This window comes from Capra hircus, chromosome 8 (assembly GCF_001704415.2).
Source record: "Capra hircus breed San Clemente chromosome 8, ASM170441v1, whole genome shotgun sequence".
Classification (NCBI taxonomy): Eukaryota; Metazoa; Chordata; class Mammalia; order Artiodactyla; family Bovidae; genus Capra; species Capra hircus.
The window spans coordinates 47,843,733-47,965,628 of NC_030815.1; the positions used below are offsets into that span (position 1 = coordinate 47,843,733).

Consider the following 121,896-nt stretch of genomic DNA (forward strand, 5'->3'; position numbering starts at 1 on the left):
AGGACACTTTGGAGCCAAAGTGTCACAAGTGCATGGAAGGATTGGACAGGACAAAAGGTGCATTTGCTCCCATTTCTATGGTTCATCCAGCTGTTGCTGCCTTGCTGGCAGGATCATCATTTTAAAGCACAACAGGCAGTAACTTTTGGTTGCCTTAGATTCTTTCAGTCATGTAAATACGATCGAATAAGAAATAAGCTAGCTTTTGTCACATTGCTGCATGGACTCGGAGTGTTTTCTGCAAATTCATTAGTAAACTGGCATATTAGCAAGAATAAAAACTCCCTAAAAATTATCTATAAGTTGTTCATGGCCTGACCTTCTTCATCGCTAGACAGAGATCCACAGTTAGAACATAACCCCTTATATTTTTATATTTCTGTAGAGCACTAAATATATTCCCACTTAGGATTATTATTTAACCTTCATAGTAAACCTCCAAGGACAAGAGAGTGAATATTATTAACATCCCCTTTGACCAATGATGAAACTGGGGCTCCAGGAGATTCATTAGTAGGTCTGAGTTTTCCAAATTGACCTACACTCTCTTCTCCCCTTGTACTGTTAATTTGGCTACTTTCTTCCCTAATATAATAAAGACAAAAGGAAAATATGAAGTCACAGCTCTGAATTATGAGGCTATTCTATAAAACTTTCAAATGAGGAAAAGGAAAAGTTTTACTTCTTCAGAACCTTTCCTTCCCTCATATTAATTTAGATGTCAGGAAGCTTTTAGTGACCAAGGAAAACGTAAAGATACATATACAGGGAAAGACACAGTCTCAGCCCTTCAGAGACTTTCAGTCCAACAGATAAGAAGGTAGAAGATAGCTTCTTTTAAGGCAGATCAGTGTCTCTGGGAAGCTGCTTCTTCTTTATTTTTTGACAATCCTCTGCATAACACTCTGTTTAGAGAACTACCTAGAACTGTTAGGAATAAAAGGGACTCTGTTCAATATGTATTCTATCTCACTTCAAGCGTTCTTAGGAACTTAGATGACTTCTGAAACGCACTGGAAAGGATGTGAAACAAGGGTGCAGCCACAACAGCTATTGTTATGCCTTCCTTACAAGCCCTTTTACATTTTTTAAATCATTATTTTTACTTATTTCTCTTAGGTTCTGAAACACAAAAATACAGAGACAAAATGCGATCAAAATAAGGGCTTAATGAACACTAAAGAGGCAATATGCTGTGCTAAGTCACTGCAGCCTGCCAGGTTCCTCTCTCCATGGAATTCTCCAGGCAAGAGTACTGGAGTGGGTTGCCTTGCCCGCCTCCAGGGGATCATCCTGATCCAACGGCTGAACCTTTCACTAGCCCCACCTGGGAAGCCCTCTACACTATTCAGTTCAGTTCAGTTCAGTCGCTCAGTCATGTCCAACTCTTTGCGACCCCATGAATCACAGCACGCCAGGCCTCCCTGTCCATCACCAACTCCCGGAGTTCACTCAGACTCACGTCCATCGAGTCAGTGATGTCATCCAGCCATCTCATCCTCTGTCGTCCCCTTCTCATCCTGCCCCCAATCCCTCCTAGCATCAGAGTCTTTTCCAATGAGAACTCTTCACATGAGGTGGCCAAAGTACTGGAGTTTCAGCTTTAGCATCATTCCTTCCAAAGAAATCCCAGGGTTGATCTCCTTCAGAATGGACTGGTTGGATCTCCTTGCAGTCCAAGGGACTCTCAAGAGTTTTCTCCAACACCACAGTTCAAACGCATCAATTCTTCGGTGCTCAGCCTTCTTCACAGTCCAACTCTCACATCCATACGTGACCACTGGAAAAACCATAGCCTTGACTAGATGGAACTTAGTTGGCAAAGTAATGTCTATTACTCATATTCAAACTATTAACTCAATCCTTTTCTTTTTGTCAACTACAAATTGGTGCTCGCCAAGGGCATTTGCCATCCGTGGAGGTAGAATTCCACGTGGAGATGGAATCCTGTGCTGCTGCTGCTGCTAAGTCACTTCAGTTGTGTCCGACTCTGTGCGACTCCATAGACGGCAGCCCACCAGGCTCTTCTGTTCCTGGGATTCTCCAGGCAAGAACACTGGAGTGGGTTGTCATTTCCTTCTCCAATGCATGAAAGTGAAAAGTGAAAGTGAAGTTGCTCAGTCGTGTCTGACTCTAGTGACCCCATGGACTGCAGCCCACCAGGCTCCTCCATCCATGGGATTTTCCAGGCAAGAGTACTGGAGTGAGGTGACATTGCCTTCTCTGGCTGTTGACCTTAGACATGCCCTACAGGGCTTCCCTGGTGGCTCAGAGGGTAAAGCATCTGCCTGCAATGCAGGAAACCAGGGTTTGATCCCTGGGTCATGAAGAGCCCCTGGAGAAGGAAATGGCAACCTACTCCAGTACTCTTGCCTGGAAAATCCCATGGACGGAGAAGCCTGGTAGGCTTCATGGGATCACAAAGAGTCGGACACGACTGAGCAACTTCACAAAGGGAGTTTAGGGTAGAGAATGAGACATTCTGTGCTCCAGGAAAATTTGTGTGACAGGTCTTTGGATAGTTAGATGTTTTCAGGAACTGATTTCATGATTCTAATCCTTGCATCTCCTCATATCTAGAAAAGCACTAAATCCTTTCATGGTGACATCAGCTCCTTGTGACTAGCAGAAAATCTTTTGTAAGGTAAGCACTTGATTGCGTGAACTCCCACTTCACCAAAATCATACACATTGATCTTTCCTGCTACCTCTAACTTTGAAGTAGTTTTTCAGAGCTATCTTAAGTGCTGTCTCCTGGGCTGCAATCCTCATTTTGCCCCAAATAAAGCTCAACTTGCAACTCTCATGTTGTGCATCTTTTTGTAGTTGACATTTTTTTTCAGTGTTGTTCTTCAGCTATCTCATGAATTGCAAAATATTTACTTATTGGGCTTTCTCTGGTTGCGGCAAGCGGGCTTCTCATTACACCAGCTTCTCTTGTTGCAGAGCACAAGTTCTAGGGCACACAGGTTCAGTAGTGATGCTCTGCTCCATGACATGTTGAATCTTCCCAGACCAGAGATCGAACCTGTGTTCTCTGAATTGGTAGGCAGATTCTTTAACCACTGAACCACCAGGGAAGTCCATAAAATATTTTTTTTTCCATAAAATATTTCTTAATTGACAGGATGTTTGGACTCTACTTATATACCCTGCCTTGCTCCTGATTATGTAGCTTTGTGTGGAAGGAAAGTTCTATTCCATATTCCCTGATGTTTGCCATAGCTTAACTTTTTGTCTTCATGATTCTAAAGAGAATACTTTCAAATCCATCATCCTAGTCAGTGATGGCTATTAAAAAGTGCTAAGCTCAAGGCTGGCTGATGCATGCTACCGCTTCTTATGGTCTCTTCAGATTTTCAGATGGGTAATAAGTTAATTTGAAACTACTGTTTCAACATTGGAAATATTGGAAGTGGTATTGCTGCAAGAAGGGGGACCCCTTCCAGGGCCCGAAACTGGGCTCTTATCTAACTAGGAAATGAATTGTCTGAGGAGACACGTGCTGACAAAGCAAGAGATTTTATTGGGAAAGGGCACCCGGGTGGAGAGCAGTAGGGTAAGGGAACCCAGGAGGACAGCTCTGCCACGTGGCTCACAGTCTCGGGTTTTATGGTGATGGGATTAGTTTTCGGGTTGTCTTTAGCCAATCATTCTGATTCAGAGTCCTTCCTGGTGGTGCACGCCTTGTTCAGCCAAGATGGATGCCAGAGAGAAGGATTCTGGGAGGTGGTCAGAGATGTAGTGTCTCCTTTTGACCTTTCCTGAACTCTTCCGGCTGGTGGTGGCTTATTAGTTCTGTGTTCCTTACCGGGACCTCCTGTCATAAAACAACTCATGCAAATGGTTAGTATGGAGCCTGGCCAGGGGGGGCCGGTTTCAGTCAGTGTGCTTCCCCTAACGGTATGTCGCTCTGTTTCTTGAAAATTCATGACTGAGAAACATAGAAGACACCAGCAGTAACATTCACCAGAGAGCAAGTTTCACCATAAGGCCCAGAAATCTAGATCTTTTGGGCAGAACCCTATCCCCAAGGCAGCCAACACCTAATTCTTACCTCAGAGTGGGGAAAGACTCAGTCTGGACTGTCTGGCTGTAGCTCATAGCATAGTCTTTCAGGGTCTTAAGCAGAGCCATGTTGCTCTTAATTTAGACATAACTTAATAAGTTCAGTTATCTGTTTTTCTAGATCACCTGAACAGAAACACCAGAAAGAGCAAGTTAGAGAAGAAAAAACAAACTCACAGTAGCATGCAGTGACAGTTAAGAATGTGAAAGGACAACAGAGGAAATTGGAAAGCAAACACAGAATCTAAAAGGTAAAGCAGCCTGGGGCGCATTAACATAAGAGCAGATGACTAATTCTGTAATCTTTGCAGCCCTTGAACTGAGAGTACCAAGAGAGGAGAGAAGGAAAAAAACAGCTTGAAAAATGGCAAAAATTTCCCACGTTTATCGAACACCATAATCTCCACATCCAGGAAATTCAACTAGCTCCAAGTACAAATGCAAAGAGATCACAAACATGCATATCATAGTACAAAACTCTGAAAGGCAAAGACAAGGAGAAAATCTTGAAGAAACCTAGAGGAAAGCAGTGTATCACTTACAACAATAGAGTTTACTTCTGGATTATTAAGAAAATCATAAGAGAAAATACATTTACAGTACTGTTTTTATTGACCCCATAAGTTTGTACGTCAGATTACAAGATGAATCATCTTTCTGTTAATACCTACACCAGTATTGTCTTACACGATATAAAACATGGTAGATGGTATATGTACTACTAACACTAGGTATCAAAAATGAAAAGATAATGTGAAAAAGAAATTCATATTTCCAGGTATAACGATTCGTACACTGATAACAAAGAAACAGCAATGTGATTGCTTTATAGTGGTGTAATGTAATCGGTACAATTGCTTCAAGGTAGACCAACTTATCAAAAATCACTGCAGATGGTGATTGTAGCAATGAAATTAAGACGCTTACTCCTTGCAAGGAAAGTTATGACCAACCTAGACAGCATATTAAAAAGCAGAGGCATTACTTTGCCAACAAAGGTCCGTCTAGTCAAGGCTATGGTTTTTCCAGTGGTCATGTATGGATGTGAGTTGGACTATAAAGAAAGCTGAACACCAAAGAATTGATGCTTTTGAACTGTGGTGTTGGAGAAGACTCTTGAGAGTCTCTTGGACTGCAAGGAGATCCAACCAGTCCATCCTAAAGGAGATCAGTCTTGGGTGTTCATTGGAAGGACTGATGTTGAAGCTGAAACTCCAATAACTTTGGCCACCTCATGCGAAGAGCTGACTCATTGGAAAAGACCCTGATGCTGGGAAAGATTGAGGGCAGGAGGAGAAAGGGACGACAGAGGATGAGATGGTTGGATGGCATCATTGACTCCATGGACATGGGTTTGGGTGGACTCCAGAAGTTGGTAATGGACAGGGAGGCCTGGCATGCTGCGGTTCATGGGGTCGCAGAGCCAGACACGACTGAGCGATGGAACTGAACTGAACTGAGACCAACCTATAGACTACTGAATAAACATTATACAATTTTTATGGCATATAGTATTATAGTCATATCCATAATACAGTATTAGAAACAGTTACTTAAAAAACTCCACTTACCTGTGATATGCAGTTTCTCCAATTATGAGAGAAGTACAAGAACACTACTGTACTGCAGCATAATTCTTTGAAAGCAAAGTCATAAAACAGTAAGAAAACTAATGTTAATAATTTTATATTAAATGTCACTCACCTTATGCCTATGTAAGGATAAGCTACCCACTCACTTCAGTACAAATCTTGCAGTGTTCTACATGATGGATACTTAGGCAACGAAAATGACACAAAAATATCTCACACAGTTCTTATCCTACAGTTACTAGACTTTCACATGAAGACACTCATATGCATACATAAGTTTATTAACTGTATGACATGGTTATTTACTGTTCATTAAGAGGAAGTGAATCATCATAAAGGTCTTCATCCTCATTGTCTTTATTTCCGGTGGGCTGAGGAGGAGGAAGAGAAGTTGGTGTTGTTTTCTCTAGGGTGGCAGAGGCAGAAGAGGTGGAGGAGGTGGAAGGGGAGGAAGGAAAGGGAGGCGCATTTGGTGTAACTTCATGAAAATACATTGTAATTTCTGATTTTTGCCTTTTCTTTATAAATGTTTCTATGCGGCAGCAGTCCCCAACATTTTTGGCACCAGTACTGGTTTCGTGAAAGACAATTTTTCCACGGACTGGTTAAAGGGGGAATGATTTGGAGATGGTAGCTCAGCTGGTAAAGAATCTGCCTGCAATGCAGGAGACCTGGTCCAATTTCTAGGTTAGGAAGATCCACTGGAGAAGGGATAGGCTACCCACTCCAGCGTTCTTGGGCTTCCCTGGTGGCTGTGTTGGTAAAGATCCCCTGGAGAAGGGATAGGCTACCCACTTAAGCACTGTGGCCTGGAGAATTTCAGGGACTGTATAGTCCACGGGGTCACAAAGAGTCCGACGTGACTGAGCTACTTTCACTTCATGTGCATTACGTTTATTATGCACTTTATTTCAATCATCAGGAGTTAGATCCTGAAGTTTGGGGATCCCTGATATATGGTACCAGTCCTTCTTCCACCATTTGCTTTAGTTTCAGTGCCCATATCATAGAAGGTCCATGTCATAAAAGAAGTCAAAACCGTCATGAATAATCAGAACTCTTCTGACAATTTGTTTTCTGGCACTGCTTCCACTTCTTTCTCATTGTCTGGCACTGATTTAGAAGCACTCAGCCCCATCAAAGTGTCTTCTGTTAATTCCCTAGGTGTGGTGTCCACTGGCTTTTGAATTTCCCCAAGATTCATATCTTAAGAATCTTCACCCCCACTTTTTTGCAATGGTCACAGTCTCTTTCATGATTTCCTTGACTGGTTCTGTCATAAATTCTGTGACGTCATGCACAACATCTGAACAGTTTTCTCCAGCAGGACTTTCTTTTGGGCTTGATGACTCTCATGGCTTTTTCTGTAATGATGGCATCTTTATGGTATAATCTTTCCAGACTTCCATGATGCCCTCTGGGACTTCTTGTCCATAGTGTTGACAATCCTTTCCATAGAGTACTATATGTAATGAGCATTAAAAGTCCTTATAACCCTCTGATCTAGAGGCTGTATTAGAGATGTTGTGTTTGGGGACAAGTAAACCACTTTGATGCCTTGAAGTATTGAATTTATTGGGTTCTGGATGGCCAGGGGCATTGTCCAATATCAAAAGAACTTCAAAAGGCAGCTCCTTACTGGAGAGGTACTTCCTGACTTCAGGGACAAAGCATCAATATAACTAATCCTGAAAAAGTGTTCTCATTTTTCAGGGTTTCTTATAGTACAATCAAAAGACTGGCAGATGGTATCTATCTCTTCCCTTCAAGGTTGGGGGTTCAGCTTTAGAGATAAGAGCATCTTGGAACATAAACCGGACTGCATTTTCACAAAACAGTAATATACCCCTTCTTGTCTTAAATCCTGGTGATCATTTTTCTTATTTACTAATAAATGTCCTCTGTGGCACATTTTTTTCTCCCTCCTTTTCTTATTTACTAATAAATGTCCTCTGTGGTACATTTTTTTCTCCCTCCATAATGCGGTACTTTGGTTTACATGAAAGACCTATTCAGGCAGATATTCTTTCTCCTCACTGATATTCTTAATGGCATTTGAAACTTGTGTGCTGCCTCTTGGCTGGCAGGAGCTGCTTCTGTTATCTTGACACTTTTAAAGCCAAACCATCTTTCTAAAATAATCAAAACATCCTTTGCTGACATTAAATTTTCCAGCTTTAGATTCTTCAACTTCTTTTTGCTTTGTCATATATTAACTTTGCTTTTTCCTCAAATCACATTGGAATCTCTAGGTATGCCTTTCTTATAATAATCCTTCATGCACATAAAAGCTGTATTTTTCAACATGAGATAAAAAGGTATTTTGCACAAAGTGGAGGATGTTCACGCCTGTTGGTGTAGCCACAGCATGTTTTGTGAATTTCCTTTTCTGCTTTTATGATGGTTCTTCTGCTGAAACAGCTGCAGACCTCAACCTATAGCTAATGGTACATAGCAAGCAACTCAATTTTTTCTTGTAATGTCATGACATTTTTCTGCTTTTTGGGTGCATTTCATATATGTCCCAGAGTGCTAGCCAAGGTTTACAGCATTGTACCAAACAAGAAAAATATGTGAGAATGACGAGATTAATTTTTACGGCTCTATGCAATTTACTGGAGAGACGACCTGCTGACATAGCAACTTAAGCAGATGCTCACTTTAGCTCACAGTATCAACAGGAGGTGGCTACAAAATTAACACAGTAATAGTGCATGCATTGGAGAAGGAAATGGCAACCCACTCCGGTATTCTTGCCTGGAGAATCCCAGGGAGCCTGGTGGGCTGCTGTCTATGGGGTTGCAGAGTCGGACACGACTGAAGTGACTTAGCAGCAGCAGTGTGTGTATTGTAAGTTTACCACATTTTATATTTACATTTCTCTCAATGAGAATGGCACCATAGATGGTCTAAGTTTTGATAAATTTTGTTTTTATAATAGATTTATATTTTATGATAGTAAAAGATAAAAGACTAGTATTTACATATTTATATGCTTTTATGACATACCATGGACGGGTGAGTCTGGTAGGCTGCAGTCCATGGGGTCACGAACTGTCGGACACGACTGAGCGACTTCACTTTCACTTTTCACTTTCATGCACTGGAGAAGGAAATGGCAATCCACTCCAGTGTTCTTGCCTGGAGAATCCCTGGGACGGGGGAGCCTGGTGGGCTGCCGTCTATGGGGTCACAGAGTCGGACACGACTGAAGCAGCAGCAGCATGACATACCTCTTTCTTTTTTTTTCATTATTTCTAAGTTATGTGGTTTGTGTTTTCAAGTTGTCACAAAGCTCAAAAAATTTTTTAAACATATTTGTTGAAAAAATCTGCATATTAAGCGGAGCTGTGCAATTCAAACCCATGTTATTTCAAGGGTCAACTGTGCAACAATGCATTGTTGGGTTTGCTTTATAAATATATAACTAAAATACTTTATAGACTTGGTAGAAAGTTTCGGATATTATGCAATTTGTTACACTCCCTGACTTCCCCCCACCCCCACAAAACCAAACCAAACCGTCAACATCAGGCATTACCCAAATATGAGGAATATATTTGCCTTTCTGAGAGCCAGGCTAAAAACATTTGAGAGTTACTCTCATTGTTCTATACTGGGATCCTAGGATTTCTTAAAAAGAATCAGTTTTTCCCAGTGAAAATAAAAACCATTAAAAAAAATCATAAAAGATAGCATACCAACATAAAAGATAACTTTCTAAGAAAAGGAAAATACTCACCCATAATCCTATTGCCACAACATAATAACTTTTCGTTTTATTTATTCCCTTCTGGTTTATTTCCTAGGCATTTACATTTTATTGAGTATAACCATTTATATTTTTCTTTTTACAGTTGATATTACAGTAGCTACTACAGCAAGATAAACATCATTTTTGATAGCACTGCATGTATTCAGGGATATATATATATTTTATTTTCTCATGTCTCTCTCCCACTTGCCCATTCTATCTTCTATCAGTGAACTTAGAAAAACTGGAACACAAGATTTTCAGACTCAAAACAGCTAGGAAAAAAATATCAAAATCTCAAACTTTAGAAGTCAAAAGTTTTGACTGATAGTTTCAAATCCATGATACTTTGCAGGTAACCTGGAAAAGAGCAGTATATGTAAAATTTTTGACTCAGATGCCCTTATGCACATAAACCTATTTGCTACCTTTATTACTTCAATTAATATACTGTGTTAAGCTATAACTTGGGGGAAAAAAGTTTAACTATTAAAATTTCTGTCTAGAAGCTAGACATTGTATTGCATTATAATTGTATTATGCAAGTTCAGTACATGGTGGCCTGTTACAAGAGGAAATAAAAAGAGAAAAATAATTTCAGGACCATCTGGCTTCTAATGTAAGAACCAGTTTAACAGACTTTAGCTTACTCTTGTTATTTCCTGCTCCTCCCTTTCTGTCCCCGCATCAACTAATGTCAAGTGGGTCATTTCCAGGATAGAGGTATTTGCTTCCTTCCCTTGCATTACTCATTCATTTAATTCAGTCAGAGGCATGACCATTTATAGATGTGGTAGAGATCTCTCTATTCTGCAAATTATAACTCAATTTCAGCTGTCATATGCATAGTTCCTTTTTTGATTACTGAACACTTGGGATATACATTGGTAAAATGTGATATGCTATCATGGTATTGAACATATTGCCTGTTTTAAACTGAAGCAACAAATTTAAAGCCTGTTTCGTCACCAATCAGCAGTAACTGCTTTGATGCCTTTTTTTCCCCAACATTAACTGCCTATTCTTGGCATGCTATATAATTTGTAGTAAATGTGCTGCTGAAGGAAGTATTTGTTCATGTGACCACAGTTAAATTGTTAAATCTTCACCAGGTTTTAACACAACCAAATAGCAGTATTGAGCCTTGTAAAATGAATTAGTATTACTTACTTTAAAGACAGAAATCATTAGAGGAATGTTCAAGGTATAACCTACCAATTTACTATTCAGTGAATTAACTAGCTGAAAGAGAAATGTAGGAGCCTCTTTAAAAATGCTTATGATTAATGCTAGAGAACAAATAAGTTTATATCGTATTACAGTTCAAGAGGACCATTGGCATAGTAGTACAGACAAACTGGGTGAAGAGAAGATAATGATAGTACAACTCCTGACAATTATATTGTAGACCTTGCAAAGTAACTTCTCATGTTTGGGCTTTCTCACCTGTAAAATGAAGGGATTAGGCTTTATGATGCTTTAAAGTTTTGAAGATTTAAGAGTTTATCTGGCTTCCCATAATACCTATTCTTGAAGTTTTTGCCATTATGTCTACTTGCACCTAAGAACATCCTATTTACATAACAAACGTTGTCAGTTTACAGCTTAAAATTTTTTTTCATTTATCAAGTTTCCTTAAAGCGAGCAACACCTATGTATTTATAGAAATCACCAAGAAAAAAACTACTGTGGAATATATTCTTAGGTGGAATGTAGGACTGGTGAGAAGTGTGAAGATGATACACCAATTTAACTTCTGATTCTTTTCTGTACTTGTAAGATACTGTAGGAGTTATGTACACTGCTGACCATTTTCCCAGAACCCGACTACTATTCAAACTGTACAATGTAGATGTGCACAGAAGCCACATATCAAAATATGTTATTTGGTGCTCCTGTTGTCAAGGAAGGTTAAAAATTGATGAGTCATTACACATGAGTGGGCCTAAGAGGTTTTCACATTTCATTAGGAATGTAAGGGCTCAATCTGTGCCACCTTTTCATTTCTAGTAGTAAGCTATGGTCCAGTGACTTTCCAAGGTCACGGATCTATTAATGTCATTTGAGAAGCACGCACAGATGTGATTGCCAATTCTTCATCATACTGTCCTTCTTCTAGATGTCAGAGCAGGAGATGCTCTGATTAGGCAGAACTCTAAATGAAATATAATATCTTAAAGACACTTTACAGATGGGCCATCTAGCTCAATTTCTCATTTAAATCTGAAATTTCTTCTGTAGCCTTGTGTCAGATGTCATTCAGCTTCTGTGCCAAAGGTTAAGATGCTCACTTATCCTTCAGAGGTGTTCCCTTTCCTTAATGGACAAAGAACCATAAATTCTTTCTTACATTGAGCTCTAATCTGCTGTTTCACAACTTTCACCTAGTTTTACGGAGTCAAAAAGGATAAATTATACATGCCTATCAAATATTTGAAGATAGCTATCATTCCTTAGTCATGTAATTCTTTAACTATTCTTTGGGTTTTGATTTATGAGACCCTTCCCAACTTGTTAAAACACCCCAGGATTTGCTCTAATTTGTGAATATCCTTTCACTGCATCCTGAAATTAGTATTGCATATGTGGTTTAACAAGCATTTTGTACATGAGATTATTTCTCCACGGTCAGTTTTTCATTACCATGAGCTTACTTAAGGTTGTGATCAACTGGCTCACATGTTATTTCTTGCAAGCTACAAACTCCAGGTATTTTTCCTCCATTAGCTCTTGACAAGTAGAGTTTCATATTTCTATTAGTGGCTTTCTGTTTCTAGAATAATCATACCATGTGGAATTGTGCCCCTAACTAGCCTGCCAGCCTCATCCTTATGACATCCTTTCCCCTTGACCTCTGACCAGTCTTCTTAATTTCAAACACACTATATCCTTGTCTAGGCTTCCGCATACTGTTCCCCTCAGCCAGGAATGTTTCTTTGGGCCACCCAGGTCTAGTCTTTTCTTAAGCTATCCTTCAAAGCTCAGTTCAGATACCACTTGTTTGTGGGACTCCTCAACTTCTCCCTCCCCATGTTCCCTCTCAAGAATGCCTTTTGCCTATTTTAATACCCTATAAATCTTTTTCAGTCTTACACAAACAGTAATAATACTCATGCAATAAAGTATCTGTCTCCTCAGTTACACTGTGAAGTCTCTGAGGACAAGGTTGATGTCTATTTGGCATAGGGTTTTGAATGATTTAAATATTCAGTAAGTACCTGGAGAATGAATGAGTAAATATTGAAGTAGTATGATCAATATTTTGATTTTCCCAGGTGATAATTTATATAAAAACCCACTTAGCCAAACTCTGGGGTATGTTGTACAAATAAGGAACTATATAGGCTTCAAGACAATTATGAGAAGGAAAAAGTCTCTTTAAAAGAAAGAAATAATAATAAAATTTAGAAAACTATAGATCTATATACTACAAAGATGAATGGCATTTTTTTCCAGTCCTTATTTTAAGTAGGAAGTGAGGAGCATGGAAGAAGGAAAACAAGCACAGCTGAGTGGCATATTTTTGTTTTACTATTAATTCGACACATCTGAACCAAAGCATTCACAATACTTGATATACTTTGAAGAGAATCATATACTATAGTCTTAGACATAACCACAGAACAAGCAGAACAATTAAAACTACATAAGGCCTTAAAATATATCCACAGTGTGTATATTCATTCATTTACAAATTAGACTACATACCATTAATTTTAATTTTTCTTTCATTGTTTTATTCAAGCAGGATTCATTCAAGGAAAGGCAACTTAGTTTTTGTGTGTGAGCTTTATTTTTTTATGACATTGGTTAATATAAAAGTTATGAATTAAATGTTTTATCTCCTGTATCCAGGAGTAAATCCATGAAATTCTCAGAAAGTAATCCAAAACAAGTCTTATTCTTAAAAATAGTCAGAGTGAAAAGAGATTGAATAGCCAGTCTGTGTGTGGTCTTAAGGAACATCTAATGGACTTTCAGATTTTCTAATAATGATAGTACTGCATTTCTACGGGATTAGTCAAAATTTAAAACATTGTGTACAAAATCATTCTTGAAGCTCTAAATGCCTTTTAAATTACTAAACTGAAAATTTTAAGTAGTTGCCTCACAGTACCAAACTTAAAAATCAAAACTAGTTCAAATTCAGTTCTATCAAGACTTCTCATTTAAAGGTAACTAGTTGGTAAATTAACAGATGGCATAAAAATTAAGACTTACATCTTTTTTTTTTTTAGGAGAAAATGTATGATAACCAGGGAATACAGAAAATTCAATGTATTTTACAACAAAATAACCTTTTAAATCTCTATCCCTGTACAACAGGGTTTAGGTCACCTTTAGTGAACTTGCATGTTTTTATATAGTTTATTATGAGTACTTGAACTGTTTTAGATATACAGCTTTTTATTCAAAGAATATTACATTTGTATACCAGGATAAGATTTAGTACATTGAGATGTTTTAAAAATATTTATAAATTTGTTTCTGATATGCAAAAGCATTTGGCAATACTTTTATAGCATTTGATTTTATAGAATTAAAATTTCATACAGTACTCATCTTGATGTTTAAAAAAAAATTCACAGAAAAAAATATAAATTACACAGCCTGACTGCATGATACTGTTATTTCCAGTTTCTAGCTTGGTAGTTAAAACCTTCATTAAGTCTGTTAACAAATCATTACCTGTACATTTATGAAGGCAACTGACATGATTTGCAAACAAAACCTTCAGGTTTTATGTTATTTACCAAAGAGTGCAGTTCAGCAAGAAAAGAAAACCCAATATGCAAATTTACAGAATATTTTACAAATTTACCAGTTCCTGTGACACAAACTGTTTCAATCTTTCAAGGTATTGTCCATAAAGTTCCACATCATTGTGACCTGCCCCTTCAACCCACAAAGGCTCCACAGGTCTTTGGCATCGCTCAAACAATGCAAGACCATGTGAAAAGTCTATGACTTCATCTTCAGTCCCATGAATTATTAATACTGGAGAGGTTATCTTAGAGATTTTGTCAATGCTGTAGGAAAAGAGAAGGGGGAAGAAGTCAACAAATTAAGTATGAAAAGGAACCATAAAACAGATTTTCTTGTGTTATATTAGATAATTCAAACATCAGAACCACCTGTGAATCAATTCAGACAGGATAGATACCTTTTAGATTACAAATAAGATTCAAAAGTTATCTTTACATTACTCCCTACTTTAAGATTATCTGAAGATATTAATTTCATGCACTTCTGTTTGAGAGAATCACTCAATTATTACAGCCACCTTAGTTTACTTTTCTACAGATATTTCTTCTTTTTGGCTGTCCCATGGCATGTGGGATCTTAGTTCCAGTGCAACGGGAAGTGCAGAGTCTTAACAGTGGACTGCCAGGGCAGTCTCTCCTTTCTACAACGTTGATATTTAGAATAGAAACTTAGGTTGCAAGGAGAGGAGGAAATCAAGGGCTATTTCGGCTATGTGCTAACTTAATACCTCTCTGCATTCATATTTTTTTCTCCCTCCTAATCTCTTACTAAAATGATGGCAAAATATATTTTTTAGGATATTTAGTCACAAAAATAGAAATATAATAAAACATAACATTTTGGAACAGGAAAGCAGATGAGAATGTAAGAAAATAGATTAAAAGAATAGGAGAAAACACAATTTTAAGAGGATAGAAGGGTACAGTGAAGAACCAGCCCAATTTGTACCAGGGAATACACCAGAAGGAACTGACATGGGGATGAAGGCAGGTGATTCAAACCTACAGAATTTGTTCAAAGTCTCTTTAAGAAGTAGTTAGCCACCCCTGCCCCCAGCTCTCTTCTTTCCCCTTGCTTTTGCAGCTGGGTAACTGCCTTGTACCTAGTGGACTAGGGGATTACCAGACACAGTTTAAGGCAGAGATATCAAATAACAAGTAAACATATACATGCTGGCATCCAGGCCTTCATTCTTAAGGCACAGATGTAGAAAGAGTCTTCTTTGGAGACTATATATTTGCCTTAAGAAGAAAGATAAACAAATACTGATGAGCAGCATGGGAATCCCCAACTAATCGGCTTGACCAGATCACTGGATAGTGAAACTCAGTCAACAAGTCTTAATCACCCCCTTCAGGTCAGCTCTTTAATTCCTTACTTTTCCATATGAGCACACAACCAAGAATTATCAGACATCAGAGGAGAATACTTTAAATGTAATACAAGGATCAAAATAAACAATAAAAAAGGGCAACTTGGAAGAGACAAACAATACAAAGAAACCTTACAATAACAATTCTTTAAAAATTTCCTGAGAGAGAGAGAGAGAGGCATTAAGGCATTTAGGTATTATAAGCATAAAATGAGGATAGAGTCTTGAAGAAAATCATCAATGAAATAATTCAAGGCAGCATTTGGTAAGGAAAAAATGCTTGGGTATATTATTTGCTGCCAACTATTCCATAATAGAGGAATTAAACAGAAAAGGAAATGTATGATGTTTTTCAAACAGTTTACTGTTAGTGCTTCTGTGGTGTAGCTAAAATGAAAGAGGGTGTCAGACAGACATATAACTTGGCAGCAGTTTACCCCAAATGTCTCCCTATCATTCCAACCATTCAGCTACACAGTATAACACACATACCCTCCAATCTACCGTTTTCTAAAATCAAAACAAACCCCTGATAAATTTAAAAACCAAAAAACCCCATAGCTTGCTCTGGTGATAGGATCATATGCTCCCATAAGGTTCCCTACCAAAGTAACCCCCCCTTAGGCTAATGAAGAAAAAATGGTTTTGAAATGACCCTTGCTGTTCTTATAAAGAACTGAGTGATGTTTTGGCCTTTGCCCCAAATATCATTCACAAAAAACCTTGGTATTGCTGCCCATTTGAGAAAGAAAGTAAGACTGAAATTTGCCAGGCTCTCACTTCTTGCCTTTTCCCTTTATTGGGAAAAATAGGCCATCAATTTTTTTGCAATGATGAAGAGGAGCTAGCAGGAACTATCACTCTATGTTGAGAGACATGAAGAAATGTAGTCCTCCTTTTAAATCTAACACTTATGTTTGCAGACTTATGGGGCAATAATTATTCTGGTTCATTTAAGACAGCATTTTTACAATTCATTTCATTCGTAAAACATGTCACTAATCAGACATCATTCACTTATTTTTATGCACACGGATCTCCTTTTCCCTCTACTTGCTCCTCTCCTTCAGTGTTACGCACCTCACTGGACGGCACTATCATCCATTAGCAACTCAACTCAGAAATCTGGGAATTATAGTCAAATTCTTTTGTTTATATACAGTCTAACATTTATTCTATCAATTTTCTTTCTCAAATTCATTCTCTTGTCTCCAATGCTAGTGCCACTGTCTGGGGAATAAGGCTCACAGCACTTTTCATCTAGGTTACTACTGCGCAAACATTTCAGCCTGCTGACTGGTGTCCTGCCACCACCCTCTTCACAGATTAATTATTTCACAATTTCTGTAATATATGTAAAATATTAATAGGACTTCAAGGCTGAGAGAACTGTATCATGAACACCTTGAATGATGGAAAAGAATTCCTTCTAATGTTTCTTTGAATTAAACTACTGAAATATTAATACTTACTTTGGGAATGCATCAAAACAGTAGGTCTTCTTGGTATCAGGAAAAGCAACTCGCATTCCTGAGGTCAAAGGAGAATGAAGAATAACAGCAGCACTCTCATACCGAGCAGCAAGATCCACAGATGGTACTGTCCCTATACTTTGGCCATATATAATCACATTTTCAGGGCGAATGCCATATCTACATAGTACAGAAGTTAAAAAAAAAAGAGTTGTAGAGTCAGACTGGTATGAAATGTTCAGTCACTAGTAAGTACTTAATCTTATAAAAGAATGACTTAAAATGAGACAATGTCAACAAATTTATATTTAAAATGTAAGTTTCTTAGTCACCACTACCATATCTAATGCAATAATAAAATCTATATTCATTTATTTCATTGGTTTCCATTTCATCTTTTGAAAAAATAGTAGCTGAGGTCTCTTAGAATCTTAAAGAATGAATTTATTAAATCATTTATGCAATTCAGTGTAGCTTATTATTAAATATATTTGGAACATACTATGTCACTAATATTTTAATGGAGATTCAGTTTTTATATTCCGTTCAATGTAACAGAGGTTCTTCATTTCTCTAGGTATTAAAAGTGGCTCTTTTTATTTTCTGAAGTTGGTCATAGTGATGAAAACGCAATGCAACAGTAGGGAATGAATAAAATATATGTATTATAGCCTAGTGCAAACTACTTATTTTCTCGAGATTTGCATTTATTCACCCATAGAAATGGACTAATGTGGAAAAGATTAAGAGATGAATGAGAATTTCAAATGCCACATGGTTTGGTGATTTATGAATAGACTTCATGACAAAATCTCAAGACTACTACCTTAATTCCTTTAAAAATGCTTCAGTAATACTGGGTATATAGCATGTTTCTACGATATAATTGTCCTAACTATAAACTACCGGCAGTGTAAGTGAGGTACTATGGGAGCTTATGAATGTGCGATTAAGGGCTAGAGTCAGTCACATCAAACACGCTGCCTTTCCACTTTAGTGGTCTGACAACAGTCATTTCTGGGTGCTGACAGTTATTTGCACAACAGTTTTTAGTGTTGTGAAAAGGTAACAGAATCTGAATATTTCCCGGGAAAAAGTAAGATAAACCCTTGTGCTTCCTATAGTTCTTGCTGGGGGCACAAGACTCTTCGAACTATCTAGGTGGTGACGTACCTCCTCCCAGGTTCTTCAAATTGGTTCTACACAAGAACTTGGACCCTGGCCCAGAGACTGGGTTCGAGTTACTCCAGAGTGACTCTAAATGTAACAAAACTAAGAAAAGGTTTTTTTTTTGTTTGTTTGCAACAGACTTAGCTTCATAGGAATGAAGGAATTAGGAAAATGAACATTTAGTGGCAATGACGGGTTTTAGGCTAAAGCTAGCAATGGCAAGGCTCCAAAGTAGCAGAAGCAGCTGCCAATTTAGCATCAGAGGACTTGAGGCAGAAACAGAATTTCAGAATAGTACATGTTTGAAAGGACTTTAGAGACCATCTAATCTAGGTCAGCTGCTTACTGAGCAGATGTTCAAAGTCAGAGTAAGTTAATGACAGACCTATAATTAGGCTCAGGTATACTGACTCCAGGTCCAGTGCTTTTTCGATTATAGCACACAGATAAGGAGCTCAGAGACTGTGGGGGAAAGGCCAGAGTGAGTATTACTCCCTATTTTCTGTTGATCCATCAGAAGTTCAGTAATGTGGGTTATAAATATTCAATTACTCTTAAAAGGAAGTTACTCAGATAATAATTAAGTTCATTAATTATTTTTTCCCTTCCTGTTACTTAAACCCTAACTTTTTACTTTAATCCAGTAAAGGAAATGAAAGGCATGCATTCTAATTACACATATTTTATTAGATGATAGAATTCAAGAACTGGAAAGAATCTTGGAGATGATTTAACTCAACCTCTTCATTAAGCAAAGAAACAGAAAAGTTAAAGTTTTCAAGACTTCCTATACTTACTAAGTCTTCTAACCATATTTAGGGTTCAACGTAAGAAAAATTACAAGTCTGAAATTCTATGGTAAACGAGTATGTGAGATAATTTATCTATTCTGCTCCTGCTCTTCAATCATAATGGTCAAGTGTATAAAAGATTAACCAAGACAAGAAATCATTTTAGAACATTTCTTTTAAATTGATATCAGAGAAAACTGAAAAAAGAAAAATTATAAAGCTGACCACTTACAAGAGGGGATTCTTTTACATAAACATAGAAAGAACACCTAACCGGATACTAATGTTTTACTTCAATAAATGTATACTTTTGTCTTACTTGGCACTAGTAAGGAAGGCTTTCTGCTTTTAGCACCTTAAAACACTATACTAATTCACTGAAGTTGATTATAGCATGTGAATTATATTGCAATAAATCTGTTACTTAAAAAAATTAAATTTTCCTGACAGGTATTATACTATATTCAACTGGCTGACTCTTATAGGAGGCACTCATTTTTGTTTGTATACCTGAGGGGATTGATATCAGTGTAATTGAAGCATATTTTGCAGTCATTTACGGTAGTTCTGAAGTTTATAAATATTTACCCTTCTATGCCTGCCTCCCTCCCACCCTGAAGCTACTTAATTACTACTTACTATCTCTTTTTTCCTTACTTGTTAGAAATATGTTCTCATATCATTTCAATTGACTTAATCTCATTTATACAGAACTCTGCTATGAGACCATAATTCTATTATACATCTTGGGGGAGGGAGATAAATGTTTCTAAAGACATTTTCTAAAAAGATTATACCTACTAATAAAATTGAGGAAGTTCTTCCCAGCCAACTGAAACCATTAATATTAATATTTAAAGATTAAATTAGGAATGGGAAGTTTTCTCTATGTACTCTAAAATACTCTGGAATTCAGGCAGCTTATTAATGTATAATGAGGAATAATTTGTACTAAAGTATTATTTCTGTTTAGCGTACATTAACTGTCTGATGACAAAATACATGTAAGTATACAAAACTGCAATATTTTTCAAGAAAGAATTGTAAGTATCTTGGTGACTAGAAGATGATTAATGTAATTTCTGCTGCTGCTGCTGCTAAGTCACTTCAGTCGTGTCTGACTCTGTGTGACCCCATAGATGGCAGCCCACCAGGCTCCCCCGTCCCTGGGATTCTCCAGGCAAGAACACTGGAGTGGGCTGCCATTTCCTTCTCCAGTGCATGAAAGTGAAAAGTGAAAGGGAAGTTGCTCAGTCATGTCCGACCCTCAGCGACCCCATGGACTGCAGCCTACCAGGCTCCTCCATCCATGGAATTTGCCAGGCAAGAGTACTGGAGTGGGGTGCCACTGCCTTCTCCAATGTAATTTCTATTTATTTTTAATTATATAAAATAATGCAAATCCTGCTTAGGATCTGAACAAAAGCAATCTAGCCTCTTATTCTGTTAATGACAGATCAAGTGAATGATTATTTAAATCACTGTTTTTTCTCTCTTGAAATTCTGCAACTTTGAATAAACATTTTAATACCACAATCCAGTAAGTTTTTTTTTTTCTCTAATAAGTTTCTAAAGCCAAACATTTTTCACTGGCTTAAATAAATTTTTAAGAATCTCTGTCTCACACACACACATACACACATAATTTGTCAAACTCTTTTATGCTATTATACAAAATTTAAAATTATAATCTAAAACTGTAACTATTTATAGATTTATACTGGTAAATATAATCTCTACTTAGTACTTCAAGGTGTATTACAAAAACATGTTATTCTTACACAAGACAATTTCAACGTGTGGAAAACAATTTCCAGTCACTAAATTTACCTTGTCCTAAGAGCAAGCCAAGCAGCTTCTATGTCTGCATAGAGGTTCTTCTCTGTTGGTTTCCCAGAACTTGCACCATATCCAGAATAATCATATGAGAATATATTACAATTAATCCGTGATCCCAGTCCTATGTAAAAGCTGCTCATCTGACCAAGATCAACAGCATTTCCATGTGAAAAGAGTAAAGTATATTTGGCATTGGGTGAGCAACGCACAAACATGCAGGCAATTCTGTTGCCTTTACTGGTTCTAGTCATGAAACACTCAATGGCATCTTTTTCTCTAGAAGAATATTGCCAGTCTGCTCGTTCTGATAGGTGTAAAGTCCAACGGCTTCCACTTTCATCACACATCAGCGTATAAGTTGGATCAGGTGGCAAAAATGCTAACTTTGAAGCAATTTTCCCCGGACAAGGTGGACAGCAGAAGAGGCAACATAGCTCACTAAACGAAAGATTATTCATCTTCTGAAAAAGAAAACAGTCAATGTTTTAATCACTGAATGTGCATTCTGCATTTACATATAATAAAAGTTAAAACAAAGATACCAACCAATAAATTCTACTAGTGGTCAGTGTCTACAATGTTATATGAAGTATCCTTGCCCCAATAGATTTTTGGCATCTTTGTAGAAACACATTAAATCCTGAGGTGAGGCAAATATTCCTGAGTAGAGAACAGATTCAAATACTATATGACACATTTCAAACAGTAGTGGTATCTTGTAATACTTAATCAAAATATGAAAAATGATACTCTTACCAGAGAATAGAGGTATAAATTTGCTATTTCTCCACAAAAAACAACAAAGGAGGTATGAAATATCTTTAGTTTGTAATTTCAGTGAAAATTCTCAGACTCTCAAGAGAAGTTAGGGATTTAACATAATAAATATGTAATAATAGCACTGATGAAGCACTCACTGTCCATCAGGCACTGTGCTAAGTGTACTATGCCTTTTAGCATGTTTAATCCTCTAAGCAACCCTCTTTGGTAGTCTGAGAAAGAAATCTGCACAAGGTGAATCAGCTGCAGAGCCAAGATTTTACACCAGGCTCAGGCATCATCCTACATCACTAGGTTATACTGCCTCAAAGGCTCTGAACACTACTTGACTCAGAAGCCTATTATTTTAGCCATAGTGCCAGTGGCCTAAATAACCTATAAGACATTAAAATCAATACATGTTATGTATGTAATTATTGCCCAAATCAAGAAGGCATTATTATGGAAAAAAAGGTAAAATCTGCTCAAGGAAAACTTCCAAATGGTTAGCCAGAAATAAGTGGAACCTTTGAAGTCAGAGTTGGGGGTAGCACTTATTAACCATTTAACCTTGAGCAAATTATTTACCTTTTTGACCCTTATTGTCTTCGTTAAGTAAATGCCTACAATGAACAGACTGGTTGTGAAGAACAAATACAATGATATTGTTGAAGCATTTAACATGGTAATAACGGCTATAGTCAAGACTCAGAAATGGTCCACTTTCTCCTGTGCCTTTTTCATCAATATTTAAAAAGTATCCACAGTTCATATGAACTCAGGAACATAAATAAAGTACTACTTGTTTGCCCTACCAGCATTTCCTTCTAATTATCCTTTCTTAAATTCTTATCTCTTTTTAGTGGCAGACCATTACTTAGTTCCAGGAAGAAGGCATTCAAAACAAACACCTTCCAGAGTAACCAGAGGTCTCTCTGGTCTGGTCTAATGTCATCTAATTTTCTCTAAAAAAATCTAAATAAAGGATAGGAAAAAAAGTACTTCATTATACCAAATAAATAAAAAAATAAATCAATAAATCACTCAGAAGAGTGACTAAAGAAAGGAATGCCTGTTTCATTAATTACTGATTCAAAATCTCATTTATATTGCTTAATACAAATGTGTTAATTTCCATGTGTAAATTAATTAGAAAGAAGCAGCAGAAATAGCAGAGAAAGAAACAAGCAAGGGTAGGAGTGATATGAAATCCTTTAAAAGATGAGTAAAGGAAAGGCAGAAAGGGAAGCATTTTACTTGCATATCTATCTTTATTCCCTTTCAGCCTTCAAAATGAATACAACCTGAGTAAGTTAATGTCTAACTGTGGTTGGAAAAAGAGTCAGATAGAACAGAAATGACAACTAGTTGTCATCCATGATGATAATTCTAATTGGTTCCGTGAAGGGTTGTACTGAGAAGGATTCTGAGGGGATACCCAGGGTTTGCCAGACAAAGAATGTGCGATAAATTAGTGATGTTTACTGCAGAATTTCAGAGAAGGAAATGGCAACCCACTCCAGTGTTCTTGCCTGGAGAATCCCAGGGATGGGAGAGCCTGGTGGGCTACCGTCTATGGGGTCGCACAGAGTCGGACATGACTGAAGCGACTTAGAAGAAGCAGCAGCAGCAGCAGCAACACTGCAGAATTTGGTTACAAATCTATTATCCTGGCCAGGTGAATGAGATCTGGCAGGGATGGTAGAGAAAGAAGTTCAAAGGGTCAGTGACAAAGAAGATGATCTGGAAAAAGATGAGGTAGAAGGTACAATATATCAGTGCCATCTGTTTAATACTCTGCCTATGGTTATTCCTCACTTCCAATTACCTTACATGCCACCAACTGCTCACTTTGAACAGACTATTAAAAGCTTATTGATTATACTATGTTCCTGTAATTTACTTCTTGAACATGAAGACTTTTATATACTATAGTAATTTTGAAGTAAATCTGGCTGAGTGAACATACACAATGCTGCAGAGATGCTTCTGAAGATAAAAACCAAAGAAAAGATGAAAACGAGAAAAATCTGCTGTGACACGGTCAAGTCTAATGAAAGAACCTAATTTTCTTAATGGTGGCAGAAGAAATTAATCCCACCTCCACTGCCTTGAATCCACATAACTAGTATCCACTTAATAACAAAACCTTGGAAATTATTGCTTTCCTAATAACAGCTCTGATAAGGGCAGTAAGCTGAGCAAACTACTGAGGGAGAATATCTTATTCTTGATAAGTCACTGAAATATCTATCTTGTTAAATTTAGATAATTTAAACCCAATTTTTTTTATATAACTCACCTGAATACAAACATGTCATTTACCAGTTATTTCTTGGCAACAAAATAATCACAGGTGGAAAACAACCGTTATGACCAAACAAAAACAGGGATTTAAAATAAGTTATAATTAACTTATTTACACAGAGAGAGAGAGAAGAGAAAACTTAAAGATGAAGCATAAAAAAATGCCAGAAAGAAAAATCCAACTGGAATCTCTGCAATAGAAAAATCACAGCAGTAACTGAGCACTTCCTAATCCTAAAGTGTCAGGCACTGTACTAATCCTTTTCACATATTAATTCACTTAATTCTTTCAATAATCCTCTTACATAAAGACTACCCTTATACCTGTTTTCCAATTGAGGAAAGAGAGGCACAGAGTAGTTATATACCTGCCAGGGGTGACTCAGCTAGTAAATGGTAGAACTAATAAGTGGCAGAATGACTCTGGAACCTGAATTCATAACCATAGTTTTATGGAAAGAATATTCAGACAAGACTTATCAAGAGAAAAAGATGAGCAAAATCTAAAATGCTAAATGAAAAAGAAGACAGACTTATAGACAAGCTTTAAAAGTTAAAAATATCGTGAATAAGTTAAATAACTGGTGAAATATATGAATTTCTTGAGTAACAGAATAGCAACAACAAAAATACCCAATAAAAAATGAACAAGATCTGAAAAGACATTTTCCCAAAGACGATATCCAAATGGTGAATAAACACATCAAAGGATGCTCAACATCAATACTCATTAGTGAAATGCAGTTGAAAGCCACAATTTACCAGTTCAATCCCACTAGGATGACAATTTAAAAAAAAAAGGTTGACAACAATATTGAAAAACTGGACCCTTCATAACACTGTTGATGACTAAGCAATTCTAATCCTAGGTATACACCCAAGAGACATGAAAACATACGTCTACACAAAAACTTGTAAATGAACGCTCACAGTTCCATAATTCATAATAGCTAAAGAGGCAGAAACCATCCAAATGGTCATCGTCGCAATAAACAAAATGTGGGATATCCACATGATAAAATACTGAATAAAAACAGGAGCCAAGTATTGATGCATTCTACAAAGTGGATGGATCTTAAAAGAAACCAGTCACAAAAGGTCATTTTACGATTCTATGAAACAGCTAGAACAGGCAAATCTATAGAAATAGAAAGAGATTATTAGTTTTCAAGCACTGTGGAGCATGGAAAGTTGGGGAACAATGGCTATAGAGTATATATGGGGTTTCTTTTTAATGAAAATACTATATTTGACTTGGGTGGCGGTTGCACAGCTTCAATAATAGTAACCTTTAAAAAATGTATTAAAAAACCCCAAAAAACTAGTTGTATCCTTACCTCTCAGTATGTAGAACACAAACTCCAGACGGATTATAAACCTAAAAGTCAAAACTAATACAACTCAGAAAAAAAAAAAATCCATAAAAGAGTAAACACTAGCAAATTTAGCTTCAACCAAATAAAGAATTTCTATTCAGTAAAAAAATGCTTTGGGAAATATGATTTCTTCATCTAAAACCATCCAGTCAGAGGGTTAATATCTAAAATAAGACTTCTACATGAACAAGAAAATAACAAAAAACTCAAAAGAGGAAATGGACAAAACATATGAATAGGCAGAAAGATACACAGGTTAACAAATATATGAAGAAAGGTCATTCTGTACCTCTAGTGCCATGCAAAGTATCTGACACGTAATGAAGTCTCTAACATAATTTTTTAGATGAATGAGTTAATAAATTATTAGTAAAGTGAACTGAAAGTTACTCAGTCCTGTCTGAATCTTTGTGACCCCATGGACTATACAGTCCATGGAATTCTCCAGGCCAGAATACTGGAGTGGGTAGCCTTTCCCTTCCTCAGGGGATCTTCCCAACCCAGGGATCAAACCCAGGTCTCCAGCATTGCAGGCGGATTATTTGCCAGCTGAGCCACAAGGGAAGCCCAAGAATACTGCAGTGGGTAGCGTATCCCTTCTCCAGTGGGTCTTCCTGACCCAGGAATTAAACCGGGGGTCTCCTGGATTGCAGGTGGATTCTTTACCAACTGAGCTATCAGGGAAGCAATAAGTTTATTAAGATTAACTCAATTCTCCTTACCACAGAAGTTCCCACAAAAGGAAAAAAGTTTACAAATCAGCATGTTAAGAAAGAAAGCCACCATATTTTGTGACGATTACTTAGGTGTTCTGTATGGTGGCAGCCTAGAAGCAACCAAATAAAAATGTATTAATCTGAATGAGGCAGGAAAGGTATTGCTAGTTACTACAATTGTTCAGTGCATTATACAGCACAGAATGTAACAGTCTCCCAGGGAGAAGGAAATCTTGCCCCTTTGGCAATCAATTCACAAAATGAAAGGTCAGCTCCATGTTAAACAGATGGCCCATTGTGAAAATTAAGGTTTTCCTTTTGGTGGGCGACTCAGTTACTTTACTCTTAGAGCAGAAGGAAGTTCCTAAAATTGAATGAAATAATAATTTAAGAACCTGCTTCTCCTGGTAACTTTTTCCTGCTCAATGACAATGGAAAAAAGATGAACACCTGAGTCCTTTCTCAGCAAAACAGGAAGACGAGTGCTAAAGATCGTCCTTAAATAAAATGACACACTATAATCTCCTTCCTTTCTTCTGACACAAGAAATTACTGAAATGACTTGCGGCAATTCCTGATGTAATAACATGTACTGAAAAAAAAAATCTTACTTTGATCTCTTTTGTAATAGTTTCTTGGTAATGCAGATTGTCTCATATCACTACCATGTACAAAGGATAATTGATTCTTTTAGGGTTCAAGAGTTTGTTGTAATGAACCGAACTAGAAATTAAAGACTTATATTTTTTCAAACTGCCAGAAGAAACCCAAAAAAGTAAAAATTAAGTTGGAATTATAGCAGAGCCTACCTAACACCAGAGATGTATAAACAAGGTAGATGTTTGAACATTAGGAGCAAGAGGTAGCAAAGATCAGAATGAGGTCAGAAGTGATGGCACAGAATATACTCAACTATGAAAAAGAAAGGAAAAAAAAATTAACGTTAGTTCTGCGCAAGGAGGTCATGATCCCAGCACACCCCAACTGACTAATGCAAAGGAAATTACCATTAATACTACTATACAGAGGGGGTTAATCACATTCAGCTCAGTACCCTAGGGGTGTGTCAAAGCCAGGGAAATTAAGCACGCTGGGCTTCCCTGGTGGCTCAGAGGTTAAAGCGTCTGCCTGCAATGCGGGAGACCTGGGTTCAATCCCTGGGTCGGGAAGATCCCCTGGAGAAGGAAATGGCAACCCACTCCAGTATTCTTGCCTGGAGAATCCCATGGACTGAGGAGCCTGTTGGACTGTAGTCCACAGGGTCGCAAAGAGTCGGTCACGACTGAGCGACTTCACTTTCACTTTTCTTGGAGGGCACCAAGTGACTGAGGTACTGCCGCCCTAACATCCAGCATGTTATCTGTAGTAACATTTACCAAAGTACAGCAACAAGGAAAATACGTGTGTTATGGTTTTTTAGGGAGCCAAACCTGAGTCTGAGTGAACTCTGGGAGTTGGTGATGGACAGGGAGGCCTGGCGTGCTGTGATTCATGGGGTCACAGAGTCGGACACGACTGAGCAACTGAACTGAACTGAACTGAAACATTACTTTGCCAACAAAGTTCTGTTTAGTCAAGGCTATGGTTTTTCCAGTGGTCATGTATGGATGCGAGAGTTGGACTGTGAAGAAAGCTGAGTGCTGAAGAATTGATGCTTTTGAACTGTGGTGTTGGAGAAGACTCTTGAGAGTCCCTTGGGCTGCAAGGAGATCCAACCAGTCCATTCTAAAGGAGATCAGTCCTGGGTGTTCTTTGGAAGGACTGATGCTAAAGCTGAAACTCCAGTACTTTGACCACCTCATGCGAAGAGTTGACTCATTGGAAAAGACTCTGATGCTGGGAGGGATTGGGGGCAGGAGGAGAAGGGGACGACCGAGGATGAGGTGGTTGGATGGCATCACCGACTTGATGGACATGATGGACAGGGAGGCCTGGCGTGCTGCGATTCATGGGGTCGCAAAGAATTGGACACGATTGAGCAATTGAACTGAACTGAACTGATATATTACAGAGTTCAATGCATACAGAGAAATGGAATAGTCATCATTAAGGATATTTGGCAGCATACTTATTTTCCAGTATAAGACAGAGCACCCAGGACTTCCCTAGTTGTCCAGTGGGTAGGAATCTGCCTATCAATGCAGAAGACATGGGTTCAATCCCTGGTCTGGGAAGATTCCACATGCTGAGAGGCCACTAAGCAAACTACTGACCCCACGTGCTCCAACTACTGAAGCCCATGCCCTGAGAACCTGTGCAATGAGAGTTCATGGTCTGCACCAAGAGAAGCCACTGCAATGAGAAGCTTGTGCAGAGTAGCCCCCGCGCGCAGCAACGAGAAAAGCCCTTGCGCAGCAATGAAGATCCTGCACTCCCCCGCTCCCCAAAGAGCATCCAAAATACTTAGAATGATCAAAATTCCTGCTGTTACTTAGAAACTAGGTGTTTACTATACGTTTTTTATTTTTTAATTGGAGTATAATTGCTTTACAAGTTGTGTTGGTTTCGGCTGTACAATAATGTGAATCAGCTATATGTACAAATATATCCCCTCTCTCTTGTGTATGTGGTTTTAACACATTTTATTTGTAATATCGTGTGTAGAAATACAGCTTGTGTGTGTGCGCTTAGTTGCTCAGTCATGTCTGACTCTTTGGGACCCCATGGACTGTACAGCCCACCAGACTCCTCTGTCCATGGAGATTCTCCAGGCAAGAATACTGAAGTGGGTTGCTGTGTCCTCCAGGGGATCTTCCCAACCCAGGGATGGAACCTAGGTCTCCCGTATTGCAAGCGGACTCTTTACCATCTGAGCTACCAGGGAAGCCTGAAATACAGCTTATGCAACTCTTATCTCTTTGAGGTAGGTGATGTTTATTTCTTCTTTTTCATCATTATAAGAATCAACAGGGCTTCCCTGGTGGCTCAGAGGTAAAGAATCTGTCTGCCAATGTAGGAGACACAGGTTTGATTCCTGATCTGGTAAGATCCTACATGCCATGAGGCAGCTAAGCCTGTGGGCCACAACTACTGACTCCTCAACAAGAGAAGCCATCACAATGAGAGGCTCACACACTGCAGCTAGAAAGTAGCCACCACTGGCAGCAATGACCCAGCACGGCCAAAAAAAAAAAAAAAATCAATAGCAGAAGTACTCCACTGTGTATGTGAGATCAAAAGACTTGATTGAGTGATTTTACTGGGAAAAAAAGACTTAGGAAAGGAATTTTTCAAAGCACTGTATTTTTTTTATATTTCAAATTGAAAGGAAAAATTTCACAAAACTATTCACTGAATCACGTCAGTTACTTTTTAAGACAGAGTTATAACTTTTATATATGAATAAGATTCTAGAGAAACTTAGTAACTGGACCAATGTATCACTTGAAAACACCTATGAAATGTGGTTTTTGTTGGTACGTTGAACAGACGCCCTAATAATTGTATGTTTTAAAAAATTTAGGAGTTTCTCAAAAAGGCAATGGAGAAGGTAATGGCAACTCACTCCAGTACTCTTGCCTGGAAAATCCCATGGACGGAGGAGCCTGGTAGGCTGTATTCCATGGGGTCGTGAAGAGTCGGACATAACTGAGCGACTTCACTTTCACTTTCCACTTTCATGCATTGGAGAAGGAAATGGCAGCCCACTCCAGTGTTCTTGCCTGGAGAATCCCAGGGACGGGGGAGCCTGGTGGGCTGCCGTCTATGGGGTCGCACAGAGTCGGACACGACTGAAGCGACTTAGCAGCAGCACAGCAGCAGCAGCAGCAAATAGGCAAAACGTACTGAGCAATGTCAAAGTAAGTTTCCTTTCCTGTTGGTGAGAAAGTTTGGGTTAGACACATAGAAATGTTGGGGTCTACCAGAGATACCAAAATAATCTCACTCCTAGTGTTAGTATATTTTAGTAAAAGAAAGTTAAACTTAGAATTGGAAGTCAGGAAACTGGATCTATGACATGATTATAGACAACGGAAATTAAGGCTGAGGAGCCTATAAAAGCTACACCAAGCAAACTGATTTGCCTCAGCAGTCCTACATATAGGTCAATGCAGCCATTTCTGTAATTCTTATGTTTTCCTCTAGCTGTAAAATTCTTGCTGCACTACTACAGGAGCCACTACCTATCTATGGCTACTTAAAGTAATTAAAAGTAAACACCCAGTTCCTCAGCCACACTAGCCACATGTGCTTGCTGCTGTTGTTCAGTCACCCAGCCATGTCTGACTATTTGCAACCCCATGGAATGCAGCGTGCCAGGCCTCCATCTCCTGGAGTTCGCCCAAGTTCATGTTCATTCCAAATTGCACAGTGCAGAATGAGGATTTCCATCACTGGAGAAAGTCCTAGCAGGTAGTGTTGAACTAAAAGAATTCAAACCCAGGCAATGCAGAACCACAGTTTACATGCTTGATATCCACACTAACTTTAAATGCTGGTGCTCCTTCCTCACCGATCTTCCCATCAAAGTACATATAAACTATTTTTATAGATCCTGTTGAACAAGTAACCACTTAGAACTAAATGAGACTACCTACACAATAATAATAGATAACCATCTTAACAAAAATATTATGTCTAATCCAATCTTAACTTAAAAGCCATTTTATTTAACAATGTTATTAAAAGGTTCCTTGTATGCTGGAGTGCAAGTAAACCGTAAGAAACTATTAAGAATGTTTGTGACTACTGGCTAACTGATTTCTCTGAACACAGTCCATACAATATTCTAAACACTTAAAAATCCTGATGATACACTCAACCAAAGCCTGAACAACTGAATCAAGTCTTCCTGTTTAAGCAGAAGGACAGTTTGATGACTTGAATATGCTATTATCACAGACTCCTATAAAACTCTTGGTGTCTGTAAAGTGCAATTTCAAAGTCATACCTCTACATGTTGCTGAGCATATGCTAAAATATGGACACACATTTTCCTACCCATAATCGTGGCATTTTTGGCACTTCTAATGAAACACTTTCTAAAACATGCTTATCTTCAAAGTTCACAATGTACACTGGTGAAGATATTCCACAAATAAACATTATTTTCTCTGTATTTATAAAAAGTAATATCTGTTTCTGGGACATTTTCCAGGTGAACACTTAAACACACTACATACCTTAAAACACCCATCCACAGCACAATATAATCAAAGTAGTTAATAAGGTTCAGAAAATTTGAAATGTACATGGTGCTAACACTACAGGCAGCATCATTGAGATTACTATGATACTAAAAAGTAATACTGCAATTATAAAAGTACTGTTTAAGACATGGTTTAAAAAAAGTCAAACAACAAAGCTTAAAAATAAAAAGTAAGTCTCTTTCCAGGCTAAATAAAGTAAGTACTGGTTGAAAGTCAATTTAAGAATTCAGTTCCCTAGATATTCTTCCCAATTCAGAAGACCAGTGGTTTACATTGGTGAGGAAGCAGAATAATCTGAAAGATACAATGATACTTATATGGGAAGGTTACATGGGGAAGTTGTGGGAAGGAGAATGTAACAGTTTGGGGCCTTTTGTAAGTGGGATGTCAACATATAAGAAGTAGCAATATAATATTGTTATTTATGAGGTAAATACCAAAGAGACAGAGCAGGGATCCAGTTTGCTAATTTTTACAACAAATTTTGTAGAATCATTTGGCTCTTTAACCATACGCTTGTATGAATTTGATAAAAATAAAGATTTAAAACAAAAGTCTCTTCCCTAATCCCACCAGAAACTCAAACCCAAACCAAGCTCCATCCCAGAAATTATATTGTTGGGTCATTTGCTTTTAGATCTGATGTTTAATACCACACTCATATGTTTATTCTCCACTGTCATAATGTTTCATTATTATGAAAAATTCAGAGGATTTACCCTTTCTCCGTTCTGTGCTCATTTTGATGCTAATTTTAAGTTTTTATAGGTTATTTTTTATAACTTTCAACATTATACTTGAATCTTCACTTCTTGTTCCTCCAACTTTAGGAAGTTTCTACTGGCTTCCCATGTAATCAAATACCATTATAACTGGCTATAAAATTACATTCATATTAAATTTTATATCATTTGCAGCTTGTTTTTTATAATTATTAAATTTTTGTTTTATAAGATGACTTTTTTAAAAAATGGGTAACAATAAAAATTATCTGCAATGTTATCCACTGCCATTCAGGTAGTGTGATGTTTTAGGTCACTAAATTCTAAGTGTTAAGGGGCTTTTATAACTCTGATAACTGCTTAAAAATAAGGCACATTTCACTTTGTTTCATATTTGGACTTTCTGAAGAAACTAATTCTCTCAGACCTGTGCCTTTTTTTAGTCTTTACAAAATTCAGAAGCTTTCATAACATTTAATATATTCCATTATCTTATTCTGAGAATTTGTGCAACAGAATCTCCGTTGTTTCTGAAGATGTTCTTAGATCCCAGTGAGTTTTAATTTGAAACAATTATGTTCTGGGACATTTCCCAGTCCAGCTGTGTGTCTATCCAGGATTTCTTTTCATCTTCCTTCTGTTGTTTCATAACATGTTTTAATCCTTTTGTGGGATTATTTTTTGTTTGGGTTTGCTAGAATACACCTCCAAGCATTTGCCCATCCTCCTTCACAAGGGCCGGAGGAAAACAAAGCATATTTTAGTGAACACTTTCAAGTTCTTATTTAGATTTCACATCTATGGCAAATTAGGCATGCTTTAGAATTACAAATTAAAAAAAATTTCCACCCCAATTTAGATTATTAGCCCGCATGATGATGCAGGTTAGCATTCAATATTGATTGCTAATACCAATCTGATTTTTTGTTCCTTAAAACAAACAAACAAAAAACTCTTTCTTCAAAAAAACAAAAAAAAAAATCAGATTTTCCTCTATCCTTAGCTTTGAAATTCTACGAGACTATGTATGTCTAAAGTCTGTTGTTTTTCATTCATACTGTTGTGTATTTAACAAGTCATTTTGATCTAAAGCCCCAAGACTTAAAGAATTTTTCTTCTACTGTTTTTTAATTCCCTTCCCATCTCCTTTCCTTTCTACCAGGAATTCCTATATAGGAATCCCAGGACTATTATAAACTTTTTCTTTTTCTCCTCTTTCAGCTCTATTTCCTAGGGGATTTCTTCTTGTTCAATTCAGATTGCTACTTTGGTACTCTATAGAGTATAAAAACAACTTTTATTTAAAAATCTTTTGGTTTAGGGGTGCAATACCCTCTCAAATCTCTTAGAATACTGAGCCAAATTTTTATTGTTTTGTCCAACTGTGTTTTTCAGATGATGTTTGTTCCCTCTGTTCATCTTTTATTTTCAGGCTGTTAGACTGTTTCTTCACTTACAATTCATATTTACGAACAAAGAATTAAAAAGAGTATCCTTTATATTTGTGTAAGCATGCTGACCCAGGAGTCACACAGAAGTCACTCAAAAGCCAATGACAGCTGAGCTAAAGTTTGTAAAACAAAACAAAGCAAACAATACTATCACTGTTGACGTTCAGTGATATAAATATGCAGGTATGGTATTTTGCTAGGTTATGAAAGCCAAACTAGTGTTTATTTATCAAAATACTTATATAGCTAGATCTTGTAAAAAGAAAAAAGAAACTTCATAAATAATCCTCATAACAACCCTATGAAAGAGATGCCCTTATCCTCCCCACCAGCCCAATTTACAGATGAGAAAACGGAGAAGTTGGATTTCCCCAAGATAACTACAGTGAAGCCAGGATTCCTACTTAATAGTTTGACCCAGAGTCCATCTTTCTAATCACTGAGTTAAAATCAGTCTTAGGAAAGAAATGTTTCGCTATGTATGGTGTGGACATGTAAAGAGTATAATGAGTCTAGTGGACAAAGAGAAGTAACGAGGAAAAGACCTTCCCATTTCATACACAAAATCCAAAATCAAACCACATAAAATTTAAAAATTTAAGACTATATGAAAAAGTTTTTTTGGGGGGTTCAGAAGGTAAGAATATGTACCTGGGGCAAGTAGGAAGTAGTCTTGGCCACTAGATGGCAAAAAAGTATATTGGCATTTATAAATTGACAGCTTTGATGTTCTTTTCTAAAGATTATGAGTCACTGTTTAAAACAGGAAAATTGTACTTGTTACATGAAAGAAAGTGATATATTTTAGTTCAGTTCAGTTCAGTGGCTCAGTCTTGCCTGATACTTTACAACCCCAAGGACTGCAGCACACCAGCCTTCCCCGTCCATCACCAAGTCCTGGAGCTTACTCAAACTTAGGTCCATCGAGTTGGTGATGCCATCCAACCATCTCATCCTCTTTCATCCCCTTCTCCTGCTGCCTTCAATCTTTCCCAGCATCAGGGTTTTTTCAAATGAGGCAGTTTTTCGCAACAGGTGGCCAAAGTACTGGGGTATCAGCTTCAGCATCAGTCCTTTCAATGAACATTCAGGACTGATTTCCTTTAGGATGGACTAGTTGGATCTCCTTGCAGTCCAAGGGACTCTCAAGAGTCTTCTTCTCCAACAGCACAAGTCAAAAGCATCAATTCTTCGGCACCCAGCTTTCTTTATAGTCCAACTCTCACATCCATACATGACTATTGGAAAAACCATAGCTTTGACTAGATGGACCTTTGTTGGCAACGTAATGCCTCTGCTTTTTAATATGCTATCTGGGTTGGTTATAACTTTTCTTCCAAGGAGCAACTGCCTTTTAACTTCATGGCTGCAGTCACCATCTGCAGCGATTTTGGAGCTCAAGAAAATAAAGTCTGTCACGGATTCCATTGTTTCCCCATCTGTTTGCCATGAAGTGATGGGACTAGATGCCATTATCTTACTTTTTTGAATGCTGAGTTTTAAGCCAACTTTTTCACTCTCCTCTTTCACTTTTATTAAGAGGCTCTTTAGTTCTTTGCTTTCTGCCATAAGGGTGGTATCATCTGCATATCTGAGGTTACTGATATTTCTCCTGGCAATCTTGATTCCAGCTTGTGCTTCATCCAGCCCAGCATTTCACATGATGTACTCTGCATATAAGTTAAATAAGCAGGGTGATAATATACAGCCTTGAAGTACTCCTTTCCCCATTTGGAACCAGTCTGTTTCATGTCCAGTTCTAACTGTTGTTTCCTGACCTGCATACAGATTTCTCAGGAGGCAGGTCAGGTAGTCTGGTATTCCCATCTCTTTAAGAATTTTCCAGTTTGTTGTGATTCACAAGTCAAAGGCTTTGGCATAGTCAATTAAGCAGAAGTGGATATTTTTCTGGAACTCTTTTGCTTTCTTGATGATCCAATGATGCTGGCAATTTGATCTCTGGTTCCTCTGCCTTTTCTAAATCCAACTTGAACATCTGGGAGTTCATGGTTCATGTACTGTTGAAGCCTGGCTTGGAGAATTTTGAGCATTACTTTGCTAGCATATGAGTGCAATTGTGTGGTAGTTTGAGCATTCTTTGGCATGGGAATGAAAACAGACCTTTTCCAGTCCTGGGGCCACTGCTAAGTGTTCCAAATTTGCTGGCATATTGAGTGCAGCACTTTCACACCATCATCTTTTAGGATTTGAAATCACTCAACTGGAATTCCATCACTTTCACTAGCTTTGTTGGTAGTGATGCATCCTAAGGCCCACTTGACTTTGCATTCCAGGATGTCTGGCTCTAGGTGAGTGATCACACCATCGTGGTTATCTTTTTTGTATAGTTCTTCTGTGTATCCTTGCCATCTTTTCTTAATATCTTCTGCTTCTGGTAGGTCCAGACCATTTCAGTCCTTTATTGTGCCCATCTTTGCATGAAATGTTCCCTCGGTATCTCTAATTTTCTTGACGAGATCTCTAGTCTTTCCCATTCTACCGCTTTCCTCTATTTCTTTGCATTGATCGCTGAAGAAGGCTTTCTTATCTCTCCTTGCTATTCTTTGGAAGTCTGCATTCAAATGGGTATATCTTTCCTTTTCTTCTTTCCGTCTTGTCTTAGCTATATTTCAGTGGCCTTCAAATGTGTAAGGACTCTAGGAAGTTTTTGGATACATTCTGCAATATTGTCAAATTTCTTTCTTAAAATGTACCCAAAATGGACTGCCAAACTGCTTTCAATGGTGGCATTAGTTTGCAGGAACACCTCTACAATCATCGATGGAGACCTCTCATTTTGATTAACTTTGATACTTAATATTCTGTTGAGATGTTTTTGAGTGGCAATGAATCTAGAAATCAATTTGGGAAGAACTGAAATCTCTGAGTGTTTGTATTTCTGTATTCTACATCTATTTAATCTTTTAAAAAAATACCATATTCTAATTCTTTGCTAATGTATAGAAATGCAAAATATTTTTCTGTACTGAATTAGTATGAACAACAAGCTAGCAAGTCCTTCATGCTCAGGTTGAAGGCATATCCCTAGGTCAGGAATAAATCGCTACCAGAATTATAATCTGGATTGTGTGCATTGCTAAAATGGAAAAAAGAAATTAAAGTCAGCAGTATAAAGTAGAAATTCCCATCTAAAGCTGAAAATATTAATTATATAAAAGTGAAATTTGGGATAGAATGAGCATTTATAGAACCAAGGGGTATAGGTCATACTGTAATTAAATGTTTTTGATCCCCTTTTCTAAAAATTTTACATACAGATTCAGGGTTTACAGAACCACACATAGTCTTAATAGTGCTGTTAGTATCCAAGGTAATTTTCAGGTTTGATCCCAAGTTGATAGCACATTAACTGCTTTTGCATGAGACTGATTAAATAGTACCCAGCTCAGAACCATCCTGATAAGGGTTTGTCCAATATCAATTCTTAACTTTGTGTGTTTGTGGCTGCACCGTGAGGCATGCTATGGAGCTTCCCTGACCACGCATCAACCCTGCACCCTCTGCCATGGAAGCTCGGAGTCTTACCCACTGCGCTGCCAGAGAGGTCCCTGTCCCATGTCAATTCTTAGGAGAAATACATTATTACATGATCCAGATACACTGCCATTTGGGGGTAAAAGATGTTAACAAGAAACAGTTCTACCTTAGAACACTGAAAGGTGGTATGACAGATGCTGAGAGCTTGACACATTCTTCAAATTGAAAACGGAAGCAGTCCAAACTTGCATATATGTATTAAATATCAATTCCCAAAATAATAGGCTATTCCGCTAGATCAGCTCTAGATTTAGCGTCCTAAAAATGTTCATTTGGTGAAGGAGTGAAATTTAGGTTATTTAAATTAAGTTGGTTTTATCCTACTTATTTAATAAAGCAGTACAGAGAAGTAAAACAGATATAAATCTGTTTAAGCATGCAAGGAAAAAACAGAAAACTACATGGTCTCAGGGTAGATCAGAGTACAATTTTAAGTGTTCCTACAGACACTATTTTGAAAGAGGTGTTTTTGTCAAGCACTGGGACAACCTGTGGGTTTCCCTGGTGGCTGAGCGGTAAAGAATCCATCTGCAATGCAGGAGATGTGGTCTCAATCCCTGGGTCAAGATCTGCTGGAGAAGGAAATGGCAACCGACTCCAGTATTCTTACCTGGAGAATCCCATGGACAGAAGAGCCTGGGGCTACAGAGCCATGGGGTCACAGAAGAGTCAGACATGACATAGGGACTAAACAACAGCGTTGGGACAATAGAACCACAGAACTGCATGAACATACAAGTTTATTCCTTGTATCAATCCCTGATGGCCGGGAGAAATATCAATAACCTCAGATATGCAGATGACACCACCCTTACGGGAGAAAGCGAAGAACTAAAGAGTCTTGACGAAAGTGAGAGAGGAGAGTGAAAAAGTTGGCTTAAAACTCAACATTCAGAAAACTAAGATTATGGCATCCGGTCCCATCACTTCATGGCAAACAGATGAGCAAACAGTGGAAACAGTGTCAGACTTTATTTTTTGGGGCTCCAAAGTCGCTGCAGATGGTGACTGCAATAATGAAATTAAAAGATACTTGCTCCTTGGAAGAAAAGTTATGACCAACCTAGATAGCATATTCAAATGCAGAGACATTACTTTGCCGACTAAGGTCCATCTAGTCAAGGCTATGGTTTTTTCAGTAGTCGTGTATGGATGTGAGAGTTGGACTGTGAAGAAAGCTGAGCACCGAAGAATTGATGCTTTTGAACTGTGGTGTTGGAGAAGACTCTTGCAAGTCCTTTGGACTGCGAAGAGATCCAACCAGTCCATCCTAAAGGAGATCAGTCCTGAATGTTCATTGGAAGGACTGATACTAAAGCTGAAGCTCCAATACTTTGGCTACCTGATGCAAAGAACTGACTCATCTGAAAAGACCCTGATGCTGGGAAAGATTGAAGGCGGGAGGAGAAGTGGATGAAACAGGATGATATGGCTGGATGCCATCACTGGCTCAATGGACATGAGTCTGAGTAAATTCTGGGAGTTGGTGATGGACAGGGAGACCTGGTGTGCAGCAGTCCATGGGGTTGCAAAGAGTCGGACACAACTGAGTGAGTGAACTGAACTGATGTAGGGAATTCTGACATTTATGCAGCCTCAGTGCGAGTACAATATTTCTTAACAAATATCAGTACCTCTCTTTACACAGACTGGGTAACAAGCCAGTCAATCGTTACTCGTATGGCCTTCAATCAGCCTATCAATATAAACTGCCACTTTCACCACTTCCTTTTATGGTGGTTGCCAGCTGCATTTCTTTAGCTATACTCATCATCCGCAAGTAAAGGCTTGAAGAAATACTACCACTCCTAGAAAACGTGTAATCAACACTCAGTCACTATAATTTGTCAAAGTCAAAATAATTTGTGCTTAATATCTTTCTGGCCTCAACAAACAACATTTTGCCATTGTTTCTTCAAAGATGGAAATTTTGTGCAACTGGAATAACTATGTCAAAGAAGAAATGCTTATATGTCTAATTAAGGAAAATAAGAGCAACACATTCAATAGGCTAAGAGTCAGTTTTAACTCTTTAAGACCTTGGACATATCATTCAACTGCTTTGTGTCTTCATTTGAGACATACATGGTAATAGGCCTAATGTTCATTCAAGTCTGTTAATTCTTAAACTCATGTGCTCTTTTGTAAATTGGTCATCTGAATTTTAATTGTATTATAATGAATGATACATATATTCATTATTAATAAACTGATGTTCTACATTGTTGAAAAAGATTCTGATGCTGGGAAAGATGGAAGGCAAAAGAAGGGGGTGGCAGAGGATGAGATGGTTAGATATCATCACTGAATCAATGGATATGAATTTGAGAAAACTCCGGGGGATAATGAAGGACAGGGAAGCATGGTATGCTTCAATCCATGGGGTCCCAGAGTTGGACAGGACTTTTTAGTAACTGAACAACAAAATGTTCTACAGGGTCTTTTCATCTTATAAAAACATTAAGTGCTATGTAATATGGGGTAGACTTTAAACTTCAGGAATCAGACAAAAGTAGATAATACTTAGGAAAGACTTTACGAAGAAGTTATAATGTGATAGCCAGTAGATATGATTTCCAAAAGGAGAGGGAAAACTCTCCAGGCTAGGAGAGCACTACACATAAAAGTATCACAGTTAAGACACAACTAAGGCAAAGGGTACCTGGTGGAAAGGAAGAAAGACATCAGAGGAGGGGGAGGATCAGACAAGTGAGAAATTTAAAAAGTAAATCTCCATTTAACAATGTGTAGGAAACTGTTGTAGTTCTTTACACATAGAATAGAGAGTGATGCAGTCATTTAGGCAACTGCATATAGACCGACAGTGACTTGGATTTACATTAGAATTTGACAGTACTGGTGACTCTGGAGCACGGTATCTTGTGTACTATATAAATCTTAAGCTTTCAAAAACAAACATCAAACAGGCATACCCTTCAAACTGCTACATGGAGGTATGTCAAACACATTATTTAGAAAGTAGAAAATTAATAAACAAATGGCTATATAGTGCAACATGTATAAACCACACATCATTTAATTAAATATCAATATGTGACTACATTTAAAAGTAATTGTTTATAACTTTCTACCACACAAAATAAACTAAAACTAATCTTGATTTACTGGATATTTTAGTTAATATAAATTTTGTCTTGGGCTTCCCTGGTGGTCCAGCGGTTAGGAATCCATGTGCCAATGCAGGGGACATGGGTTCCATCTCTGGTCTAGCAAGATCCCACAACCCACAGAGCAACCAAGCCTACGCGCCACAACCACTGAGCCGTGTTCCAAAGCTTGCATGGTGCATCCAAGAGTAGACCCCGCTCGCCACAACAATGAGAAAGCCCGAGAAAGCAACGAAGATCCAGAGCCTCCAAAAATAAATAAGTATTCTGAATAATTTGTCTTTAATTCTCCTTTTAATGAGGCAAGCAGCAAGTAAATATTGTAGACCTTTTTGTTGTTGTTGTGTTTTCTTTTAGAGATAATTTCTAGAATAGGTCTGAAAAGTATTTTAGTCAAAACTGATAGAGAACAACGATGTTTCTGATATTGTATGCCAGAGAAAAGTAGGACAGAGGGAAGAACAGAAGCTTGCAAAAACCAGTTGAGGCACATCCTTGACATCTGATTTGAGAAGAACCTGATTGCTAGTTTCAGATACATGTCTAGTGTACCTCCGGTGTAAATACTTTTGTGGGAGAAGAAAGCAAGCATTAAAGATGGGTAATCCACTCACCCTTTCAAATGTCATCAATTGGGTTATTAAATACCACCTTAGGCATGAAATAGTAAACTCCTCTAATAATTTTTGGCATTTCATACAATTTTGACCTTTTGAAGAAGTGATATTTCACATTATATGTACCTCATTTTTATAAACTAAACGAATGGTAGAAACACCACCAACTCAGGAAATTAGGAAACTCAGTTTCCAGTTATAACTCAAGTGATCTCTTATGCTCCCAACTATCTCAGTTTTAATGTGAGAAGATTAAACTAAAAGATCTGGAGCTTTTCCAGCAAGAATATTTTATTATGCTAAATCCTCCTTCTCCTCTGTAACCTGCCTGGATTTTGGGGCCATTATATCCCATGTTCACACTGTTGCTCTTTATGCAACTGGATATGATGCCTTTCCTCTCCTTGACCACACAGAAGGGAAAATCTGATTGTATATTTTACTAAAAAATAACAAAAATGTAAAAATAGTCTTTAAAATTTAACACTTCTAAAGAGAACACAAAATGTGAAACCTGCGGGAACATTACTAAAATTAAAACAGTATCAAACAGCAGGTAGTTTTCAATGAACTTGACCTCAATTATCATAAAATCTTTATAGTAAATAGAGAGTTCAATTGGAAAAAACAATCATTTTTTTGTCACCCTTAATTGTAGAACACATGTAATTCTTTTGATTTACTGAGGTTACCTTTCCCACTTTTTTGTAGTAATTCCTAGCTTTTACAAATGAAAGGACATACCAGAGTTACCAAGACAACAGAAGGAACAACTCAGAATGTGTATGTAAACAAATAGAAAATATTTGAGAGTAAATGTGAATTTCATTCATATATTCTCCTAACCTACAATTTCTTTTCTACATGACCAGATTACCTTGATGAAGAACTCCTTGACTTGTAATAAAATCTATTTTATTACACTGTACTTGTAGTAAAATCTATTTTCTCCATAAGTCCTTAAAGGCCTTGTGTGATCTGGCCTTTCCCTACTTGTCCAAACTTATCTTGATACCTTCACCTCTATGACTGTAGTCTTCCACACCCTCTTGCAATTTCCTGAAAGTTGTATCCAACTGTACTTGCACACAGGCATCGTTTGCTTCCTCTGACCTCTAGCATTCTGGTCTCAAACGCCACTTTTTCCAGAAATCTTGTACACCTCAAATCTTAATCATGTCATTCTTTTTCTTAGCATGCAGTTCTTTTCCTTTATAGGTGAACACTGCGCTTAATTGATTAATGCCTACTGTCTTTACTATGAGGTCAGTGACCATGTATTTTCTTCAGTAGTATACAGGCAGTACCTGATCAACAACAATATACTAATGCAATGAAAAAGATATAAGATTAAAGAAAATAAGAACTTGCAGCTATATCTAAAGACCTGACAGAATATAAACTGAGATAATGCTAAATATAATTAAAATATGTTTTGTTATTTTGAACTATGATTCACAATACCAGTGTATGTAATTTATGGCTTGACTCTTTCTGGAAACCATAATTGACAAATTATATTTCTATTTACATTGTACTCTATGCATTAAAAAAACACCTTCTGATATATTTAAAATCCCTGTGAGAGGCAGTTAAATAAATAGACCAGTAAGTTAAGGATAATAACTACATGTACAATTTACTAATGTGCTAATGTTCTAACTGGCTAGTAATCATTATCTGGAAATTAGCAAATCCATTTCCTGATTATAAAGCTGCCACACTATATTTTTACATATTAAGCTGTTATCACCAGTGTCCTTGGACAAGGCTAGAAAATCCTTCTTAAAAGAGTTATTTGAATGGTGGCAAAAAAAAAAAAAAGAAAGTTGAAATGCTTCCCAGTTGATTAATTTGGGAAACATGGAGCCTAGTATTCATGAATTACTCTGAAGAGTTAATTTAAATTTTGTTTTGGCAAAAACTGAACATTCTCTTCTATTGACTAAGAGTTTCTTTTAAAATGAAATGTGTGCTACTAGGAAGGATTTATACTCTTAAAGCATTCACTTTTAAATGATTTGGGTACTTAAAAGAGTGATCTGTTCTTGCAGCCCCCAGGTAAAACATACTGTCCCTAAGTGATAAGATATCAGTTAGTGCCCCACTGTAAGCCCCTGAACACTAATTGTCCCCCTCTTATACATACTCTTCCTGCTTTCCAGCGCAATCACGGGCAGCAGAACTTCAAACTTAAAGAGAAGAACATGGAACTTAGCTCAGTTCACTTTGGTAGAAACTCTAAGACTAACGTTAAGTTACACATGTTGATTAAAGATGTACCATTGTAAGTTAGGCAATATTCTCCCTTCTACAAGCAAATGAGTTTATGCATATAGGATAATATTCCCAAAGTAGGACAAGGTAGGTAAGCAATGGTACAAGATCTGTTAGAGCAATTTGATTTTCTGTTTCTTAAAGTATTTAGACTTACAGTGGCTTTTAGCACTTCAAAAAATAACCTTATAAACAAATCCTAAAAATATCTAACAAATTTACAAAACAGTTTGTTAATTAATGCTTTGAATTTCTTGGAGTTGCTTTTGTTTATCAGTGATTTTATTAACTTCTTAAAAGTTTGGAAGTGAAAACCCATAGAGATCAATTTGCAGCAAACCAAAATATGAAGTTTCTAATATGGAAGAAATACAATATTTAGTTCTTTTGAACACAAAACATTTAGCTATAATAACAGAAGCTTGTTATAAAATGATAACACTGTACTTCACTTTTGTATATCAAGTTTCAAGGATCTTTGTTGGCATGGGTAGTGTGAGGACTGGCACTACCCTGTGATGGGCTTCCCAAGTGGCTAAGCAGTCAAGAACCTGCCTGCAATGCAGGTAACGTGGGTCAGGGAGATCCCCCGGAGGAGGGTACGGCAACTCATTCCAGTATTCCTTGCCTGTAGAATCCCTGGCATGCTTACGGTCCATGGGGTTGCAGAACTGGACATGACTGAAGCAACTGAGCACGCATGCACTAGCCTACACAAGTTTTTACCATTCTTCAGCAAAATGAGAAGAGTTGAGGACAAAAGTAGTGAGTTAATAAATTAAGAGGGTTGCCATCTATTTAGAGATTAAATCCTTTTGACAATTTTCTAACAACAAACATCTTTTTTCTGAAAAATGAAACTTGTAAAAAACCAAAAGTATGGTAATAGGTACTAAGTTTTTATTTTTGAAGTGACTGTACTGGGTGAAACTTACATTGGAAGCCTCTTCCCTCTTTTTGGAAATTTGGTTTGTCCCCTCAAAAATAAAAAATTTTAGAACTACTGGGCTTTAAAACTAGGTACAAATGCAATCAAATCCCAGCTCAGTTACCTTCTAAGTTGTGCAGCTTTAGATAAATTACAGTACTTCTCTGTGCCTCAATCTTATTAATATTTGTAAACTGTGCAGAGTCGCTGGGAACAATAAATGAGACATCTGAATTCCTGCTATGCTAGATGCAGAAACAGATGTTCTTCACTACTTGGAGAATGCAGGCACGTATCTGAGCTCTTTCTGGACCCTAGAAATCAATCAAATCCTGACTTCCTTCTCACTGCTAAGTGTTCTTTCTTCATGACCAACTTCTCCACACATATCCTGGAAGGTTCAATGTGTCTGTTCAGAGACCCTGCTTTATCCTTGCTGATGTTTCCTTTATCTTCAGCTTCTTCTGCTCTTCTATTCATTTCTACTATCTATAAACATATTCAAGAGTCTCCTCTTTAAAAAAAAAGTATGTATCTATATCTAGATTCTACTACTTCTCTATCTTTCAGAATCAAACTTCTCTACTCATATTTTCCACTATTTCCCATGAGGCCCAAAATGAATTGTGACCTAACATCTATCATAAAGTTGTTGATTGTTCAGGATTACTGGTAACTTCATAATTTCAAGTGCATTGGGTATTTCTTAGTCTTCCATTTACACAATCATTTGTGGAATTAAACACCATTGTGCTCTCCTCTCCTTGAAATTAGGTTTTTCTGGTGATCTTTCAAAGGTTGTACCATTATTATTAATAGGTCTTCTAGGTAGTGCAGTGGTAAAGAATCTGCCTGTCAACGCAGGAGACATAAGAAATGCAGGTTCAATCCCCTGGAGTAGGGAATGGCAACCTACTCCAGTATTCTTGCCTGGAAATTTCTATGGACAGAAGAGCCTGGCGGATTACAGTCCATGGGGTCACAAAGAGTAGGACATGACTGAGCACACACTATTATTATTATTACTATTATTTACAGATTGGCTTCTTTTATCTTCCGCTTATCTTTTGTTTAACTCACCCAAACCCAGGCTTCATCTACCACTTTGGTTTTCCTTTGTCTTCTTGTCTCTTGTTCTCAGCCATATCCCTGGCTTCAACTATCACTTATACACCAATGGTGTCTAAACCTAAGTCTTTAGCACAGACCTCTCTCTTAAGCTACAGACCCTGAATATCTAAATCCAGACTTCCTTCCCTCCTCCTCCCTCTCCCTTTTATTCTTCTAATTCAATCAAGGCCCAACTCCTACATATCTCTCCATCACCTAAGTCACATCTTAGCTCAACTACTTTTCAATTTAATGTCATAAAGTAACTCAGAAATATCTTATCTTACACTCCTCTAATGCACATGTTACACTGCTGTCAAGCGATTTCACATTTTTATTTAAAATTCTTCAGTGGGTCTTACATTGCTCTTGAGGTGAAGTGAAGTTGCTCAGTTGTGTCCGACTCTCTGCAACCCCATGGACTGTAACCTACCAAGCTCCCCTGTCCATGGGATTTTCCAGGCAATAGTACTGGAGTGGATTGCCATTTCCTTCTCCAGGGGATCTTCCCGACCCAGGGATTGAACCCGGGTCTCCGGCATTGTAGACAAACGCTTTACCATCTGAGCCACCAGGGAAGCTCTTGGATAACCCTAAATTCTTTATCATGTCATACATGATTGATTCACCCTCTTCCCTTCCTTTTTTTAACTCAGCAGGGGCCACAGGATTGAAAAAGGTCAGTTTTCATTCCAATCCCAAAGAAAGGCAATTGCCAAAGAATGCTTAAACTCTCGCACAATTGAACTCATCTCCAACGCTAGCAAAGCAATGCTTAAAATTCCCCAAGCGAGGTTTCAACAGTACATGCAATGGGAACTTCCGGATGTTCAAGCTGGATTTAGAAAAGGCAGAGGAACCAGAGATCAAATTGCCAACATCTGCTGGATCATAGAAAAAGCAAGAGTTCCAGAAAAACATCTACTTCTGCTTCATTGTCCATGCCAAACCCTTTGATTGTACGGGTCACAACAAAACTGTGGGAAATTCTGAAAGAGATGGGAATACCAGACCACCTAACCTGCCTCCCGAGAAATCTGTATGCAGGTTAAGAAGCAACAGTTAGAACTGGACATGGAACAACAGACTGGTTCCAAATAGGGAAAGCAGTACGTCAAGGCTGTGTACTGTCACCCTGCTTATTTAATTTATATGCAGAGTACATCATGCGAAATGCAGGGCTGGATGAAGCACAAGCTGGAATCAAGATAGTCAAAAGAAATATCAATAACCTCAGATATGCAGATGATACCACCCTTATGGCAGAAAACAAAGAGGAATTGAAGAACCTCTTGATCAAAGTGCAAGAGGACAGTGAAAAAGCTGACTTAAAACTCAACATTCAAAAAATAAAGATCATGGCATCTGATCCCATCACTTCCTGGCAAATAGATGGGGAAACAAGGGAAAGTGCGACAGACTTTATTTTCTTGGGCTTCAAAATCACTGCAGATGGTGACTACAGCCATGAAATTAAGAAGTTTGCTCCTTGGAGGAAAACCTATGACCAACCTAGATAGCATATAAAAAGCAGAGACACTACTTTGCCAACAAAGATCCATCTAGTCAAAGCTATGGTTTTTCCAGTAGTCATTTTATGAATGTGAGAGTTACACCATGAAGAAAGTGAGTGCCAACGAACTGATGCTTTTGAACTGTGGTGTTGGAGAAGACTCTTGAGAGTCCCTTGGACTGCAAGGAGATCCAACCAGTCCATCCGAAAGGAAATCAGTCCTGAATATTCATTGGAAGGACTGATGCTGAACCTCCAATACTTTGGCCACCTGACGCAAATAACTGACTCACCGGAGAAGACCCTGATGCTGGGAAAGATTGAAGGTGGGAGAAGAAAGGGACCATGGAGGGTAAGATGGTTGGATGTCACCACCAACTCGATAGACATCAGTTTGAGCAAACTCCAGGAGTTGGTGATGGAGTGGAAAGCTGTGCTGTAGTCCACTGGGTCGCAAAGAGTTGGACATGACTGAGTGACTGAACTGATACTTCCCTTGCTAATATCTATCCTTATTTCTGAGCAATTTCCTTTCCATTCATTCTACTAAACATTTAGATAATCTCTTAGGGGCAACTTTTGTGTGAGTGCATACGCATGTATTAGGTCATAAAAGCAAAACTTCTCATGGATTTTAACAAATAAAAAATTGAAAGCCATTACCCTAGGAATTCTATCAGAATGTATATTTAAAGGTCCTCCTCACTCACATTGACTTCACCGCCCCAAATCTTCATTAATAAAAGTGACATTGAGGTCTGTTAAAAAGCTGTGAATGAAATGTAACTTGTAGTGTTTCAGATTTATAAGCTTGCCAAACCAAGTTACTGAATGGCATTATCTTCTTCTTGATAGCTGATGTGTGGAAATTAATTTTTTACTTTAAGTGAAGATGGCAAAGCTAAAGAGTGAAAAATTATCAGTACACCAAGCAGAATACTAATCAGAAACAAAAAATCTAGGTCAGTCTGCTAATGGCATTTTGGGGGCAATATTATTGCAGGAATTATTTCAATTGATTTTAATTTTCAAAGCACATTTAAGAATAATCTAAAATCAGAAGTCAAACAAATTTGTTGCAATTGGTAAACTGATAATGTCTTGTATTTTTGTTCCTGGAGGCATTTGCTTTTATTTCAGGTTTGTTGGGATTGGAATGGAGACCTGCCTATACCAAGTTAATGACGTTTTTTTCAACCCCCATTCTTCTTCATCCTGACCTATGTCAAGCATATACTTATGTTCTTAATCCTATTCTTTTACTGTGGCTACCTTCTAAAAATAAATCTTAGTTATGCCAAGACAGACATAATGAAAATGATTTCTTTGCAATATGTATTTTAAGGGTAAAACCCCCTAACTCTATTGCCAATTCTAGTACCACCTCCTTACACACTGTAAGAAGCTTTACAAGGAAAACTGAAAATAAAGTCATAACTAAAATAGCATTTGCATCTAATGATTTTCTAAAGGCCACTAACTTAACAATATAACAAACTACATATTCTTGCTTTTTTGCTTTAGAGAGAGTCAACTTAGCAATACTGCAGAAAGGAAAAAAGAGCATAGAGAAAACATAACCATAATCAGATTTGGCCCAGATTCTCCTTGACTTTTTGTGTAACTTTATGCCATTTAGCAGTTTCAATTCCTTCAAGTGCAAGATGATACATTTCTACCACCTCTATCACAAAAATGATGTGTGGTGATTAATGAGCTAATGTCTATAATACAATTTGAAGCTCTAGCATAAAGACACTATAAATAAAAACACTTTCCAACAAATCTGCATGAAATAATTTTCAAATTAAAAAAAGTTTAAAGGAAGGCTACAAATGACTATATATTAATGATATATATTATTGGGTTGGCCAAAAAGGTTGTTCAGGATTTTCCATAAGACAGTACGGAAAACCTGAATGAACGTTTTGGCCAACCCAATACTACAATGACTGGCTCTTCTCATTATTTCACAAGAGGTGAGATAAAATTTATCAACTGACACTGGTTATTATATATACTATGATAAATGCTATGAAATAAAGTAGAGTGGTACATGAAATCTACATGGTGAGAGATGAAGGAAGGAGGTAGGTGTTTTCACTTGTTATCTCCTTTTATCTTTTTCAAAATTTTCAGTTGAGTTCAGTCACTCAGTTGTATCTGACTCTGTGACTCCATGGACTGCAGCGCACCAGGCCTCCCTGTCCATCACCAACTTGCAGAATTTACTCAAACTCAAGTCCATTGAGTCGGTGATGCCATCCAACCGTCTCATCCTCTGTCGTCCCCTTCTCCTCCCACCTTCAATCTTTCCCAGTGTCAGAGTCTTTTCAAATGAGTCAGCTCTTCGCATCAGCTGGCCAAAGTACTGGTGTTTCAGCTTCAACATCAGTCCTTCCAATGATCATTCAGGACTGATTTCCTTTAGAATGGACTGGCTCGATCTCCTCGCAGTCCAAGGGGCTCTCAGTGAGAGTCTTCTCCAATACCACAGTTCGAAAGTATCGATTCTTCGGTGCTCAGCTTTCTTTATAGTCTAACTCTCATATCCATACATGACTACTGGAAAAACCATAGCCCTGACTAGATGGATCTTTGTTGGCAAAGTAATGTCTCTACTTTTTAACATGCTGTTTTAAATTTTATATTTATTTATTTATTTGTCTGCACTGGGTCTTAGCTGAGGCATGTGGGATCTAGTTCTCTGACCAGGAATCAAACCCAATTCCCCTGCATTGGGAATGGTTTGGCTCAGTCACTGGACCACCAGGGAAGTCCCTCCCTTAATCTTAACAATACTTTTCTTAGAATATCATCTTTCTGTATATGAAGAAATCAGGGCTTCAGGTTGTTATGTCAATCAACTTGTCCAAGTCCATCCTCTTATTAAATGGGAGAGCCAGGAACACAGCTTTAACTTTACACTATATTCTGTCCACTCTTCCAAGATCATGTGCATGGTCAAGGCCCTCACTGCATCTCTCACATTTCCGCTTATTCTCCCCTTCTGAAAGGTCAAAACGGCCTCATTTGATTCCCCCTTCCCACTCTCTACCTTTTCTTTAAAAGTATTTATCACTTTCTAACATATTAGATATTTATTATGCATATTGTGTATAATCCTCTGCTAGGTGGTAAATTCTAGGAAGTTAGGGAATCTTTGCTTGTTTTGTTTGCAGATGCACCTCCTCAAACCTAGAACAGTGATTGATACTCAGTAGACACTGGCCCATTCTTCCTTTCCCTTTTTTCATCTTTAACTGTATGAGGATGTGTTTAACCATTTTCACCTTTAATTCCTGGGAAAACAAATGAGGACCATAAGTATTATTTAAAATATTCTAGTCAGAATAAAAAGAGATGACAAGACACGTTAAACTGTAAAATGTAGAGATGCAGATGATGAAAGATTAGTACCTAAGAGTACCTGATCATTTTCAGTGATGTTTTAGATGACGAATGTGAGTCAAACATGAATAAAAAGGAATCAGAGTACTCTAAAAGCAGTAGTTCTCAAATCTTTTATTAAAATCCAGTAAAATTTTTTTTAAAGTTGGAATGACAAGAGTTATCAAATTTTAATTTTCCCACAAAATGTTACAAACTAAATATAATCTACTATCACTATAATTTCATAAGAGCACATTAACATAAAAATAATTTCAGTATAAAGGGTAGTCATTTTTATTAAGTAAATTTAGATTCACAAATATCTTATTATATAAAAACAGCTCCACATGTACTTAACATCTAAATGTGAGAAAGTAAAGCTTTTACAACAAACTATAACAATCTTTACATCTCAAGATACTTTCTTTACAGAGAAAAAGCACCATCATGAGAGAATAAATTTGCCATTAAAATTAAGAATGTCTATTCATCAAAAGATACCATATTTAAAATGAAAAGGCATTGTAAAGACTAGAAAATATTTCTAAAGCCTACTAAGTACTATTATCCTACATACATAAAAAGTACTTACAAATCAATAAAATAATCTCAAAGAAAAACAGAATAGGCAATTCATAGAAAAGGAATATGAATCGCTGAAAACCAAGTTAAAGTGTTCTTAACTACACAACTAACTGGGGAAGATACATGAAAATTACAATGAGCTAACATTTCATATTCCTTACAATGTCAAAATTTAAGAAGCCTTAAGTATTTGGAATACTAAATTTAACTCAGATGACCATTATATCTACTACTATGGGCAGGAATCCCTTAGAAGAAATGGAGTAGCCATCATACTCAACCAAAGAGTCCGAAATGCAGTAGTTGAATGCAGTCTCAAAAACGACAGAATGATCTCTGTTTGTTTCCAAGGCAAACTATTCAATATCACGGTAATCCAAGTCTATGCCCCAACCCGTAATGCTGAAGAAGCTGAAGCTGAACGGTTCTATGAAGACCTACAAGACCTTCTAGAACTAACATCTCCAAAAGGTGTCCTTTTCATTACAGGGACTGGAATGCAAAAGTAGGAAGTCAAGAAACACCTGGAGTAATAGGCAAATTTGGCCTTGGAGTACAGTATGAGGCAGGGCAAAGGCTAACAGAGATTTGCCAATAGAATACACTGGTCAAAGCAAACACCCTCTTCCAACAACACAAGAGAAGACTTTACACATGGACAGCACCAGATGGTCAACACCGAAATCATATTGATTATATTCTTTGCAGCCAAAATGGAGAAGCTCTACACAGTTAGCAAAAACAAGACCAGGAGCTGACTGTGGCTCATTCATGAACTCCTTATTGCCAAATTCAGACTTAAATTGAAGAAAGTAGGAAAAACCACTAGACCATTCAGGTATGACCTAAATCAAATCCCTTATGATTATACAGTGGAAGTGAGAAATAGATTTAAGGACCAGATCTGATAGACAGAGTGCCTGTTGAACTATGGACGGAGGTTTGTGACACTGTACAGAAGACAGGAATCAAGACCATCCCCAAGAAAAAGAAATGCTAAAAAGCAAAATGGCTGTCTGAGGAGGCCTTACAAATAGCTGTGAAAAGAAGATAAGTGAGAAGCAAAGGAGAAAAGGAAAGATATACCTATTTGAATGCAGAGTTCCAAAGAATAGCAAGGAGAGATAAGAAAGCCTTCCTCAGTGATCAATGCAAAGAAATAGAGGAAAGCAATAGATTAGGAAAGACTAGAGATCTCTTCAAGAAAAATCAGAGATACCAAGGGAACATTTCATGCAAAGACGGGCTCAATGAAGGACAGAAATGGTATGGACCTAAAAGAAACAGAAGATATTAAGAAGAGATGGCAAGAATACATAGAAGAACTATTCAAAAAAGATCTTCACGACCCAGATAATTGCGATAGTGTGATCACTCACCTAGAACCAGACATCCTGGAATGTGAAGTCAAGGGGGGCCTTAGGAAGCATCACTACGAACAAAGCTAGTAGAGGTGATGAAATTCCAGTTGAGCTATTTCAAATCCTAAAAGATGATGCTGTGAAAGTGCTGCACTCAACATGTCAGCAAATTTGGAAAACTCAGCAGTGGCCACAGGATTGGTCAGTTTTCATTCCAATCCCAAAGAAAGGCAATGTCAAAGAATGCTCAAACTACCACACAATTGTGCTCATCTCACACGCTAGTAAAGTAATGCTCAAAATTCTCCAAGCCAGGCTTCAGCAATACGTGAACCATGAACTTCCAGATGTTCAAGCTGGTTTTAGAAAAGGCAGAGGAACCAGAGATCAAATTGGGAACATCCACTGGGTCATCGAGAAAGCAAGAGAGTTCCAGAAAAACATGTATTGTTGCTTTATTGACTATGCCAAAGCCTTTGACTATGTGGATCACAGCAAACTGGAAACTTCTGAAAGAGATGGGAATACCAGACCACCTAACCTGCCTCTTGAGAAATCTGTATTCAGGTCAGGAAGCAACAGTTAGAACTGGACATGGAACAACAGACTGGTTCCAAATAGGAAAAGGAGTACGTCAAGGCTGTATATTGTCACCCTGCTTATTTAACTTATATGCAGAGTACATCATGAGAAATGCTGGGCTGGAAGAAACACAAGCTGGAATCTAGATTTCCAGGAGAAATATCAATAACCTCAGATATGCAGATGACACCACCCTTACGGCAGAAAGTGAAGAGGAACTCAAAACCCTCTTGATGAAAAAAAAAATTGGAGAGTGAAAAAGTTGGGTTAAAGCTCAACATTCAGAAAACTAAGATTATGGCATCTGGTCCCATCACTTCATGGCAAACAGATGGGGAAACAGTGGAAACCCTGAGAGACTATTTTTTGGGCTCCAAAATCACTGCAGATGGTGACTGCATGTATGAAATTAAAAGATGTTTACTCCTTGGGAGGAAAGTTACGATCAACCTAGATAGCATATTAAAAAGCAGAGACATTACTTTGCCAACAAAGGCCCGTCTAGTCAAGGCTATGGTTTTTCTAGTATTCATGTATGAATGTTAGAGTTGGAGTATAAAGAAAGCTGAGTGCTGAAGAATTGATGCTTTTGAACTGTGGCGTTGGAGAAGACTCTTGAGAGTCCCTTGGACTGCAAGGAGATCCAACCAGTCCATCCTAAAGGAAATCAGTCCTGGGTGTTCACTGGAAGGACTGATGCTGAAGCTGAAACTCCAATACTTTGGCCACCTGATGCAAAGAGCAGACTCATTTGAAAAGACCCTGATCCTGGGAAAGACTGACGGCAGGAGGAAAAGGGGATAAGGAGATCCAACCAGTCCATCCTAAAGGAAATCAGTCCTGGGTGTTCACTGGAAGGACTGATGCTGAAGCTGAAACTCCAATACTTTGGCCACCTGATGCAAAGAGCAGACTCATTTGAAAAGACCCTGATCCTGGGAAAGACTGACGGCAGGAGGAGAAGGGGATATCGGAGGATGAGGTGGTTGGATGGCATCACCGACTGAATGGACATGAGTTTGGGTAAACTCTGCGAGATGGTGATGGACAGGGAGGCCTGGTGTGCTGCAGTTCATGGGGTTGCAATGAGTCGGATACAACTGAGTGAATGAACTGAAGTATTTGGAAGGTGGAGAAACAGACCCTTTCATTCATTACTGATATACTCTGGAGAGAAAACTGATTGTATCTAAGGAAGGCGAAGAAGCAGCTCCTATCCTGTGTTCCAGCAGTCTAATACTATTGATAGATTTATATCCCAGGGCAATCTTTCTCAATAATGGCTTTGTAGTTGCAACAAATGGGGGGCACTACTGAATAGATGCCAGGGACACGACGCACTCATGGTATGTAAAGATAATGCTGCCCCATGTCCAGTGACTTCTGAACATTCTGCTGGACACTCATTTAAGCGACCAGAAGGAAAAACTACGGCCAGATATTAATTAATAGGACTTAACACAAAGTATAGTTGCATTGTTTTAACAAAAATTAAGATGTAAAAGAGTGCAACCCCTGTTTAAAGAGAGAAGACTACATTTTTATTTTTGTTCAAACTTTACTGAAATTATAGTTATTTCAGAAACTTATCAAATCAAATCCCTCTATCGGTATTCCAGTGGCCAATTCAACACATCTGTTTAATCTGCTTTAGCAGCTGTCCTAGTCAAGGTGATCCCATCTGTTCAAAGTATCTGACTACTACTATTTCTTCTAGCAGTGCTTCTTAGACTTCTAGGTACACTCAGTTCACCTGGGAATCCTGTTAATATTCAGTATCTTAGTTATTAGGGTAGGACCTGAGGTCCTGATTTCTAACCGACCCCCAGAATTCTGATGTTTTTGGTCTATTATCACACATGGTAGCAAGATTACAATGTGGTTGAACCTGAGCATTTCACAGTGCAATACATTACTTTGTTATAAATTCTTTATTTTAGTAAGCATATTACTTTATTTAAAATACCAACTGAAGTTTATTATTATGAATTTCATTTAGGACAGTATTGGGGAGGTTGTAAAATATTTCTATAAAAATGAGATATAGGTTCAAGAGTCACTCTGGAGGAAGTCTTCTACTTTACCTAAATAAATATATACAAGAATATTCCCTACACTGTGTTTAATAAGAAAACAATTGAAAATCACTAAAATCACTAACAGAAACTTGATATAGTCACATAATAAAACACAAACAAATGACAACAATAATTAGCTAGAGCTACCTGAATCAGCACAGATAAATCTTGGCTTGTTCAGTGAAGAAAGCAAGCTACAGATATAAAAAACATACTTAAACAGTCTTAAAGCAATAAAAGAAAAACCATATAATGTATAAACACATGGATAGGAAGGATGCATGTCAATTTGGGGTTTGTGGTTGGGAGTGTGGAAATAGGATTTAAGAGGGGTACCAAGTATAGGGGAAGCTTTGTTTTGTAGTTATAACTTTACCTTGGATATAGTAGAAATAAAATCTATCAGTAAATAAAGCAGCCAACTCAATCTATCACTCTACTTGCTTGTCATCACTGATTCTAAAGATATGACACCAAATTATATATTCTTAACATTGGAGAAAATTAGAGTTTATCATTCCTAAGTGATAGCATATGGATAGAGTTTCCCTATTATAACTAGGTTTATCCTAATTCTTCACCAAGGAAGTGAAATTCATAATACAAAAACAAACTTAGAGAATTGCATTAAAAAGCACTGTTATTCACTAAAACAACCAATGTCACATAACCAGAAGAACTGTTGGTTCTCACTGCCCTTTCTACACAGTGAGCAGGTGGCATATTTTATTAGCCCTATATCACAGATGGAGAAACTGACTCAGATGTGAGATAGCATGCCTGGAGTTGTAGACCAATTCAGTGACAAAACTTGGAACAGACACAGCCTATTTCTTCTGTGTTCATTAAATTGTCCAAAACATTACATTGCCATGATGCTTTACGGTAATTCTCCTTGTCACAGGAAATAGAATATTCTGTCAGAGGTCATACACATTTCAAAGCAGGCAAAGATACTCAAGGAGCAAGCCACTGATCAACTACAGTACTGCACAGCAACAGACAAAATTAAAGCTGCCTAGCCTGCTAAAAATCTAATCCTATCCTTGCCAATTAACCTTATTAATACTACAGTAGGAGAAAAGAGAGGTCAAAATATGGGTGAGGGTGCTATTTATTTCCTCCTGGATCTCAAGTAATATAGTAATTACTGCCCAACAGGGACCTTATTTCTTTTTTAAGTTGAAGCATGGCTATCTCCACTGCTCTTCTCTAAGTTAGCCTCCACTCCTACTTTCAACAAGCAAAGAACTGGGTACCCAATTAGAACACTGTCAATTATGATAATTACCAAAATATTGGGTATGATTAGATATTAGATAAATCATCCAAATGAGTTTATGCTATAAACATATGAGACAAACTCTTTACCAAAAAAAGCTCATCATGTTATGTCTTCTTGTTAATGTAAGCTTGACGAATGCTATTACAACATGTACCTGGCTTTTTACTCAGATTCATTAGGTAGTTTTAAACGCTGACACAAGAACTCCAAAATTCTTTTTACTTATTGGAGCCTTAAAAAAAAAAAAATCAATGAATTATCCTGCGGATCAAGGAGCTGTATATTGCAAAAAAACTTAAACATGAATACCTTTTCAAAAGCTAAGAGCAAAAAATTAAAGGTCACCCTCCCTGCATTCCGTTACTCACTCTTCTGCTTAACAAATACAGTTCACACCGACTTTGATAAATCAACGTGTCGTTTTTGAAAGTTGTGTCCTGGTATTGGCAGAAATCACCATGGATCAAAGCTCTGAACATTTCTTTAAAGAAAAAAAAAGCCAGGGTTAAACTCTCTTCTTTAAAACACCTCTTCACAACAGTACAACCTAACTTGACAGAACTTTTCGTTTCAGGGTTCAAAAATATTCCAACCAAACACTAATTTTTCAATTCAAAAACAATTCCTGATGAGCTTATCCTCGAGTTCGAGTGAAGCTCGATCATCGAGAGAAAAAGACCCTAGAACAGCCGGACTAGAACACACAAATCACCAAGGACCCGGCATGATTCGATCTAAAAATGAAGGCTGGCACATTCGAGGACATTCAGGAGACAGTTTTCAGGAGACGCGAATTTCACAATGAGCGAGGGTGGGAATGTGAACCTGACCCCATCTTTCCGTCCACAGGGCGAAGAGCAAAAGATGAAATGAGACTTCTCTGCAAGGAGGACCCAAAACCTTCCCCAATCGATCTGTCCGTCCCTCTCCCGCCCTCCGACTCCCACAGCCTCATCGACCGCAGACTTTGCTACCTCTCCTTCACCGAACCAACAATCTTCTCAAAATCCCAGACCCGATCGGGAGTGGCTTCTCTGCCTTTCCCAGCGCCTAGAGGAATCCCAGTCGCCAACAACAAAGACGCCTCCCGTTCCCCTCCCCCCGCCCGGCCCCGGCTCGTCACTCCCGCGCTGCGTCTCCCGGCCCAGCGCCCCCTCCTCCAGGCCGGCCGCAGCGCCCGGGCCCCCACCTCCCCGCCGCGGCCCCACGCACCTGCACCTGAGGGCCGCAGCCAAGGCGTCAGGCTGAAAGGGCCGGGAGAGAACCTCTGCCGCCGCGCTGTCCTCTACGAGGCGCGATCCACGCTGCCGCCGCTTCCGCTGCCGGACTCTGCCCGCCTACGGGCGGGCCCGGCCGAGAAGCCAGGAACGAGGGCTGCAGCCCCCGGCGCCGGGACGTGGAAGGACGGCGGCGCCCGAGGGGGCCGGCTTAAGCTCCTCAGTCTCGCCTCGCGCCGACCCTGTTCCTCCACACGGGCTCGTGTTCTGCTGACTAACGGCCCCGGCGCGAGGCGCTGGAACGGCCGCCTCCGCCGCCGCGGTCGGCTGCTCTTGGGCCTCACGTCCCGCGCGGCCGTGGTCGCAGCTGCCGCAGCCGCCGCCACCTCCCTTTCTGGCACTGCAGACACCACCCAGACCCAGCCAGATCTTTCTCTAATTCTCTTTTCTTCGCTCCCCTACAGCCTGACGGCCGCGGGACTCGCTCTCGTGGCGGGAGACTGGAAGGGAAAACCTGGGGTTTGCGAGAGCTCACGAAGCTAGGAGTTGGTCACTGACTGTAGGAAGATGCCAAAGCTGACCCCGGCTCCAGCCTGCGAGCGGGCCGGGGGTGGGACGGAGTCTACTTTAGCCCGACTTCCACCAATCACAAGCAGTCCGGAGGTGTAGGGCTCAGGAGAGGCTGAGCAGAGTCGGCAGGAGGCGGGGATTGCGGAAAAGGAGAGCCAATAGAAGCAAGGCCTCCCCGCCTCTCGACTTTGATGGACTGCCACATTCGGACCAATGGGGGAATTCTCGCTTCGAATAAAGCGGGATTTTTAGGCCGAGTTTGAGAGAGAGAGGCTGCGGGAAGGGGGAAGGATCGAGACTGGGCGGTTTTAAAAGGGCCTTGCGGGCGCTGAGAGGCCTGGGGGTGTCCTTTGACCTCCGCGAGGAGTCACGTGGGTATGCCGGGGGCGGGGACAGAAAGGCTGATTAAGTTCCTTCCGGGTCAATGGTAGAAGAGTGAGCTCCGTGGGATAGTTCCTCGCAACTTACTCTTCCCTGCATCTTCCTTGTCCCAGAGCGAGACGATTGTCGTTTCGGCGATGAGCTCACAGAAAGGGAACGTGACTCGTTCCAGGCCTCAGAGGCACCAGAATACTTTTAGCTTCAAAAATGACAAGTTTGATAAGAGTGTTCAGACCAAGGTAGGAACCTGCCTGTTGCACTAAATCTGACTCCAGGGAGGAATGGTTCAGTGGAGGGGAGAGAAGGAGGAGTTGGCGAAGGCAAATGTGGACCGCAGCCCAGAGTTTTGGCTGCACTGCAGCCCTTTCTAAAATGATATTCCCACGTCCTTTCTTTGACCTGCATGTGTTGTCTCGTAAATATTTATATTTGGCAGTCAACATTTAGCTAATGGTATAGAGTGAACGGGACCCTCATCAAGTCTAAAATGCAATGGGAAAATCGCCGTTGAACGTTCCCATCTGGATTACATATTTGCAGTAGGAAAACGAGGTTTATGGCGCGAGTGTCTTTTTCAAAGGTTGCACTAAGTCTATGCAGTCACTGTTTCTTTTTGGAAAACCCCAGGCCCATAGGTTTGTAGGGAGAGTGTCAAAGTTCTTAAGCGCTCTTGGCCCCAGTATCTGCACCCACATAATGGGAATTTCTCTCTCATTTGTAAGATTGTTTTGAGAATCGAATTATTTGATCGATGTAAAAATGCTTGTTTTGCTGTTTATATTTCTTTAGAAGATTTCTTTAAGCTGGAAGCAGATTCAGACTGAATACATAGCCAGAAGTCTTGGGTTATATGCACCTACTGATTTGCTGTTAAGTATTTCCTCCTCCTCCCTTAGCTGTAAGGAGTGGAGATAATCAAGACAAGAGCAGCTTGGGGGCAGCCTCCAGTATATCAAGTTAACTTGATATTAACATAAAACTGGAGCCCAGATTTGCTAGATGTATGGCTTAAGCAAGTTATGTAATACTTAGTGTCTTTTAGTCTTACTTTGATCACAAATGAGAAACCTGCCAGTATTATTGTAAAGTTAAAGTAAATCATGTATATAAATAATCTGGATCATAATTAGTGTTCGACAGGTGATTAATTTCTCAACATTAGCTGCTGCTGCTGCTAAGTTGCTTCAGTCGTGTCCGACTCTGTGCGACCCCATAGACGGCAGCCCACCAGGTTCCCCCTTCCCTGGGATTCTCCAGGCAAGAACACTGGAATGGGTTGCCATTTCCTTCTCCAAGGCATGAAAGTGAAAAGTGAAAGTGAAGTTGCTCAGTCCTGTCGGACTCTTAGCGACCCCATGGACTGCAGTGTACCAGGCTCCTCTGTCCATGGGATTTTCCAGGCAAGAGTACTGGAGTGGGCTGCCATTGCCTTCTCCCAACATTAGCTACAAAACAAAATGACTATTTAGGGTACCCAGTGACTTCCTTTTCCTTTCCTCTTTCTATTTTCACTATACAGATATTTAAGGAGCATCTTTCATGTCCAAGGACCTATTACATGTGTATACAGTGTTCAAAAGAGTTGACTCTGCCTTCAAGGAACTTATGGTTTTCTGGGTCATGGGACAATAAGCACAGAGATGTATAACTATAAATTCTGATGAAGGGAAGCACAGTTGAGTGAAGAGTAGGGGGTATGATTTTTGAGTGGATGTTCAGAGGCCCTCTCCTTCCTCTTAATTTGGTTCAGATTCAGAAGGAAAACCTGGAGCAACATTTGGGAAGACTTTACCAAGCTTGTGCCTGTCAACAATAGGTAAAACAAAGTAAAAAGCTGTGCTATTCCAAATAGATGTCTGTCTTGTCCTGTGTTCTTACTCTAAGTTTTTGCACAATCATTTACTTCTGTTGTTTTTCATCAGGTGATAAAAAGCTGTTTGTTTAATAAGTGAAAGTGTTAGTGGCTCAGTCCTGTCTGACTCTTTGCGACCCCCATTAGCCTGCCAGTCTGTGGGATTCTCCAGGCAAGAAAACTGCAGTGCGTTGCCATTACCTTCTCCAGGGGATCGTCCTCATCCAGGGATTGAACCCAGGTCTTTTGCATTGCAGGCTGATTCTTTACCATCTGAGCCACCAGGGAAGCCCTGTTTAATAAGTAGTGGCAATGTAGCTTTCTATGTTTCTTGTCCTTATAAGTACTTCTTGTCCTAGCACTTCTTCCTAGACTTCCTGTACTTTTCATTGTGTTTTCTAGTATTATCTAACAACCTTGTCATTATGGTCTCATATCTTTTCATGCATCTCAAGTTCAGTAGCTAAGTTTCATTCTGTTTATTACTTTTATTGTTCATTGCTTTGTCTTTATTAAATTGTGAGGAAGTCTCATTTGTACATTGGTGGAACCACCAGGTGCTTTGTTATTGAAGGTGCCAACAAAAACAGCAAGAAATATTTTACTGAGAAAGGATCATTAGGTTGATTGTTCCTGTGTCTTACAGAAGTATAATAAGGAATGCCACTGCATTCATGGCAAATTCTTGAACCAGCGATGTTCAGCTGTCGAAAGCCAGGATTTTGTCGTAAGCCTCTGATGGTGTCTTCATTCCTGTGCTTTAGACCAGAAAGGTGTTTGACTCAGTGACATCTAACAAAGGAGTGCTAAGATGTGCATGGTTCTCTATGACTCTCCATGAAGCATTGTAGTAACAACCTGACTACTTTGTACCTCATTATTTTGTAGGAGTCTTCCAGGATAGTTCCCCTTCTCCTCTGCCAAGTAGTTTATGAGGACTGAAATTAAAAGTGGGATAATGAGATGTTTTATTGAAAAACAGCTTATAAATTTCAGACAGTATCCCAAAAAGATACAGATGGTAGCTGTCTTAAATATATTCTCAAAGAGGAGAGAAGCTTGGCATTGCAAATGCCAAACTTGAATCAATGAGTCAAAGTAAAAGAGATAGGTTTCAGCTCAACATAAGGGAATTGTCTAATAGTGATTAGTATGCACTAGAATTTTATAACCTCCCTTTCTCTGGGGTTGTTAAAAGAAGCCTCTGTGGCCATTGGCCTGCAGTACCCTCTTGTGACTTGCAAAGGTGGGGTGGAAATGGGAGTAGTTTTGTTATCTCTTCTAGTCACTTGGCACTAAAACAATTGATTGTATCAAGACAGGCTTGTGTCCCTTACTGGAAAGGCACTGATGTGTAGTGGAAGGAATCTTGGACCAAGAAAACAGACCCACATTGTAGCTCCTGTTCTGTTTATTTTGCTTTGTGATTAAGACTGTTTATATACAGGTCTTAACCTATGCTACAGGGGCTGATATTGTCTTTTGGGTTACCTTCCTGTCACAGTTTCTATGGAGATGATTACAAAAAATATTTTTAAGAAATAGTGATACAAATATACACTAAGCATTAGTGTATGATAATTTATATGGACTTGCAGTTGCTCAAAGCATAAAAAGTTGATTAGAAATGTTTGTTGAAAAATATTGAAACACAGAAGTGTGTAAAGTAAGTGAAAGTACCTTTTTCCAGGCCTATTCGTCTTCGGATGTAGTCATTGTTAACAGTTTGATGTGTATGTTTTTAGACATCTAAGCACAATATAGTACATATGAAAATACGTTTCTCCTTTTTCATTTAGAAGATTGGATATATCAGAACATAGAGATTAAGCTCTTTCTTTTTTAATGGTTGTGTACTATTCTGTCATACATATGTAGAAGCTTAATTACTTTCCTATTAATAAACTTTTGAGTTGTTCTCAAATTTTCACTTTGACAAATGAAGCTGCAATGAAATTCTTGAATTCACATTATTTGTTCCACATCATTTATATGGTACCAAACATTGTGGTAGATACTAGGGGTATAAGGTTGAGTGTAATATACAGCCAGGCCTTTAATTGAAGCATATAGTTTGGTGGGTAAGGTGACAGGCATTAAGTAATCTTTTGAGTATGTTAATATGAATGGAAGTAAGAGCTGTGAAGGAAAAGTCCAAGGGAACCTTGAGAGTGTCTAGCCGGAAGTCTTGATTAAGTTAGGAGGGTTTAAGAAAGCTTCCCTGAGATCTGAAGGATGGATAGCATTTAACTGAGTGAAATGGGAAGAGCATGTATCATCTTCTTAAGGATGCTATTTGTTTCATACGTGTAGCCAACATTGTTTTTATTAGCATGTTCGAAAGCCTTAGAACCCCAGGATCACATGATCTTATTGATGGGGCAAGAGTCAATTCTGTGGTCAGTACTAGATGTCACTTTTAGAGGGTAATAGTGCCTGCAACGCAGGAGACCTGGGTTCGATGCCTGGGTCAGGAAGATCCCCTGGAGGAGGAAATGGCAACCCTCTCCAGTGTTCTTGCCTGGAGAATCCCATGGACAGTGGAGTCTAGCAGGCTACAGTCCATAGGGTCGCAAGAATCGGATACGACTTAGTGACTTAAACCACCAGTGTACATTACTTAGGCGTTTTGCAGTTTTAAAAAAGTGATTTAGCCAAAACTTGCTTGGCTGTGCACTTTGGTTTACATAACACCAGTTGCACTTGAATTAATTTGGGGGGAACACATAACATGAAGTAATTTGGGACAGGGGAACACATCCCTTTCAGGAAACTCTTGTTATTACCTTGAAAAGGAAAAGGAAAATCTGAGACTATATTCTGTAATGAGTTTTGGAAATGAAGTTTTGTTAATAATAGCTAGTGCTTTGTACTTAAGTGTGTTAGCAACTGTGAATACTTGATCTAGATTATCTAATTTGATCTTCAAAATAACCCTAAGACAGATGGTACAATTTTCCCGTTTTTGCCTATTGGGAAATTAGTGCCCAAAGTTGGGTTACTAGTACGTGGCTATCCATTTATTAGGTAAGGTCTGTGCTGGGAGACCTCAAAGAACAGGTAAATCAAAAGCCCCTTTGTGTGTATGTGTGTTGGCTGTTGTTTTTTAAGACTGTGTTTTTGTCTTTAATAGAGGCATTGTAACATTAGATTAGGGTTGGAACAAAGATGAGCTTTAGTGTCACTGACCCTAAACACTGCCTGTTTGAAATGTTCCAGGGAATGCGTCTCTCCTCACAAAGTGTTGCCCCAGGAGTGTCACACAACACAGGTATAGGCTGGTTGGATTGGAGTGGGTCGCCTCTAGTCAGCCGGGGCTGTAGGGCAGGGGTAGGGCTCTTCTCACTCATTTTGTGTGAAAAAATGAGTGAAAACAGAGGCTAGTTCTGTCAGGTCCCTCAGCTTCTGGTTAGACAGAAGTTTAAAGGTGATATGATTACATTTATACAGCAGAACAGGATTCTATGTTTACAAGCACCTTTATTCACAATAGCCCAACAAATAAAAAAATACAAATATCCTTCAACAAGAGAATAGATAAACAGATTGTGTCAATCATATAATGAAATACTACTCTGCTGTTTTTTTTTTTTTTAAAGCTACTGATACATGGCAGGCATGTAGATAAGTCTCAGAAACGTTGTGTGAAGGGAAAGAAGTTGGGTATTTCTCACATCTATAGAAATCTGAACAGTAGTTTGTCTTGGGTGGTGGGGGAATTGACTGGAAGGGGCTCAAGACAACTTTCTGGAGTGGTGGAAACATGAAGATCACAAAGCACTTATTGAAGTGCATTGAATTGAGCCTTTAAGGTCTGTGCATGATACATAAATTTTATATCAATTAAAAATAGATATTATAGTAAAATGACTGATTAACCACTCAAATATTGTAAAGTTCTGTTTTTGTTGTTTGCTTTTGTGTTTGGGCACATTGTAGAAACACTGCCTATTGTCAGTATTTTTAAAAAGAAAACTACTTTATTAACTTCTCTAGAAAGAAAACAAATGACAGGTCGACATTCTAACATACTGATTATCTTCAGTTCAGTTCAGTTCAGTCGCTCAGTCGTGTCCAACTCTTTGCAACCCCATGAATCGCAGCATGCCAGGCCTCCCTCTCCATCACCAACTCCCGGAGTTCACTCAGATTCACATCCATCAAGTCAGTGATGCCATCCAGCCATCTCATCCTCTGTCATCCCCTTTTCCTCCTGCCCCCAATCCCTCCCAGCATCAGAGTCTTTTCCTATGAGTCAACTCTTCGCATGAGGTGGCCAAAGTACTGGAGTTTAAGCTTTAGCATCATTCCTTCCAAAGAAATCCCAGGGCTGATCTCCTTCAGAATGGACTGGTTGGATCTCCTTGCAGTCCAAGGGACTCTCAAGAGTCTTCTCCAACACCACAGTTCAAAAGCATGAATTCTTCAGCACTCAGCTTTCTTCACAGTCCAACTCTCACATCCATACATGACCACAGGAAAACCCATAGCCTTGACTAGACGAACCTTAGTCGGCAAAGTAATGTCTCTGCTTTTGAAAATGCTGTCTAGGTTGGTCATAACTTTTCTTCCAAGGAGTAAGCGTCTTTTAATTTCATGGCTGAATATCTTAGTAAACCACAAGTCAAAATAATTCTAGTAGTTGTCTTCTAATATTTTCCCATCTTGTAAGCTTTTATTTGCCAACTCCAGTCATGACACTTAGGTATTGTCTCTCTGTAAGAGGAATTCACATGATCATTACAAAGTGGATCTTGGGAATTCCCTGGTGGTCTAGTGGTTAGGACTCTGTGCTTGCAGTGCCGGGGGCCTGGATTTGACCCCTGGTTCAGGAACTAAGATCCCAAAAGCCATGTGGCGTGGGCAAAAATAAAAAACAAAAAAGCAAACCAAAATTGATCTTGTTAAAGATTACTGAATCTGGATCTTATTTAACAGAGTAGAGTCATAGTAATTTAGTTGGCCATGATGCCTGCTCTGTAAAATGAGTGAATAAAACCTAAAGGGTACTAGTGGTAAGGCTCGTTTTGTTCGGGGTAGCTTGGACTCAAGTGATATGGGATCTTTGTCTTATCTCCTCTAGCCCAAATATGCTGTGCTTTAAGAAATGGTCTCATATTGGTTTAGGTAATCTCTGGTGTGAGTAATTTTGGTATGAGAGATAAAGTGCCAGTATGAGAATAAATGTTATTTCCTAATCAAGGGGTTTCAACAGTTAAAGTTTAAAGAAGTGGGTAGCCATTAAATAAATCTTTAGCTTGGCAATGGTTTCCATTATAGTTTTAAGGTAACCATCTTTGGCATTCTGGAGATTACCTGGGACTCCTTTTGATTTTTTTTCCAAATTGGGAAATGTTCTTGGTATATTCACCAATGCTGTCTATTACATGTTGATTAGTTGCTAAGATGTTTCTGACTCTTTGTGACCCCATGAACTGCAATGTGCCAGGCTTTCCTGTCCATTCACTTTCTCCCAGAGTTTGCTCAGACTCATGTCCATTGAGTCAATGATGCCATCCAACCGTCTCATCCTCTGTCACCCCCTTCTCCTCTTGCCCTCAGTCTTTCCCAGCATCAAGATCTTTTCCAAAGAGTTGGCTCTTTGCATCAGGTGGCCAAAGTATTGGAGCTTCAGCTTCAGCATCAGTCCTTCCAATGAACATTCAGGACTGATCTCCTTTAGAATGGACTGGTTGAATCTCCTTGCAGTCCAAGGGACTCTCAAGAATCCTCCAATACCACAGTTGAAAAGCATCAATTCTTGGGCATTCAGCTTTCTTCACAGTCCAGCTCTCACATCCATACATGACCCCTTGACTAGACAGACCTTTGTTGGCAAAGTAATGTCTCTGCGTAGATAGCATATTCAAAAGCAGAGACATTACTTTGCTGTCAAAGGTCCGTCTAGTCAAGGCTATGGTTTTTCCAGTGGTCCTGTGTGGATGTGAGAGTTGAACTGTGAAGAAAGCTGAGTGCCGAAGAATTGATGCTTTTGAATTGTGGTGTTGGAGAAGACTCTTTGAGAGTCCCTTGGACTGCAAGGAGATCCAACCAGTCCATTCTGAGGAGATCAGTCCTGGGTGTTCTTTGGAAGGACTGATGTTGAAGCTGAAACTCCAATACTTTGGCCACCTCATGCGAAGAGTTGACTCATTGGAAAAGACTCTGATGCTGGGAAGGATTGGGGGCAGGAGGAAAAGGGGATGACAGAGGATGAGATGGCTGGATGGCATCACTGACTCGATGGACATGAGTTTGGGTGAACTCCGGGAGTTGGTGATGGAGAGGGAGGCCCGGCGTGCTGCAAATCATGGGGTTGCAAAGAATCGGACACGACTGAGCGACTGAACTGACCTAGGTTGGTCATAACTTTTCTTCTAAGAAGCAGACGTCTTTTAATTTCATGGCTGCGTCACCATCTACAGTGATTTTGGAGCCCAGGAAAATAAAAGTCACTCTTTCCACTTTTCCCCATCTATTGGCCACGAAGTGATAGGACCAGATGCCATCATCTCGGTTTTTTGAATGTTGAGTTTTAAGCCAACTTTTTCACTCTCCTCTTTTACCTCATCAAGAGGCTCTTTAGTTCCTCTTTGCTTTCTGCCATTAGTGGTATCATTGGCATATCTGAGGTTGTTATTTCTCCCACAATCTTGATTCCAGTTTGTGATTCATCCAGTCTGGCATTTCACATGTTGTACCCTGCACCGAAGTTAAATAAACAGGGTGACAATATACAGCCTTTATGTACTCCTTTCCCAGTTTTGAACCAGTCTTGCTGCATGTCCAGTTCTAACTCTTGCTTCTTGACTCACATATAGGTTTCTCAGGAGGCAGTAAGGTGGTCTGGTATTCCCATCTTTTTAAGAATTTTCTACAGTTTGTTGTGATCCACACAGTCAAAGGCTGGAGTGTAGTCAATGAAGCAGAAGTAGATGTTTTTCTGGAATTCCTTTGCTTTCTCTATGATCCAACATGGATTTAAGTTAAAAGTATCCTTCCCCAATTGACTTCTTATTATATTCAACATACTTTTTCACTTGACAAGGTGATTTAATCTATGATGAGCATTATAATATGTAGGAATATTGTACTAATTAAAAGTCTTTAAAAATTTTTTAAAAGTCAGTGCTAGTGAGTATTCACTATTTTGAATATTTTTAAGTACTGTGTTCTCTTTTACACAAAATAATCTCATCCATGTTTGGGGCTATTTCATTTACCTACAATTCCAAGGTGCTTACACTTGGGCAGGATCAATAAATCGATCCTACAATTTCCTTAGTTTTAATGCCTGCTACAATATAATTTTTCCACATTATAGGTGGAATTATATGTTTTAGACATTTCATTTTATGCATAATAAATGACAACTAAAATTAATTTATCTTGATTTGGTCTATGTGTTAAGGCATAGTACTGTACTCACTGTTGGATTATAAAATTTTATGATTACATTGTCAGCTCTTGTTTCTGCTGCTGCTGCTAAGTCGCTTCAGTTGTTCTCTACATGAAGGTAAATACTACCGTGTTAGAAATACAGTATTCTCAGAATTCTTCATCTAGGTGAATTAGTTCACCTGAGAGAGAGAGAAAGCGTCGTAGTGTATATTAACTCTTCCCCAAATGGGGTCATTTTCTGTGTAGTTGGAGTGTCGCCATTGGACAAAGAACCTCAGGGCTGAGAGTTACATACAGGCTGCTGCAGCATTCATTGGGCATTTGTTATTTTAAGCTGTAGGACTCTTTCCACACCTGCAGAAGTGTTGCTGTGAGGTCACAGGCAAGTTTACAGAGGACCTTGCTTATCCTCAGAACAAGCCTGCTGTCAGCTCACTCCATCCTCAGTTGTTATTGGTCTTTTGCTCACCACTGACTTTTGTGAAAGGAAGAAATGAAATGAGAAGGGGATAAAGGAATAGCTAGCATGCCTAAAATTCCTTTCTGAACATTTCCTTATCACTCCAGGGCAAATAGCACTTAAATATATTGAATGAATTAAATAAACATTCCTCTTTTCACTTTGTGTGTGCAAGGCCCTCTACATGATAGTAATTATCATTAGGATTCTTTAATTGCTAAGCAGAAAGGGAGTTTATTGAAAAGATGACCGAACTGCTCTCATGAAGCTTAGAAAAGGTATTTATTAGTTTGTTTTGGTTGATTTTTTAGTGATTAAGATTCCCAGGTTGGCCATTATTGCTGGGAAATTTTATACTCATTTGACTTTATGTGGATTCTAATTTGCAGTCTTTGAACTTTTCAATGCCCCATTCCCTAACCATTCCAATTTGCCTTCTGGAATTGATAGTTTACTATCATCAGAGACATAGTGTTGAAAATAAAATTTCTTTCACTTTCTTGCCCTGACTATTCCTGGGAACTCTGTTTCCCTGTAGTCTTTAAGTAACAATGTTTTTTCACCCTGTATCTTCAACCCGTCATTTAGAACCCTTTTTCCAATTTACTTCTTCAGTTCAAGTTTTCCTTGCTCAAAACCCCACCTCTTCTGAAATACATGGCATCAGACTGTTGATCTCCTCCAGATCTGTCCTTACATCCTCTTTTAGTATCTGGCTCTCTGCCTTTCCACATTTTCCTGCCATCATACTTAGTGATTGCTACAGTCACATGGATAATCAAACATCTTTTCTCTCAGTTTTTATATCCCCCACCTCAGAAATCTCCTCCCGTGTTCCCATATTAAACCCTCATTGCTGGTAACTGCTCCTCTTACAAACTTGAACAACAGAAACTGACCAGCATCTCCTTATCTGGTCTTCTTATTCCTCAAATAATTTTTTAAAATTCCACTGGGTACTCAGGTGCATTAACTTTTCCACTTTTCACTGTACCTCATCCTTGTCCTTTTCCCCTCCTTATCCAGCATGGATACCATGTTCTATCAGTACAAATGCTCTTTTACATATACTTCAAATCCCTTATTTTTCTTCCCTTCTGTGGTACTTGCCTGACAGAATCCTAACCTTGCTTAGATCCAGCTTTCTATCCACCATTATATCTACCAAACTACCTGCATCTGTACCCATACACACTCCTTCCTGGTACAGTGGATGAAATGCCTAGCCCTCCCTGAGACTAGTCCCTTTACTTGCACTCTGGAGCTCATTTATTCTTGCTTACCTTGTGGTTTGAAAAGGCTTAAGACTCCTCAGTTGTCCGTGTTCTGTTGTGTCATTAGTCTTTCCATCTGTAATGGGTTATGCCTGTTTGTTTTTAAATCCTCTTTAGATAGAATCCATGTTCTTCTCTAGCTCCACCCTATTTCTTTCTTCTTCTTTATAGAAAAGTTCTTGATCTCCATTTCTTTACCTCCCTTTTTTTTCTTTTCAATCCCAGTTTAAATAGTTTTTGCACACGTGCATGCTAAGTTGCTTCAGTTGTTTCCGACTCTTTGCAACCCCGTGGACTGTAGCCCTCCCGGCTCCTCTTTCCATGGGATTCTCCAGTCAAGAATACTGAAGTGGGTTGCCATGCCCTCCTCCAGGGGTCTTCCCAACCCAAGGATGGAACCTGTCTCTTATGTCTCCTGCCAATGCAGGAGCGTGCTTTACCACTAGCACCACCTACACCATTGTGAAAACCACTCTTGTCAAGGTCACTGATCTCTGTGTTGCCAAATCCTTGTGATGCTCAGTGCTCACCTCACTCACTTGACTGGCAGCATTTGCCTCTCTAGCATTCTCCTGAGATAGTCTTTTTAGTTCAGTCCATGACTTTAAATACCATCTTTATGCTGATGCCTTCCAGATTTGGAACTCCAGGCCAGCCTCTCTCCTAAGCTGCAGAGTTGTTGTATATTTAACTACCTCAGTTCAGTTTAGTTCAGTCGCTCAGTTGTGTCTGAATCTTTGCGACCCCATGAATCACAGCACGCCAGGCCTCCCTGCCCATCACCAACTCCCGGAGTTCACGCAAACTCACGTTCATTGAGTCAGTGATGCCATCCAGCCATCTCATCCTCTGTCGTCCCCTTTTCCTCCTGCCCTCAATCCCTGCCAGCATCAGAGTCTTTTCCAATGAGTCAACTCTTCACATGAGGTGGCCAAAGTACTGGAGTTTCAGCTTTAGCATCATTCTTCCCAAAGAACCCCCAGGGCTGATCTCCTTCAGAATGGACTGGTTGGATCTCCTTGCAGTCCAAGGGACTCTCAAGAGTCTTCGCCAACACCACAGTTCAAACGCATCAATTCTTCGGCGCTCAGCCTTCTTCACAGTCCAACTCTCGCATCCATACATGACCACTGGAAAACCATAGCCTTGACTAGATGGACCTTAGTCGGCAAAGTAATGTCTCTTCTTTTGAATATGCCATCTAGGTTGGTCATAACTTTTCTTCCAAGGAGTAAGCGTCTTTTAATTTCATGGCTGCAGTCACCATCTACTTGACCTGTATTCTTGAAAATCAAAAAGCTTAACATGACAAAGAAATAACTCAATTTTTTTCTTGCTCAAACTTTTTCCTCCTTCTGTATTTCCCAACTCTGTTAACAACTCCGCTATTTACTGAGTTCCTCAAACCAAAATATAACAATTGTCTTTGACTGTTGGCCTTTTTGTACATTCTGTGTTTCAGTTTGTCAGCAAAACTGAATTATTTAAATTATGTTTAACTTTTATAACCTTCTCGTTACTTTTAGTTAAAGAGTATAACTGACTAAGACCTTTTTACCAGAAAGGATAGTCAAATAGACTGATTTCAAGCTGTGACTTAGAATTCTAGTACTGTCAATTTAGGCCATCATTCCTATAAGTGGATGCAGTCTGTTTTGGTTTTGATCATTTTACTTTGAAGAATAAAAATATTTTGAAGTGTATATATTGGGTAGGAAAAAAAATTTGTCAGTTTTCAAATATATGATTTTGGATTTTGGCCGAAGGTGCATGCATATGTGTGTGTGCTAAGTTGATGTAGTTGTATGCCACTCTCTGCAACCCTATGGACCGCAGCCTGCCAATCTGCTCTGTCCATGAGATTCCCCAGGCAAGAGTACTGGAGTAGGTTGCTGTGACCTCCTCCAGGGGATATTCCCAACCCAGGGATCAAACCTGCATGTCTTATGTCTCCTGCATTTGGCCAAAGGCCTCAATCTGTTATTCAAGATAGTGGCAGCGTGGTGTGGTAGGAAGACATTGATATTGGAGTCCAGAGAGTTAGGTCAAATTCCCTAGTATTTACTTGTTCTGTAATCTTGGACAAATTTCTTAAGTAGTCACGATTTTAGTGGGTTAGGTTATGTTGTGAAAGTTTGGTAAGGTTTATTCAGTGTTTACCTCACGTGACACCTGGCACGCAGTGTGAAGCATTCTGTAGATGCTAGTCCATTCCTTCAGCTTATATGCTGTTCATCACGCTCACAAGCTACTCCTGCTCACATGCTGCTCTCTCATTTATGCACTTCCTGGTTAATCCCACTGGAATGTCTCCCTCCTTCCCTGTGGCATTTGCTGCCCTCATGGCATACATGATGCATGTCTTAGTAGGTATTGGTACATATGTCTTGGCTTCTTTCTCTTACACATACATCACAAATGCCATCTGTGTCTGGCAGGAGAGGCTCAAGTATTTTTTTAAACTACTAATGGTGTAATATGTATGTCTAGTAGCAGTTCAGTGCTGTGGGATGAAGGAATGGAAATCAAGTAGTTCTTAGTGACATTTGGCAGTTAATTGTTGGTCTTTGTTAATTCATCTGTCTTTATTGACATCTGTCTTATTGTCTTATATAGCAAGCATTTGCAAAAGATGAGTATGATATGAATCCTTCATTCAAGAATCTCAGACTAGTAACGTGAAAAAAGATGAATATGGGGCATTTTCATTTATTAAACTTTTGTTGAAGTATAACATACAATGTGTAGAAAAGTGCAAAAATCATAATAGAATTAAATGAATTTTCACAGACTGAACAGAGTCTTGTAGTCACCACTCAGATCAAGAGAATGTAACTGGCCCCTCCTAGTCATTACACCTCTCTCCTCTAATAACGATTATTTTGATGAAGATGAAGTATTTTTGAATAACCTTAAAGTCTTGGCTTTTGGAGTCAAAGAAGAGGTTATAGGTGCCCAGATAACCAGCCTTTCTGTACAGAAATAGTGTTAGTGGGTGTAGACAAGCATCCTGATGGATCATATTAACTGCTTAAATATACAGCAAGACTTCATATAGTCCTTCTTTGAAATGTAAAAATTGGTGTGATTTGATTTTCTGAGTGATTGATTTAGTCCCTACAGGATTCCTGACTTCTAAAACTATCAAGAGTAAATTTGAACTTTCCTTTAGCTTTGGAGCTGATTATTTCAACCTCATCCTAAATTTCTTCCACTTGATCTACTGCCTTATGAGGTTGAACTGCATTTTAAGAACTTTATGGTGGACATTTTCTTAGATATTTTATCAGGTTCATTCCTAATTGGAATAGTTGTATCTGTATTCTGAAGATAATATAATTCAAATTGTCCTTATGAAACTGAGTTGTAACACATTTTGTTTTTGTTTTGGCAGAGTTGTATGTTATTAACAAAGAAATATTCTTATAGGTGATAGAACTATGTATGTAGAATAATTTTCAGTGGTGGTTCATTGGCATTAGAATTCTGTTATAACTTTATATTAATCACACCTGTTTTGAAGGCCATTTTCAACAGGGATGTGAAATACCAAGCTAAACTAGGGATTATTTTAAATGTTTGTTGTCCTATAAAGATTTATATATTATTAATGCTCCACCCTGTCTTACCAGGTGGCTGACTTATTTGTTTTGACATTACTCATGTCCCTGAAGTCATCACATTGAGTAATATATTTGACATCATGGTATATACTTGCATATGTTAATATTCTATATACCATCATTAGCCTTTATCACAAGACATTGTGGTAATATGATATCATGTTTCCTGTAAACGTGAATACTTGTAGGACATACTTGTAGAATAGTCATGTGGGATAAGTTGTCATTTATCATCCATATAAAATGATATTAGGGTTACTTTTACATATGTGATGCTTTTGCTTTAATTTAAACTCCTCATTATCAAACCATGGATGGTTCTTTGACCCTCATATGATGATTTCAAGGTCAACTGTTTCCTAGTATATTTAAATAAAAATCTCTGGTTTCTTGTGCTAGTTAATTCTAATCTTAGAGATTCTCTAGGGACACCTTTATTAATGCCTTCATTCTCTACCCAGTAAGAAAAAAATCAGTCAAATTTTACTAAGGCTTCTAATTCAAAATGACTGACTGAAAGCATGCATTTATCTTTCTGTTTTTAAAATGAAATGACAGAGGGAAAAAATAAAGTTGCAACATTAGAAAAACTGAAAAAACAAAAAGAAATTTAAGATATAAAGTAGATGAGATTAGACTGATTCAACTAAGCATTTTTTGAATCTGTGTTATAATACAGATGGAAGTCAACATTTTTCCAGTAAAACTCTGGAACAATGTCAGTATCAGAATTAATAAGATCTGTACCAATTTTTTGCATCAGGTGGCTTTCTCTATCATTTACCTTCAAGATAAGGTCAGAAGAGCAACTCTAAACTGGGGACATGCCGTGAAAGACAAAATCAGAGCAATATTCTTGATCATTTCTGGTCTCAGAGCTTAATGAGGAATCCCTAGGCTTAGAGGCAACATGCTTCCTGTGCTACTAAAGCTAAAGCTATCAAGCTGTTAAGTTTTTTCCTGTCAGCTAGAGGCAGAGATTGTATAATGTTTGGATTCCAGAACTGCAGCATTTCTCAATTCTGCTCTAGTAACCCATTCTAGATCTGTTGATTATACTATAATAGTACTGTCCAGAACAACTTTCTATGATGGTAGAAATATTTCAGATCAGTTCTACCCAGTATGGTAGCGATTAGCCACATGTACCTGTTGAGCATTTGAAATGTGCCCAGTGGAACTAAGGAACTGAATTTTAATTGAAATTCCGTTTTAACAGTTACATGTGGACAGTGGCTATCATACTGGGTAGTGCAGATCTAAACCCTCGGTTATAAATACGAGCAGACTCCTGAGAAGCACTAAACTTTTTAGGAAAACCAAAACTATGAGATGTAGACTGGAAACCCTACCTCCTCTGCCTGGGTAACAAAGGTAATAGAAGACACAGAGGAGAACTTTGAAAAAGTGTAATTGGTATCCATCTTTAATGACTCAGAAAGCTCTCAGAATCCATAAAACAAAGATAGATTGCTGCTAAAAACAGCAGCAGCAGCTGCAGAAGCCTGTGACATTTTGTAAAAATGACAGTTGTGGTTACAGAAATGTAAACATCTTAATAAGACGGCTAAATAGCAGTATGGACAAGACTGAAGACTAAATTGGCAGTTTGAGAGATCAAGCCATTGGATCTGTCTAAAACCTAGTATGAAAGGTCAAAATGATAAAAATTCTGAAATGAAATTTCAGATAAGGAGGATCAAGTTAGGAGAGCTACTATCTGAGTAAAAGAAATCCAGAAGACAAGGAGGATGAGGAAGAAATGTTAAAAAGTAATGGAAAAAAACACAAAAATTTTCCAAAGTTGATGAAAATCTTAGACCTTCAGATAGCAGAGCTCTAGACCTATCATGGTTATATTTTGGAACTCCAGTCGTAGAAGTGCAAAGAAATTCCTATAGGCTTTCAAAGAGAGGGAAAAATGAGGTTACCCATAAAGCAACTGTGATCCTGTGGGTATCAGACTTCTCATCTGCTTCTTGGAGAAAAAAAGAAAGGAAAAGGTATACAAAGTGTTACAAAGAAAGTATTTTGAATTAAGAATTATTATTATTTTTAACATTTATTTATTTATTTGGCTGCACCGAATCTTAGTTGCAGTTTGTGAGGTCTAGCTCACTCACTAGGAATCAAACCTGGGCCCCCTGCCTTGGGAGCACTAAATCTTAGTCACTGGACCACCAGGGAAGTCCTGAATTAAGAGTTCTTTATAGAGCTAAGCTATGGCTTGGAAATCAAGGCAAAAGAATCATCCAGACTAAAAGTTTGTCAAAAATACCTATATAGTAAGTAATGTACTCCAGGGTATTAGGAAGATACGTGGTAGAAGAAACAGTGGTAAAAGGAGAACTCAGTAAACTAAGTTAACTTTTCAGTAAACATTCAGTAAACATAAATACTGTTATATGTAAATCATAAAACAGAAGAGGTAAACTATTTGGAAGACAAAATCTATACTCATTTCAGCCACACTTGGGAATTAAAAACAAATGCAAGCTAAAGGTCTTGTCTTAGAGTGGTGGAAAAGCCATAGAGAAGAGAAATCAGTATCCTCATTAAAGTCTAAAATGCCTGTTATTTGTTTAGTGTCTGTGCTAAACTACTGGAGATGAAAATAAGACCTTGTTCTGGCCTTTATGGTGTTGATAGTGTAGCTGGAGAGTTAAGACACTGTACAAGAAGTAATAGCAAACTGGAAATTTTACTAGCAATTTTTGGAAGGGCTGAAAAATATGATCTGTGTGAATATCTATAGATAATCTCTCCTGCTTCTGCTTGCAGTTGAACCCACTTCTGGTTCTAATACTCAACTGGTAGAAGTACAAAGAAGGGATGAAAGAAGATGAGTGGCTGTTGTTTTAAATCAAGCCTGTGTGTCATGTTAGACTTTGATCTGCAACCTTTCGAGGACTTATTTTACAAGATTAACAATGGTCTTTGAAAACATAAGATGTCTTTTTTGTAACACCTTTGCGAATTTGTCATGAGTAGTAGGGATATATATCTCCCTCTCTGTCCTGTCGGGTTGGGACTGACTGAAACAATAGAGTTTTTGAATCTACAACGCTACCAGTAAGCCTTGAATCTCTGATGACTCCCCCACCTCCCAGTCTGTGTGTGCTGTGTCCTAAGTCACTTCATTTGTGTCTGACTCTTTGCAACTCTATGGACTGTAACCTGCCAGGCTCCTCTGTCCATGGGATTCTCTAAGCAAGAATATACTGGAGTGGGTTGCCATCCCCTCCTCCAGGGGATCTTCCTGATCCAGGGATTGAACCCACATCTCAGGTTCTTTACCACTGGTGCCACCTGGGAAGCCCCATCCCTCAGTCTAAATCCTTCCAAAAGCCAACTTTGAAGAAGCTTGCAGTTAATCTCTTAAACACCCTTTTAACTCTTAACAGTATATTGCTTCCTATTCAGATTTACGCCATGTCTCCAACTGGATTTGAAGCACTATGAGGAAAGAACTGTGTATTGGAAATCTGAATCCTTGTGTTGCCTAGCATAGTATTGAGTAGACACTAGCTTGTACTTTTTTTTGAATTGTTCCTGTAGACAGCAGGGAGATGGTCATGATACATCCTGTACTTACTTCTAAGCTGTGATACATTTTATAATTTGACTGTTTGAAAGAATCCTAAGTTTGGAGTCAGGGCAACACAGGAGTAGACACCTCAGATTCCTCCCTGTGTGGCTGTGGAGTCACTCTGTTACCATGGATAAGTTAGATCAATGCTCTGTAAATTAGAATAACAATAAATAGCAATACCACTTTCTTCCTTCCACACAAGGCTGATGTGAAAATTAAATAAGAACTATAGGACAACTTTAGATTAAAAAAAAAAAACTATAGAAATAAAATGTAGTAGTGTTTTGTTGTAGGTGACTTGCATCTTCCATTTCAGAATATACTTTAATTTTAATCTCTTAGCTTGTTATATTCTTGTCATAAAAAATATCTTTCTTTTTAAGAATGAGAAAATGCTCTCAACTGAAGTTAGGTAAGTCACACGTGAATAGCTGGACTAAACGAATCTTGGCACAAACCTAATTTTTTCCTGATCTGACTTGACTCCTCAATCAGTCGTCATCATGTACAGATTGTTCTTAGACATTCTAAAGTGACCAGAACAAGGCAACTGTCTTTGAAGAAGTTTACTAGCTTCAGTATGGCAGTTTCCTTTGTATCCTGTCCCCAAGTAAATGATGAACAGTGGTGATTTATTTTAAAAGATAAAATCATTTGGTTTGGGGCCACTGCCAATTATTATGCTTGGAAGAGTTAAATCCATAAATTCCTAAAATATGCTATTAGAAAGAAATTAATATCATTGTTCTTTTTTGTTCAATACATGTTAAACAATTGTTGGTTAGTAGTTTTGTCTCTTTTAAGATCACTAACTTGGGGCATACCATACCGGTTGGACGGGATCTCAAATTGTAACTGACTTTTAACGAGTGCTTATAAAAACACATGTGTTGCCTCATGACACTACCCAGTTGCTGATTGAGCAGGGCTTTCTGCATTCCAATTGGATTGTGCATAGATGGCCCATGTAGCGCACTACTTAGTTTTCCTTTTACTATTTAGGGTTCAGTGTATTGAGAATCTGTGAAGAACAAGGTAGAAAAGTAAGTCCTCCTCTTTTAGAACATGGCTTAGCAAAGATAATATTTTCTTTCCTAAATGAATTTTTCTAACTTAGGGATTTTTTGTGCCTTTTAAACAAATGATATATAATACTGCAAGGTTCCTTAGGAACAAGCCAGCAGGTTTGGCCCTATTTGCAAAACAATATACCAGTGTTAGAATTTGAGTCAAAACATAGGGCAAAAACGTAAACAAATTTAGCAAAATTTTGTGCTTTTCCTTTTTTTTCTTTACTATTTAGAAAACCTTGAAAGCTATAGGGGAACACTTTCTTCTTCTAACTTTAATAGAATGCCCTCAAATAAAAGGCATCTTTTTATGAGTTCTGCCTCTGCTGTCCTGATTAATTGTGTGACCTCGAGCAAATCTCTTAATTCTCTGAGCCTCAGGTTTCTCATCTGCAAAATGAAGATAATTATGCCTGCCCCTAGCCACAGGAATATTCTAAGAATAGCAGCAGGGAGAATTTTTGTAAAGGATTAGACGTGTGGTTTATAGATTTATGATAGCAGTCCTTTATAACAAATATTTAGTTTGCTATTATTTCTATAATGAAAGCCAAAAAAGACCTGTTTTATAGTAAACCACATAGACAAATAACTTTTCCTGAAGCATGCTTTTGTCTAGACACCTGACCAAAGTACAGACATATCCCATAGATATAAAATCACTCAAGGACTTGCGTAAGCAAAAGGACATTGACCAGAACTGTAAACAACCAAGCAGGGAGTTAAATAAGTATAGTAGATTTCTTGAGAAGATAGAAACACACGTATTTAGCTCTGTCTCCTCTAGTTCTGATAGAGACATCCTCTGTTGGAAAAGAATGTATCAGGATCTCTTTTCCCTGTCCTTCCCCAAAATGCTCCTTTCTTTCCTGTTTTAAGTTGTATTATGTTCTGTAGGTGATGATGAGAGTAACATGGGGATGTGAATACTGGCGGAAGAAACAAAATTTGATAATCACTGATGTAGAAATTACTCAGATTTCCCAGCATGTTCCTAATATTCTGTAGCTAATTGAGATTTAGTCTGATGTTTAAATTTTATTAATACCTAAGTCAGGTTTAGAACACAGGGAAGAGCAAAGAAGAATTTCCCAGCTTTCAGCATGTTTAGATCTGGCCTAAATTCCAGAAACAGCAATAAAGGCCAGAAACTATTTCTATAAATTCTATTTCTCCTGACCATGAGGAAGTCAGAGTAGAAAACAGATGATTTCTATACAGTGCCGTAGCAGTGTGAACCATGTCTGAATTAAGAGACTTTAAACATGCAGACTGAGAATTTAGGATAAATTACATTTGGTATGATGTCTTTTGATATTAGACTTTGGAAAAGCTTCTTAAATAATAGATCTTCTGGATTCTGGATTTGTGTCTCTAACATAGCTTTTCCTGTTAGTTCTGAGGCTATTCTGGAGAGTCAGATATTTGATACATTAGTATACAAATAGTCTAGTCAATATTGCATGTTTCAAAGGTTTCTTTTAAGTTACTTGGTTGGAAATCAAAGTGCATCTTCCCAGTATAGAGATGCTCTTGATGGAGAAACTAGAAATCAGACTGAGATTCTAAAAGAGAGACAGAATAGAATGATGGAGCAAAATATAGAATTTGGAGTCAGAAGGTGTGGTCTTGAGCCCTGGTTATACAATTTTGTAGGTATGTAAGTGTAGATAAATTGTTAAACCTGTTTGGATTTTTCTCTTTGTAAAATAGAAATAAAACTGTTTATCCCCTAATGTCTTGAGGAAATGATATGATTAACTGAATATTGATTAAGATGATACTATATAAATAATATTAATGTTCTCACTTATAGTAACCAGTGGTGTTTCAACTGTAGTAATCAACTTTTTTTCTAAGGAAAAGCAAATCACCTCCTTACTAGTAGTACTCCCAGTAGCAAAGGTAAGGTTGGGAACATATTCTTCTCTCTGGAAATGTCAACTTGCTTCAGGTGCCTATGGTTCTTAACCTTTGACGTGGTTAAGAATCATCTGGGGAGTTGTATAAAATACAGATTTTATCAATCAGTAATCTTGGGGTTGAGTCTAGGAGTCATCATTCTAAACAAGTAGTTCACAGGAGGGAGAAGGAAATGGCAACCCACTCCAGTGTTCTTGCCTGGAGCATCCCAGGGACAGAGGAGCCAGGTGGGCTGCCGTCTATGGAGTCGCACAGAGTCGGGCTTGACTGAAGCAACGCAGCAGCAGCAGCAGCTCACAGGAGATTCTAACGTATGTGGTCTTCAAACCACATGGTCTTCTGTTAATTACCTTCTCCTGTATTTGATACTCAGATTGATACGCTTGTCTGTGTGACTAGCTTTCCAGTGATCATACTTTTCCTCATTTGTAGGTTAGGTCTATCTGAGGAAAGTGGGAGGGGCTGCTCTCACAGGAGGCTATTGTCTGAGCTCTTTTTTGCTCTAGGGCATTCCCCATCACTTTACCACAGGTTCTTGCAGTGTGGTCTATGCAACAGAAACTCCTGAGTTACAAATCACAATCTCAGGGAGTAGTGGGACCTGGAAATCTGATTTTTAATATGCTTTCGTGTTGGGTCTTATGTACCGTAGAGTTTGAGAATGGACTTAAAAGCCATTTTTCCCTAAAGGCTTGGCTTTGCCCTAATTCTATTCTGGTCATCATTTCTCTAACTACTTACTGAACCTAGATCATTTTTTTTTGTCTTTATTGTCTCCCATGCCTGTACCCATCTTTCTGTCCCCACTGCTACAGCCAAATTTAGTGTGTTAGTATCTTATTTTTCTACTACAGCAGCTCCCTTACAAATCCCCATATTTCCTTCTAGTCCTGTCTTTAACTGCTGCTTAGGATCTTATTCAATCAGATTCCTTTCCTGTTTAGTACTCAAAATTCTTTAGTTGGCAGACATGTTCTCTTAATAATTTGGCTTGTTCCTTCCATTCTCTTCACACCCTGTTTGTTGTTTGGCTCTTCCTGACTGCTTGCAGTTTCCCCAAAGGGCCGTATACTTTGTCATACTTCATATGTCCTTCCCTTGCAGTGGCCCTTGGCCTTTGTAGAGGACAATCCCAAAGCACCCTTTGTCTATCCCTGTTTTAATTTCCACACTGCCAAAGCCATCTCTCTGTTTCACTGCTTACTAGCTCAAGGATAAAGACTTTTCTTCTCTCTTGTACCCCTATATCTAATATATGCCTTGCCATTATAGGCCTTGTGTACGTCTTTTGAATTGAATGAGATGGAAAATACTACATGGGATTTTCGAGGGTTGTTTGGAACACAAACCTGTATTTGAATGAAGAATTGAACTTCGACATGCGAGTGTGGTGCACAAGGACTGGCAGAGCAAAGCCACAGGAGGAGGCAGATTGTGGTGTCTGCCAGATGTGTTTACTTGGGAGTGCACACATACATAGGCAAGAAAGACAGGTGATAGGACCAGAAAGGAAAGTAGAGATCCCATTGTGGTGAGGTCTCAATTTCAGTCTTAGGAGTGCCTTAAGGAATGTAAATTTCTGACCAGAGGAGGCATATGGACAGATGTCTGTTAGACATAACTGTTGACAGCTTGGTCTCCATTTATCTTTTTTAGTTTCTAATCCATCTTCCATTTGGGAGGCTGCTTTAGCAGTACAGATAGAAATGAGGACCTGATATACAGAAGTAGGAGGGATATAAAGTAGAAGACAAAGTTGGGGACATTGTGGAAAGATTAGTTTTGTCAATATTGGCATTTTGGTAGGAGAGGGAGGAGGAGTCAAAGGTGACCTGAGATTTTATACCTGAGACTACAAGAAGAGTTTAAGATGATGTTGGGACAAACGAGAAACAGATTTTACTGCTAAGATAGTGACTGTGATTCAGTCCATGGATTTGAGGTGTTTCAGTGATTTCCTTGAGGAGGAAGATGGATGTCCTTCATGCAGTCTGATATATCAGGACCTCAAGAGAAGCTTTAGGATTGTGCATTGTTTTGGAAGTAACCTTCATTGATCATTACTGAAGCTATACTTATAGGTTATGTTGACCGTGAGTGAAGAATATGGAAGGGATTCCCTAGTGGCTTAGACAATAAAGAATCTGCAGTGCAGGAGACCCAGGTTCAATCCTGGATCAGGAAGATCCCCTGGAGAAGGGAATGGCTACTCACCCTACTATTCTTGTTTGGAGAATTCCATAGACAGAGGAGCCTGGCAGGCTACAGTCCATGAGGTCGCAAAGAGTTGCACATGACTAAGTAACACACACACACATACACACACACACACACACACACACACACACACTCACACAGAGTGTAGAAAGAAAGGAGCACTTCACAGACATCTACGTTGAAGAGACAGACACAGGGAAGGCAGGTCAGTGACTGAGTTGATGACTGAATATTGAGGAATGGATCATTTTAAGGGGTAATCAGAGGAAGAAGTATTAGCAAAGGATCTTGAGAAGGAGCAAATGAAGTTTGAAGTGCAATCCTACTTTGTAAGGTGAGTCTTTTTTTCAGGAAAGACAAAAATTATTCCTGGATAAAACCATTGACATTTTGACCATTTACAGCAAAATTTTGAGAGTAAAAACTTAACCTCCCATAAAACTACTCTGACAATAAAGCTATTTCCACTTTAGAGAAGTTATTTTTGGGTTATTTATTTAATAAAGTCCTATAGTTAATGAAGATGGCTTAAAGATAATTAAATGTATATTATCTTAAAATACTAAATTCCCAATGTTTTAATTGTTGTAGGGCAAAATTTCCCTTGTCCTCGGGAGATTATTCTATGTTCTGCTTATAATTTGTTCTTAGTGTAGCATTGTGAGTCCTTCTATAAAATTTTTTTAAACATTCATAACATATCCTCCTGAATTGTGCCTTTTAGTACAATATGGAGAGAATTAAAAATCTTTATACCAGAGTGCTCTTCTTTCCAACTGACCACACCTTTTAAAAGATGTGATTGGTTTATCAGCGCAATGATTTGGTTGTTCAAATCCTTCAGAACGATTTGCTTGTTAAAATTCACAGCACCAACTTATTTTAATTTGTACTTAAAAGTAAATGAGTCAAATATACTTTGGAAAACAGAAATGGCTTTCTTAATAGGTTTTGCTACTGCCGGAAGATACTGCAATAGCATGTTTCTGCCTGTAGGCAGGTGTGGCTCCATTTAAGTGTCTGTTTGCAGTAAGCTTGTCAGTGAGAATCTGAGTAGTTTGCATGGCTACTGAAATAAATCAGTAGGTAGTTTGTACATAGACCCTCTCTGTATAATTGCAACAGACAATAGCTCTACCCACTTTTTGAGAGAATAGTCCTCTGTTTAGGATGATCAGGGCCCATTTTATATTCAGTCTTTGGATGAAAATGCAATTGTTTGTTTTTGCAGATGTCTTTTGTTATAGGTTTCAGCAGTAAAAACAAAAAAACAAAAAAAACTGAGCGAGGGAATCCAATATTGTTTCTCGACTAAAAAAGCTAATATTGTAAATATGTTGAACAAGAGGAGAATTTGAGTATTTTTAGTATATATTTTCAATTCTCTGGTTGGTATTGGTGTTTTAAGGGCTTAGATGAATATAGTGTGAAGGAGACGAAGATGGACTAGACTTCAGGGGGAAAAAATAATTATTTTAGCGTACAGTAGAAATATACCTCTTTATCCCCTAGGTATCTCTTAATTGGAATTTTATATTGTGAAAAATCAAATATTGGTAACTGAAATGTTTATCTATTTGATGTCCATATGTATTTATATCAAATATTTTAGAATTTTAAAGTTATAGTTAGCTTATAAATGTTGAGAGCTAATCTCTTTAGTTACATTAAACCAGTATAGTTTCTTAAAAAGATGTAACCCTGTAGTAACTTTGGTTTTCTATTTTTCCTTAAATCATAAACAAGTTTTATTCCTAGAACTCACTTCAAAAGTATTTCTGGTCTATTTATATGACTACCTCATTTTGTGAAATAATAAAATACATAAAAATAGTAAGACTCAGTAACTTGTCCAAATAAGGTATTTCTGAGAGTAATAAACATTCAAACTATTGCTTCTTATCACACTGAAATAGTTCATATGTTTGAAAGTTTTAAGTGACTAGAAGTCAGTATTAATATTTTGGATCATAAAGTAGTGTTCTATCTGTGGTAATTGTGCTATTGTTGATTATAGCAGGAATTTTTTTTTTTTCTTTCTTGCCTGAGCCGCACAGTTGTGGGGTCTTAGTCACTGACCAGGGATTGAACCCAGGCCCATGGCAGTGAAAGTGCTGAGTCCTAACCACTGATCCACCAGGGAATTCCTGACAAGAAGGGTTTTTAATTCCCTTTTTGAAAAGTGGCAGTGTCTCCTGTTCTTTTTAAAAATTTAACTGCCAGGATAAGAAAACAAAGCAAATTTTTATTGATAGTACTAGGAAATATTTGCTTTAATGTCCAAATAATTATGTACCGTACTTAATTTAAGAAGGGGACAGTTATTCTTTACCATGAGTTTTCACCTCTGGTAAAATTCCTGTTATTTTTACTTTTTTCTTGAAATGTGATCAGAAGTTGTTATGTGTAAATATAATGTGATGAGAATTTGCATGTTCATTAGAAGTTTTCTGATATTTATAACATAATACATTGAAAACCATATGTATTCAGTCAGAAGTTGGAAATAAGCAAACTATCAGAAAATAGGTTAAGTGAAAGTATTACTCTGAAAGGATATAATATACAGTCAATAAAAACATGTTTTAAAAGTGTATATACTAATCTGAAAAAAAATTGATGAGAAGTTATAAAACACCATGTACATAAAAATACAAATTTCTATAAATATATATACTTGAAATGCTGAAAATTATAGAATCTCTGAGGGATAAGATTTATCCTCTTTTTAACTTTTATAAAAATTTCTATAATTGAATATTTATATATAGATGCTCATATAGTTTTAAATCTTAAAACTGATCAGTAAAGTTATTTTTCATCCACGAAAGTAATAAATTCTTGGCATAAGATATTTATATAATAGAGTATACCATTGTTCGTACACAGTGGGAAAAAAGTATTAAGGGGAAAAGACTAGTTGCAAAACCAAGTGGTAAGGAGATGAACAAAATTTACAGACTGCTGGACAGAATACAAAAAAAGAAATTTCTATGTGAAATTTGAACTTTGTCTTTTCCCTTGCCCCATTCATATTTATTGAGTGATAAATTCTATTTCCTAAAGTGTTATGTAATATATAATAAACCAAAGGCCAGGTGTAAGTATAAGTAATTTAATTTCATCTAGTTAGGATGAAATTTTTCTCAGTTTGTGACCAAAAAAACCGCTTTTAAACATATAATTGTACTTAGGATTATTTAAAAATAAGGACTTGGGCTTATTCTACAGGATTTGTTTTTTTATTTCTGGCTGCGCTGGGTCTCCGGTTCAGGGTGGGGGCTTTCTGTAGATGTGGGGAGCAGGGCCTCCTCTCTGGTTGTGGTGCGTGGGCTCATTGCAGTGGCCTCTCTTGGGGAGCGTAGGCTGTAGGGTTCTCAGGCTTTGGTGGTTGCAGCTTGTGGGCTCTGGTAGCTGTGGTGCGTGGGCTCATTGCAGTGGCCTCTCTTGGGGAGCATAGGCTGTAGGGTTCTCAGGCTTTGGTGGTTGCAGCTCGTGGGCTCCGGTAGCTGTGGTGCGTGGGCTCACTGCAGTGGCCTCTCTTGGGGAGCGTAGGCTGTAGGGTTCTCAGGCTTTGGTGGTTGCAGCTCGTGGGCTCCGGTAGCTGTGGTGCGTGGGCTCACTGCATTGGCCTCTCTCGGGGAGAGTAGGCTGTAGGGTTCTCAGGCTTCGGTGGTTGCAGCTCGTGGGCTCCGGTAGCTGTGGTGCACAGGCTCCGTTGCTCCTTGGCATGTGGGATGCTCCCAGACCAGGTTTTGAACCTGTGCCCCTTGCGTTCACAAGCATATTTTTAACCACTGGACCATTAGGGAAGCCCCTACAAGATTTTTAATAGTCCAGTGTTCTTCTAACATACAGAAAATCTTTACTTACATTTTAAGTCCCTTTAACCCTTGTACCTGAATCCTCTAGCAACTGAACTAAACACTGAAGCCAGACAAAGATATTATTAAAATAAACAACTGTGGGCCAGTATTCCTCATTGATAAACAAAAATCTTCAGGGAAAATTAGCATACTGTATTCACCAATAAATAAAAAGGATAATATACCTCAGGCAAGTGAGGTTTATCCCAGGAATGCATTGTTGATGGATTGGAATATTTACTATTGTTACGATGTCACTTCTCCCCCAAATTTATTTATAGTTTCAATATAATCCTAAGTGCAATCATCACAGGCATTTTTTGTTGTTGTTGAAATTAACAAATTGGTGTTAAAATGTGTACAGTAAAGCAAAGGAAGTAGAATAGCTAGATAGTTTTGAAAAAGAATAAATTTAGGGGATGCACAGCATTGATTTCAAGGCCGTAAAGGTCTAGTAATCAAGACAGGGCAGTACTGAAGAAAAACATAGATTAATATGGTAGAAGATTGAGCCCAAAATAGACACACATATTTAACTTTTGACAAAGATAAAAATACAATTCAGTGATGCTAGAAATTGGACACCCATAGATACTTTATAAAGAACCTCCTACCACTATTTTGTACCATGTATAAAAATGAACTCAAAATAGATCATAGACTAAATGTAAAGCCGAAAATTACTGAACTTCCAGAAGAAAACATAGATGAAAATCATGATTCTTCAAAGACTTCTTAGATTTGACATTAAAAGCATTGTGCATAAGAGAAAAAAAGAAAAAAAATTGTCCTTCATTGAAATTGAAAAGGTTTTCTCCTAGAAAAACATTGTTAAGATAATGAAAATAAAAACACATAAAGCAAGCAATGAGTTAAATTACACCAAGATAAAACAATCTGACAAACATAGAATGTGGAGTATCCCCGAAGATAACATGCCTGGTATTTTCAAAAACATCAGTGTATAACTGATTCACTTTGCTGTAAACCTGAAGCTTACACAACATTGTAAGTCAGCTATATTCCAATAAAAATTTTTAAAAAGATAATTGAAAAAAAAAATCAGTGTAGAGGATAAAAGGGGGAGATCCCGTTAGACCAAAAAAGAGAGAACAAACCGAACTTGAGTACTGATTGGGGTGTAGGGTGGTGAGGGATCATTGAGGAAATTTCAGTGTAGACTGGTTACATTCAGTGGTATTAGTGATTTTTCATTTTTCTGAGGTGTGGTTTTCTGTATTGTGGCTAAGTAGGAGAAAGTCTTATATCTAGGATATATATGACTGAGAGGTGAAGAATCTTGATACTTGCAATCACCGACTCAATGAACATGGGTTTGGGTGGACTCAGGGAGTTGGTGATGGACAGGGTGGCCTGGCGTGCTGCGGTTCACGGGTTCGCAAAGAGTTGGACACGACTGAGCGACTGAACTGAACTGAACACATGAAAAGTGAATAGGTAAGATGGAAAGTGTTAACAGTTGTCTCTAGATAACATATGTGATTATGCGTTAGTATTGTTTTAATTTTTTCTGCATGTTTGAATTTTTTTGTAATAGAGATGAGTGTTTTTAGAACTCGTTTGGGAGGATGTATTCTTTGAAGATGGCCTTATGATTTGCAGTTCGTTTCTATAGATCTTATGAATATCCAGATATCTGTATTTACATTGCATACCTGAAAAATACTTGTAAAGAACCCACCTGCAATGTGGGAGACCTGGGTTCAATCCCTGGGTTGGGAAGATCCCCTGGAGAAGGGAACAGCTACCCATGGCAGTATTCTGTCCTAGAGAATTCCATGGACTATATAGTCCATGGGGTCCCAAAGAGTTGGGCATGCCTGAGTGACTTCACTTTCACTTTCACCTGAAAATAACTTTTTACTAGACTGCACTATGTAACACTGTCTACTTGAGAACTAGGATAGAAAACAGCTCTGTGAAATGCTTTGTAGTGTAAGGATGTGTTTTGAGAGCATTGTTTACTATGTCGTATGGCATTGTTTCTGGGAAAATGAAACTTCAGGTTTTAATAAGAAAAGATGTGCTGCTTCTGATAAACTGGATTTTTGGCATGTTACAGATCTTGGGTCACGTAAGTGAGCAGAACATTTGTTCTGGCTACTAGAGAACTCACATCTCACTTGTGGCCTATACCTAGCAGATGCACTTCCCAGCTGTACTTCTGGCTGTTCTGTGATTTTCCCTCCCAACTCTAGTTTTTCCCTTAATCTGATTCCCTCATCTATTTTTTGGTTATATTTATTTTGTAAGATACTTTATGTCCAACAATATTCTAGCCATATAAAAAGGATTTAAGAAAATACATCTAATGATTTGGAAGTCACAGCCCCAAATACTGATTTTCACACTTATTATTATTAGTCATATAATATCTTGCTCCTAATTTCAGAGATCCTTTATCCTCTAACCAAATTTAGAATAAAAGGAGTATTACTAGAAAATTTAAAAATGTATACTTTTAAGTATAATTAAATATGGAGTAACACGGTTGTAGCTCTATTGGCAGCAAATACCTTATTTTGGTGTAAGGCAGGGGAGAGAACGAGGTTATTCTGTTCCATGGAAATGGAAATTCAGCTGCAGTCAGAATTGGCATTTTTCTTGAGAATTTCACTTTTTAATTTCTTTTTTTTTCCAACTAATGAAGGGAAGTAAATGTGCCATTGTTTTATCTATAGCATTTCTGAAAGGATTATGATGTGCAAAAAATCCTAATGAAAATTATATTGGTTGCTCTTGAATGATATTCGAATTCTTCCCCTTCATACACAGTAGTACCTCCCTTCTATTAAATGATACTTTATATTTTATAAAATATTCTTCAGCATCAGCATATTGATACAGATGTTATATTTACAATTTGCTCTTGCTACCTTCTTGGGAGTTGAAGTCTTCACATCACGTCGTTCTTTTATGGTGATTAATGTTTTATATTACCACTGATGCATCGTTGGACAGCAGAATGTTTAAAACAACACTATAAAATATGTTGTATGAATTAATAATGGCCAAGACGGTTTTTAGGACTTTATGTATATATATGACGTAGGAGTGTCCTCTGATGCATAAGTTTATGATGTTTATTCTAACTTTAAAAGAAGTATTCATTGATAAAGAAGGTTTTCTTTTTTTACTTATGATTCTTAAGTCCAGTGGAATCTTCCACTGGTGATTTTTTTTTCTTTTAAAGATCTGAGAATAGCTTGTTAAACTAAATTATCTTTAGAGGCTTTTGTACTTAGAAAACTAAGTTTTGATTTTATATTTGAACATGCTTAAATCTTAACCTTAGTAACCTATTATTTTCTACCGTAAGGGACATGCTAAAATGAATTGCCAAAATGGGCAGGGTTAGTTGTAAACACAGTTGTGAGTAATGTAAGGTTGTCAGCAGCAGCAGCAGCAACAGCCACCCCCTTTGCTCCAGGCAGAGTGATTCCTTAAAACTAGGATTAAGCTTTCCTCACTTATGTCTCTGGAATTCACTTTTTCTAGTTTGCCAAAGTACAGCAAAAACAAGGTACACAGTTTTCTTTCTGTAGCATTTTCAAATGAAAGTATTATTCATTCTCATTTATTCATTCATTTCTTTTCTCAATGATTTCTTAACACATAAAAATCAAGTTTAATTTTGTAGTAGTGCCTGCTGGTCATGTGGACGCTGTACAACATCTCCGTTTATACCGCTTCACACGTCACTCACAGGACAAGTTCCCACAAAGACCTGTTTTGTTATACTGTCGATCTGTCGATCCACCCTAAAGAAACCAGTTTCTAAACTATGCACAGCTTTGTAAATCAAGATGAACTGGTCAGAAACTGGATATGAAGCAAGCGAGAAACCAAATAATGCTCGCCAGTTAACAAGTAAAAGGTGTTGTATATAATAAAATTGCAGGTAATGAAATGGTGTGCATTCTAAGAATATGCTAGCTAGAAAGTTTACATCACATTCATACTCTAATCATAGATCGCCACTAGTTTATTTTTTATTATTGTTGGAGTTAGGAAAATATAAGCGGTGCTTTTGGTAAGATATTCTAGGCAACAGAGGGCAGTGAGTAAAAGATGAAATGTGAGCCTTAGTTCTGGGTACTTCTTAGCAAACCCTATATGCGATAACTAGGTGCCAAGGTTGATAAGAAGAGGAATTTGGTATTAGACAGATTTCCTTCTTTCTGGCAACAATGAGCCACAGAAAAGAGGGGATATAATGCCATGCAGGATTTATTTTCCCAGGGACTCTCCATCTAGATCAGGAAGAAAAGAAAACCCATACACAATTCATAAGTAATAGAATATGTTTTTTACCACAGAATTAAATTCAAACATAATGTATTCACAGCTCAATTTATGGTTTTTTGAAAATACCCTTGAAATATTTTCTCTTTGAATAAATGTTTTGTCATTATTTTACCCTCTTATTTAGGGCATTAAAAAATATCAAGTGCTGTTCAGAAGTTTTTCTTTCAGATGATTTCTAAACATTGTGCTTGTAACTCAGTATTCAAATAACCTTCCAAAGAACCTGCATCTTTTGAGATGCTTTGTTTTCCTCCTTTTAAAACATTTAAAAAAGAAAAGAAGCAAAGAGAACAAGAACTTAAACTATTCTTTATTCATTATTCCAACAGGAGGCAAACACCAGGCTTCCACAACCAAAACAAGTTAGAAAATTCTCAGAGTACTTAGTGAAAATATGTAGCCTAGGTCTTGAGTCAAATGAACTTGTTACAAAATACAAAGCTGTTGTGAGAACACATGACACATTTAAAAGTTTTCCTTCCTTCTTATTTCCCAACACATTTTGAGAAGAATATTATAAGGAAAAAATTTTTTTCCTCATAAAGCTCATTTTCTACCAGTTATATGCACGTAGTTATCTTCTGTTTTGAAGAAACCAGGTTATCAAGGTAACTTTCCTAAGACATCTTTACATGAGAATACAGAAAGATTAAATTGAATAATTAAATATCTCCTTGCTTCCAGCTGCTTCTCCCTGGCTCTCCTTTCTCAAGTTGCTTAGTTTCTGCCCTCCCCTGCAGACTACATTTCAGGATTATCTAAAATCTGTTTAATTTCTCATTTCTCAGTAGTAAGACTTGAGTTGTCAAAACAGTAGGCTTAAAATATGATTGGATTTTCTTCTACTTTTTTTGAGATGTAGCTTACATACAGTAAAGTGCATATATCTTAACTACATAGTTTGAATTGTAAAATGAAGATGCATCAGAATCAGTGGGGATGATGTGCTTAAAATACTCCTGCCAGGAAATTTAAAAGTTCCCTAGATGATTCTGAGCTACATCCTGAGTTAAGAATCTTTGCCTTCATGAAGAGCCAAATTGATGATGTACGTAAAAACACATAGTACACTGTAAAATGTTATGCAGGTTAAATTTAGGTTGCTGTTTTAAAAAAAGCTTAAATTTCTCATATGCCTTTTGAGGTTTGTAATGCTGACTCACTAGTGAAATTCTCGATTTGTTTTTCTGTTTCTTTTTAAGAAAATTAATGCAAAACTTCATGATGGAGTATGTCAGCGTTGTAAAGAAGTTCTTGAATGGCGTGTAAAATACAGCAAGTACAAACCATTATCAAAGCCCAAAAAATGGTAAGTTAAGTTCCTTAATTACCTCACCAGTAATATCAGTATCATATTACTTTCATTTCCTGATTTTCAGAATTGTGTCCAGATAAATATTAGGGGGAATAGAGAAAAAATTTCCATTCTTCCATGTGAACTAGAATTTCATCTTACATGCTGCATCCTGGCTTGTGAGGCAAATAGATTGAAAAGGTAGATTCCTCATTCCTTTCCCCCTTCTTCCCTAAGTAAATAATACACCATTTTTGTAGCATCCTGTTCAAAAATGAGACTAGGGTTTTTTATTTTGCACAAAATTCTATCTCCCAATGACAAGATAATGATGTTTTATTTACTAAATTAAATAATTTTTACCACAGGGGATCTTTAAAAGCATCTAACCTTTTAATTGGACCCATGAAGATTACTGAAACGGCTTAAATTGAGTATCATGAATAAATCACTAGATTGATAACTTATAATTTCATTCCTTTGAAATTTTGCATCTACATGAAAAGACACTGGACCTTGTTTCTCATTTTTCTGTCCTTTACCTTCCTCTGTAATATTGGGATTCTCTTTTATCAGCTTTATGTGTATCCTGATGCTGCCTCCTCATATCCTTTGGCTCAGCTGAGTAAGGGCCATATTGGAGGATAATTGCTGCCTGAAAGAGAATACTGATCATTTTAAATATAAGAATTAGCATCAGTATGTGTGATATTGTTTTGACAATTATGAATTTTAATTTTATAATTTATATAGGAGCTATTCGAATGCATTTGTTCATTGTTGCTTTATTTTCCTTTTAGCTATTCAGTACTGACATCTTCCTTAAATGTATTCCCTCTTCCTTTTTGTGAGGAAATGTTAATTAAATAAGTTTGGAAGGTTAGTCTAAATAATAAGTATGTTATAATCTTCGCTGTTCATTTATTTTGAAATTTTATGTCAACTTTTTTGTGGATTTTTAGCTCAAGCTATGGGGTAATTTGTTTATTTGAGAACAACAGCTTTGAATGTTTTAATTTGGGCAATTTAGTTTGCTCAAGATGCTTCTTTTTAATACTGAATGGTTAAAAACCTCAAGTAAGGATAGACTAACTTCAGCTTTTTAGAATTTTTATTTTTGTATTGCTCTTTCAGAGCAAATTTTTAGTATTTATTTTAGGTATAGCTGACCCCTTTTAAAATAGCTCTACGTTTTTCTCTCTCCTGTTTTCCAGCTTTTTCTTTGTACTCTCTAGCATTTCTTCCCCAAAGAAAACACATCTAAAGAAAATTTAAAATTTATGCTCATTGGCCCAAATTAGCATTAGGGAAATTTGGCAACTGTTTGTACTATTCAATGCTAGATTTCCATGAATAAATTAACTCTGTCCCCTGCAATCGAAATTAGATGCTGATTCACAATTAACCATGTAGTTTTAGTTAATAGACCTAACACGAAATTTGTAGTTTTTTGAATATTTTCAACAGGTCTTTAAAAAAAAAAATTTTATAATACAAAGGTATTTTGAGATTTCATCACCAGTCTCCTTTTTTTCTCTTGTAGTACTGTTTCCTAAAAGAATTTGAAATATAGGTAATAAGTATTTATATAGCCATAGAGTTGTAATAGAGTCACGTTATAACAAAGGAAATCATTGAAAAATATTTGTTCCTTACCCATTATCTGTATTTTAATCTCTTTAATTTGTGTTGCGTCCTTTATGTTTATCTTCATTGAATGTGCCAACATGTTAAAGGTCATATCAATTATACATTTTCCAGATGGTATAACTTGCTGTAGAATTTCTGAACTGAGTGATACATAGCTCTTGAATTTTCACTCTTTTTGTGTATTGCTTATGGTCTTAATATTTTTATGGCTCCAGAAGAATTTGCATACTATAAATCCTAGAAAAACAAATATTTTATTCAAATATAAAGACTCAGTTAAAAATAAAAGTAAAAGGAAACAGTATTAGTAGCAAGTTTATGTTTAATTCTGGAGAACTTACAGCAACCTAAGAATGATTGAATGTAGACACATGGACCCAAAGGTCAGCAACTCCATCCTGTCTTGGAGTCACTGAAGTTAGGGCAGCTCATGGTGATGCTGCTAGTACTGGTACTATGTAACTCAGAGGCCTTCAAGATGAGAGCTAGAGAGGAGCTGCTGTTCGGTATCACCGTGAAGCAGATGAAGTCAGCCATAGAGTAGCTAACAGTGAGTGCAGAATAAAGGAGATACAATGCGGTACAAATACCAAAGTACAGGTAACAAGACTTTAAGCCGGAAGGAAGACCTCTAGGAATAAAGAAGCCCAAACTAATTCGAAACAGTGATAGAGCTCCTGAGAGACTAAGAAACTGCTAGTTAAGACAAGGTCTGAACATGTTATCTAGGAAGTCCACTTGCCTGGCCTAGAGTATCATGAATTTCAGATGACATTAGAATTCTAGATTACATTAGGCATTTTAGAAAGCCTAGCTTTCAAACTCCAAACCCAGATTGAGACTGTTCTGAAGAGTATAAATCACCTATTAAAGTAGCATAATTTATTTGAAATTTTAAATGTTTTATTCAATCTAATCACTTATAAATTAAATTTGTCCTTTGTTAAGATTTGTGTAGGAAGTTTACTTTGACACTAGATGTGTCTTTGTGTAAAGATTCCTTTTCCAGCACCCTGAATATTACATTCAGTTAAAATGTTGAGCATTGTTTCGCTTGTCTGTCTCATACCACAGATTATGTAAGCCAGTGAGGTACATGAAGAAACGTTCAGCAGAACATAAAATGTAGGAGGAGAAAGTGCTGTTTATAAGTAACAATTCTTTTAGAATGAAGTAATATTCTGAATATTGGGAAAATTAAAGCATTTTCTCCCATTTGTTTGGCATGTGAATCATCAAAAACTCTGCACCTCTAGCAAATATCCATTGTCTACGAGATCTGATATCAAACGTTAGATTCAAGAAAAAAAAAGAGTTTGCTATCTAAACTCCTCAAGCTTCTTTGTTTCATTCATGGGAAGCAAAAGTTGTGTGGCGTTTGTAAGTGGCAGGAAATATTTTCCTGTTTCTCTTTCACCTTCAGTAAGGTGATGTGCTGCAGGATTTGTATAAGCATTTTCTTTATGACGGTTTCTCCCAGTTACTGGAAGCAACCCTGGACCATCTGAATAGATGTCTGAACTTGAGTTAAAAGAGGAAAGAGTTGAAAACTGTGTATTTGCTAGAGAGATGGGAGGATGGCTGTGAGGGGAAGGGGATAAAATGCCTGTCACCTGTTAGTAATGTGTGAGCAATGGGATACTGATACAATACTACCCTTTGATAGGATAATTTTAAATGTCATTGAGTATACAAAGCTTTAGGTCTTTCTAGAAATAAAGTGAAAGGCTTATAAAGATAATGTTTAATTTTTTATAGCTTCTTATCTCTATAAAAGCAATAAGATGAACTGCCATCCTTGTTTTACACTCTGCCCCTTAATCAGAAGTCAACGTAGTTGTACCAAGATTTCCCTATCATTTTGGCTCATATCTTTGGATTTTAAAGCAAGAAATTGCTACTCCCTGGTGGAGGGCTGTTGTGGTGCTGCGACAGACTTCTCCCTTGACACCTGAATAGTATAATCATTAAGATTACTATTAGATGTAAGAATTGTGGTTCAGAACAGAACTAAATCTTTTTTGTATAAAACCTCATTTTTCAAGAGGAATTCCCTGGTGGTCCATTGGTTAGAATTGTGCACTTTCACTGCCCAGGGCATGGATTCAATCCCTGGTTAAGGAATTAAGATCTTGCGAGCTGCAAGGCAAGGCTGGAAAAAACAAACAAAAAAACCCCCTCATTTTTCAAGTGCCCCGTTTTTAACTTTTGGAAAATAAAAACCCAAAGATAAATTAAAACCATCTGTTACCGTTCCTGGTCAGTCCCAAGCCATTCATGAACACTGTAAATAATTTTAGATGTAGAGCTAAAAGTTACTGGAAAAGCAAGAAATCTTAAAAATGTAAAGTAATTTGTAGAGTCTTGATATTCTTCACTTAAAACTCATTTATAGACATTTATATTATTTTCCAGGTACTAGAAATACAGATGATTAAAAACTGCCTTTTCTCAAGCAATGTAAGGAAATGAACTCTTATATATACTCCTTTCTTTTTTTTATTCTGGGCTCAGAGGGATTAAATGTCTACCCAAGATAAGAAAGTAAAGCAGATGGAGTTAAGATTCAAATGCAAATTATCCTATTTCAAAGCCCCATGTTTTTACTCTCCCATAGTGAATTCTCAATATTTTATTATTCACTTAAAAAGTCCTTTTTCCCTCTTCACCAGAGCCTAATATTAAATTTAATAGAAGTCATCTGTGTTGTTTATGGAAATTTCCAACTTCTGAGTCCAACATATATAGCCCTGCCTTTTTTTATTTTGAAATAACATGTATCTATAGACAATAGATTTTACTTTGAGGTCCTGAAATGCCTATGCTGTTACCTAGAAACTTCTTATGCCTTGTGTTTCAGGTAACCAAGCAACCTTTTTCTCCTGTTAATTTCAAAATGTGGCACACTAATACCCACATTTGTGTTAAAATCTCTAGCCTGCTTTCTTTTCTCTTTCTACCCTTAAAAAAAAAAAATCGCCAGTTTATGTAGTATTAGCTCATGTTTAACATTGTCATGGTATTAGAAGAGAAAGGAGAAGCTAGTATAAAATAGCAACAGGCCACAAACAGATTAGAGTCTGGGAGGGGAGGGTTTTGCCTCCCAGGGAACTTTTGGCGAGGTCTGGAGATATTTTTGGTTGTCATGACCAGACCATCTGTGAGGGATGCTACTGGTATGTAATAGGTAGAGGCCAGGTATAGGCTTAGCATCCTACAGTGTACAGGACAGCCTCATAACAAAGATACATCCAGCCTGACATGTCAATAGTGTCTTGGTTGTTGTATACAAAAAAGATGGATACTCACAGGGTCGAGCCACTGAAACCTCATGTGTATTTTAGTTCAGTGATTTTCAAACTTTTCAGCTGTAGAATTTTTGAATAAATCAAAAGCTTACCCCAGAGTCTATAGAATATGATAGGCCAAAGTGGAACTGTCCTGAATGAAGAGAGGGGAGTCAAGACCTTATAGGCCATAAGAAGAGTGTTGATTGAAAGTAGATTTAATCCTAAAAATATTTCAAGTAAAGAGGAGAACTGGTATAACATATCTTAGAACCACATTGCTGTGGGGATGTCTGGACAAGTAGTTTCAGGACATGTGAGTACTTTATGCCTAAAAACACTGCTACAGAGTCACTCTTCCTGGTCCTCGCATTCAGCAGTTGTACTCCTTACATGATAATTTTGAAGTGTATTGCCTCTTAATTTTTATCTCCACAGACTGCCCTGGTACAACCCTTATTTCTTCATGCTTCATTGCATTAAATAAATGCATTGTCCTCTGTCTCACCTCTATTATTCCCTTGCTCCAGATGAATAAAATAGTGTTTTCAAAAGGTTTACTTCACATAAATATTTCAAGGCCCTTGTCGGGGAAGAGTTGGGTCTCCAGTAGCAGGGAGCTAAGTTTGTATTGGAGCATAGCCGGTTAACAGTGTTGTAATAGTTTCAGGTGGACAGTAAAAGGATTCAGCCATACATATAAATGTATCTGTTCTCTCCCAAATTCCTGTCCGTTCCAGGCTGCCACTTAACACTAAGTAGAGTTCCCTGTGCTATACAGTATTAACTTCTTTATTTTCAAAGGGAAGAAGTATTGTACTCTTAAAGAGTACCACTGCCCTCATTTTCCAAAGAAAGCAAATTAATGCAAAAAGAAAGCACCAGGTATATCCACTAGCTAATGGTTAAATCATGACAGTACCTAGCACTCATTCTTTGGTGCTGAATTATTATATTTGTCCATCAGCTGGCATTTATTACTTGCATTTTTTCATTGAGCAAACACCATAACATGAATCTCCTTTAACCAGTTATAAGCATATTTTAGATAGATAGATTCCATTTGTAAGTATCCCAAGTTGTACTTGCTTTTAGCACTTAGGAACTGAGCATATTATTTAGTTCACTATGAGGTATCTGAAAAATAATGTTTGCAGTATGCAGTAGTCAGTCCAAATTGAGCCCTTATTCCTCCATATAATCTGAATTTATAGTATCTGAGTGAAGATCCATTATTTAGGTGGCTGATTCTACAGTCCACAAGTTTTAAAACATTTTGCCTTGCCTCTCTTGATGTATTGTAAAACTGAGCACATTTATCAGTTCTTTCTATTCCAGAAGCATAGCTTCTGTTATTAAAATAAACCTTTGACAAGTCTTTGAGCCATCATTGGCATAAAGGTATAATGCATGCGAGGAAGAAATAGATTCAGGGGCTTCCTTGGTGGCTCAGTGGTAAAGAATCTACCTGCCAATGCAGGAGACACAGGTTTGATCCCTGGCTGGGGAGGATACCCACATACTGCGGAGCAACTAAGACCTTGCGCCACAGCTACTGAACCTGTGCTTTAAAGCCTGGAAACTGCAGCTGCCGAGTCCAGGTGCCTCAACAACTGAAGCCCAAGTGCTCTAGAGCCCAGGAGCCACAATCTGATTGTATAATCAGATTTTCCTTATTTAACCTCCAAAAGCCAATAAACCTGCCATGGATTTGAAAGATAATTTAGTAAAATTTGTATGTTACTTTGGGGCTTCCCCGGTGGCTCAGTGGTAAAGAATCCACCTGCCCATGCAGGAGACACAGGAGATGTGGGTTTGATCCCTTTGTTTGGAAAATCCCCTGGAGAAGGAAATGGCAAGACCCACTCCAGGATTCTTGCTTGGGAAATCCCATGGACAGAGGAGTCTGGCAGTCTGTGAGGTTGCAAAGAGTTGGATACGGTTGAGCAACTGAGCACACACACACATTTGTGTGTGTTAGAAACAAAATTCTCTTGAGGAAGAGTCCATGGTAATGATGAAGGATATTACTGCAAGCATAGTTCTTTTCTGACAAAGAAGTGGGATTGCTAGGGTAACAGACAAGAAATTTGGTTCAGTTTGCAGTTATTTTGAATAGCAACTTCACTGTATAAGACACTGTGTTATGTATTATAGAAAATACCAAAATGACTCTCTGATACTAAGAAATTCCCAACCTGTTAGGGGAAATGGGCCCACAGATAACTCATCGAAAGATTGCAGGTGTAGGTGTAAGTAAAAGACAGAGACCCAAAGGATGCAAGTTAAGACTGCTGAGGAGTAATAAAATGAAAACAGGAGATAAATCTGGAAAAGGTAATGGGTGCTGTAAACAGCAGAGAAGAAAATGGCACCCCACTCCAGTACTCTTGCCTGGAAAATCCCGTGGACGGAGGATCCTGGCGGGCTGCTGTCTATGGGGTTGCACAGAGTTGGACACGACTGAGCGACTTCACTTTCACTTTTCACTTTCATGCATTGGAGAAGGCAATGGCACCCCACTCCAGTACTCTTGCCTGGAAAATCCCGTGGATGGAGGAGCCTGGTAGGCTGCAGTTCATGGGGTTGCGAAGAGTCTGACAGGACTGAGCGACTTCACTTTCACTTTTCACTTTCATGCATTGGAGAAGGAAATGGCAACCCACGCCAGTGTTCTTGCCTGGAGAATCCCAGGGATGGAGGAGCCTTGTGGACTGCTGTCTATGGGGTGGCACAGAGTCGGACACGACTGAAGTGACGCAGCAGCAGCAGCCGTAAACAGTGTTTACTGGAAACACTATGAGGAAGGCACCAGGGAATGGAGGGAAAATGGACAAGAACCCCCTGTTCTCTTTGATGGACATGCAGATACTTACAAACTGTCTATATGTCTTGTTTTGGAGTCTACATAAGTGGCCATTTGTTCATTCATTTGCTCTATTTTGCCTGTCAAAAGAAGATCTGCTTTGCATATACATTTAATGAAGAGAAAACAAGATAGGATTTTGGTTTAGTTGTTGGATTTCTAGCCTTAAAAAGTGTGTTGATTAGTATTTCTTTGATTTTTTAATAAAAATAAACATTGTTATATGCTACGAGATGATCCTCTACTTCTGCTTCATTGACTACACCAAAGCCTCTGACTGCAGATCACAGCAAACTGTGGAAAATTCGTAAAGAGATAAGAATATCAGACCACCTAACCTGCCTCCTGAGAAACCTATATGCAGATTAAGAAGTAACAACCAGATATGGAACAAAACAGACTGGCTCAAAATTGGGAAAGTATTATGTCAAGTCTGTATATTGTCAGCCTGCTTATTTAACTTATATGCAGAGTACATCATGTGAAATGCTGGGCTGGATGAAAATAACAAGCAAGAATCAAGATTGCTGGGAGATATGCAGATGGTATCACTTTAATGGCAGACAGTGAAGAGGATCTAAAGAGCCTCTTGATGAGGGTAAAAGAGGAGAGTGAAAAAGCTGGCTTAAAACTCAACATTCAGAAAGCTAAGATCATGGCATCTGGTCCCATCACTTCATGGCAAATAGAAGGGGAAAAAATGGAAACAGTGGGAGATTTTATTTTCTTGGGCTCCAAAATCACTGCAGATGTTAACTGCAGCCATGAAATTAAAAGGTGCATGCTCCTTGGAAGAAAAGCTGTGACAAACCTAGACAGCTTATTGAAAAGCAGAGACATCACTTTGCCAACAAAGGTCTCTGTAGTCAAAGCTATGGTTTTTCCAGTAGTCATGTATGTATGTGACAGTTAGACTGTAAAGAAGGCTGAGTGCCGAAGAATTGATGCTTTCGAATTATGGTGCTGGAGAAGACTCTTGAGAGTCCCTTGGACAGCAAGGAGATCAAACCAGTCAATCCTAAAGGAAATCAACCCTGAGTATTCATTGGAAGGAATGATGCTGAAACTGAAACTCCAGTATTTGGCTACCTGGTGCGAAGAACCGACTCATTGGAAAAAACCTTGATACTGAGAAAGACTGAAGGCAGGAGAAGGGGGCAACAGAGGGTGAGATGGTTGAATAGCATCGCCGACTCAATGGACATGAGTTTGAGCAAACTCCGGAAGATGGTGACAGGAAAGTCTGGTGTGCTGCAGTTCGTGGGGTTGCAAAGAGTCAGACACAACTTAACAAGTGAACAAGATGATCAATCCCTCTATATATACCAGTGTATGACAAGGAATTATATACATATGTGTATATGTGTGTGTGTGTTTATATATATATATACAGACATATATATAGTGTTTATGTATGTACACACACACATACAGAGTGTGAGCTTAACCTCTTTGTTTTAGCTCGTCAGCTCCAGCATTGCTTATAATAGTTTGAGGCTCTTATAATAGTTTGGTTAATCAGTAATTTGAGAGTTGTGTCACCACATTCCAAGAGTATTAAAATGTCCTAGAGTGGAATTTTAGTCACAGGCCATTCTACGTCATATCATAGTACAGTGACTGTAAACCCTGGCTTTATTACTGCCCAGGTCTTTAGTCCATTAGACTAAAGCCATTAAGTTTTAGTCCTTCTTATTAAGAGGAGCTTTTAGTACTGTCATCACTTGTACACCTGTGCAAAAAGCCTACTTTTTGACATTAATATTGATTGATACAGCAAGCTTTGATTTTAAATTGCCTGCTCCAAGTAATAGTTTTGAGAAGTAATTTCCATTTTCTCTTTTTTCTAAACTACTGTTGGCCGGAGGTGAATATTTTGTACTCTTTTAAGAATTATTCTAAGTCAAATCCACTGCAACAGGAAGTAATAAAATATCTCCACTTATTTCAAATACATTAACTGTGAAGAGAATTAAACTTCTTCTATTCCAAGTTCTTGAAATCTGTAGACATTGTTTCCTTAAAAACATTTCTTAAGTAGCACATGATGTAATTCCTTAATATGGTTTCAGGTTCTTTTTATGTTAGCACAGATTACTTAGAGCCACTATAGGAACTTTCACTTTATAGATCTCTGTCAGGGTTCGGTTCAGTTCAGATGCTCAATCGGGTCCTACTCCTTGTGACCCCATGGACTGCAGCATGCCAGGCTTCCCTGTCCATTACCAACTCCTGGAGCCTACTCAAACTCAGGTCCATTGTGTTGGTGATGCCATCCAAGCATGTCATCCTCTGTCATCCCCTTCTCCTCCTGCTTTTAATCTTTCCCAGCATCAGAGTCTTTTCCAATGAGTCAGTTCTTCGCATCAGGAAGCCAAAGTATTGGAGTTTTAGCTTCAGCATTAGTTCTTCCAATGAATAAGCAGGACTGATTTCCTTTAGTATGGACAGGTTAGATCTTCTTGCAGTCCAAGGGATTCTCAAGTCTTCTCCAACAGCACAGTTCAAAAGCATCAATTCTTTGGTGCTCAGCTTTCTTCATAGTCCAATTCTTACATCTGTACGTGACTACTGGAAAAACAATAGCTTTGAAGACGGACCTTTGTTGGCAAAGTAATGTCTCTGCTTTTTAATATGCTGTCTAGGTTGGTCATAGATTTTCTTCCAAAGAGCAAGCGTCTTTTAATTTCATGGCTGCAGTCACCATCTGCAGTGATTTTGAATCCCTAAAAAAATAAAGTCTCTCACTGTTGCCATTGTCTGCCCATCTATTTGCCATGAAGTGATGGGACCGGATGCCATGATCTTTGTTTTCTGAATGTTGAGTTTTAAGCCAGCTTTTTCACTCGCCTTTTGCACTTTCATCAAGAGGCTCTTTAGTTCTTCTTTGCTTTCTGCCATAAGGATGGTGTCATCAGCATATCTGAGATTCTTGATCTTTCTCCTGGCAATCTTGATTCCAGCATGTGCTTCATCCAGCCGGCCATTTCTCATGATGTACTCTGCATATAAGTTAAATAAGCAGGGTGACAGTATACAGCCTTGATGTACTCCCTTTCCTATTTGGAACCAGTCTGTTCTTCCATGTCCAGTTCTAACTGTTGCTTCCTGACCTGCATACATATTTCTCAGGAGGCAGATCAGGTGGTCTGGTATTCCCATCTCTTGAAGAATTTTCCAGTTTGTTGTGATCCACACAGTCAAAGGCTTTGGCATAATCAATAAAGCAGAAGTAGATATTTTTCTGAAACTCTCTTGCTTTCTCGATGACCCCTGGATGTTCCCAATTTGATTTCTGGTTCCCCTGCCTTTTCTAAAACCAGCTTGAAAGTTCACGGTTCATGTACTGTTGAAGTCTGGCTTGGAGAATTTTGAGCATTACTTTACTAGTGTGTGAGGTGAGTGTGATTGTGTGGTAGTTTGAGCATTCTTTGGCATTGCCTTTCTTTAGGATTGGAATGAAAACTGACCCTTTCCAGTCCTGTGGCCACTGCAGAGTTTTCCAAATTTGTTGACATATTGAGTGTAGCACTTTCACAGCATCATCTTTTAGGATTTGAAATAGCTCAACGGAATCCCATCACCTCCAACAGCTCTGTTCATAGTGGTGCTTCCTAAGGCCCACTTGACCACACATTCCAGGATGTCTGGCTCTAGGTGAGTGATCATGCCATTGTGGTTATCTGGGTCATGAAGATCTTTTTTGTGTAGTTCTTCTGTGTATTCTTGCTATCTCTTCTTAATATCTTCTGCTTCTGTTAGGTCCATACCATTTCTGTCCTTTGTCAAGCCCGTCTTTGCATGAAATCTTCCCTTGGTATCTCTAATTTTCTTGAAGAGATCTCTAGTCTTTCTCATTCTGTTGTTTTTCTCTATTTGCATCGATCACTGAGGAAGGCATTCTTATCTCTCCTTGCTATTCTTTGGAACTCTGCATTCAAATGGGTATATCTTTCCTTTTCTTCTTTGCCTTTAGCTTCTCTTTTCTCTGTTATTTGTGAGGCCTCCTTAGGCAACCATTTTGCCTTTTTGCATTTCTTTTTCTTGGGGATAGTCTTGATCGTCATTGTGAGTTTCTATTATTTGTCCACGAAGGGTGGAGTAGCACAGCTTACTGTTTACAAAAGTACCTAGTCATCTCATGTGAGAGTATTCTAAGTGGAGCTGAATTATCATAAAGGTTAAAGTGTAATGATAAGACCAGGAAATGAAGGCAATACCAGAAAAGTTGTGGCAGAAAGTTTATTCCAGAAATACTAAAAATATCAGATCAGTTCTTTTCCAGTTGATGTTTATTGTCTAGATCAGTGGTTCTCAAAGCTTTGGTTCTCAGGACCTCTTTCTTTATATTGTTAAAAATTACTGAGGACCCAGATAGCTTGATTTATGTCCCTTTTATGCATTATATCTAATGGTATTTATTAGATATAATGATATTTATTGTTTTAGATATGAAAACAGACTTGAAAATAATTATTTTATAAAGAATGTGAATATAAGCAACCATTAAAGGTTAATGTCATGTTCCTAGTGCAGGTTGGAAAAGAATTTCCAGACATGAGACAGAATGAGAGGGAAATAAAGTTCATTAGAATGCGAGACACTGTTAGAACAGCAGGCCAGCTCAAGGGAGAATGGTGAACAGTGGTCCTTAGTCCACTTTTATACCCATGGTTCAGGGAGTGGGCTAGGGGTCTTGTGGGTTATTTGCTGATTGGATGAGGCATATATACTGGGTGCAGGAAGAAGGGGAAGCCTCTGTGGGTTAGGAGGGGAGACAGGTTATACTGCTCAGAAGGACCTGAAATCTCTTAATAATTACAACATGGGGGAGGGAAGGATGAAAAGGGTCTGGTTTTTCTGTTCCTGCATTCCAAGACCCTTCTTGGTTTTATCTGCTATTTTGTCCTTGGGTCACCACATTTAATACTAATAATTTTTTATGAAAAATAACTTTTGAAACAAAAATATTAGTGAGACAAGTGGCATTGTTTTATATATTTATGAATTTCATTAGTGTCTGACTAGTAGAAGGAAAATGAAGCAGTACATTTTTAAAATAGTGTAAGTAAATATCAATGAAAGTAAAAGAGGAGAATGAAAAAGTTGGCTTAAAGCTCAACATTCAGAAAACTAAGATCATGGTATCTGGTCCCATCACTTCATGGCAAATAGATGGGGAAACAGTGTCAGACTTAATTTTTTTGGTCTCCAAAATCAGTGCAGATGGTGATTGCAGCCATGAAATTAAAAGATGCTTACTCCTTGGAAGGAAAGTTATGACCAACCTAGATAGCATATTAAAAAGCAGAGACATTACTTTGCCAACAAAGGTCTGTCTAGTCGAGGCTGTGGTTTTTCCAGTGGTCGTGTATAGATGTGAGAGTTGGATTGTGAAGAAAGCTGAGCGCTGAAGAATTGATGCTTTTGAAGTGTGATGTTGGAAGAAGACTCTTGAGAGTCCCTTGGACTGCAAGGAGATCCAACCAGTCCATCCTAAAGGAGACCAGTCCTGGGTGTTCATTGGAAGGATTGATGCTGAGGCTGAAACTCCAATACTTTGGCCACCTCATGCAAAGAGTCAATTCATTGGAAAAGACCCTGATGCTGGGAGGGATGGGGGCAGGAGGAGAAGGGGACGACAAAGGATGAGATGGCTGGATGGCATCACCAACTCGATGCATATGAGTTTGGGTAAATCCAGGAGTTGGTGATGGACAGGGAGGCCTGGCATGCTGCGATTCATGCGGTTGGAAAGAGTCGGACACGACTGAATGACTGAACTGAACTGAATGGAAGTAAATACTAATAACCCTTTCCAGATGATTATAGGAATTCATCTTTGGTACAGTGTAGAATCTGAAACCATATCAGTAAACACTTCTTATACTGAAATCCACTGGTGTGTCTTGCAGTTGATCTTTCACCCATGCATGCTTTTGTAACATCATGCATTTTGCTAGTTTGGAAAATACTAATTCATTTAATTATACAGATCTTCCAAATGTGGCTGTGTTGTATTATGCAGTTTAAAATGTGTTGATACTGGAAGGATGTCATTTAAAAGTGTGGGTTTTTCATTTTTGTTAGTTGTGGGTTTGTGGAGGTGACAAATATAGTAATTACTAATACAGTTTGGTGCTGCTATCTTTGTTCTCGCCAAGTTTCAGCACTTTTAGTAACTATTATTAAAAATGAGACTCAAAGAAATTAAAGTGATTTTCAGTGATTATATGGCAAGGGTATGTCAAAGCTAGACTAGATCTAGTTCTCTTGCTTCCCAAATCAAAATACATAATAATTTCTAGTATTTACAGTGATCTTGAAAATCAAATTTTATCTCTTGAATTTTACCCTTAAATGGATAGTAAACATTTTTTAGCTTTTATTTTCTTTTATCTTCTTTCTAAGGGCCAGGGTGACTGGCCCTTAAGGAGAACCATTGTCCTTCCTTTCTTATGGGGTCCTTCTTATACCCCACCAATGAAAAATTCTCTGAAGGGATGGTTAATTTTTAGCTTGTAGTTGAGTCCTGTAGCCGGAGGTCTGGAATCTGGTGGTCTCACAGCTTTGAGAAGATAGGCGTGCCAGTGGGAAAACAGAATGTCATTTGAGTAATTTGGTCAAACTCAAGGATCACTGTGATTTTATTCTTAGTTTGCAAGGTCAACATAATGAGACATCCTTTCAGTGAGACCCCACGTGGGCCCTATCAGTTAGTGGTTCATAGGAGTGGTTCATAGGAGTAACCTGTGGTTTTATTTGACCAGGTTCCACTAAAATGGTTAGTTGTGGTGTATGCATGGACAAGATTTATTGTTTCTGGGAATTTTAGTCCATGAAAATATGAAAAGAAGACCAAGCCACCATTATTTTAACATCTCTGCAGTTCTCTTAGTAATGAACTCATAAAATATTCAAAATATAGCTATTTTCAGGGGAGATTAGGTAAAATTTATATTTAGGTCAATTTCAAGTTTTTCCTTACTACTCGTTTTGTAGGAAAAAATAGGAGTGATTATCTAAATTACAGGTGTTTTTAAAGATGTTTCAAGATACTGCACAAGTTCTATGACAACTTGGAATGTATATCTTTTATCATTAAAATAATTTCTAAACCATCTTGTGCTTAAGATCAAGATTCTTAGGCTGGACAAATGTGACGTAGAAGAAGAAAAAAGCTGAAACTCAAATTACTTTCACATCTTCTCTCTACTCCCCATGAAGACATAAAGCCTAGGTTAAGAGGTTTGAAAGCAAAGGGGCACAAAGATCTCAAGTCTCTGATTGAGAAACTTGAAGGTTGTAAACATATAAAAAATGTATATAATTTACCTTTACACAAACATTTCACATTTATGAAAAGGAAACATTTAAAAAATGTGTCTATGTGTGTATTTCCTTATAAGATAGGTAGATTTATATTCCCTAGCCTAACAACCTGTTTTTCCGAGTGGATTTATATTTAAAAGAGCGTAATTGCTTACAGCAACAAAATTCCTTGTCTTTTCAACCAGCTTTGGGGATATTGGAAAATTCCCCTATCTAGGCAGTAGTACTTTGATGTGGTTCAAGAGTTCTCAAGTGCTTAGGTGCATAAGAATTTCTTGAGGAGTTTGTTAACGGACAGATTCTTGGGACCCATCCCCAAGATTCTGATTATGTAAATAATGGGTGTAGCAGAGGGATCTGCATTTTAATAAGCTATGCCAGTGTTTGAGCCAGTGCCAAAAGTCACTGTCTTGAGGATTAGATGGGCCAGAGAGTGTAGAGTCTGCTCTCTTTTGACTCTGGATTCCAAAACAGGATATCCCAGTTTTGAGCCTATTTTACATGTAAATTTTAACATTAACAGTTCTATAAATACAGTTTTATCCTTGAATTAGCAATTTGAATACTTAAGGATTAGTTTACCCCAGGAGTCCCTGTTATAAAACAGCATATTCATAGAAATGAATTTCTTTGAAGCCTCAGAAGAACCTAACCAAAACAGTTTCTTTAAAATTATTTTGAAAACTTTAAAAAATTGAAGCCAAAAAATACTGAGATTTTTTTTCTAGTCCATTTGTATTGGTAGGACTTTGTACGTATTGTAATAGCATGAAATTTTAATCTAACTTTTATTTCAAAGTAATTGAGTAAAGCTGTTTGGAAAGTCAAAACACAAGCATATCAAATAATTTAGCAAACAATTTTCAAAACTATTTTCACTTTGATTGTGAAGACTTTTAAATTCTAATTTATATTCCCCAGAGCTCTAACATGCAGTAAAATATACATGTTATAATAAACAGTGTTAAAAAACAAAATTCAACTGAGTGACTTTTAAAGATTTGATTGACTTTGTCTCACTTAGAAGATGGAAAGGATCTGTGAGGAACTGTAGAAAATGAAAGACTTTTGTAGGTAGAAAGGAATGGTAACAAGAAAGTCACACTAGACAGAAAAGCAGGTTGGTTATTGCAGAGTCACTTTTCTTTAGGGAATAACAGGGGTCTTATCAGGCTGAGTGCCTAGCTTGTGCTGATCAGACAATTTGTGATTGATTTAAGGGGCTTCCCCAGGTGGCTGCAGTGGCAAAGAATTTTCCTACCAGTGCAGCCTACTCAGGGGACATGCGTTGGATCCCTGCATAGGAAAGATCCCTTGGAAGAGGAGATGGCAGTACACTCAAGTGTTCTTACCTGGACAATGCCGTGTACAGAGGAGCCTGGTGATCCATGGGTTCACAGAGTCAGATATGACTGAGCACGTATTCAGGATTGGTTTAAAATTACATTTCTGGGAGAGCCAAAACTGAAATTAAGTCTCAGTTTGATCATTTGGGGGGCTTCCCTGGTGGCTCAAATGGTTAAGAATCTGCCTGCAGTACAGGAGACCAGGTTTGATCCCTGGGTCAGGAATATCCCTTGGAGAAGGAAATGGCAGCTCACACCATCATTCTTGCCTAGAGAATCCCATGGACAGAGGAGCCTGGTGGGCCCCAGTCATGGGGTTGCAAATAGTCGGACACGACTGAGTGACTAACACTTCGACTTTTGATGATTTGGGGCTTAGCCTAACTAAGTCTATATGGGGGCCAGTTGTTTTGTTTTAACAACAGTTTTGTAAGTTTTGACAAATGAATACATTTGTGAGACTGACATCACAGTTAAGATACAAGACAGTTCTGTCACCCCCAAGTATTCCTTTATGCCACTTGGTACCCTGCTACCTCACTCCCAGGTCCTGGCAAACACTGATCTGTTTTCTCTCCCCATGCTTTTGCCTTCTTGCAGAATGTCATATATAGGAATCACATAGTATATGGTCTTTGATGCTGACTTCTTTAACTTAACATAGTGGATTTGAGATTCATCCACATTGCTGTGTAAATCAGTGGTTGGGTCTTTTTATTGCTAAGTAGTATTCCTTCAGGATGTATCAGAGTTGTTCGTCTGTCCCCTGGCTCATGGTCATTTAGGTTTTGCTAGTTTTTGGTGATCGTGAACTATCCTGCCATAAACGTTCATATGCAGGGTTTTGTGTGAATGTATGGTCTCATTTCTCTTGAGTAAATATCTGGTAGTAAGCTCACTGGGTTTATGTTAAGGATATGTTTAGAATAAATTGTCTAACTATTTTCCATAGTGGCTGTATCATTTGCATTCTCAATAGCAGTGTGTGAGAGCTCCAGATGTTTCCCCCTTGAAGTCTTGTTTTGTTCTTTTTGAACCATAAGTGTGAATAGCACTATCTCATTTTGATTTTAATTTGCATTTTTTGATCACCAGTGATGCTAATCATCTATTCCTATGCTCATTTTGCATCCTTATCTTTTTTTCTATACATATATTTAGCTCATGTTTTGATTAAGTTGTTTTGTTTCACTTATTACTGAATTTTGAGAATTCTTATATATTATAGGTACAAATCATTTATCAGATATGGGTTTTACAAATATTTTCTGCCAAATTCTGACTTATGGTTTATCCACTTAAGAATATCTTAAAGTGGAGAAATGTTTTATTTTGGTGAAGATCTGTTCCATTTATCAGGATTTATTAATTATTATTTTCTTGTAGGTAAAAAATCTTTGGTTAGGATCACAATACTTTTTTTTACTGTGTTTTCTTCTAGAAATTATGTAATTCTTGGTTTTATATTATGTTTATGGCCCATTTTCTGTTAATTTTATGTATATTCAACTGCTCTGTGGTCATTTGTTTAAAAGTCTCTCCTTTCTCCATTGAATTCCCTTTGTACTATGTTGAAAATCAATTGATTATATATGTTAGAATCTGTTCTGTCCCACTAATAATCTGTGTGTCTATTTTTCATCAGTACCACACTACCTTGATTACTACAGCTGTAAGTTAAATCTTGAAATCCAGTCTTAAGAGTGTTCCCACCTTCTTTTTCTTTTTTCAAAATTGTTTCTGCTAATATTTTTCCTTTGTTTTTTCTTGTAACTTTAGAATCAGCTTGTCAATTTTATTTCTAATACTTTTTTGGTATATTCTATGAGATTTTCCTACATAGTGATTTAAAAAAAAAAAATGAAGACATGAAAATTCCCTGGTGGTCTGGTGGTCTGGACTTGGCACTTTCACTGACATGGCCTGGATTCAATCTCTGGTCAAGGAGCTAAGATCCTACAAGCTGCATGGCATGGCCAAAAAATAAATAAATACATTTTTTTAAGTGATAAAAAATGAGGACACTTTTATTTCTTGCTTTCCAATCTCCTCCTGGCTTCAGTCTTTCCCAGCAACAGGGTCTTTTCCAATGAGTTGACTCTTCTCATCAGAAGGCCAAATTATTGGAGCTTCAACTTCAGCATCAGTCCTTCCAATGAATATTCAGGGTTGATTTCCTTTAGGATTGATTGGTTTGATCTCCTTGCTGTCCAATGGACTCTATAGAGTCTTTTCCAGCACCACAGTTTGAAAGCTTCAGTTAAGTTTTGTCAGATACTTTTTCTGCATCCATTTAGATAGTCATGTGGGTTTTCTTTTAGAACATTGATTTGATGAGGTAACATTTATTGATTTTAATATAAAATCAACCTTTATGCACTTGGATAAACCCCACTTGATCATGACTGTATCCTTTTTACATATTGCTAGATTTGATTTGCTAACTCAGTTTCAGACCCATTTTTATTACCAATAGTCTGAAATTTTTTCGTTTTCTTGATGTTAGGGTCTCATCAAGTAAGTTGGGGATTGCTTCTATTTTGTTTTCTGGAAGCAGTTGTATACAGTTAGTACTGTCTTTTAAATGTTAGTAGTTCAGTTCAGTCACTCAGTCGTGTCTGACTCCTAGCAACCCCATAAACCACAGCACGCCAGGCCTCCCTGTCCATCACCAACTCCCGGAGTCCACCCAAACCCGTGTCCATTGAGTTGGTGATGCCATCCAGCCGTCTCATCCTCTCTTGTCCCCTTCTCCTGCTGCCCTCAATCTTTCCCAACATCAGGGTCTTTTCAAATGAGTCAGCTCTCCACATCAGGTGGCCAAAGTAATGGAGTTTCAGCTTCAACATCTGTCCCTCCAATGAACACCCAGGACTGATCTCCTTTAGGATGGACTGGTTAGATCTCCTTGCAGTCCAAGGGACTCTCAAGAGTCTTCTCCAACACCACAGATCAAAAGCATCAATTCTTAGGCGCTCAGCTTTTTTTATATTCCAACTCTCACATCCATACATGACTACTGGAAAAACCGTAGCCTTGACAAGACGGACCTTTGTTGACAAAGTAATGTCTCTGCTTTTTAATATGCTATCTAGTTTGGTCGTAACTTTCCTTCCAAGGAGTAAGCATCTTTTAATTTCATGGCTGTAATCACCATCCGCAGTGATTTTGGAGCACAGAAAAATAAAGTCAGCCACTGTTTCCCCATCTGTTTGCCATGAAGTGATAGGACCGGATGCCATGATCTTCGTTTTCTGAATGTTGAGCTTTAAGCCAACTTTTTCACTCTCCTCTTTCACTTTCATCAAGAGGCTCTTTAGTTTTTCTTTGCTTTCTGGCGTAAGGGTGTTGTCATCAGCATATCTGAGGTTATTAATATTTATCCTGGCAATCGTGATTCCAGCTTGTGCTTCCTCCAGCCCAGCATTTCTCATGATATACTCTGCATATAAGTTAAATAAGCAGGGTGACAATATACAGCCTTGACGTACTCCTTTTCCTATTTGGAACCAGTCTGTTCCATGTCCAGTTCTAACTGTTGCTTCCTGACCTGTATACACATTTCTCAACAGGTGTTCTGGTATTCCCATCTCTTTCAGAAGTCTCCACAGTTTATTGTGATCTACACAGTCAAAGGCTTTGGCATAGTCAACAAAGTAGAAGTAGGTGTTTTTCTGGAATTCTCTTGCTTTTTTGATGCAAAAAACAATTTGATCTCTGGTTCCTCTGCCTTTTCTAAAACTAGCTTGAACCCTTACAAATAGCTGTGAAAAGAAGAGAGGTGAAAGGCAAAGGAGAAAAGGAAAGATATACGCATTTGAATGCAGAGTTCCAAGGAAAAGCAAGGAGAGATAAGAAAGCCTTCCTCAGCAATCAGTGCAAAGAAATAGAGGAAAACAATAGAATGGGAAAGACTAGAGATCTCTTCAAGAAAATTAGAGATACCAAGGGAACATTTCATGCAAAGATGGGCTCAATAAAGGCAGAAATAGTATGGATCTAACAGAATTGGAAGATATTAAGAAGAGGGCAAGAATACACAGAAGAACTGTACAAAAAAAATCTTCATGACCCAGATCATCATGAAGGTGTAATCAGTCACACTCAGCTAAAGCCGGGCAGCCTGGAATGTGAAGTCAGGTGGGCCTTAGGAAGCATCACTACGAACAAAGCTAGTGGAGGTGATGGAATTCCAGTTGAGCTATTTCAAATCCTAAAACATGATGCTGTGAAAGTGCTGCACTCAATATGTCAACAAATTTGGAAAACTCTGCAGTGGCCACAGGACGGGGAAAGGTCAGTTTTCGTTCCAATCCCAAGGAAAGAAATGCCAAATGAATGCTCAAACTACCACACAATTGCCCTCATCTCACACGCTAGGAAAGTAATGCTGAAAATTTTCCAAGCCAGGCTTCAGCAATATGTGAACCGTGAACTTCCAGATATTTAGTAGAATTTACCAGTAAAGCCATTTGTGCCTAGAGTTATCTTTGTTGGAGAGTTTTTAACGATTATAAAGTTTTTCTTGACTGGCTAGAGGAGTTTTTAGTTTATCTGTTTCATCTTAAGCAGGTTTTTATACTGTCTTTCCAGAAATTTGTCCATTTCAATAAAATGGTTGGATTTATAGCATAGAGTTGTTAGTAAATTTTTCTTATTCGTTTAATATCTGTTGTGGTGTTCCCTTGTTATTTCCTGAAATTGGTTTATTGAATTCGCTCCTTTTTTATCTTGGTCTGTCTGGTTATATGTTTATGAATTACATTAATCTTTTCAAATAGCCTGCTTGGAGTTTTATTGGTTTTCTTTTTTTTCTGTTTTTCAGTTTCATTGATTTCTGTTCACATCGATATTGCTTTGAGTTAATTTACTGTTCTTTTTTTGTTTTCTTAAGGTGGAAGTTTGGATAGTTCTTTTGCTTAATATAAACATTTAATTATATAAATTTCCCCAGAATGTCTTTTTAGCTCTATTCCACAAATTTTGATGCTATATTTCATTATTATTGAATCAAAACATTTTCTAATTGCTCTTGAGACTTCCTCTTTAACCTATAGGTTATTTAGAAGTGGTTTAATTTCTATATATTTGGATATTTTCCAGATGTTTTACTTATGTCTAGTTAATTTCATTGTGGCAAAAGAGTACACCTTATATAAACTTTGGGTTTTGTTTCTAATTCATTGATGTTGGTGTTATAATTCAGAGTAAAGTCAATTTTAGATTCTGTTCCATGTGTGCTTGAAGAGACTATATTGCTCTTGTTAGGTGGAGTGTTCTATAAATGTCAGTTTGATTGATAGACTCTGTCAACCAGGTGTTGTATAGTTTTACTGCTTTTTGTCTACTTGTTGCTTTACTTATAAAGAGAGAAGCATTGAAGTCCACAGTTTTAATTGTGGATTTGTCTGTTTCTCTTTTTGGTTCAATGGTTTTGCATCAGTTATCTCAAACCCTGTTTTTAGGTACATGAATAAATATTTAAGATGTTTCATGCTTTGGGCAAATTGATTCCTTTATTGTTATGTAATAGTCTTTCTTAAACTTAACAATTTTTTTTTCTTTGCTTTGAAGTCTATTTCAGTAATAATGTAGTTACTCTAGCTTTCTTCTGATTAGTGTTTGCATGTTTTGTTTCATTTTTTTCCTTTCCTTCTGCTTTTAACTGTATACAGGCATATCTCAGAGATATTGGCGGTTTGATTCTGTGCCACCTCAGTAAAGGAAATACTGCAATAAACGGAGTCACATGAATTTTTTGGTTTCCCAGTGCATATAAAACTTAATTTATATTAAGTATGCAGTAGCATTACATCTAGAAAAATCAGTGAGCACTTTATTTCAAAAATACTTTATTGCTAGAAAATGCTAACCATCATCTGAGCCTTCAATGAGTCATAGTCTTTTTGCAGTAGTAACATAAAGATTACTCATCTTAGATCACTGTAACAAATATAATAATAATAATTTAAAAGTTGAAATATTGCAAGAGTAACCAAAATGTGACACAGAGGCACAAAGTGAGCAAATATTGGAAAAAATGATGTCGGTAGACTTGCTCAACAGAAGGCTGCCACAAACCTTCAATTTGTATAAATAAATAAATGCAGTAGCTGAAAAGTAAAATGAGATGTACCTTTTTACATTTAAAGTAGATTTCTTGTATCTTGTATCTTTCACTCCATTTTTTTAAAATTTCTAATATTTCCATTTGACTTTTTAAAAACAGATTTATTAAGCTTTAATTCACATACTGTATAGTTCATCCATCTAAAGTACATAGTTTAGCAACTTTCAGTATGTCATAGAGTTATATAACTCAATTTTTTTATAGCACATTAGTTTTTTAACATCTCATCTCAGAAAGAAACATACCTGTTAGGATTCAGTCTCCATTCCCTCTCCCCAACACCAGCATTCTCCCCTCTCTTTTTCTCTGTCCCTGTAGATTTACTTATTTTGGACATTTCATGTATATAATCATATAAGATCTAGACTTCTTTGACTGGTTTCTTTCACTTAGGTTTTTTTTTAAGCATGTTGTAACACTGGTTGGTGCTTAATTTTTATTAATAAATAATGTTCCATTGTAAAGATATATATTCTTATTTATCCATTAATCAGTTGATGGACATTTGGATTATTCCCACTTTTTTTGACTGTTACAATTAATGCTGCTATGAACATTGATGTACAAGTTTTTGTGTGTGTATGTTTTTTCAGTTCTCCTGAGTATGTATTTACAAGTAGACTTTCTGGGTTATGTGATACTTTTATATTTATAGCTTTTAGAGGAACTGCCAGATTGTTTTCAAAAGTGACCATACCTTATTATTTCCTACCAGCAATGCAAGAAACCCAATTTCTTCGCATCCTGACCAATGCTTTTTTTGCTCTTTTTTTTAATAATAGTCATTTTGATCAGTGTATCATGGTTCCTCCTTGTGGTTTTGATTTACATTTCCCTGATAAGTAAAGATGTTGAGAATATTTTCATATGCTTTTTGGCTATTTATGTAAAACTTTTGAGGAACATATACTTTCAGATTCATTGCTTATTTTTAATTGAGTTATCTTTTTGTTATTGAGCTTTAGGAGTTTTTAGTATATTTGAGATGCCACTTCCTTATCAGATATGATTGCCAAGTATTTTCTCTCATTCAGTAGGTTTTCTTCTCGCTTTCTTGATTGTATCCTTTGATGCAGAAAAGTTTTTAATTTTTTAAAAATCGAAGTATAATTGATATATAACATTGTATTAGTCTCAGGTATACAACGTATTTTTATACCTTACAAAATGATCACCACAAGAAGTCGAGTTAATATCCGTCATCATACATACTCACAAACATTTTTTTCTTATGAGAATTTTTTATGATTTACTTTCTTAGCAGCTTTCAAATATGCAGTATAAGATTATTAACTATAAGGACTTCCCTGGCAGACCAGTGGTTAAGACTCCATGCTTCAATGCAGGGAGCCTGAGTTCAATCCCTGGTTGATGAACTAAGATCCCCCACACACACCACAGCCAAAATAAATAAATAAAATTTAAAAATAATATTAACCATAGTACCATGCTGTACATTACATCCAATGACATTTATTTTACAACTCAAAGTTTGTGTTATATTTTGTACCTAGCTTTGTACCTCAAAGCTAGGTATTATATTTATTTATTCATTCATTCATTTATTCATTAAAGATTTCACATACAAGTGAAATCGTATGGCTTTTGCCTCTGTCTGACTTATTTCCCTTAGCTTAATTTCCTTAGGGTCTGTTCATGTTGTTACAAATGACAAGATTTGCTTCTTTTTTTAAGGCTGAATAGTACTCCATTGTATGTGCGTGTGACAGTACATTCATGTGTGTGTGTGAGGGTATGTGTATATATTACGTTTTTTAAATTCATTCATCCATCAGAAGGGTATGTGTGTATATTACATTTTTAAAAATCATCCATCAGTGGGCACTTGGGTTATTTCCATTTCTTGGCTATTGCAAATAGTGCTGCAGTGAACCTCAGTTCAGTTCAGTTACTCAGTCGTGTCCAACTCTTTGTGACCCCATGAATTGCAGCATGCCAGGCCTCCCTGTCCATCACCAACTCCCGGTGTTCACTCAGACTCACATCCATTGAGTGAGTGATGCTATCCAGCCATCTCATCCTCTGTTGTCCCCTTCTCCTCCTGCCTCCAATCCCTCCCAGCATCAGAGTCTTTTCCAATGAGTCAACTCTTCGCATAAGGTGGCCAAAGTACTGGAGTTTCAGCTTTAGTATCATTCCTTCCAAAGAAATCCCAGGGCTGATCTCCTTCAGAATGGACTGGTTGGATCTCCTTGCAGTCCAAGGGACTCTCAAGAGTCTTCTCCAACACCACAGTTCAAAAGCATCAATTCTTAGGCGCTCAGCCTTCTTCACAGTCCAACTCTCACATCCATACATGACCATAGGAAAAACCATAGCCTTGACTAGATGGACCTTAGTCGGCAAAGTAATGTCTCTGCTTTTGAATATGCTATCTAGGTTGGTCATAAGTTTTCTTCCAAGGAGTAAGCATCTTTTAATTTCATGGCTGCAATCACCATCTGCAGTGATTTTGGAGCCCCCAAAATAAAGTGTGACACTGTTTCCCCATCTGTTTGTCATGAAGTGATGGCACCAGATGCCATGATCTTTGTTTTCTGAATGTTGAGCTTTCAGCCAACTTTTTCGCTCTCCTCTTTCACTTTCTTCAAGAAGCTATTTAGTTCCTCATCACTTTCTGCCATAAGGGTGGTGTCATCTGCATATCTGAGTTTATTGATATTTTTCTCGGCAGTCTTGATTCTAGCTTGTGTTTCTTCCAGTCCAGCGTTTCTCATGTACTCTGCATATAAGTTAAATAAGCAGTGAACTTGGAGGTGCATATATCTTTTCACATTAGTGTTTTTGTTTTAATACCCAGAAGTAGAATTGCTGGATCATATTGTAGTTCTGTTAATTTCTTGATTAACCTCTATAATGTTTGCTATAGTGGCTGCATCAATTTACAATCCCACCAATAGTGTATAAAGGTTTCCTTTTTTCCCACATTCTCACCAACATTTGTTATTTCTTGTCTTTTTGATTATAGCAATTCTAACAGGTGTGAAGTAATATCTCATTGTGGTTTAGATTTTCATTCCCTTGATGATTAGTGTTATTGAGCATCTTTTCGTGTACCTGTTGGCCATCTGTATGTCTTTGGGAAAATGTCTATTCAGATCCTTTGCCCATTTTTTCATCCTTTTTTTTTTTTTTTTTTGGCCTTTTGACAATATGAGTTCTTTGTATATTTCTGTTAGTAACTCCTTAATAAATACATGACTTGCAAATATTTTTCCCATTCTGTAGGTTGCCTTTTTATTTTGTGTGATGTTTTCCTTTGCTGTGAAGCAGCTTTTTAGTATGATACAGTCCTTGTTTATTTTTTATTTTTTTGACTTTATTTCTAAATATGATTTCAAAAAAAATTCTAAAATTGATGTCAAGAACTTTCTGCTAGTTTTCTTCTAGGAGTTTTAAGATTTTAAGTCTCACATTCAAGTCTTTAACCCATTTTGAGTTACTTTTTTGTGTATGGTGTGAGATAGTGAGATAGTCGTCTGCTACTGCTAAGTTGCTTCAGTCGTGTCCGACTCTGTGCGACCCCACAGACGGCAGCCCACCAGGCTCCCCCATCCCTGGGGTCCTCCAGGCAAGAACACTGGAGTGGGTTGCTATTTCCTTCTCCAGTGCATGAAAGTGAAAAGTGAAAGTGAAGTCGCTTAGTAGTGTCTGACTCTTAGCGACCCCATGGACTGTAGCCCACCAGGCTCCTCCGTCCATGGGATTCTCCAGGCAAGAGTACTGGAGTGGGGTGCCATGTGTATGGTGTGAGATAGTGGTCTAGTTTTATTCTATTGCATGTGGCATTCTTTTCCATGTCCAGTTTCCAGTACTGTTTATTGAAGACACTGTTCTTTCCTTACTTATATTTTTGGCTCCTTTTTGTAAATCGCTGCTGTTCTGTGCTAAGTCACTTCAGTCGTGTCTGACTCTTTGCAACCCCATGGACCATAGCCTGCCAGGCTCCTCTGTCCAGGGAATTCTCCAGGCAAGAATACTGGAGTGGGTTGCCATTTCCTACTCGAGAGGACCTTTCTGACCAGGGATTGAACCTGAGTCTCTTGCATCTCCTGCACTGGCAGGTGGATTCTTTACCACTAGCGCCACCAGGGAAGGCCGCATATGAGTGGGTTTATTTCTGGGCTCTCTATTCCATTAATTTATGTGTCTAATTTTTATGACAGTGCCATACTGTTTTGAAACTGTAATATAGTTTGAAATCAGGAAGTGTGACACCTGCAGCTATGTTCTTCTTTCTCAAGATTGCTTTGTCTATTTTGGGCCTTTTGTCGTTCCATCCAAATTTAGGATTTTTTATTTCTGTGAAAAATATCATTGAAATTTTGATGTATGGCCTTTTAAGCAATTTACATGCATATACACAAAACATCCCAACCGAAAGCAACAAAATACTCTTCTCAAGTATCCATGGAATATTCTCCACAGAATATTGTTTGTTAGCTCACAAAACAGGTCTTAAAATTTTAAGATTGAAATCATATATATGAAATATCTTTTTCTAACCACAATAGTATGAAACTAGAAGTTAATTTTAAGAAGAAATCTGGAAAATTGACTGATTTGTGGAGAATAAACACTGAAAAAACCAGTGAGTCAAAGAAGAAACCAAAAAGAAATATAAAAAATACCTTGAGAGAGATGAAAAGGCAACATACCAAAATTTATGGGGTACCGCAAAAAATAATTCTGAAAGGGAAGTTGCCAGCAATAAATGCTTACATCAAGAAACAAGAAAAATCTTAAACAACTTAACTTTAACTTCTAAAGAAACTAGAAACAAAGAAGAGATGATGTCTAAAATTAGTAGAAGGGAGGAAATAACAAAGATCAGATTTGAAATAATTATAATTGGAAATGAACAACAGGCAAGATCAGTGAATCTCAGAACTGGTCATTTATAAAGATAAACAGGCAGACCTTTAGCTAGAATCATCAAGAAAAGAAAAGAGAACTCAATCAGAAGTGAAAGAGGAAACGCTGCAACAGATACCACAGAAATACAAAGGATTGTAAGAGACTATGGGTTACCCTGGCTCAGATGGTAAAGAATCTGCCTGTAATGCAGGAGACCTGGGTTCGATCCCTGGGTGGGGAAGATCCCGTGGAGAAGGAAATGACAACCCACTCCCAGTATTCTTGCGTGGAGAATTCCAGGGACAGAGGAGCCTGGTGAGCTACAGTCCATGGGGTTGCAAATTGTCAGACACAATTAAGCAACTAACAGTTTGACTTTCATGGCAAATTGTTTGCCCACAATTTGATGACCTATAAGAAGTGAATAAATCCCTAGAAGCACACAACCTGCCAAGACTGAATCATAAAGTAAAAATCTGAAAGTTCAGTTACTAGTAAGGAGATTGAATTTAAATAAAAAACCTCCTAACAAACGAAAGTCCAGAACCAGATTTCTTCACTAGTAAATTCTACCAAACATTCAAAGATAAAATGATCCAGTCCTTCTCAAAGTCTTCCAAGAAATAGAAGAGGAGGAAATTCTTCCAAGCTCATTTTATGAGGCCAGCATTACTCTGATACCAAACCAGACAATGATGCCACAAGAAATGAAAATTACAGGCCATTATTGCTGATGAACAGAGATGCAGAAATCCTCAATAAAATATTAGCAGAAATCCTCAACAAAATATTAGTTAACTAAATTTACCAACACATTAAAAAAGTCATTCACCATGATCAAGTGTGGAGTGTATTCCAGGGATGCAAAGATGGTTCAGATTCCTCAACGCAATATGATATGCCACATTAATAAAATGGAGGGCGAAAATCATATGCCACACTAATAAAATGGAGGGCGAAAATCATATGCCACACTAATAAAATGGAGGGCGAAAATCATATGCCACATTAATAAAATGGTGAAAATCATATGCCACACTAATAAAATGGAGGGCGAAAATCATATGCCACACTAATAAAATGGAGGGTAAAAAATCATATGCCACACTAATAAAATGGAGGGCGAAAATCATATGCCACACTAATAAAATGGAGGGTGAAAATCATATGCCACACTAACAAAATGGAGGGTGAAAATCATATGACCCTCTCAGTAGATCCAGAAAAAGCATTTTATACAATGATATGATAAAAAAAAAACTCACAATGGAGTGGATATATAGGGAAAGTTTCTCAACATAATAAACACCATATATGACAAGTCAACAGCTAATATACTCAGTGGTGAAAACTGAACATGGTGAAAGATCAGTGGTGAAAGATCATGAACAAGACAAGGATGTCCCCTCTCACCACTTTTATTCAAAATAGTGTTGGAAGTACTAGCCATGGAGGTCAGAGAACAAAAAGAAATAAAAGGAATCCAAATTGCAAAGGAAGCAAGACTGTTAATATTTGCAGGTGACATTCTTTACAAGCTTTAAGAAAGTAGATAAATGTTAAGTACTGTTATTTTGAGTTGTCAACAATTGTCTAGAAATGCTATATAATTAAACTCAAGTGACATATGAGAGAAATATCTTAAGAGTTGGAGGCTTCTCAGCTATACACTTAGCCACACCCCCTTATTTCACTAAATAAATCTTAGACAATTAGTAAAAATTAAGATTTGATTTTCTTTTCCATTTTTAGTGTTAAATGTTTACAAAAGACAGTGAAGGATTCTTATCATATAATGTGTAGACCATGTGCCTGTGAACTTGAAGTCTGTGCCAAGTGTGGAAAGAGAGAAGACGTTGTTATTCCGTGAGTATTTCTTTTTATGTTTGCGATTTATTCTTTTAGTAAATGGTGTGTGAATTTTCTTTTAAAGAAACATTGAGTAGCTCTGAGAATCTTAAGATACAGTATATCGCAGTAATGTAGACTTTTTCTACCCAATAGGAAAAAAAAAAAATTAATTATTCAGTGTTTTTTTATCATTATAATAAAAGCAAAACATCATTTTTAGGAAATTAAAATATTTATCTGTGAGAGCCACATTTATTATATATTACAAAAGAATTATTCATTGTATAACTTCTTTTCTTTAATGGACAGCATGAATTAATTTGTTTAATCATGCTTTATTGACAGCAGTATTATAATTGGTTGGCTCTTCAATTAAGTTAATCTTCAAGGATCTTTTCCTCTTTATTCATTAAGCTCTTATTAATCAAGAAGTGTAGTGTAAAAGTCTTTTCAGTCTACCCAAACAATGCAATCTTGAGAAATAAGAGTTTTTTTCTTCCATCTTTAGGTTTAATAAAGAACCAGAGAAGACAGAAAATGTTGAAAATAATTTCTGTTCCAGCCATAGAAGAAGCTGCAGAAGGAATGAAGAAAATGATGATGATTTAGATTTTGATATTGATTTAGATGACACAGAAGAAGAAGACAAATAATATGACTATATTAAAAGTCAGTTTTAAGACATGAAATTCTGACCATCCTTTAAAAATTTTGTTTTCCCTCTTTATTTTCGGCTGTGCTGGGTCTTTGCTGTTGCTCGGACTTTTCTCTGGTTGCGACGAGTGGGGTCTTTACTCTAGTGGCAGTGCTCAGGCTTCTCACTGCAGTAGCTTCTCTCTTGGAGCATGAGCTTCAGTAGTTGACGCATGTGGGCTCTAGAGCACAGGCTCAGTAGTTGTGGCTCATGGACTTAGTTGCTCCCCAGCATGTGGGATCTTCCCAGACCAGGGATCACACTCTTGTCTCCTTCACTGGAAAGCAGATTCTTCACCACTGAGCCACTAGGGAAGCCCTCGGAACATCTTTGAGAGACATGGTAGTGCTTAGTCACTCAGTCACGTCCAGCTCTTCGCGACCCCAAAGGCCTGTAGCCCACCAGGCTCCTCTGTCCTTCAATTCTCCAGGCGAGAATACTGGAGTGGATTGCCATTTCCTCCTCCATGGGAATCTTCCTGACCCCGGGAACAAAAATTGGTCTCCTGTATTGCAGGCATATTCTTTACCGTCTGAGACTTTGAGGGTTTAAAAAAATGTGGAATCCTAGTAAGAATATTGGAAAAACCTATAGAAAATACATGGACAGTATGAATTGTGTATGATATTTGAATAATGATAAAACTTTTATCCAGAGGTTTCTTATATTTTAAAGTAGCATATGCTAGTGTATCTGCCAAAATGAGTATTGGAGTATCATATTGCAGTTTATGAAAATTATTGAGAAGAATACACTATCCAGTATCTAACTAAACAAGATTCAGAATTGATGGTTGTGTAAGAACTATCTCATGGAAAAATAAAATGACATTCTTCTGTTGCTAGCCTCCAAAACTGGTCTTAAGGAGGTATCTTTTGATAGACTGATCTCAGGTAAATATCCCAAATTTTCAAAAGCCCTCTTGCTTATGCTTGGTTATTATAAAGAAAAAAGTTTATTATTTTTAATAGTAATATTTAACAAATCAATTCAGTCACTCAGTCATGTCCGACTCTTTGCAGCAAACTCTTTGCAGTCTTGTCTGACCCGTGGACTGCAGCAAACGAGGCTT

General features: G+C 37.8%; 2 protein-coding genes across 5 annotated transcripts; one reads left to right on the top strand and one right to left on the bottom strand.

Annotated features, from left to right (window-relative positions):
• Positions 12,924 to 57,588, bottom strand: ABHD17B (abhydrolase domain containing 17B). Of its 4 annotated transcripts, none has more exons than XM_018052067.1 (5): positions 56,934 to 57,588; positions 21,372 to 21,485; positions 20,817 to 21,286; positions 17,026 to 17,205; positions 12,924 to 14,444 (listed from the first exon to the last, which is right to left on the bottom strand). In XM_018052067.1, exons 3-5 carry the CDS (start codon positions 21,281 to 21,283, stop codon positions 14,225 to 14,227), a joined length of 867 nt encoding a protein of 288 aa, XP_017907556.1. In that variant the 5' UTR covers positions 21,284 to 21,286; positions 21,372 to 21,485; positions 56,934 to 57,588; the 3' UTR covers positions 12,924 to 14,224. The 4 variants fall into 4 exon arrangements, with proteins under 4 accessions (XP_017907556.1, XP_017907553.1, XP_017907557.1 ...); XM_018052064.1 differs by lacking the exon at positions 21,372 to 21,485 and adding an exon at positions 56,090 to 56,202; XM_018052068.1 differs by lacking the exon at positions 56,934 to 57,588 and adding an exon at positions 56,090 to 56,136.
• C8H9orf85 (chromosome 8 C9orf85 homolog) lies at positions 57,909 to 121,678 on the top strand. Its single transcript, XM_005683750.3, has 4 exons — positions 57,909 to 58,128; positions 90,699 to 90,805; positions 120,032 to 120,145; positions 120,639 to 121,678. The coding sequence occupies exons 1-4, from the start codon at positions 58,027 to 58,029 to the stop codon at positions 120,781 to 120,783; spliced, it is 468 nt and encodes a 155-aa protein (XP_005683807.1). The 5' UTR covers positions 57,909 to 58,026; the 3' UTR covers positions 120,784 to 121,678.

Coding starts and splice junctions, on each gene's coding strand:
- C8H9orf85 (XM_005683750.3), top strand. CDS start 58,027: ATGAGCTCACAGAAAGGGAACGTGACTCGTTCCAGGCCTCAGAGGCAC. Junction 90,806..120,031: donor TTATCAAAGCCCAAAAAATG/GTAAGTTAAGTT, acceptor TTCCATTTTTAG/TGTTAAATGTTTACAAAAGA. Junction 120,146..120,638: donor AGAGAAGACGTTGTTATTCC/GTGAGTATTTCT, acceptor TTCCATCTTTAG/GTTTAATAAAGAACCAGAGA.
- ABHD17B (XM_018052064.1), bottom strand. CDS start 56,200: ATGTTCAGAGCTTTGATCCATGGTGATTTCTGCCAATACCAGGACACA. Junction 17,206..20,816: donor TGGCTTGCTCTTAGGACAAG/GTAAATTTAGTG, acceptor TGTACTATGTAG/ATATGGCATTCGCCCTGAAA. Junction 14,445..17,025: donor TGTTTTGATGCATTCCCAAA/GTAAGTATTAAT, acceptor CTTTTCCTACAG/CATTGACAAAATCTCTAAGA.